The sequence below is a fragment of the Vipera berus genome, assembly GCF_964194415.1.
Source record: "Vipera berus genome assembly, chromosome: 11".
NCBI lineage: Eukaryota > Metazoa > Chordata > Lepidosauria > Squamata > Viperidae > Vipera > Vipera berus.
The window spans coordinates 13,642,274-13,786,452 of NC_138214.1; the positions used below are offsets into that span (position 1 = coordinate 13,642,274).

At 43.1% G+C, this 144,179-nt stretch overlaps 4 protein-coding genes across 6 annotated transcripts in view; 2 read left to right on the forward strand and 2 right to left on the reverse strand.

Annotated features, from left to right (window-relative positions):
• Positions 1-14,776: 14,776 nt before the first annotated feature.
• Positions 14,777-65,320, reverse strand: SMARCA1 (SNF2 related chromatin remodeling ATPase 1). Its single transcript, XM_081336932.1, has 24 exons — positions 65,137-65,320; positions 57,966-58,052; positions 53,554-53,720; positions 51,939-52,039; positions 51,748-51,848; positions 50,181-50,360; positions 49,233-49,388; positions 47,719-47,850; positions 46,295-46,363; positions 45,132-45,241; positions 43,139-43,365; positions 42,198-42,319; positions 40,862-41,014; positions 40,551-40,683; positions 39,710-39,858; positions 39,364-39,483; positions 37,654-37,764; positions 37,434-37,547; positions 36,633-36,755; positions 31,618-31,750; positions 28,281-28,399; positions 27,354-27,566; positions 18,435-18,545; positions 14,777-15,275 (listed from the first exon to the last, which is right to left on the reverse strand). Exons 1-24 carry the CDS (start codon positions 65,257-65,259, stop codon positions 15,204-15,206), a joined length of 3,126 nt encoding a protein of 1,041 aa, XP_081193058.1. The 5' UTR covers positions 65,260-65,320; the 3' UTR covers positions 14,777-15,203.
• Positions 65,321-69,085: 3,765 nt separating this feature from the next.
• On the forward strand, positions 69,086-121,229 carry LOC308672975 (synaptotagmin-like protein 2). 3 transcript variants are annotated; one of them, XM_081336300.1, is made up of 18 exons: positions 69,086-69,219; positions 90,001-90,152; positions 91,637-92,164; positions 92,500-92,651; positions 101,295-101,376; positions 104,160-104,250; positions 105,379-105,463; positions 107,344-108,495; positions 110,125-110,223; positions 111,280-111,371; positions 112,486-112,587; positions 114,367-114,536; positions 115,247-115,349; positions 115,866-116,027; positions 116,136-116,214; positions 116,956-117,055; positions 119,092-119,297; positions 119,888-121,229. In XM_081336300.1, exons 3-18 carry the CDS (start codon positions 92,043-92,045, stop codon positions 120,031-120,033), a joined length of 2,943 nt encoding a protein of 980 aa, XP_081192426.1. In that variant the 5' UTR covers positions 69,086-69,219; positions 90,001-90,152; positions 91,637-92,042; the 3' UTR covers positions 120,034-121,229. The 3 variants fall into 3 exon arrangements, with proteins under 3 accessions (XP_081192426.1, XP_081192428.1, XP_081192427.1); XM_081336302.1 differs by having other exon boundaries at positions 114,490-114,536; XM_081336301.1 differs by having other exon boundaries at positions 110,128-110,223.
• Positions 121,230-126,049: 4,820 nt separating this feature from the next.
• On the forward strand, positions 126,050-133,896 carry RAB39B (RAB39B, member RAS oncogene family; the record flags this gene model as incomplete). The annotated part of the gene is made up of 2 exons (XM_081336415.1): positions 126,050-126,264; positions 133,296-133,896. 2 exons carry the CDS (start codon positions 126,050-126,052, stop codon positions 133,720-133,722), a joined length of 642 nt encoding a protein of 213 aa, XP_081192541.1. The 3' UTR covers positions 133,723-133,896.
• A 6,544-nt stretch (positions 133,897-140,440) lies between these two features.
• Positions 140,441-144,179, reverse strand: part of VBP1 (VHL binding protein 1) — a 9,127-nt gene continuing 5,388 nt past the window's right edge. The window contains exons 3-6 of the mRNA XM_081336373.1: positions 143,597-143,663; positions 143,127-143,225; positions 142,123-142,261; positions 140,441-141,028 (exon numbers count right to left, since the gene is read on the reverse strand). Of these exons, the coding sequence (XP_081192499.1) occupies positions 140,958-141,028; positions 142,123-142,261; positions 143,127-143,225; positions 143,597-143,663 (376 nt within the window). The 3' untranslated portion in view covers positions 140,441-140,957. The remainder of the gene's footprint in view (positions 141,029-142,122; positions 142,262-143,126; positions 143,226-143,596; positions 143,664-144,179) is intronic.

A 144,179-nucleotide genomic window follows, 5' to 3' on the forward strand; every position in this document is an offset into this window, starting at 1 on the left:
ACAGCGGTTGTTAAATGAACTGTAAATCCAATACACAGAAATCATTTTCAAGTGAATCAAATCAGATTTCAGTCAAAAGCAAAAGCACAGGAGACTTAAGACGCACACTTTTCTGAGCATTCACCAGGTAGATGCTCTGAGAGCCAGAAAAGAAAAAAGGGGGAAAAGCCATCCAAATCTGAGAAATCCAGGGCAAAAACCATAAAACAGCATTAATCAGACTGTACACAATGACAAGCAAGCCAAGCAAATGGTCGGAATTTAAGGACAGGTATTGTTCAGATAATGTTAGTAAACCTGGAGACCATCCATGATTTCTATTCCCAGATCTAAACTGAAGAGGAGAAACCAAGAAACCCCATAGAAACAATGGCTCTCCAGAAACCTCTCAAGACCTTCCTGAAGACATTCACTTAAAAACATCCAAATAGATAGAGACAGGGAGACAGAGAGAGGGGGGGAAGAGGGGGAGAGGATGGAGAGAGAGGGGGGGAGAGGGGGAGAGAAAGAAAGAGAGACAGAGAGATGGAGATAGAGACAGGGAGACAAGGAAGTGGGGGAGAGGATGCAAAGAGAAAGAGAGGGGGAGAGAGAAACAGAGAGAGACAGAGATGGAGACAGAGAGAAGGGAGAGGGAGGAGAGAGGAAGAGGGGGAAGGGGAGAAAGAAACAGAGGGAGGGAGAGAGACACAGAGAGAGACAGAGAGAGAGGGAGAGGGGAAGAGAGAGAAAGAGAGACAGAGAGATGGAGATAGAGACAGGGAGACAGAGAGAGGGGGAAGTGGGGGAGAGGATGCAGAGAGAAACAGGGAGGAGGGAGAGGGGAGAGAGAAAGAGAGAGACGGAGATAGAGAGACAGGGAGATAGAGAGAGGGGAGAGGGAGGAGAGAGGGAGAGGGGGAGGGGGAGGGGGAGAGAAACAGAGAGACAGAGATGGAGATAGAGACAGGGAGACAGAGCGAGGGGGGAAAGAGGGGGAGAGGATGGAGAGAGAGAGTGAGGGGGAGAGAGAGAAAGAGAGACAGAGAGATGGAGATAGAGACACGGAGACAGAGAGGGGGAAGTGGGGGAGAGGACACAGAGAGAAAGAGAGAGAGGGAGGGACACAGAGAGAGAGACGGGGAGAGAGAGAGAGAGGGAGGGAGAGGGGGAGAGAGAGAAACAGAGAAACAGAGATGGAGATACAGACAGAGAGACAGAGCAAGGGGGAAGAGGGGGAGAGGATGGAGAGAGAGAGAGGGAGAGGGGGAGAGAGAGAAACAAAGAGACAGAGATGGAGATAGAGACAGGGAGACGGAGAGGGGGAAGTGGGGGAGAGGATGCAGAGAGAAAGAGAGAGGGGAGAGAGAAACAGAGAGAGACAGAGATAGAGACAGGGAGATAGAGAGAGGGGAGAGGGAGGAGAGAGGGGGAGGGGGAGGGGGAGAGAGAGAAACAGAGACAAGAGATGGAGACAGAGATGGAGACAGAGAGAAGGGAGAGGGAGGAGAGAGGAAGAGGGGGAAGGGGAGAGAGAAACAGAGAGAGGGAGGGAGGGAGAGAGAAAGAGACGGAGAGAGAGGGAGGGAGAGGGGAAGAGAGAGAAACAGAGACGGAGACAGGGAGGAGAGGGGGAGAGGGGAGAGAGAGACAGAGAGAGGGGGAGAGTAGTCCTCAACTACACCCATTCATTCTGTGACTGAAATTACAATGGCACTGAAAAAAAGCAACTTATAACACTTTTTCACACTTGCAACTGTTGCAGTGCCCCTGTGGTCACGTGATCAAAATGTGAATACTTGGACACTGACCTGTATTTATGATGGTTGCAGTGTCCCGGGGTCATGTGATCGCCTTTTGCGATCCTCTGACAAGCCAAGTCAGTAAGGAAGCCAGATTCGCTTAACAACCGTGTTACTAACTCAGCTGCAGTGATTCACTGAACAGCTGTGGCAAGGGAGGTGGTAAAATGGGGGCAAAATTTAGCAGCGGAAATTTTGGCCTCACGTGTGACCGTTAAGTCAAGGATTACCTACCTGTAAAAGGGGGTAAGTGACACGGCTGCCAAATTCACTGGCTGGATTGAAAGTCTGTGCTTTGAAGGGGTTCTGTTTCAGTTTAACATGATTTACTTTTTGCTTTGAATGTTCTGCTTGGCTCTACCTACAATTTGGTCATGCTTAAAGAGTACCATAAAGCTGGGATCCAAATTTGCAAATGATGGGCACAGTGTTGGAATGAATACATATCACATACTAAAAGGGTGACCTCATTCTACATATATTTATATGAGAGAAGAAAGAATAACATGGTAGTAAAGTAGCTGATTGCCCAACCTTGCGACTCTCAGGCGAGCCGTAAGGATCCTCATCTAAAATCTGTTGTAAATAGGTATCTCCAACCATTTGTTTTGTTACAAGAGAATTGGAAGTAGGAGGTTCCTAGTGTGTAGAAGGAGACTGTGCAAGCTGCAACATTAAAAGATCAGTGTCAATGCTTTAAGTACGAGTCCAAGTGCACAAACATTTTCTCTGCCATTGTGTGTGTGTGTGTGTGTGTTTGTGCTAGGGAGAGGAAGTTGGGAAGATGTGGGAAAGTTTCAAACAATGGACCAGAAGCAATTTATGAGCCTGCATTAAGGGCTTGATAGAATGGGGAAAGACAGTCCATTAACCTGTTGCACACAAAAATATGTCTGTTGTTATTATTGTCTATAAATTCTTCAGTTGCCTGTGGAAAGAGGCACCATAAAAATAGTGTGACTGATAAGGGAGCCATAGTAAGCAGCCTGTTAAACAGAGCAGTAAACTCAGCACAATGGACTTGATCTTGGGCTGCTGTTGTAAAATTCAGCACAAAGGCACACACACTTGCAAGGAACATAGTGAAAAAAACCTCCAAAGTGTGTTTATGAGTCAAGAAGTGCAAAGCATTGATGAAGTGACTGACAAGTATTCACAAGGGTGGCGTGTTAATTTTCAAACTCCAAGCTCTTCTATCCGACTGAATGCCAGCTAGCTCAGTTCTACGACATTAAATAATCCACTGTTTGGGTTGAAGGCGCTTTTCAAAGGAAGGTGTTTCAACTGCAATTGTATAACACTCTTGGTTTTACGATTCTACAGCAGCCTAATCCCCCTTCATAGAAGTGAACCCTAAATACACCCCTTTTTTTTAACCATTTCTGAAAAATGCTTGATTAAGTCAAGAAGAGGATGAGGAAGAAGAGGAGAACATGATGTTTATTAAAGAATTTCTGGATTCCATAGGGTTATAGAAGATAACACGGAGGGGGAAATATGAGTTTTTTAGTCATGTCAACATTCTACATTTCTCATAAAAATTTTACAAGGGTTCCAGATAGCTGTTGCCTTCCATTTCCAATTGATTCAAAATCTATTCAAAAGGGAAGACTGAGCTGTGCCCGAAGTGACTTTTGAAGTTGGACCTCTGGAATTTCTCCAAAGTGTGAACAGATTTTCATTACAAGGAACAGGCATGATATTCCCTAGTGATAAAGAACGTTAAAAAGTCTTGGCACATGTTGAGTGGTTCTATCACGTAGTAGGAGAAGCTGTTGTTCTGCTTCAGTGGAAATGTGAATTTCAAATAAAATTTGGAATTTGGCTACTACTTTAATAAACATACTGCAAAAAAAAAACCAACCAACCCCACACCTCAGAATACATTACTCGCTACAAAAATAGATTTCAGTAAGAATTAAATTCCAAGTCTTTTTTCTTTCTTCAAAAGGAATTTGAGAGCCAGTAGCCCTTAGTCAACAGGCCAAGGGAATAATTTAACCCCACACAGTTGCAGGCATGCACAAACCAACTCTAAACTAACTAACTCTAAACTAAACTAAACCTAAACTAAAAGTAACTCTCATCCATGTAGTAAGAAACTTAAACAATGTAAAGGTAAATGTAAAGGTTCCCCTGCACATGCGTGCTAGTCGTTTCCAACTCTAGGGGCCGGTGTTCATCTCCGTTTCAAAGCCGAAGAGCCAGCGCTTGTCCGAGGACGTCTCCGTGGTCATGTGGCCGGCATGACTAGACGCCAAAGGCGCACAGAACGCTGTTACCTTCCCACCGTGGTGGTCCCTATTTTTCTACTTGCATTTTTACGTGCTTTCGAACTGCTAGGTTGGCAGAAGCTGGGACGAGTATCAGGCGCTCACTCTGTTACGCGGCACTCGGGATTCGACCCGCCAAACTGCCGACCTTCTGATCGACAAGCTCAGCGTCCTAACCCACTGAGCTACCGCGTCCCTTATACATGTACTAAACAATGTACTTAAGTGAAAATAAAAAATAGAGAATTTTATTTATTAAATCGATTAGCTGCCCAGCTCCTTCCTCTGGGTGCCATATAACCTAAGGCAGTTATAAATAGTGATACAACAATCCAACAAAACAAAGATCATGAAAAAGAACACCATCATCCAAACAAACATCCCACAATCTTCTCAGAGCACTGAGAATGTAGTAGACTTGAGTTTTGGTTTTCCATTTTTTTGAAAGAAGCTTCAGCTGAAGTTTATCTTCTTTGAGTATCCCACATAGGTTGATGACACCTAGAAGGTGGGGTATAATATACGATACGTATTCTATGACCCCCCCCCCCTGACAGTTTCTTATCAAGGGATGCCTGTCGGATACGTTCTCTTTACAAAAGGAATTGCAAGACCCCTGCCATGCTTTTTTGATTGGGTGGAAAGAGTAACTTTTAATAATACGTGCCAGTGCCGGAGAAGAATTGATCTGATCACAGAGCTGGTATAATAGGATTTAATTCTGCTTCAGATGTGCCAGTTTTAATAAAAAAGGATTGAACAAAGCTCAAATAAATTACATAGAAAGGTCAGGCTTATTGCCTGTACAGTTCTGTTAACTCTACCAGAGACAGTTTTTAGATACTGTATGTATAAGAATTTTTGATTTGGGGGAAGTAGGATATGAACTGTATGCATGGCTGCCCCATTATTTGCAATGGTGATTCATTTACAAATGAGAGCCATCCTTGCTTAAGACAAAGCATCCTTAAAGAGCCTTCACCTATGTTGAGGCTTTGTTTATAACAAACTACCTTCCGTTCACTTAGGAAAGGAGAGGTCTTAACTAGTTTGTGGGCTATGAACAGCAATCTCTTTTATGTACTCACCTCGTCCCATAAGTGTACAATGGTTTTAGTCAATCATATTTAACTGTTAAATAGATCGGTTTATGGGAGAGATTTCTATCTTGCAAAAGTTATAAAGAGACAGATAAAATATAATTGTACAGTTGAGAGTGAAGCAAAGACATTTAATAGATCAAAGAATACTTCTGGAAAAATTAATAACTTCTCATTTTCTTTCCCTTTAAAGTTTTTGGGTTGATTAAAAGCTCCTCTAAACAGTTAACAGATTTCTATAAAGGAAATCAACTACTAATCATCTGATCTTGCCTGGGAACGTTGCAAACCAGTGTAGACATCTTTAAAAGAATTATAGAACTATTGTCTGACTCTAGCTGATTACCTGGGGGGAAATTCCACAGAATCTTGCAGGAGCCTAAATATGCCTCGTTATAATTGTGCAGAAATATATGGAGAAAAAGCAGGGAAATGTTTTTAAATCATAAGCACACTAATAATACAATGGTCTAAACAATTTATTGCCACTAAATATGGTGATGGACATCAACCTACAGTACGTATGATGTAGCATCATTGATTCAATTTCTATGGCCACCTATGAAACATTTGATTTGGGCAGGTGAATTTTTTCTTCTTCTCCTTCTCCTTCTCCTTCTCCTCCTCTTCCTCCTCCTTTCCCCATACCAGGGAAAAACATCATTCTAAATCAGACCTTCATAGGACATGTGAATTATTCATATCAGAATTAAATATCAAAGAAAATACATCAAAATTGCTAATTGCTAATTTCTCTGGCCATTGTCCAAACCATGAGGATTTCAGAAGATAATGCCCCTTCCCCCTCTGCTTGTCTATGCCTCAGTGGGAAAATAAACATGAACTAGCACATGCACGACATACTGTGAAAGTCAGGGAAGCCACATTACCACATATGCTCAGCCACCTGCCTCTCTGAACGCCAATGATTTATCCTGTCCCTTTGGACTCAACTGCATGAGGGTTTGGTTTTTTGCTTTTGTTTTTAAAAAAAGCTTCTTCTCCCCTTACTTAAAAATTCACTGAATCTTTGTTCTGCAAAGGGCTGGATCAAATTTGAAGGAGTGATCTATGAGATCAGAACCAGGAATAAGTTTCTCAACTTCTTTTTTTATTCTCAGGAGAACTTAAATTTCTGCAAGCATGGTACCCAGGATTATGAGGACAAATGAGATGAAAGGATTTGCTGGACAGGTCAAGTTGCAATCTAAGCATGCTGGCTAAAGATGGTGAGGGCTACAGACCGAAGCATCTGGAGAACATCAGATTGTGGGGAAGCAGCTGAATTACCCAAACGTTTCTCGATCTCGGCAAGTTTTAACACGGGTGGATTTCAACTCTCAGAATTTCCCAGCCAGCGTGCTTAAAATCATTGAAATTGAGAAACATTGATATAATCATTCTTGTCAACTTGAACCAATGGGGAACTCACTTCTCACTCACTGGCTTTAGAAACATATCCTCCATCACTTGTGTCAATGTATGTTGATCTTCCCTCTCTTCCCTTATTCATTTAGTCTAGCCTTATCTACTTTAAAAAGGGACGCGGTGGCTCAGTGGGTTAGGACATTGAGCTTGTCGATCACATGGTCGCCAGTTTGGCGGGTTGAATCCCGAGTGCCATGTAACAGAGCGCCTGTTACTCGTCCCAGCTTCTGCCAACCTAGCAGTTCAAAAGCACATAAAAATGCAAGTAGAAAAATAGGGACCCCTACAGTGGGAAGGTAACAGCGTTCTGTGCGCCTTTGGCGTCTAGTCATGCCGGCCACATGACCATGGAGACGTCCTCGGACAAGCGCTGGCTCTTTGGCTTTGAAACGGAGATGAGCACCAGCCCCTAGAGTCGGAAACGACTAGCACGCATGTGCGGGGAAACCTTTACCTTTACCTATCTACTTTAAATGACAGGACTTGATTTTTTATTGTCATCTGCTCATCTGCTTATCTGTTTGGTAAAAATTCTGGCCCTCCAAATGTTGCTGAGCTACACGTCATGCATATTCCGGTCTTTAACCATAGTAGCTAGCCATAGGACAGGTCTCCAAACTTGGCAACTAAGACTTGTGGACTTCAGCTCTCAGAATTCCAGGGCTGGCTGAGGAATTCTGGGAGTTGAAGTCCACAAGTCTTAAAGTTGCCACGTTTGAAGACCACTGGCATAGGAGATTCAACCCTGGTGGGTCAGAGCTTCTTCCATATTCAACGCATTTTTGCTGATTACCAGTCAGAGATGCCAGGAGGATGAATCTGTGGACTTTATCAATCAGAAGGACATCTTCTACCACCAATACACAGTAGGGAATCAATGCAATAAGTATCTTGCTGTCAACCATCCCACTGGGTTAGACAGCAAAAGAAACTCCTGGGACATTTTTTTTTTACCAAGAGTATAACTTTACTGAAGATTCCAGAAGTAGAAAAGCCAGTTTTCTAACTATTTTGTGCAAAAACAACATAGGGAAAACTTGCCCTTTCCCAACCCCCCCCCCCCCCGGACCTCCCATTGTCCATTGCTTGCCAATCTTTTGCACTCTCTTTGTTTTTCAGAACAGTCTGCCTGCCTTGGGCTTCCCCAGCTGGCAACCTTGAGGGGTGGGTTGAGTCTGTCTCAAGCTTCCAGTCGGCACACTCGCCTTCGAAATTTCCCACCCAAACCTTCCTGACGTTCCGATGCCTTCCCTCCCCCCTCCCATTACCACTGTCTAGTTGCCAGCAGGACTGCGTAGAAAGTCCACCATGACACACGCCTTGCTAACCATATGGTGCCTTCACTTTGGGTTGACTTCCTGTTCAAAATAATCAAAACTCCAACTGCTCTCACAAATGACCAAATGGAGACCACGCTGCTCAAGTTTTCCCTATTCCTGTAGTGGCAAACCTATGGCACGTGTGCCACATGTGGCACGCAGAGCCCTTTCTGTGGGCACGTGCGCCGTCGCCCCAGTCCTAGGCCTTCAGCTAGGTTTTATAAAACCTTTTCGCTTTAAGGCCTCCGCCGTGTGCAAAAAAAAAAGGTTCAATCAATCAATCAATTTCAACTTCTCGCAGGGAAAAAAAAAGATCTCGCAAAGTTGGAATTGACTGATTGAACTTTTTAGTCCCACCCAGTCTGCCATTACCACTGCAGCCATGCCCACCCAATGGGCCATGCCCACCCAATGGGCCATGCCCACCTAGCACCCGACGATACATAAGTGGGTTTTGGGTTGCAGTTTGGGCACTCGGTCTCTAAGAGGTTCGCCATCACTGCCCTATTCAATACTAGTTCAAACAATCAATTTTCCCCACATGGTCACTTCTATGAGCGTCAAACTAGTTACTATCACCCTATCTGGTAGCTAACCAAGTTCTGATTTGAAATCAATACATCCGCATCTCAAGGGCAGAAGACCAATCTACTAAGCTGCTCCGTGAACAAGGCGAATCCATTATACAAATCCAGTCTAGGATATTTCCCTTTTTTCTCTGATGTGGTGTTTATAATAAGCAAAATAACTACAGTAATGTTTCAAACTAGAAGCAGACCAATTCAGCATGCCAGAAAAACTTTACCCATCCTATTTTTCATGCCACATCTCTGGGATCAATAACTGCAGCTATTGATTGTCGGCATAAATTCAAAACATTCATTTACATTGAGTATCTTAACTTAATCAAGAAGCAGCAGCAGAATTTGGCCGAATTGATTTTCTTTTTGTGTTCAAGATTAAAATCAAACCTGTGGGAGAAACAGAGCATCCATACATTGTAAGGTACAAATGCTGTTAATTATCCATAACTATCACAATAACATCAAGAATCAAGTCGTCCCAAGAGGAAAAATCCATGATTATTCAGTCAGGAAAAATTACACAGATTATCTATGGGACAGAGGAAGAGAAGGTCTTTTCTCACACCTAGAAGTCTTTAAATTTTGCATTTGCACTGGCAAGGGCTGGACAATTTTCCTTGCAAATATTAAGAAGACAATATAACAGGTAGTGTTGGGGAAAAGATAAGCCTTGGCAATCCCAAAAGGCAGCTGGACTTTTGTTTTTCCCTCAAGAAGTTTTGCGTCTCATCCAAGAAGTTTCATTTGTGAACTGAAGAAGCTTCTTGGATGAGAAGCGAAACGTCTTCAAGGAAAAACAAAGTCCAGCTGCCTTTTGAAAAAGCACCTTTGACCCCTGATTTAAGGAATCAAAAGTCCATTTTCAAACTTGTCCTTTCTTGCTCCTTGGATAAAAGCAAGACTACAGCATTTCGTTGTTGTTCCTATATGTGAATAAATAATTCACAAGCTGAATAACCAACATTCTTCTTTGCTTCTTTATGTCAAGAAAGAGCTTTCAAATAAAGGGGCAGATGATGAAAGCAATCTTAACTGACAGATGCCATGCAACTCACCAAGGCAGTGTCAAATGTTTGCAAATGTGCAAAAGAAGAAAAAAAATCTACTGATACAAAGATAATAAAAATATACTAAAAAAAAAAAGCTTGCGGCTTACCAATATTGTAATTTACTAAGTTGCTGACTTTACTATCAGGAACTAGTCCTTTCATTTGATTGACAGCTAATTAAAATTTGACTAGATTAAAACTTCTGAAGGATTCTCACTTGCATTCAAGGCACTGTTCAGCAAACATAAAGGCCAAATGTTAAAACTATCTAAAACGTAAGCACTGAGAATTTATTTAAATCCTGGAAATTGCCTGGAATATTAAAAATCCAAGAGCAAATATATTTTGCATGCAAAACTCAAGTCTCTTCAAAATTTGCCATAAAAAATTGAAAACCTGGGCATTAAACAATATTCCTGCTCTAGATTATTGTTTCTTTAAAAAGTACAGTTCAAATGCCAGATTTCAAAAGCTGTTAAATGTAAATGTTTTAATACAATTATCTTCCACAACAATGATCATTTTCAGTGTCCATTGAAAGTGGAAATACTGCTATTCATGCAAGGGTTTTTGGAATAAATAGGATTTGAGTGCAGCAGTAGTTAATTTCCCGTTCTTTGTCTGGGTAAATATTCTCCCACATCCCTCCCGCTCGCATAAAAGAAAGTTATAATTTCTATGAAATCTAAAAAAGAACTTTGTGTTGAGGTAAACTCTTGGGTCTCAAGAAGCTCAGATCTGACCAACTCCAGGTTTCCACGCCTAAGTAGTGGCAGCACAATGTTTTCATGAACATGTATCCAGTTGTGGTACACTACTGATAGTCAACTTACAACAGTCAGGGGCTGCCATAAAGAAGAGGGAGTCAAGCTATTCTCCAAAGCACCTGAAGGCAGCACAAGAAGCAACGGATGGAAACTAATCAAGGAGAGAAGAAGCAACCTAGAACTAAGGAGAAACTTCCTGACAGTGAGGACAATTAACCAGTGGAACAACCTGCCTCCAGAAGCTGTGAATGCTCCAACAATGGAAGTCTTTAAGAAGAGACTGGACAGCCATTTGTCCGAAATGGTATAGGGTTTCCTGCCTGAGCAGGGGTTGGACTAGATGACCTCTAAGGTCCCTTCCAACTTTATTATTTATTAATTCATTGAGTGACAAAAGTTACAGCACTGAAAATGTGATTTCCCCCCCCCCCTTACGACTGTTACAGCATCCATCGAAATTCAGATGCTTGGCAACTGGTTCATATTTATGACGGTCGCAATGTCCTGGGGGCTATGTGGTTTTGCAACCTTTTGACAGGCAAAGTCAACGGAGAAACCAGATTCAGTTAACAACCGTGTTACTAAAACTTAACAACTGCAGTGATTTGCTTAACAGCTGTGGCAAGAAAGGTCATGAAACAGGGCAAAACTCACCATTGTTTAGGAACCGAAATTTCTGTGCTCAGTTGTGGCTGTAAGTAGAGGACTACCTGCACAGAACTTTGACAGCATAATTAAACACCGGTGCAACTCAAGAGACCAAAATTAAATTCAATACTCAGCTGATGTTTTACTGTGACTCAGATACATCCTATCTCTAAGCATGTTCTTGTTATCAATTCAGTATTAAAACTCTGAAAGTGTCCGTGGTCCTCCCGCACCCGTGTGGTTTACTGCTTCATTTAATCCTTTCTTTGCACTTGGACAAAGAGCTGCCTCCCATTGTTACAGCCTTGATCTAATAGAGAGCCATAAAAATCTCATAGGAAGTCAAACCTTGCAGCTACGTGATAACTGTATCATTTCCCTCCAGGTTGGATGGCTCCTTATTAATTTGTTGGTGCCGTTAAGTTCATCTTTCAGAGGAACAAAAGACGAAGCTTCTATGTGGCATTTACACCAAAGCAAGGAATAACGGCAACCACAATCGGAGAGCCCTCCCCAGCCGGCCTCTGTATTTCACCAATGATCAGAAAGATTAAAGGAATCTGGGGCTTCAAAAAGACACAAGTTACCTTGGGCGCCTTCATCTCATTTTGTCTTGCACCGCGACAATGCGGCTGGTGTTTAGACCTTGTGAAGTTCAGGTGCGATAAACGTTGGGCTGGCATTTGTGTTGCAATTATCGAAATGTTAAACCAAAAGGCCGGGCTAGCAAACTGGGGTGCTTTTGAATGGCTCCTGTCTTCATTTAAACACTTCCAACTTTGTTCTCTGCAACAGCCTTTGGCTGCTGAGGGGTTTCAGTTGCTTGCCCAAACCCGTGAACTTTCAACTTGGAATATGTCTCTGGAGATTCTGTCATCCGGGTCAGGGTTGTCCCAAAGTTGCTTTTTCAAAAGGCAACTGGACTTTTTTTTTCTTTGAAGGCGTTTCAGTTGCCATCCAGGAAGCGTCTTCATTTCTGAAGGCGTGAAAGTCCAGTTGCCTATTTAAAAAGCACCTTTGTTTCAACTTGGCAGAGGTTAAAGGAGTGAGGCCCAACCTTTTGGACTCAGGATGTCAGAAATTTGGAAATTTTGATTCTGCTGGCATGTCACACATACACACAGAGAGAGAGAGACGGGGGGGGGGGGGGGGGAAAGAGACCATTCCCTACATATTGATTTATTAAGAAAAATAGTAAGTCCAGTCATGTGTGGTGCTGCGTAGTATATCAAGAAATGTCCAATAATTACAAAAATGAAACACAAGTAAAACATACTTATTTTCAGAGGGACTAGCAGTTGCACAAAAGCACACCCCATTCTTGCATGGCCTCCAAAAATCATACCAGAACTGGACATGCTTCCAAGGATAGTTGCTGCTGAGTACGAGTGAATGCTGGAGTGTCATCCCAAAATGGATGGAGAGATAGAGATAGAGATAGAGATAGAGAGAGAGAGAGAGAGAGAGAGAGAGAGAGAGAGAGAGAGAGAGAGAGAGAGAGAGAGAGAGAGAGAGAGAGAGAGAGAGAGAGAGAGAGAGAGAGAGATGATAGATAGATATATTCTGCACTTCCATACAGATCTGAATCATGCATTTCTGGGAAATCATAACCCAGAAATGTGCAGAAGGAAGCGACTTTCAGAGCAGATATGGATGCCTGGTAATATTTGGTTGTTAGACATCCAAAGTAGCTGTTGTTTTTGTGTAGTTTTGTGGGGGAATTGGTAGAAGCTGTCCGAATCAACAAAGAGTATGTTGCTTCCTTTCCTTTGGAAGGGGAATCTATCACATAAAGAATAACACAAACCTGGCTTGATGTCTACCCCCAAACATCTATGCTTCATGTGGAATTTTATTTTTATTTGTCGTATCCCATCTTTATCATTTTTACAAATAACTCAAGGTGGTGAACTTATCCAACACACTTCCCTCCCTGTTTTCCCCACAACAGCCACCTTGTGAAGTGGGTTAGGCTGAAAGAGAATAACTGGCCCAAGATCACCCAACTGGCTTTCACGGCTAAGGAGGGACTAGAATCTAGTCTCCTGATGATTGGCCCAAAGTCACCCAGTTGGCAGGACTAGGGACTCCTGATAGACTCTACGTATAACCAGAACTCCCTTCATTCTCCCATTTCTCAATTTTGTAGCCAAATTAGAATGTTCTAAATGATGCTTTATCTCTGAACAGCATAAGACAAATGTAGACACCCTACGCGACTCACAGTCATGATGATTGACATGTACGGTTTGAAAGCCTTTACACTGGGAAGCTCTACTGTATACAGCAGGGGTCTTCAAACGTGGCCCTTTTATGACTTGAGGGACTTTTTAACTCCCAGAATTCTTCAGCCACCATGCCTGGCTGAGGAATTCTGGGAGTCGAAGTCCACACGTCACCCAGTTGACAGGACTAGGGACTCCTGATAGACTCTATAACCAGAAGAGCCTTGGTGGAGCAGTGGGCTAATGCCTCCTTAAGTAACACCAGCTGCCTGCAATTAGTGCAGGTTCGAGTCCCACCAGGCTCAAGGTTGACTCAGCCTTCCATCCTTCCGAGGTAGGTAAAATGAGGACCCAGATTGTTGGGGGCAATAAGCTGACTTTGTAATAATGCCGCTTGGGGGGGGCGAAAGCCCTAATAAGCAGGCATATACATAGAATGAAGGCTACTGCTAAGCTTGTAAGCCGCCCTGAGTCTTCGGAGAAGGGCGGGATATAAATGGAATTTTTTAAAAAAGGGCCAAGTTTGAAGGCCTCTGATATACAGGCATCCAACACTTCAAACAGCAGGCAAGTGGGAGAAATCTGAGCATAGGCGAAGAATATTTCTTCTTACACGAATACCTAACAGACCTTGCCTTTCAATGTAAGACATCAAGGACATGGCAGGATAGAAAATAACAGCATAGCAATAAATCTTTCTCTTCCAAAAATGGAAGCATGATGCAAGAACTTACCTGCAGATAAATGTCTATGAAGGTTCTCAGTCATCCAGGTCACAGTTGTATGAAAAGTGCTTTTTATTTTTGAAAAGGCAACTGGACTGATTTTTTTGAGGAAGAAGAAGAAGAAGAAGAAGAAGAAAAAGACGCTTCCTTTTGGCTGTTCCAAGAAGATTCCACACCTCTGATTCCACACCTGAGGTCACAGATAAAACCCCAACACTCTCAAGAATGTTTTGACTGCAAAGAAAACACAATCTTTCCATTCCCCCACCACCATCCTATCAGAACCCATCATTGCCCCTCATCACCACCAACTAATCTCAACTGTCAATAACTGTTTTTTCCATCTCCCACACCATCCAATACAAAACGGATGAAGCTTCCAGGACAGGAAGCGAAAGGTCTTCTTCTTCCTCGAAATAATCAGTCGAGTTGCCTTTTCAAAAACAAAAACTACTTTTGATATACTTGCAGACAATTCTGTAAATGCTACTTTAAAAAGAGCCTTGGTGGAGCAGTGGGCTAATGCCTCCTTAAGTAACACCAGCTGCCTGCAATTAGTGCAGGTTCGAGTCCCACCAGGCTCAAGGTTGACTCAGCCTTCCATCCTTCTGAGGTAGGTAAAATGAGAACCCAGATTGTTGGGGGCAATAAGCTGACTTTGTAATAATGCCGCTTGGGGGGGGCGAAAGCCCTAATAAGCAGGCATATACATAGGATGAAGGCTATTGCTAAGCACATTGATTTGTGCTTAGATTGTAAGCCGCCCCGAGTCTTCAGAGAAGGGCGGGATATAAATGGGATTAAAAAATATATATACATATGTCAAAAACTGTAGCTGAAAAAGAATTTGAAAATTAGCAGACAACGTTAATTGTGTCCTTTAACCTCAGGCTATTTTAATTCCATTTAGTTCTTCCACAATTATATAAAGTAGCAAACAATAATACAACTACAGAATCAATGGGGTTTGGGTTTTTTTCTTCATTGGCGTGAAAACAGCAGGGTATAAAACATGAAAACTAAAAAAAAACTCAGCACAATCTTTAGAGGAACAAGGGCCGAGTAAATTTTTGCTGAAGACATGGGAAATATCACCAAGGACAAGTGCACAAAAATATTGGAATGCATAAAATATTAAGCTACTCAATAGGTAAAAGGAAGGCAATTGTAAAAAATACAGATTTGCAAAAATTAAAAACCACGAGGAATTGAGGGGGACATTACTAAGAATACACAGAGAGCATCAAAAACATGGGTGAGAAAGGGAGAATTTTTTTTTTCCAGTTGGATACTATTTCTCAGTTTCACGTCTTTGCTTTCTTGGATTCTTTTTTTCCAGAGTTTTCTGCAGCAGATTCGGCTTTTCTTTTTTGAGACTAAAGGGGAAGGGGGAGGAAAGAAAAAAGAAAATGTCATTTTCATTACTCACACAGCATTTCAGAAAGGTAATGAAACTGAATAGGCCATTATGTTGCCAGCTGAAGGTAACAAAGAACCCTCGCTAACTTTCATCCATCCATATAGACACATTTCGACCCAAAAGATGAACAAAACGGGGCCTTTGAAAAGACACACAGTGCTGAGCGAAAATTTGCAAAGCTTTTCAAACTGCGCTTGGAATCCTGCAAAACGGCCTGTGACCTCCAGTGCGGTCAGAACTTCCAAATAAATTCTACTAATACACGGCGATCCGAGTTAAACAGACACCACCTGAAACAGACCGGTATGGCATGTTTTTTTTATTAAACTCATTAATCAAATTCAATGACTTTGCTGAAAAAAACTGAGAACATCCTACCAAAAAAAAACACCCAGCTTTTTAAAAGGGGGAAGCTGAGTCAGATGTTCCAATCGATTAAACAATAACCCTGCCTGACTTTGAAGGGCTGTAAAACACACAACGTTGGTTGCCACGACTGCCTTTCAATAACAAGAGGCACAGTATCTGAATCACGCTATCAGGCATAGTAGGTAGACTAACTAGGAGATCAGCTCCACAGGAAAGCTAAAATGTCCTTTTATTGAGATTGGCCATTAAGAACAGCATCTTAAGAGCCCTGGCGATGCAGTGGTTAGAATGCAGTATTGCAGGCTAATTCTGCCAACTGCCTGGAGTTCGATCCTGACCGGCTCACGGTTGACTTCTATCTTTCCGAGGTTGGTAAAATGAGGACCCAGATTGTTAGGGGCAAGATGCTGAATCTGTAAACCGCTTAGAGAGGTCTGTAAAGCACTGTGAAGCAGTGTATAAGTCTAAGTGCCACTGCGATATAAGAGCCGTAGTAGCGCAGTGGTTAGAATGCAATACTGCAGGCTGACTCTGCCCACAGTCAGCAGTCCGATCCTGACAAGCTGAAAGTTGACTCAGCCTTCCATCCTTCTGAGGTTGGTAAAATGAGGAGCCAGATTGTTGGTTGGGAGTATGCTGACTCTGTAAACCGCTTAGAGAGGTCTATAAAGTTCTATGAAGTGGTATATAAGTCTGTGCTATAGTGCTATCTTACAAGTCTGATTGTGTTGACCCTCACCCCTTCTTATACTGCAGTGATTTAGAGACGGGGGTGTGTCTGTCAATCATTTCTGAATGATATCTCCTTGCTCTGGACTTTTAAAAAAATGTTTCAGCCTTCTTTTGCCTAGGGAACAGTTCCTGCCTATTTCCATCAAGATCGCCCTCCTTATTCTCTCTGTATGCCCTATCAAAAAACATTCTCTGTGGAACTCATAAATCAGGGATACCTGGGAGCTGAATGTAAGCACCTGTGGGCTATGCAGCAATGACCAAAACTACTTGTAAATGTGTAGCAGAATAGCTGAAACAGAAGAAATTGATTTATTTTGGAATGGCCAGCTCAAAGACCTCATCATTAAATTAATTGAAAATGCTGAAGCAGATATTTAAAGTAACCAGTCTGGGCAAGAAGCCCCCAGAATCAGTGAGATGAAGAAGCAATTCTGCAAAGAATAGGCAAAATAACTCCCAGCCATTGCGCAGAACGGATCAATAGATACAGGAAGCTTGGAAGAAGACACTCCCTCCACAGAAGATATCACCAATACTTAATCTAAAGCCGCATATGATTAAGGGTCGGAGACTAAAACGTAAGAACAGTTGCAGTAATTGGATATGGCTGGTATAGAGAAAACGAGGATTGGGGTGACATGGTAGCAGTGTTTCAATATTTGAGGGGCTGCCACAAAGAAGAAAGGGTCAACTCATTTTTTAAAGCACCTGAGCGCAGAACAAGAAGCAATGGGTGGAAACTAATAAAGGAGAGAAGCAACCTAGAACTAAGGAGAAACTTCCTGACAGTGAGAACAATTAACCAGTGGAACAACCTGCCTCCAGAAGCTGTGAATGCTCCAACAATGGAAGTTTCTAAGAAGAGACTGGACAGACACTTGTCTGAAATGGTATAGGGTCTCCTGCTTGAGTAGGGGATTGGACTAGGGGGTATAGGCAATTGTAACTAACTCTTAATTAACTGTCATGCTTTTTCCCAACAAAAATGGTGAACAATGGATTTGGGGTGCTGTTTGTTTAACCAGAATCATTTTACCTACTCAGTGAAGCTCTAAACACGTTAATTTAAAAGTTTCAAATTCATTCCCCACTACAACTCATCATATTTTTAACCAGTACATTCTATGCAAACTATCCAAGAAATGTAACTCATAAAACCACTTAGTGCCTGGGACCTCCCATCCCTTAGATCAGGGGTCTTCAAACTTGGCCCTTTTATGACTTGTGGACTTCAACTCCCAGAATTCCTCAGCCAGTGTGCCTGGCTGAGGAATTCTGGGAGTTGAAGTCCACAAGTCATAAAAGGGCCAGGTTTGAAGACCCCTGCCTTAGATATTCCTCGTTTAGCATAGAGTAGAATTCTTTATTGGCCAAGTGTGATTGGACAGACAAGGAATTTGTCTCCAGTGCATAGGCTCATCCTGTACATATATAAACAGCAAGTAATAGGTCACTGATCACAAATCATACTTATTACTATCATTAATCGTAAGTTACTACAGTTAAAAATTAAAGTGCATTTGGTGAGACTCCTCCTTTATGAATTCTTACTCAATTTTTCCCTAGGAAAACAAATTGAGTTTAAGATACTAATATTTGCAACTAGTAGAAGAGTAAAGATGCAATGGGCTTGTACATTATTTCAGCAGTCCCTCCACACCCACCACTGGAAAAGACAGAACTTGCAATCTAATATTTGAAAAACCGACTTTAAAATAAAAAAAATGGCCTTAGGAATGGTTTTATTTCCCCCACACACCCCACACCTTCTTTTACTGTAGAAGGATGGATATATATATTTTTATCCAGCTGCAAGATTTTCCCCAATTGGCCAATATGATTTTTGAGTTGTTATTGAGTTATTTATACTGGTTTATGTTTTTTCACTGAATCTGAACACTTCCATTTATTTTCCTTTCTGTTTCAAAGCTTCTTCTGAATTCACCAAAGGAAATGTGGCGCGTTTTAAATGCAAAAAAATAAATGTGAGGAGTAGATATTCATTAATTACCACCGGTGTCTTGGTTCCCCGCTTCTTCTTTTCGGCTTTCTCTTTTTCCTCAATTTCCATATTTTCCTTTTCAATGAGTGATATGAGCGTATTACACCGTCTCTGGAGTTCCTGTGTAAGATCAAAAAAGAAATATCAAGTTCTGCAGCAGTTTAAACCAAAGGAAGCTGAGCAGGAACATTCAAAGGCAAGACGTCCAGGCTAGAAGGCGCGGATAATTCATGCATGTTGAAAGGCTGAAACGAAGCCAAGAAATCTTATTAAAATGTGCTTCATGCTGGCAACGTAGCATTTATGTTTGTTGACTTTAGCAGTAGGACGCATTCTAAAGCAGTTATAATCCAAAGGATTGAAGGGGAGGTGGGCCAAAGCCCTCATTATGCCCTGCGAGATTGTACAATAACTACTTTAAGGATACATCTGAACTGCACTTTTAATCCAATTCCAGAAAGGCCCCCGGGAGTACTAAAGAGTGTGAATATGACATCAACGTGCACCTCTATATAAGACCATTATTCCCTGGGATCATGCTGCAGTTCCAAAAGGCAGCCATTAAGACCCCAGGAAAAGATACAGCTGCAAACAGAATCCAAAGCACTGGGCGATCCTTTAGGGTAGGGGTCCCCAACCCCCGGGCTGTGGACTGGTACCGGGCTGCGGCATGCCAACGACTGGTCCACACAAACAAGCCCCATCCGCAGGATGCAGGCAACACACACAAAACCACGCACGCTCTGTGGTCCGTGGAAAAACCTTTCTCCATGCAACTGGTCCCTGGTGACCAAAAGGTTGGGGACCTCTGCTTTAGGGTAGACGTTGCCGGATTGATTTTCTAGAAACAGCTGGCCACTTTAGATAAACAGAATTCTGCAGCTTTCTACTTCGGCTCTATCAAGCTGCTTCAGAGAACTACTTTATCTAAGGTACGTTTGGTGAGATGTGCTTTTTTGTCAAGATACAAATTTTCTCCAGAAAAATTTCTTTGCCTTTCTTACGTTGCCCTGTTTTGCTTTTCAGTTTTGATTTCTAACAGAAGTGTACATTCCTGAAAACCGTCAATAGCAAAGAATCAAGAGCTGCCTTTTATCTGTTTATTTGATTCTCCATAGCACCTAAAGACGGGACAGGTTACTGCTCATCAGAGGGAGATCCATTCTAGAAATGAGGAATTTCTTGACAGTGAGATCAATTAACCAAGGGGGAACAGCTTGCCCGCCACCCCACCCCCAGAGTTGTGGGTGCTCCATCTCTGGAAGTTTGCAAGAAAAGATTGGACAACCATTTGTCCAGGACAGCATGGAGTTGTAATAGAAGACCTCCAGGGTCTCTTCCAAGCCCTGGGATTGTACGATTCTGAAAGAATTCTTCAAATTGGGTAGCCTGGGCACAATTCTTAAAAACTAGGCACTGGACATAGAAATTCCTTGACCCAGGCCTTGGTAAGAGAGAAAGACCCCTCACTTTCCCCCCCCCCCGCCGTTGTATGGGCACCATAGAAACCACAACTCCTGTTCGTCTCTATTTCCAGTTCCGCAGCTGATTCTTGCTCTTTATTTAAGTTCGCATGTCCCTCTGATCATTTCAATCTGCACGGCTGTTGAACCATCAAGACAAATTCATTTCTTATCACGTGTTGTTGTGATTCAGGGTCAGCCGGTGGGTTCGGCAGTTGGGTCGGATGATTCAGAGGAGGAGGGGGGGTGTTGGAGAGCTTGCTGAGGATAGCCTTGAGGCTCCGCAGAGCCCTCAGCCAGGCCCCTCCCATCTGGTTACGACGCAGACCCAGTTTTGTGAGCCTGACAGCGTGAATGAAGATGACCCACAGCTGGCCCTGTTCAAGGACGCCCGACGCAGGAGGCAGTCAATCAGGAGTAAACAGGAAGGCAATGGGGCACCTCGGAAGGAGGGAGAGAGAAGCCACGCCTTGAACTGCATAAAAGGGGAATGTGTGGGAGGGCTGGTTTGCTGAAGGCAACCGTTTGAATAGCTCCTGTTTCATGGTTGGTGTCTTGTTTTGCTCTGTTTTACGTTAATAAATTTGGCAGGCTTAGTTCCAGCCTCTTGCCGTTTGTAAAGGGGTTGTCCCTGCCTTTTCTGCAGGGCCGGTAGTAGGCTGGTACAGAACACGTGTAAGCTTCGCCCACAACTTGTTGCCAGTAGTCCCTTGCCTTTAGTTTTTATGCTGCTGGTTTTATTCAGTGCACTTCCATTGGTCGGTCAGTGAGCAAAATAAAGTTTGCCTCTTCTTATCCTTCCGTTTTACTGATTTGATTGTTATGAGCCACCCGGCCTTACTGAAGTTAAAGAAATTATTTATTATTGTCCACAGAAAAATACAAAGCTCCAGCTGCCAGTTCTTTTGCTGGCGTGGGCCTCCATATGCATGAAGTTCTTTTCAAGAACTGTACCAGTGTAGTGTGTGTGTGTGTGTGTGTGTGTGTGTGTGTGTGTGTGTGTGTGTGTGGATCCAAGGCAGTACCAATTTGCAACTGACGGATGGAAATGTTGTCAAAAAATATTTCGAGAAGTATTTTTGGTTGACCATTTCATTTACTTCGCAACCAAGAAAACCAGCAGCGTTTTCCTCCACTGAAACATCCCTTCCTAAACCTTCCACGCATACAATGAAATTTCCTCTGCTCTCTGCTAATCGACCATTTTATATAGAGAAACAGATTGTGTTATTTAAAATACGTCTAAAATTTGGATACGTGAGCGCTATAAACACCGCTTGTGATTTTAACACCAAACACATCAATCTCATTATAAATCTTTTTTTGGCTTGGAACACGGTCTCAATATGCTTAATTACGGTAGCAAATAATATTTCACTGAAGCGATGCTCTCATTTAAGGGCAACAAAAGCCATTCAAAAAATGAAATAACTACTCCTCCGTAAAACCCACAGACAGAACAGGACAGGACAATCTTTATTGCCAAGTTTTACCGTGAGCACACTGGCCCAGATTATAAATGAAATTCTATTGCCTGCTCTCAAAAGAAAATATATACCCATACACATACATGACACACCTATATGCATACATATACATATACATACACACATACATACACACATATACAAATATTAATCACTGTTCATTTTGAATACATAGCAGAAAGAGGAAGCTTGAGAATTCACAAGGTTGATGCTATATGGAACGAAACTGAGGCTAAATCTGCACGTTCTGCTTCCGATACTATGGAGCCCCCCCTCCCCCAGAAGGTAACAAGGAAAACAGGCCGTGGAGAGCATGTGTAACATCCCAGACAATCCTGCAGATCCTGCTCAAGCATCACTTAGATGCTATGTCCTGGAGAGAAGGAAGTGCCATCCTCACCACTCTCTGCACCGCCTTCCTGTGCGAAGCAGGGATGCTTCCAAACCAGACTGTGATGCGGTATGACTGGATGCTCTCAATGGTCCCTCTATAGAAAGTGGTAAGGACAGGGCAAGGAAGATGTGCTTTTCTCATGAGACGCAGAAAATGCAGGCGCTGCAGTACCCACCTCACCAGTGTCTCACTGTTGAGAGACCATGCCAGCCTACTCATTAGCTGCACACCCAGAAACCTGACGCTGCTAACCACCTCCGCAGGTGAATCCTCAATACACAGAGGTGTGTTAACAGGTAATGGGGGGAGGGGGGAAAAATCATGGAACCTCCAGCTTTTCTGCCAAAACTACACCGTCTAGCATTTAAGCTCTCTGTGAACAAGCCTCTACTAAGAGTTGTCAAATTTGGGGCTTGTGCTTACTATAAGATGAAGAAATGTAAATGCAGAAAGGTTCAACACAAATTATTGTCCCAAAATTAAATTCAGAATGAAACAAGACCAAGTGTGTTCTAAAAACAGCTATTATTCTTCTCATGGGGGTGCCATTTTGACAAGGACACAAGAAAGAAAAACAATTTGATCCCTTTGAAAACTGTGCCTGGAATGAAAACAGGCTTTTGGTCCCCAGATTCCCAAAGTGTTTCTGGCTTCTGAGTTTCTTCCATTTTTTATACACAACCCAAAAATAATTCAACATATTTTAGACTATTTAAAAATGTTCCCCTGTTATGGAGGAATGCACAATACCAGGTGTTTTCCTTCCCACTCATTTAACACACTACACTGGGAATTGTTTCCTTGTTCAAATATGGCAATAGCAGAAGACTGGTGAGATTTTGACTTCCTTCTGTTGCACACCAACCTCAAAACTGAATCACGAAATTGAAAATACCTTGAGTATCTTGGAAGTATTCCAAGCCTGTATTGCAGAGATAAGCGTGAAACATCTTTACTCTGAACTTCTCTTTCATAATTTGAAGATTTTCCAAGAGCTACTTCCTTCTCATATTTCTTACACTGACATGAGCAATGTGTGGCCATGGAAACTTAAGGGCAATGGAGACATAAGGATTTACTGGAAGTTATCGGTGCCACTTAGACCATCACTGTAATCCAAGTATTAGGTCAATAAATATTGACTGGTACGTCTGCCAGGCTACTACATCCCCTGCTTTGGAAAATGTGTTTATGGGAGACACTTGAGCACAATATCAACTCTGCAAATTAGTGGAGAAACATGAGCAGTACTTAGTGGTAGTACCAATTGCAGACGAGTTTCCCAAAGTCTGAACTTAGATATTATTTGTGGCTATGCTACCTCTTCACACGTACAAAGCAAATCAAGTGGGGGTTTTTTTTTTGTTACCTTATTTGCATTCCATGCTACCCCAGATTATAAAGATCGTACTCGCATCCCCAATAAGAATGGAGAGCCGTGCTTGTTCGCGAGGGCTCTTTATAATCACTGCTATGAGCTTTTAACTGTTCCGTGAAACTTCCTGCTTGCCATATATTTTGACATTCAAATCATGTAGCGTTAATAGATGCCTCAGATCTTTTGTTGTCAATATTCCATTTCTGTAAGTAGTAACCCTTCGGGTTTGAAGGTTTCAAGGTGGTTTCCTGGTTGCTTTCTAATTAAGTGCAGTTACTGCAACACAGCCATCATTTGGAACAGAAGGAAGTACACTAACGAAGCGCTGGTTGTCACACATACTATCAGCGTCTCTGTTAATTACTAAGACCTCTAAAAGGAAGTCTGCGACTATTTTTTCGATCATAAAGAAATTGTCACAATATGGAATCTCCACTATGAGGGGCAGGAAAACTTTCCTGTGTCCTGAAAGGAAGAAACGTTGTTGTTTTTTTCATTTATAAAGACCATGAGGCATGTAAGTTAATAATGGAAGGAAAAATGAAAGCAGTGCATCGACTCGCTCGGTACAGAATGTATACACTAACAAACCTGGATTAATGGGGGGGGGGGGAAACGTACAATGGGAACAGGCAAACATCATGTCTTGAAAAGAACAAATCTGCAAATCAGTAGTGCTCAGAGATCCCATCTCTATCACTTGTCACTAAGAAGAAAAGCAGCTACTGAAGCAGAGCATCTATTAATAATAATAAGTTGGAAGGGACCTTGGAGGTCATCTAGTCTAACCCCCTGCTCAGGCAGGAAACCCTATACCATTTCAGGCAAATGGCTGTCCAGTCTCTTCTTAAAAACTTCCAGTGTTGGAGCATTTACCAGTGTTGGAGCATTCACAGCTTCTGGAGGCAGGTTGTTCCACTGGTTAATTGTTCTAACTGTCAGGAAGTTTCTCCTTAGTTCTAGGTTGCTTCTCTCTTTGATTAGTTTCCATCCGTTGCTTCTTGTCCTGCCTTCTGGAGCTTTGGAGAAGAGGTTGACTCCCTCTTCTTTGGGGCAGCCCATGAGATATTGGAACACTGCTATCATGTCACCCCTCACCCTTCTCTTCGTTAAACTACACATACCCAATTCCAGCAACTGTTCCCTATATGTTTTAGCCTCCAGACTGGGGTCAAAAGAAACAGGAGTCCTATGGAAAGGATCACGCCACTTATGGACTCATACTGTGTAAGCTATGTGCTTGTGAGAAAATAAGGCTTGCCGTAGAATTATATGGGTTGTCTGAAAAATACTTTTCCAATTGGGAGCAGGGCTGATGATGAGCTGCACGGAGGGTAATTCAGCTAATTTATCTAGAACCAGAGAGACCTCTTGTGGCCATCAGGGCACAAGGAAGATCTTCTAAGCAACATGCAGAAAGACACTTCAGAAGGTTTTCAGAAGATTCAAGTATGAACCCAGTAAGCGAACAGAATCGATGACTGAATATAAAAAGAGACTCACTGGCTCACGTTAAGGATTCATCTGTTTTTAGATTGTTCACCACATCACCCTTCAGCTTCTCCTAGGAAGCCTGCAAGTAGATGATTTTCCACTCCATTGTCACTTTCAAGCAATTGGCAGTCAGAGGTATCTTAAGCCTGGAAGTAGCATTACTAATCACCACTGCTCCGCTACGAAAATAGCTAATGCAATCTTCTACAACATGGCATCCTCCAGATGTCACGGGCACCCACACATCTGGAGGAGACATATGGAGAAGGCTTATCTAAACTAGTGTCTTGTTTTTACATCTTCGTGTCAACAAATTCCATAACTTCATGGTGTACCAAGAGCTTGCTCTGCCTGTCCTCAGTTCCCCATCAAGGAAGCCAAGGTCCCAAGGTTAAGAAAATGGAAACAAATCTATCCTTGCTAATTTTATAGACTTTTTACTATGCTGTTCCAACTTCTAGGGTATATCAGTAACACCTTTTCTTCTTCAAAATCAGCCTTCCCCAATAATTTGATGTGTTTATGACCCCCAAAAAATGGGTGGGGGGAATTGTAGCTTGTATGTAGAAGACGCCAAATTATGGAAAGCTGAAGCAGCTAATTATGGAAAATAAGATATTCTTTTACATAAGCTAGAGACTAGCATATATCTGCTTAGTATTGGTCTCTTATGGAAGCATTGAGATTTGCCATTAAATCTGAATATTCCCCGAAGGAACTCACATTTATTGCGCCTGGTTCATCTTTTCATGTTCTCTTGCACTAAAGAAAATAGTTCTAGAAACTCATGCTGAGGTTTGGAAGTGATACACTGCAGAGACAATTTAGCAATGGTATCTTCTGCAGTTAAAATTTAATGTGTCATTTCATTTTATCTGCCCAAAGTCAAACAACTGTACGTTTGTTTTTTGCAGGGAAAATTCTTCACTCCAGGCAGAATTTAAGCAGACAATCAATGTAAAGCACGGGTAGATTGTTTAAATGGATCCCAATATCGCCAATGGAGTATTTTAAAAATATTCCAGTGTGGAAGCTGTCCCCAGAGTATAACAGTAACCCCAAAGAATTATTATTCACCTACACATTACAGTTATTCACCTTGGCATTATGACAGGCAAATTTCTTTTAATTTTCAGTGTCATCAAACAGACCCCAATTCTAGTTCTTTACATGCCAGTATTATCTCTATGGGGATTCTTAGTCATCCAAGTCACGATTGTCCCAAAGGTGCTTTTTCAAAAGGCAACTGGACTTTCTTTGTTTCTAACAAAGAAAGTCCAGTTGCCTTTGGAAAAAAACACCTTTGGGATGTCAGTATTGTGCTATTGTGCTGGTGTAATTTCTGCACAGATTACAAAAAAGATGTTGAGACTTGGGAAAAAGTACAAAGAAGAGCAACTAAGATGATTAAAGGCCTGGAGACTAAAACATATGAAGAACGGTTGCAGGATTTGGGTATGAATCATCTAGAGAAAAGGACTTAGGAGTGACATGCTAGCAGTATTTCAGTAGTTGAGGCCCCATCACAAAGAAGGGGGGGGGTCAACTTATTTTCCAAAGCACCAGAGGGCAGGACAAGAAACATTTGGTGGAAACTAAACAAGGAGAGACAACCTGGAATTAAGGAGAAATTTCCTAACAGTGAAAACAATCGACCAGTGGAATGCCTGGCCTTCAGAAGTTATGGGTGCTTCATTACTAGAGGTTGAGAATGGACAGCCATTTGTCTGAAATGATAGAGTCTCCTGCTTGAGCAGGGGGTTGGACTAGAAGACCTCTATGGTCCCTTCCAACTCTCTTAATTTGTTATTCTGTTTATTGTGATAATAATACAACCAATGAATTTGTCTAATACCTTAATGGAATAGTTTGTAAAAAAATTAAAAACATGTGCTCTATTCTGACACTTCTGAAATCTGGACATTACATATCCTTAGATGGGACATGGCTAGCCATCCAAATTAGGCATTAGAGCAAAACAGCTCAAGAGCAGCAGATTTTTAATACGTTTTTTTCTCATTGTTCAAAATAAGTAATAGTGAAGTAGTTCAAAATAGAAACAGTATGACAGACCAAGAAATTAAAAGACGCTTGCTCCTCGGGAGGAAAGCCATTGGAAATCTAGACAGCACACTAAAAAGCAGAAACATCACCCTGTCAACAAAAGTGTGTATAGTCAAGGCTATGGTCTTCCCAGCTGCAATGTATGGCAGTGAAAGTTGGACCATAAGAAAGGCTGAGCGCCAAAGAATGGAGGCCTTTGAACTCTGGTGCTGGAGAAGACTCCTGCGAGTCCCTTGGACTGCAAGGCGATCAAACCGGTCAGTCCTAGAGGAGATCAACCCTGACTGCTCTTTAGAAGGCCAGATCCTGAAGCTGAAACTCAAATACTTTGGCCACCTAATGAGAAGGAAGGACTCACGGGAGAAGAGCCTAATGCTGGGAAAGATTGAGGGCAAGAGAAGAAGGGGATGACAGAGAATGAGGTGGCTGGATGGAGTCACTGAAGCAGTAGGCGTGAGCTTAAATGGACTCCAGAAGATGGTAGAGGACAGGAAAGCCTGGAGGAACGTTGTCCATAGGGTCACGATGGGTCGGACACGACTTCGCAGCTAACAACATGACAGACCTATAAAACCTAAAGGATTTTAAAAAAAAACTAGACACACACAGACATAAACCAAGTCCCCGTCAGCAGACTCCTTTGCTTACCATGGCTGTTCTGGACTTAATAAACCAATCAAATCTGAACTGGGGCGCGTTGCGCACACACTGCCTTAGCTCTTCATACACATTTTCTTTATCAAATCCCATTTTATGCAGCATGCATATCAAGAACCGATCCTCTTCCTCGGTGTAATTTTTGCCTTTGTTGGTTCCATACTGAATTCGCAGCTGATGGAAAGGGGCTTTATACCTTGCAATCTAAAGTTTCAAAAAAATATATATATAAACACATATGTATGTATCAAAGTTCTTTTGCTAGGCATTTCTGTCAGCGTCTCATTCAATAGCTATGCAGTCTACTTCAAAGGTAGGAAACTCACTAGAATTTTGCCAAAGTCAAAGCAAATAAATCATTTCCGCTCAAAATGTATTTGGCAGTACTAAGTATTAAGATCTTCATACTGGGGATGTAACACCAGAATTGCATTATGCTTACACTGGGACAAATTATCCTATTTTGAAGATATTATGTGAAAACGTAGCGGTCTGGAAGTGGCTCTAATGCTGGGAAAGTGGAAGAAAAAAGGAGAGTCATTGGGAGTTGGGTAGTGTACAATTTAAACAAATGTGGATGGATTCCATTACAGTGGCAACGGCTGCACTGTTGGAAGACTTAAAATAGCAGATTAAAGACCGAATATCACAGAGAAAAACTATCTGTGTGGTTACTAACAAACATGATATAAATTAAAATTAATATATTGGAGCATTTCAATTCTTAACATTTTTATAAACACATATCAACACGAAAACTAAGATTGCCTGCTTCTGGATTGGTTATGGATTGGTTATGAAATGAAAAATAAGGAACGGACAGAGAATAATTTTATCAGCAGGGGGGGGGGGGAAATCACCACCTGCTGGTTTTTGAAGGACAAGATTAATTAGGAGAATATTAATGGACAGGTTTACTTTGACATCCAGCGCTTTTTTGATGCTAATCCTCCTCTGTATTCTGGCTTCTCCTCTTTCAATCTGAGCCATGATCCTCTCAATGTCCTGGAGTTCATTGCAACGTTCCCAAAATACAGCTGAAATTACAATAATAATAATAATCTTAGATGTTCCATAATAAAAGGAATATTACTTTAAAGCAATTAAAGCAGTGAGTTTCATAAGCTGAGCTAAACGCAATTACAGCATCTCTACAGTGAGAAGAACCTTTTAAGTATTCTGATAATGTAGAGTTATATCTTAGGTCCTTAATCATTTTTATGCCAATGGTCTCAGCAATGTGAGAAATTCAAAACAGAAAGAAAAGACGTATCTGACTGAACTTGTGGAAGGAGGTGAAGCAATCCAAATTTCCCACCAATTTTTTTTTAGACGTTCCTTTCAAAGAGGGCATTATGAGCTGGAGGGAAAATGTAACTTTAAAATCAGCAATTAAGCTTAAAGCCAGTTGGGTGCTATTCAAGGGAGAGTGCAAGAGGAACAGAAAAAGGTAGTACAGGCTACAGCCAACAGCCCTTTCCACCTTAGCTTCTCTGCTCCAAAATGCAGTTTCTGGCATTTCACGTTGACTCTTACACTGCAAAAACATAAACAGTGCCCCATCTGGTCTAGCTGTCTATTCTCGCAGTGGCCAAGCAACTGCACAAGGAGCCTATCCGTCTCCCAGCAGACAAATCTTCAGAGGCAGGTCCAGTGCCATCAAGGCAAAATAGCCAGGGATCCCCATGAATCCACCCTGAATTGGTGGAACCCACTTTTTTTAAGCCCACCAAGCTGACAGCCAGCACCATATTTCCGACAGTGAGTTCCAAAGGTAAATCGAGCATTGCGTAAAAATCTGCTGTCCGAATTTTTCCAGGATTCCTGGAATGTATGGGGTGAACCTGCTAGTTCCTCTAACGGTCTCACAGAGGGCTGGAACTTCTTCTGAGCTTTCGGTGTCGATGTCAAAACAACTGCAAATGGCCCAGCTGGAAATGAGAGCGTTTCAGAAAGATGCCATCGAAGCAACTTGCACCAAAGGCACACGCTTTATCCACTTTTTAGGAAACTCTATGAGGGATCCGGGGAGCATCGTCATGACTAAAGGTTTGTTCGATCTTACCACTTGTCATCGCAAAAAACTATTGTGTCAACGCTCCACATAATCTAACAGCCAGGGGCACCTGCTTTCTCTGATAAAGAGTATCCAAGTAAGCATAAAACAGGCTTTATTTTGTTTGTTTTTAAAAAAATCATAATTGAAAACTACAAGGCTAGAGGATATCTTCTCATAACAAGCCTTGATCAATGTGGGAAGTATCATAGGGGTTCAAAGGTTGGTAGTTCATAGCAGCTTTTTCCATTTTCTTCTTCTAATCTCCATCATATTGTAATTATTGAAACAACGCCCCAGTCCAGGTGCCTTAGACCAGTGATGGCGAACCTTTTAGGGACCGAGTGCCCAAACTCCAACCCAAAACCCACTTATGTATCATCGGGTGCCGGGTAACTTTAAGACCTGTGGACTTCCAGTTCCAAAAATTCCCCAGCCAGCATGCTAGTTGGAGAATTTTGGATAACAGAATAACAGAGCTGGAAGGGACCTTGGAGGTCTTCTAGTCCAACCCTCTACACAAGCAGAAGATCCTATTCCAATGATGGAGAGCCTTTTAGAGACCGAGTGCCCACTCCAACCCAAAACCCACTTATGTATCATCGGGTGCCGGATGGGCGTGGCCCATTGGGTGGGCGTGGCCCATTGGGTGGGCGTGGCTGCAGTGGTAACGGCAGACTGGGTGGGACTAAAAAGTTCAATCAATCAACTCCAACTTCGCGAGAACATTTTTTTTCCCCCGCGAGAAGTTGAAATTGATTGATTGAACCTTTTTTTTTCTTTTTGCACATGGCGGCGGAGCCCTAAAGCGAAAAGGTTTTATAAAACCCAGCTGAAGGCCTAGGACTGGGGCGATGGCGCATGTGCCCACAGAGAGGGCTCTGCGTGCCTGCCACCTGTGGCACCCGTGCCATAGGTTCGCCACCATGGCCTTAGACAATAGCAATGAAACAGCTTCTTTTCTCCCTAATTTGGGCATATGCACACTTAAGTCTCGAAACTAAAATCTGTAGCTTCGGAACCGGGAAGGCGTTTGAGCCAGTTACCCACCCACCCCACCCCGGTTTAAGAAGCAACTATACTTTATTTTCTGAAACATACGTATGTGCTGTGCCTGACACTCCTCTGGGAACAACCTGTGACTTTAATACCCAACTCACATGAAGGCCCTTAATATGTAGGAAAATAAGAGGGCGCAGGATGACCCCAAATGATACTGGGAAATACAGTATGAAAAGGGAGAAGAGTCTGTTACGTGAGAGCCCTCTGCTTTTAAGAATGGGAGATATTTTAAGGAATGCTGCTGCCCTTGAAAAGTAGGGCTGAGTCTGCAAAGCAGAGTTGTGTTTACATTGGAAATGCATCTGGGATTCTCGTGAACCCATCACTCAACCAAAGAGTGATCGGTGGTCTTATAATGCCGTCAGGGGAAAGGGATCATAAATCCAGCCACTCTCCCTCTGCCTTGCCAGCCACAGCACGGTCAAATGAAGCATGTCATAACCATTTGTCTACGCTACGGTCTCCTGCTCAAGCAGGGGGCCAGACTAGAAGATCTCCGAGGTCCCTTCCAACTCTGTGAATTCTATGTTCGACGTTCTATAACAGACATGTCAAACACAAGGCCCGGGGGCTGGATCCGGCCCGCAAAGTGGTTTCATGTGGCCCCCGAAGCCATCCTGGAAATAGTGAGGGAACGGTCCCCGCTGCCTTGGCCCTGGCCCAGAGACCCTCCTTCTGCCAGAGACCCTCAGATCTGTCCCACTCCTGCCCAGGCCCCCATAGGCACCCTTGATGCGAACGATGTAGAGCTGGCCATGCCCACCCAGTAGGCCATACGCACTCCAGCTGCGCCCACCCAGTAGGCCGCGCCCACCCTGGCCATACCCACTCGGCCCCCCGAGGGCAACCGCAATGCTGATGTGGCCCTCAATGAAATTGAGTTTGACACCCCTGTTCTATAACCTAAAACTCAAGCGGTGTGGAAACAGGAACAGCTGCAGGAGTGTGGTGCAACAACCTCAGCATAATCCCTCAGCAGATCTTTCCATCCAGGATATTTCCTTCTTTCCACATTACTCATTCCTCAAGTTTCTCTATCCTTGGTAGAATTACAAAGGTAACCCAATAGAGGGGGGAAAGAAAAAAAAAAGAACTGTTCGCAATCCTTCTTAATTAATCAAGGAACAATTAACCAACCTGAATACTCAATAACTTCCTCGGGTGACTTTCCTTCCACCTCGCGGGCAATATCATCTATGTCGTCACGGCCATATTTTTCATTAGCTTTAATAAACTGATTGAAGTCTCTTTTGTTCCAGTTTGTAAAACCCTGTTAAAAGAAGAAGTTGGTTTTGGCCAGATCTTGCATCTTAAAGAGGATACAGTTGGATTTGCTCATTAATGCCGTGATACAATGTCACATAATAATTACAGGGGTTAATGATCTTGCAGTATTTCCACAAACATCTATTATCCGGGGTTTATTACTCGAGTCATAAAAAGCTGAGTTATTTTTGAACACATCTCCTCAAGCATAAGGGATAGAAGTTGTTCTATTCATACTTGTAAATGGCAAATCTCCAAAGGCACAAAGTTCAGTCCGAATCTTAGCGGGCTTTCACTTTGTATAATACTTGAACAATTACAAGTAAGTAACAAACAAAAAAAATGTAAGAATATGAGGGCATTTGTCCAGATGTCACAGGCAATCTTCTGGAACTAAATGTAGGAACATTCTGCTTCAAACACTTCCAAAGCAAATGGTGAATGAAATTAACACCTGGAAAGGAAGAAAAACCCCAGTCCCCATGCATACTTTTCATAAAATTGGGGGGGGGGGAGATAAAAAAAACCTCCTGCTGACTATAGAACCTCTAAAGACTTATTTATTCAAGAGGCAAATATCAAATATTTTATACAGTGTGCCACTGATAATCAGTCTTTGACCAACTGCAGAAATACTGTAAAATTATATATATAATACACACACACACACACACACACACACTGCTCAAAAAAATTAAACAACACAATGTACTGTATTTAATAGTAGGATGTCTTATCTTGTGTTCCCTTTATTTTTTTTGAGCAGTATATATATATACATATGCATACATATATATACATACATGTACATATACATATACATATACACATACATACATACATACATACATACATATATATGACACTTATTTGAAATCTACTAAAAACCAGCTATTCTACACAACAAACATTTCCTTCACCCAGAAAGAACCACTACTATGATGGAGGAATCTCTGCTCTTAAATACAAGTTTCCTTTTATTTAGGAACTATCCTTCCAACCCCTTGTATAAAACAACAAATAAGCAGCACGAAATGAGGTGGTACTTTTTGAAGCACGGATTAACATCAGCACGACTCCCATTAGCTACAGGTAGTTCCTTACTTACAACAGATTATCTAGTGACTCTTCAAAGCTACAACGGCACCAAAAAAAGTGACTTATGACCGTTTTTCGCACTTGCGACCGTTGCAGCATCCCTGTGGCCACGTGATCCAACATTGAGACGCTTGGCAACTGGCTCCTATTTATGACGGTCGCAGTGTCCCGGGGTCATGTGATCCCCTTTTGCGACCTTCTGGCAAGCAAAGCGAATGGGGAAGCCAGATTGATTTAACAACCGGGTTACCAACTTAACAGCTGCAGCGGTCCACTTAGCAACTGTGGCAAGAAAGTCATAAAGTGGGGCAAAATTCACTTAACAAATGTCTCACTTAGCAACGGAAATTTGGGGCTCAACTGTGGTCGTAAAGTCAAGGACTACACCTATTTGGTTTTGCTAATGCCGTTCTATTTTTGAATGGAGGAAGATTCAACGCTATGCATATAAATCTGGGATTAAGCTCTACTAAACTCCCTGCTTCTAACTGACAGAAGACTCACCTATAAAAAGCCCAATTCAGGGGTATAAAAAGCCTTTCATATATCACCTTTCTCAAGGCTGAAATGTTCTTCTGAGCACCAAATAGCCCTCTTCAGCCAGAAACAGTCTGTTCTAAGAATTCGGAAATGTTTTCAAGCTCCAACTTTTTTTTTGATCTTAAAATACTTGCCAAATGCAGAGAGTAGCATGTTTTTACAAGTGAAATTTAAGACATTTTGCATATCCAGAGTCTCTCCCAAGCTGAAGACAGTTTCAGAAAACTTCAGGGATACATCCATGTTGGTCTTGGTGCAGCAATACAGAAGTGGCTTTCCACCGCCTTCTTGCGGGATAATTTTCTTTAAATTTTCCCGGTCCAGCCTACAAACCTGGAATTGCCTGTAGGAATCTCTACCATGTGCTACTCAGACTCAATTCTATTTTAACTTCAGAACCCAGACAATATCAACCATCTGCTGCCATCTGCTGAGACAGCTGTGTATTTTTAGATAATAGCTGAAATGTTCACTTTTACATCAAGGTGTATTTCTTACCTTTTTACTGATGTTCTACCATTTTGGGGTTACAGTGTAAGAGCAAGACAGTCATACTGATCTGACTTGACCAAAAATATGTGGATAGAAAAATGTAAACAGACAAAGGCAAAAAGATTCAGATGTTTTATGTACCTGTTTTCAAACATTAAACAGTGTTGTAAAAAAATGTTTACTCTGTCTGTACAGATTAGGAACCATCTGGTTGATACTGTATTTTCATTGTTAAGATTCACTTCATCTGACCCTGGCAATTTAAATGATCAAAAGGCAATTAAGCCAACCTTTCAAAGGGAGGATTCAAGTATACGTATCCTTAATATATAATTCTAACTGCTATTGCTATTGCTAATATAGGAGAGTATTTTAAGAACGTTATATTTTGTTTGAGATGAATGCAACAAAGCTCTGTGCTTCCTACCTCATAACATGCAAAGTGTGCTAAAAATTATATTTGAATAGTCCAGCAATTCAGGCATAAAATTAATTGCACTGCTTCAACAACACTCATTAAAAACACAATAAAATCAAAAACTTGTGAAGTTTGTGCTAGAAAGCTACTGATGAAATGTTAAACAGAAAGTGACTGGAACCATCCACCACTGGATGTCCCCCAACTTAGGACCGACGGTCAGTCAACAGAACTCAATTGTAACAGAGGAACGAGGTTCATTTTGGTAAAAGCCAAACCTTTAGATCGGGGGTGGGGGGGAGTGTCTTCAAACTTGGCCCTTTTATGACTTGTGGCTGAGGAATTCTGGGAGTTGACCTCCACAAGTCATAAAAGGGTCACGTTTGAAGACCCCTGCTTTAGATTCAGTCTGAACTGTGCCAGTTTCAACTGTTCTCTTTGCCGAGTTCCCGCTACCTATCTTGACCTACCAATAGCTGCTGAGAACTTGGTGATTGCATTCTGAAAACAAGAGGACTAGAATCCCTTCTCTTTCAATATTTGCAAACAGGAATTCAGAGCAGAACCACGAAGGATGGACAGCTATTGGTCAGCGGCTCCTTGGTGGTCTCTGAGCTTGGCTGTTTTCTTGCAGACTTTTCATTTCCCCCCCCCCAAACTGGGTTACATCATTAGTGCTAGTACAGCGAGTCCTCTACTTACAACAGTCCATTCAGTAACCAAGGTTACAACGGAGCTGAAGAGTGACTCGAGACGTGTTTTCACACTTACAAGCGAACAGTTGCAGCATCCCCGTGGTCATGTGATCCAAAATTCAGATACTTGACAACTGACTCAACTTTATGATGGATGCAGGTTCCCGGGGTCACGTGATCCCCGTTTGCGACCTTCTGACAAGCAAAGTCAACGGGGAAGTCAGATTGACTCAACAACCATGTTACTAGCTTGACAGCTGCAGTGACTTATAAGATAGATAAGACACTCTTTATTGTCAGTTTTGACTGTGAATGCACTGGCCCACTTTAAAAATGAAATTCTGTTGCCTACTCTCAAAAGAAAGTATGTATCTACCCATACATGACACACACATATACACATGATACACACACACATACACACACACTGTATGGAACAAAACTGTGACTGAATCTAGATGTTCTGCTTCGGATACCACAAAGCCCCCTCCTCCCAGAAGGCAACAAGGAAAAGAGGTTGTAAAGAGGATGTGTAACATTCCAGACAATCCTGCGGACCCTGCTCAAGCAACCCTTATATGCCATGTCCTGGATGGAAGGGAGGGAACTGCCAATAATCTTTTCTGCCATCCTCACCACTCTCTGGACCGCCTTCCTGTCCGAAGCAGAGATGCTTCCAAACCAGACAATAATGCCGTATGACAGGATGCTCTGGATCGTCCCTCTGTGGAAAGTGGTCAGGACAGGGGAAGGAAGATGAGCTTTTCTCATACGACGCAGAAAGTGCAGCCGCCGCAGTGCCCGCTTCACCAGTGTCTCGCTGTTGAGCGACCAAGCCAGCCCACTTGTTAACTTGTTAACTGCACACCCAGAAGCTCAAGGCTGCTAACCTCTTCCCCAGGTGAATCATTAACACACACAGAAGTGTGTGGTTGTGCTGGCCCTTTCTGAAATCCACAATGATCTTAAGTTTTTCCTACATTTAGGACAAGGCTGTGTTTATTTACACAGGTTCACCAAACCCTCTACCTCCTTGTGGTAAGCACCCTCATTGTCATCCTGAAAAAGGCCCACAACTGTCGTGTCAAAGAATGGGGTGAAATTTACTTAACACATGTCTCACGCTCAGCAACAGGAATTTGGGGCTCAACTATGGCTGTAAGTTGAGGACTGCCTCTATTGACGATGTTTTCGGCAAGAAAATAACCAAGCCCAAAGCATCAAGGATCCCTCATTTCAACCCTGAGTACAAATATTCTTTAGTGGTAGCTTTTTTCTTCCTAATCAGCTTATATTTTCCTGCTCCAAAAGCTGTAGGGGATGGCTGTCATTTTAGGGTCAATAACATTATCTTATTTAGAGGAGGAGGTGTGAGTTTTAATGCATTAAATATCTCATTTATGTCCCCTTCTCCCTTTTAGGGAAGGAGTGGGGGAAGGGGGGGGGGAAACTGCATGTAGTCCTGCCAACTCTGGCTTCGAGTCAACGCAATTACAAATTAATCCATATGATCAGACAGCATTTGCAGTTTTCCAGGGGATAATTACGATAATGTCTTGCACAGCAAGCAGACGGGTTTCATAATCACCGCTTCTTCCTTCTTCTTCTTCTTTTAACAAAAAATAAAGCCAGAAGCTAGATACCTGGGTGAGCAGCCTTTCTTTCTCTTCGGCCTCTTCGGAAGAAAGAGGAGCCGATTCATCGATCTTCCGCTGTTCCTCCTTCTGCACCTGAGCTGCATTGGGAAGCTCAGGATTTCTGGGGACCTAAAACCAGCAAGGAAATGAATGAATGGTTAAGAGAGCAACGCTATTAAAGGTTCCGGATGGAGGCCTATCCGGCTCCCTTCATGGCCTGTCTCTGAAACGCCAAAAGGCAAGACTGATGCTTTTTTTTCCTCCCATCTATTGGGGATTTGTTAAGGGAAGAAATATTTCTCTGGCATCGGGGCAATAGTAGAGGAACATTCTTTTTACTTGTGTTTACAGGCCTCGGAAAGTTCTCCAGGCGAGATGAACGTAGCCTATCATAACTCATCTCTTTCCCTTGCCTCCGTGATGGCTTGCAAGCACTTGTTCCACCCAAGTGTACCAGTAACAGCAATACATAAGTGGCCAATACGTGTCCAGAGCTCTTTTTAAAGCTTCCAAAAGCCTCTGGGTATCATGAATATAAGTTTGTTTGTGTGTGTGTGTGTGTGTGTGTGTGTGTGTGTGTGTGTGTGTATGTGTATAGAGAGAGAAGACACAGCAGGAATACAAATCTTCCAGTGCTTAGGCACTGAAGAAGTGACTTGTGTAATAACCTCTCTCCTGTTTGGAACAGGTCAGTGCTACCAAAAAAATTTGATTTTAACAACGATGCATATATAAATCCGGGGTAGGGAGGATTATTATTTAATATTAGAATATCATTTATTCAATATTAAGGTTGTAGTTTCTTACCTTGTAGCCTATCGTCTTCCGATAATAGAGGATTTCTTTTTCAAGAAGTTCAAATAACCGGGGTGGAAAGAACTGGAAATCTTGAATATTTGGCTGCTTTGGTGGTCGTGGAGCCTTTGAAATGAAACATGTATGGTTTTGGTGCTTGTGTTCTGGTTTTTATTTGTGTATTCGCAAAATATTGGCTCTTTTGTGTAACATGGAAGGTTAAACGGCTCACCTTTGGGATTTTAGGCTCGCTGACCCGGAGAGCCTCTCTAAAATAGGCATCCACAGCATAGTTGGCTTTGCGTTCTCGTTTTGGAGGCTCAATCCATTCCATCATGCTCAGCTAGGGGAAAAAATCTCATTAAAACGGTAGGGAATAGATTGACAGGTTCTGGCTAAGACAGGTGCTCCTTTACAAAAAATCTGAATAAATTGCTGTGCACTGGGTAATGCTTTCTGCATTGCTTCTGAACAGAAGTACGCCTTTCTTAAACATTGAAATGTGAATAGTGAACAGGAGTAATGAACTTCCTTGCCATACATTAAACCACAGCAGTATTGGAATTTGAGAAAACTAGGAAATCGAAGCCCATGTAAGTTGTTCTACATGCATGAGCTTGGATGACAGCTTCCTTCAGAGAAACTAAAATTGCGTTCACGGGACTCGTGTTGAGAATTCCACAATGAACTTGACTAGGATACATTTTCCCACGCATCCGTCGCCTGGAACCCAAGTACAATTAATTTTTGGACCACTTTCATGCCTCCTACATTCTACACCGGTTGGACTATGCTTACTGCATGCCTTAGCGGCAAAATTAATGGGGGGACAGACATTTGGTAATTAAAGAAAAAATATATATAATGGCTTGATTTAATGCTGGCTGGGGGACTCTGGGAATTGAAGTCCGTACATCTTAAAGTTGCCAATGTTGTAGATATTACTGGATGAAATCTTCCTCCGTTTCTGTCCATTGGCAATGCAGGCTGATCTGAAGATTTAACAGAATAATAGAGCTGGAAGGGACCTTGGAGGTCTTCCAGCCCAACCCCCTGTTCAAGCAGGAAACGCTTTACCCATTCCAGACAAGCGGGTATCCAATCTCTTCTTAAAAACCTCAGTGATGAAGCACCCACAACTTCTGAAGCCTAGCCATTTCACTGGTTACTTGTTCTCACTGTTAGGAAACTTCTCCTTAGTTCTAGGTTGCTTAGTTTCCATCCATTGTTTCTTGTCTTGCCTTCTGGTGCTTTGGAAAACAGGTTGCCCCCCTCTTCTTTGTGGCAGCCCCTCCAATATTCGAACAGTGCTATCATGTCACCCCTAGTCCTTCTTTTCACTAGACTAAAGGTAAAAAGGTAAAGGTTCCCACGCACATGCGTGCTAGTCGTTTCCGACTCTAGGGGCCGGTGCTCATCTCCGTTTCAAAGCCGAAGAGCCAGCGCTTGTCCAAGGACGTCTTCCGTGGTCATGTGGCCGGCGTGACTAGACGCCAAAGGCGCACGGAACGCTGTTCCCTTCCCACCGTGGTGGTCCCTATTTTTCTACTTGCATTTTTACGTGCTTTAGAACTGCTAGGTTGGCAGAAGCTGGGACGAGTAACAGGCGCTCACTCTGCTACGCGGCACTCGGGATTCAACCCGCCAAACTGCCGACCTTCTGATCGACTAGATAAGCCCAAATCCTGCAACCATTTTTCATACTTTGTAGTCTCCAGCCCTCTGATCGTTTTTGTTGCTCCTTTCTGCACACTTTTCACTGTCTCAACATTTTTTATAATATTGTAACCAAAGCTGGGTGCAGTATTCTAAGTGTGGTCTCCCTAAGGCTTTATAAATATCCAGTGCTTATTTTAAGATGTTTATGATCCTACTGAAATCAAGTCATTCTCTGCAATGCAATTCATGCAACTGCAATGCCACATATGTATTAAAAGTATACCTTTTGTTTCCCTCTATAATCTTCCCCTTCAAAATTGTACAAACTCATTTCAGTGTCCATTGTGAAGTTCCGAAGAGAGCTTTCACCCATTTTTTGCAAACGTTCGTTCATTTCAGCTGTCTACAGAAAGTCACAAGCGCCAAAAGAAAAAAGAAAGAAAGAGAACATATTTTTAGAAATGTCTTTTTCATGTATATAAATACTATGGCTGATTTTAATCAGTCTGTATGAAAAGTTAAGCTAACCAAAGAGATTTATTTTTCTGGTTAGTTCGGAGCTGATATTTATTAAAGATAGCAGAAAAAAATAAACAAGGCACAGTGATTTATGTTCCACATTATCTCACCTTTTTTTCACCTCTTTCTAAAATAGTAGTAATGTCTTCATCAGTCAGTTCACTGTCTTTGGAAGCGAATACATGAGTTGCTCCATGACGGATCATTTGCAACATTTCATCTTTTGCTAGTTTGTTAGACTGCTGATCGATAAGCCTTCCTAATACATACAACACAGAGAATTTTAACTCCAAACCCATTCTGAGTTCTATACTAGAATTATAAAGTCATATCCTTATCTAAGCAGGCTGTTTAATAAAATCATGATTTAAAAAAGTGGAAGTATAACAACAAATCTAGTCCAACCCACTGCCCAGGCAGGAAACCCTATATCATTTCAGACAAATGGCTATCCAGTCTCTTCTTAAAAACTTCCAGTGTTGGAGCATTCACCACTTCTGGAGGCAGGTTGTTCCACTGGTTAATTGTTCTAATTGTCAGGAAGTTTCTCCTTAGTTCTAGGTTGCTTCTCTCCTTGACTAGTTTCCATCCGTTGCTTCTTGTCCTGCCTTCAGGCGCTTTGAAGAATAGCTTGACTCCCTCTTCTTTGGGGCAGCCCCTGAGATCCTGGAATAACTGCTATCCTGCCCCCCTTAGTCCTTCTCTTCATTAAACTACACATACCGAATTCCAGCAACCGTTCTTTGTATGTTTCAGCCTCCAGTCCCCTGATCATCTTGGTTGCTCTTCTCTACACTCTTTCTAGAGTCTCAACATCTTTTTTGCATCGTGGTGACCAAAAATACAAGGAATGAAACAGCTTTTTTTCCAGCTTCACTACTAAACACTATTGGCCAAAACCTGCCTTCCCTAGATTTTATCTCCGGATACCACAAACATATTAAACATTACCTTGTTGAATAACAATTGAGTCCAGTCTCAGTTTTATCTCGGCTCTTTCTACTATCCTCTCTTCAACGGTGTTGTCAGTGATAAGTCGAAATACCCGCACGGGCTTTTTCTGGCCGATCCGATGAGCACGATCCTAATCACGGTAAATTAATAAAGGTGCAAGTGAAGAGATGCTGAAGGCCAAGACAAAGGGGAATGTTATCATTATTTTACCTAGCTTGATTAACCCTTCAAATGCAGTATTTACGTAACATGTTCTTTTTTTAATTAGCTTATCTGAAGGAGTGCAACCGGCCAGAAATGTACCTTACCATCGCTTGTAGATCGACTTGTGGGTTCCAGTCTGAATCATAGAGGATCACAACATCAGCTGTCGCTAAATTAATCCCCAGGCCTCCGGCTCTTGTACTTAACATAAAAACGAACTTCCTACTGTTTGGAGCATTAAAGGTGTCTATTGCTTCCTAAAAGAAGGAGGAGGAGGAGAAGGAGGGGGGGAGGAGGAAGAGGAGGAGGAGGAGGACTATATTAAAAATACTGTTTCCTGGAAGGGATCAAGAACCTGTTCTTTTTTCTGCCTTGTTTCTAAAATAGTTACATCTTAAATTGCGGTATTTGATTCTAAATTCTTTTTAAAAATGCATTTTATCCCAATTTCATTTTAAATTGTATTTTACTTCTATTTTATCCTAAATTATTTCATTTCATTTCATTTATTATATTTGTATATTTGTGTATTATATTTGTATACCGCCCTTCTCCTTTTAACTAATTCCATTCTAAACTGTTTTTACTACATTTTAGTATAATGTGCATTTGGAACTCTGCAGCTCGATATGGCCCACGGGTTAATCAATAAAGATTTTAAAAAAAGATATAGGGACAAATCTGGCCATGATAGAAACATAGTGAATCAAAACCCTTTCCTTTACATCTCCAAGCAGTTCTGCGAGCAACCCGATCCCCAGCCTATGAATTACAGAGATTGCCAAACACCACAGGTGATTCTCACTGGCATCCTTTGTAAACGCACCTTTTATTTTCCCTTAAAGTGATACAGGTCGTCTTCGGCTTGTAACCATTCATTTAATTACCATTCAAAGTTACGACAGTACTGGAAAAAAATGTTTAACAAGCTTTCCCCGCATTTATCAACTTGCAGAAGATGGGAATTGAAGCCCTTGGCAACCATCATGTATTTACAATGATTGCCACACGCCAGGGTCGGAGGACCACCCTGTTCAACCTTCCCAGTGGGTTTCCAACAGGTAACATCGACAGGAGAAGCTGCAGTCATTTAACAACTGTGCGACTCAATTAACAACCATGGCAAAAAAAATAACAATCATAAAACCAGGTTGAACTGCCTTAACGACCGCATCGCTTAGGGAGGGAAGTTCCAGTTCCAATCGTGGTTTTAAGTCAAGGGCTACCTGTAAGTTGAAACTCAAATCAGAAAGTCGACTGACACGACAGAATGCCATAATGACAGATCAATCTCTGTTTATAAGGCCTGACAGAAGATAAAGACCGCTGACACGGCAAGTTGGCCCTCGGGAAAAGAGCGAAGAAGTCTTAGTGGTTACACAGCCTGTGTTCAGGATAGGACAAAATAAACATTCAAGCAACTAGAGAAATCATTCCCACCTCTCTCTCCTCGTGGGGCGTTTGCCCATCCAGGCGACAATATTCATAGCCTCGCCACATGCAATAGTCTTCCAATATATCCAGCAAGCGAGTCATTTGGCTGAAAACAAGAACTCTGGAACCTGAGGGGCAAATGAGAGAGAGAAGCACCTTTAGCCACACTGTCGGTAATGATAACGAGAAGATCTACATTAAATAGGAAGGTCCGAGAAAGAACGGACCTTTACTGGTATCAGTTAGGACCAATGAGTAAAGGCTAACTTTGGTTGGTCTTCTCAACTGAATCTGGAATTGATTATTTATTTATGTATTAAATTTACAGGCCACTTGACGGCATTGCAGCTGGGCAATTTTTTTTTTCATTCATTCATTCATTTATCCATTCGTGCGTTTCTATCCCACCTTTATTATTTTTACAAATAACTCAAGGCTGCAAACGTGTCCAACGCGCCTCACTCCTCTTCTTTTCCCCACAACAACAACCCTGTGAGGTGAGTTGGCCTGAGAAAGAGGGACTGGCCCAATGTCACCCAGCTGGCTTTCGTGGCTAAGGTGGGAACTTGAACTCAGGACTCTCCCATTTTCTAACCTGGTGTCTTAACCACTAGACCAGGGGTAGGCAACCTGGGCTCTTTTATGACTCATGGACTTCAACTCCCAGAATTCCTGAGTCGCTGACTCAGGAATTCTGGGAGTTGAAGTCCATGAGTCATAAAAGAGCCCAGGTTGCCTACCCCTGCCCAAGACAAAACGCTGTCTACTGGCAATGGATAATATAAGACAATTAAAAATACAACAATAGGGAAATTGTGCAGAACAAAAGTCCAGGGGGGGAGGAGGGGGAAGACAGAATGCCACAAGGAAGTCTCACAAGGGGTCCCACCAAGGGGTCCCACTAGCTCAAAACTGGGAGGGCAGGGAAGGAGAGAAGTCTGTCTTACCCTGTTCTTTGAGTTTGGATAGTAATTTGTCCAGGGCAACCATTTTGCCGCTATTGCTCACTAGATGAGTATCGGTGGTGTAAGGTGGGCCTGGTTCAGCCCCGTCAAACAGGTAGGGGTGGTTACAACACTTCCTCAGCTGCATCAGGATGTTCAACAACCGCATCTTGTCCATTTTGCCCGCTGAATTTAAGATATCGATGTCTTTCATCAGGATCTTGGTATACCTATAAGGTTAATTGGATCATTGAAGAATAAAGGAACAACACATTAATGTCTGAATGCATAAAGGATGGAAGAGTATCGGTCATCTATATCCCTGTTTGACCATTTAAATGGGACTTAACTGTACACTTTAAGCTTCTTTGCTTTCTTTCTTTTTAAAAAAAAAACAACGTTCAGGAGTTTTTCAAACCTGTGAACTCTGAACTGTTTGTGCAAGCTCATCAAATTTGGTATTTGCTGCAGGGTGTATATATATATACACACACACATTACACACACACACACACAGAGAGAGAGAGAGAGAGAGAGACAGACAGACAGACAGATATAGATAGATAGTAACTGAGAGTGAATGGAAGATTTATCCTCTTTTTTTCCTGCTAAAGGTAAAGGTTTCCCTGTACAGTCATGTCTAATTCTAGGGCACACCTCGGTTTCATGGCCAAGGGAGTTGTCCAAAGACATTTTCCGGGGGGGGGGGGGTCATGTGGCCAGCATGGCTAGATGCCAAAGGCACACGGAAAGCTGTTCCTTTTCCACCAAGGTGGTACCTATTAATCTACTCAAAATTTGCATGCTTTTGAACTGCTAGGTGGGCAGGAGCTGGGATAGGAACGGGAGCTCATCCTGTCTAACAGCATTTGAGTCTCAAACCCAGACAGTCAGCTTTCTAGATGACAAGCTCAGCGCCCTTTAACCATGGCCCGTTTCTTCCTGCTACCGAGATAAAAATGGTCACCAATGCTCTAGGACAGGGGTCTTCAAACTTGGCAACTTTAAGACTTGTGGACTTCAACTTCCAGAATTCCTCAGCCAGCACTGGCTGGCTGAGGAATTCTGGGAGTTGACGTCCACAAGTCTTAAAGCTGCCATGTTTGAAGACCCTTGCTCTAGGAACTGTTGACTACCAAGAAGAGAATACTGGAATTAAAGAGGGTGGGTAAAGCTCTCACAATTCCACATGTTATTAATCCCAAAATGGCCACACACATTTTAATCCCATCAAAAGTTTAAAAACAGGAGAAAGGGAAGTTATCCCAGATAGTTTTGCAGCTGTGGAGAGAGCCTCAAAACTAGCTGCTGCCCATTTGACCAGATCATGTCTGCTGCTCACGAACAGAAGGAAATGGAGGCCTCTTGTTTCTGAATGTGTTCCATTACACAGATTTGTCATCTGCCTTAAGAAATACACATATTAAAGGCAGAGCAATCAGGTGTGTTAAGATTAAAACTTTGGCTCTCCCCTTTCTCAAGTCAAATTCCTGCCTTCTGTTTCTCTGAACATCGAGAAACAGCAGCAAAACTTTTTTTTTAAAAAAAAATCTATTCTCCTCCATTCCCAACCTATTGGCTTTACAGAGGGAAAAAAAGAGGAAAAAAGAGCCAACACATCTTTGGGGGGAATACTAATCTAATGACAATAGCAACCTGAATTTCAGCATTTATTTAGCAAATGTCGAATATTTGGTGTAGGGTTAGGGTTACAAGAGAAATCTTGTAATGTAGATTAATACTCTATTATTGCCCCAGACTAAAGTGGGAAGCGGAGAAAAGAACTATAGCTTAAGCTACAATAGCTTACTTAAAAAGTATCCAAACCAATCATACACACAGAAAAATATAAAAGAAATATTAAGGATGGCTTAAAAGAGCTTCCAGGTACATTAATATATTCAACTGCCAGTTGTTTTAATAAGGACCACCTTGCTTTCATCATATAATCAGTGCATCGTTCTCCTGTTATAAGATTTTTTTTAAAAAAAATTACCATTCCCTCTGCATTTTGCTGAGTCCCAGATAAATTTTTACTTCTTTTTTAGGAGGCAAGCTTTTTTCCACTTCAGCTTTTATGCGCCTTAGCAGAAATGGTTTCAAAACCTGGGGGGGGGGGGGGAAACAGAAACACGGGGAACATTTTAGTGATATCCCAGATTCTTCAGATATTTCTCCCTGTACAGTAGTCCCCAACATGTGGCAAAGGGGGCTGAAATTATGGTTGCAACTTGTGGTCATACGTCAAGGTGCCATGTGACTGGACTCAATTTTACGACTGTTTTTACATTGGGTGTAAAGAAAAACACTACAGTCATTAAGCAAAGCCAATGAGCGTTAAGGGAATCCATTGTCTGGAATGGGCATATTTACTGGAAACTGGGAAAAATGTCACAACTTGGGGTCAAATAACTGCAGGATGTTGCAACCGGTTGTAAATGTGAACCAGCTGCCAAAATGCAATCATGTGACCATGAGGGTATAAGGTAGCGGTCATAACTTCAAGGACAGGAAGTAAGTAGGTTTAAGTCTAAACTCTGAACAGTTGTTAAACAACTCGCTGTTAAGTCAAGCTTACAGCGAAACTTCTGCCATCTTCCTTTAATACCAGACTACATTGCCCATAATCCCCAGCTTTACTAATATTATAGCAATTGTGTAAACTCTTCATTTTTATTTGCAGAAATTGGTTGCTTCGCTTTTTTAAAAAAAGGAAATCTATTCCTTCAAAATAGGTAATTGATATTTTATACACTATTCATACATAGATTAGAATGTTATTTGTTTTAAAAACATGTATTTCCGAAAAACTATATAAGCAAGTCAGATGGCCCGTGCTCTTTGTAGTAAATATTTATCAATTTAAAAAAATCCTCCCAAATGTATACAAAACAGGAGAGTGGCACCTCACACGTCAATAAAAAAAGCAGTAAATTAAAAATGCATATACGTTTATGAACTGTTAAGTCCTTTTTTTAAAAAAAAACTTCACCAAAGGAGAAGTGAGGTGAGCCCTGGAAAAGGAGTTTAAAAGCCTAGATTCGAACACCATAATAGTTTCACTGAAAGTCACACACTGCCTCAACCATGCGCTGCCCAGTCTCTGATGCATGGAAGTTAGGCCAATAAACGTCTATCAAGAAATGCTACCATACTTACTGCATGAAGTCTTTCGACAAGCTTTTGATCACCAAGACAATTTTTAGTATCAAACCAGGAGTCAAAGTCCTGCAGATGTAAAAAAATGTATTATACTTTTATGTTTGTAATTTCAATTTTCTCAATGCTCAGGTTAGCTCAAATAGAAATTATAGGACACAAAGAAAGTCTATTTGACTTGGAAATCAACATATCTATGTTGAATTCTTCCGTCCCATACTACGTAAAATATAATCTTTGCTCTGAAATCATAGTTCTGCCACAAATGTACATCACCAACTGCAATTGGAAAAAAGGAGGAATCTAACAAATGTAAAGTTAGGGTGCAAGTATATTTTGCTCTAAGGCAGGGGTAGGCAACCTTGGCTCTTTTATGACTAGTGGACTTCAACTCCCAGAATTCCTGAGCCATCCACACTGAGGGGAAAGGGAAATATTTCCAAGCTGAGCCATGCTGGCTCAGGAATTCTGGGAGTTGAAGTCCACGAGTCATAAAAGAGCCCAGGTTGCCTACCCCTGCTCTAAGGTATGGAGAAGGAAGGGAAAACTCAACACAAGTATATCAATTTTACAGTGGCAACCCTTGATTTTGTAGTACATGTTGTTCCACCAGAAAATAAGACCACATCTGCTTCTAATTCTCAAGGAAAATGTAATCCAGCCATTTTTTTCCTCTATAAGTGATGCACCTGCTGGAAAATAAGTTCAAAATATCAACATAAATCAGAATAGAGCTTGGAGGTCTTCTAGTCCAACACCTTGTTCAAGCAGGAGACCCTACACCATTTCAGACAAATGGTTGTCCAGTCTCTTCTTAAAAACTTCCAGTGATGAAGCACCCACAACTTCTGAGGGCAAGGAGTTCCACTGCTTGAATGTTCTCAATGTTGGGGGAAATTTCTCCTTAATTCCAGGTTGCTTCTCTCATTGATTTAGTTGCCTTGTTTCTTGTCTTGCCCTCTGGTGCTTTGGAAAATAGGATGACCCCCATCTTCCTTGTGGCAGCCCCTCAACTACTGAAATACTATCATGTCATCCCCACCAGTCCTTCTTTTCTCTAGTCTAGCCATACCCAATTCCTCAAACAATCCAACAGCCTACATAATTACACTTGGCTATATCAAAGAAAAAAACATAGCAAGGATACATTGCAGGTTAGCCAAGATTAATTAGGCTGATTCTTGATCTGAGCATTCCTACCTACAGCAATTATTCCTCTAGGTCCTTATGTACCCTCGTTATGAGCTGCTTCCATGAACTTGGTTATTTACCTGTCTCTCACCACCTTTCTTATTTCTCCTCTGTTATAAGCCATTGTTAGTAAAATGCAAAAGCAAATGCGGTGATTTGAAGGTAAAACCTAGTTTGCTGTAAAAGGTGTAATTTAATTAACTGAAAAACTTCAGTGTCAAACCCAGTCTCACCTCTGCAGAATTAAAGACATCTGGTAAAAGGAAATTGAGCAATGCCCACAGCTCGTGAAGATTATTCTGTAAAGGGGTTCCTGTTAAGAGCAAGCGATTTGTTGTCTTGAATTCACGGACAATCTCTGATAGCTAACCAAAAAAATAAAAAAATAAAAAAATGAAGAGCTTTTATTGCCAATATATTCCAAAGATACATTTTTATAAACACTTACCTCTTGAAATTTAGAAAACAAACTTCTGGTCTATTATAATTTCTTACAGGCAAATTGAATACAATGGGTGAAATCTTACTCTAAAATTGCATTTTGTGTTCTACAAAGAACTTTACAAGACAATGTCACATCAAAAGGCCAGAAAGACTTTCAAGCGTTCATCCAACTAAAATGAACTCCAGATCATTCTAACTCAGAAGAAGACATCTTGGGCCTATTCAAACTGAACAGATACGTTTTCCATGGTCCAGGATGACTCTTCCAGTTTTTTTGCTAGTTTTTGCACCAGTCTCAGGAAGGTTCATGGCATCCTTAAGTACACAGTCAACAGGAAGCAGGAGTACATCAAAAGGGCCACCCAGATGTTCAAAACATCTGAACATCACAACTGAGCACAAACTGGTGCTGGAGCAAAAAAAATATACCGTATTTTTCGGACCATAAGACGCACCGGACCATAAGACGCACCCAGTTTTTAGAGCAGGAAAACAAGAAAAACATTCTTTCTCCTTCTCTCTCTCTCCCTCTCTTTCTCTCTCTCTCTCTTTCTCTCCCTCCCTCTCCCATTGTTCCTTCCTTCCTTCCCTCCCTCTTTGTCCTTCCCTCTCTGCATTAGAGCAGTACCCGCGGAGGCGGCCCTGCAGCCCAGCTTTCTCTTGCAGAAAGCAAGCTGAAACGGAGTGAGGGAGATTGCCAGAAATGCGAATCGGCCGATCTCGCGCTCCTGCAAACTCCCTCGCTCGGTTTCAGCTTCCCTTGCTACAAGAGAAAGCAGGCTGAAACGAGGTAGATTGCAGCAGCGCGAGATCAGCCAATTCGCATTCCTGGCAATCTCCCTCACTCCGTTTCAGCCTGCTTTCTCTTTGTAGCAAGGGAAGCTGAAACCGAGCGAGGGAGTGCAGGAGCGTAAGATCGGCATTTCTCAGCACGTGCCGATTCGTGCTCCTGACAATCTCCCTTGCTTTCCACTTGCGGAGGTTGGGGCTGGCCATACGGATCACCTTCGGACCATAAGACGCACCCTCATTTTCCCCCCCCACTTTTGGGGGGAAAAAGCGCGTCTTATGGTCCAAAAAATACGATATATAAGAGATAACCCAGTATGTGAAGTTTCTTCTATGAGCTCTCCAGGGTCCTGAAATTGTAAAGGTTTAGTTCTGTTCATCTGGTTCCACTCTTTGCTAGTTGCCATTTCATTTATTGGATTCCTCAGCCAGTCCAAGCAAGCTGAAAGTTTTATATACCAAAAAGCTCCCCTTCTCCTTTCTTCGCTGCTTACCAAACAAAAGTAAAACTTACCTTGGACTTTTCATTTTTTATCCGATGAGCTTCATCAATCACCAGATACCTCCAGTTAAATTTTTTGAAAACGGACTTTTCTTTAATGACCATTTCGTAGGAGGTCACACACACATCCCACTCTCCAGGCATCATAACATCACGGATGAAAGCAGCCTGTATGGAAAAACGCACACATAAAACAAACTCTCTAACAGAACCAGCTCAGAAAAACTGCAACCATGACCATCTAGCAATGCAATTTCAGAGAAAAAGAGCCTCCAGAAGAAGCAGAAATATGAACTTTTAGAAATAATTGACACATTTAGATCATTCATTAAATAATACGAAAAGTGCATTCCTGCCTGCATGGGGGAAAGGGAGATATCCGTTCTTCAAAGGATACGAGCAGTGATGTTAAAACAAAGCTTTCCCCCCTTATAACAGGAGAAACAGTATTTTCCTAGAAAACAACAGGCTTAGCCTTTGAATAGCATGCCTGTACTCCGAACAGCGGATGAATCCAATACAAAAATATGTCATGTGCACCTAAACAAAGCTGGATATAGCTAGTATTTCTATCAAGCCATACATGTAATAGGTTCATCTCTCTGCCACATTAAAAATTATATGCTGTATTAATATCTGCAGCTCTGAGGTGTTGCACAAAAGAGTTCAGAGACACAACACTGGGACTTTGGTTTTCACCACTGCTTTAATGCTATTTATAAAAATATTTTAAAGGTTTAATCTGCAGCCCATTTACAATAATCAATTAAGCGTTTCATATTCCGAAACAATGTTTTTCCACCTTGGCAACTTTCACATATATATGGACTTTGACTCCCAGAATTCCCCAGCCAGCATTAAAAGTCCACATATCTTGAAATGTGCAGAAGTTGCAAACAAAGAATTACATTCTGACTTACAGTGTAAATCACCAGGTGACTGAGTAAAAGTGACACTTACTCTGGCATCCTTATCTCCAATAAGGCAAACTGCCCGTAATGATGGAACCCAGCGTTTAAATTCATTCATCCAGTTATGCAAAGTTGATTTGGGCACCAGAACCATGTGTGGACCGGGAATGTTTCGATAATGCTTCAGATAGCCCAGCAATGCAATTGTCTGTAATGTCTTTCCTAGACCCTACGACAGTTTTAAAAACAGTATTTAAATGTTACGCATCTCTTTTTAACAGTTCTGAAATAATCTCCATCCATAATCATGCATAAAGGAAGCCGCTGATCACGGTATGATCTATGGCGTCAAAATCCGCCATAATTTCAAGATATTGCAATATACAAATTACTATTCTGATTAGCATTTGTTTCCGGACAATAAAATAACTTCTTGAGAACGATCCTCTGTAATTCATAAGAAATATTACGCAGAATGAAATGTTTAATTACAATTCACTCTGAGCCACGCTGCAACTGAATATTTTAGCTGCGGTTTGTATTATTGTTATGCATTATGTATTCCTTGCTTCGCTTTATATTCATGACTCCTTGGGATATCAGCTGCTTGGTTAAATTTTTGCATGCAAAAAAGGATACACTGCATTAAAAAATCATGTTACAGTCACAATTGCCCAAAACTCCCACTACCTGACTTTTTTTTAAAAAAAAAAAAAAAAAAAGAGAGGGATCTACAAAATATGAAAGACACACAAAAGACATAAGAAGACCCTCATCCTGCTAGAACCACTAAAGGTTTCCATCTTGCCTGTTTCCCTATATATGATTTGTTGGATATCATAAAAAGACTCAGATCGTCAACAACCCCTGAGCTAATAAATGCCAGACTTATTACAATGGAATATGAAATTAGGAGGAGTTTGGTGGTAACTTTTCTGACTAAAAACACGTTTTGTTATCTGATATGTAGATTGGGTTAGGTCAAGGGTCAGCAACCTGAAACAGTGAAAGAGCCACTCGGAACCGGTTCCCTCACAAAAGGAAAAACTGGGAGCCGCAAAAAAATGCGTGCGCATGCGCGTACATGCGCGCAGAACAGGGTTTGACTGAAGAGTGGAGCCAAGGCGAGATATGTACCTACCCTGCATATTTGAATTGATTGAACTTTTTTAGTCCCACTTTTTTTTTTTGGGACTGCACATGGCAGAGGACTGGGAGGCGCAGGAGACGGCTGAAAGAGCCGCATGCGGCTCCGGAGCCGCGGGTTGCAGACCTGTGGGTTAGGTCAATGTAGGTTTTAAAGTTAGGGTCCAGTCACTTTATGCATCTGATAAAAGTGAGTTGCAGCTCACAAATCCACATACCTTTTAACAAAGTGTGTTAGTCGTAAAAGATGGCCCTAGGCAACTCCTGATTTTTTTTATTTTTTTTTATTTTGCCATCATAAAATAATGCATCTCCTCCCACACTGGGCCATGAAGAAGGGCTCTATAGCCAAAATAAGCTGATTATCAAATCTTTTTAAGAGCTTGGAGACTAGACTAATAATAAACCTATGGCTCTTGAATATTTTCCCCCTTATCTTATCTGAAAACTACATCCAGGTTTTTTTTTACCATTTCATCTGCCAAGATGCCATTTACGCCATTTTCATACAAGGAGATCATCCAATTCAAGCCCCTAACTTGATAGTCCCGCAGTGTTCCTCCTTTAACATCTGCAGAAACATAAAGCACCCCTCGGTTATTCTGTCATTTAGTTTAACGTATCTATGCAAGCAGAGACAATGGCCAATTGGTACACTCACAAGAAGGAGATTCCTCAAATCGGACGCACACGTTTGAGGTTTTCCGGCTTTCCGAAAGCAGCTCCTCGTCTTCCTCTTGTTCTGTCCTCCTGTGACGATAGCTAAAAAAGAAAACCCAACACATGTGCTTCTGCATTTGGGGCAAATTCCTTGGGTGACTAATCACACTTGGCCAAATAAAGTATTCTGTTCTAATCTGTGCTAGTCTAGTCCAGTCCAGTCCAGTCAAGTCCAGTCCTTCTTCCTACTCCTATTCCATTCTAATTATTTTTGTCAATGTCACCCCTATGTTCTGTACCAGCCTGCTACCGGCCCTGCAGAAAAGGCAGGGACAACCCCTTTTACAAGAAGGCAAGAGGCTGGAATTACGCCTGCCAAATTTATTGCTACAAAAACAAATAGAACAAGACACGAACCAGGAAACAGGAGCTTTTCAAGCGGTTGCCTTCAGCAAACCAGCCCTCCCACGCATTCCCCCTTAAATACAGTTCAGGGCGTGGCTTCTCTCTGCCTCCTTCCGAGGAGCCCCATTGCCTTCCTCTGTTTACTCCTGATTGACTGCCTCCTGCGTCGGGCGTCCTTGAACAGGGCCAGCTGTGGGTCATCTTCATCCACGCTGTCAGGCTCACACAGCTGGGTCTGCGTCGTGACCAGATGAGAGGGGCCTGGCTGAGGGCTCTCATCAAGCTCTTCAACACCCCCCTCCTCCTCCTCTGAGTCGTCCGATCCAACTGCCGAACCCACAGGCTGACCCTGAATCACAACACCCTAATTGTTATTACCATTCCAACTGTTCTGTTCTGTATCTGTTCCAGTCTAGTCTAGTCGTGTAGTACAGTCCAGTACAGTCCATCTTCCTACTCCTATTCCATTCTAATTATTTTTGTCAATGTCACTCCTAATTGTTGTTAACGTTCCCACTGTTTGTCACTGACTTCACCTGAAATACAAGTGCCGAGCTGGATGCAAGCATCTCTTCAAACTGAGGTCAGTTCCTCATTCATACAGGTGGTCCTTGACTTACAGCAGTTCATTTAGTGATCATTCAAAGTCACAGTGGCACTGAAAAATGTGACATGACCGGTTTTCACACTTATGACCATTGCAACATCCACACGGTCATGTGATCAAAATTCTGATGCTTGGCAACTGGCTCATATGTATGACGGTGGCAGAGTCCCAGGGTCACGTGATCCCCTTTTGCAATATTCAAGACTCCTTGGGATATCTGCTGCTTGGTTAGAGTTTTGCATGCAAAAAAGGTTACACTGCATTAAAAAATAATGCTACAGTCACAATTGCCCCAAACTCCCACTATGACTTTTTTTTTTTAAAAAAAAGAGAGAGTGAGAGAGCAAAGTCAAGGGGGAAACCAGATTCACTTCACAACTTTGTTACTAACTTAACAACTGCAGTGATTCCCTTAACAACTGTGGCAAGAAAGGTAGTCAACTGGGGGCAAAATTCACTTCATAACTGTCTCACTTAGCAACGGAGAATTTGGGCTCAATTGTGTTCATAAGTCGAGGACCACCTGTACATGCAATACATTTTACGATGCAAATATAAACTCAATGTCACTTTAAAAAATAATTTAGAAGCAATGCATACATACTCTCCTGCTGAAAGCAAGCTCTGCTTTTCATCCTTCTTTATCCGTGGTCTTCCCAGTTTCACTTTGAGGGGAGAGGTTGGCGATTTCTGGGCTGCAGGTTGAATAAAGTGGGCAAAAAGTTCTGTCTGCTTTAGCAGGAATTCAAATCGTTTGGCTCGATCCGTTTTCTACAGCCCATACAAGAGAAGCAAAATAAGATAAGGTATGATTTACGAAAGCAAACATAGCGGGAAAGAGCGTTTGACTCTTCCTAATTAAAAATTACATTCTCTTCCAAACTTCTTCACTGCAAACCTGCGAGGAATGAAGAACGGGTTCCGCAAGACTTAAAAGAGTCCAGTTCAATGCAGAAATTAGGGAAAATATGCAGTCAGACAGTATGTGCATTAATTGCCCCTTTTAGCCCAACTGTGGTTTTTCTCAGGAAAAAAGAGTCTAAAACAGGGGTGTCAAACTCAATTTCATTGAGGGCCGCATCAGCATTGCGGTTGCCCTCAAGGGGCCGGGTGGGTGTGGCCAGGGTGGGCATGGCCTCCTGGGTGGGCGTGGCTAGAGTGCGTATGGCCTACTGGGTGGGCGTGGCCAGCTCTACATAGTTCGCATCAAGGGTGCCTATGGGGGCCTGGGCAGGAGTGGGACGGATCTGAGGGTCTCTGGCAGAAGGAGGCCCTCTGGGTCAGGGCCAGGGCCAAGGCAGTGGGGGCCGTTCCCTCACTGTTTCCAGGATGGCTTTGCGGGCCGCATGAAACCACTTTGCGGGCCGGATCCGGCCCCCGGGCCTTGTGTTTGACATGTCTGGTCTAAAATATAGACTATGATCTCAAAAAAGATAACTAAGATTGTAATCTCCACCCAGCTCCCAAATGGGCTCTAAGCGTTTTTAGCTGTAACTCTCTTTCCAACCTGGAATCATTTAACTCCAATCTCTATAAAGGAGGGGTGTCAAACTCGCAACGTCATGTGACGTGTCACGACGTATCGTGACTTTTTTTCCATTGCCGGCTATGGGATGGGTGCGGTTTCGCCATGACGCATCCGGCCCACAGGCTGGCAGTTTGACACCCCTGCTATAAAGGAAGATTAGCTAGTAGCCATACATGATGAAGGGGATGAGATGTCAGTCCAAGACCCATGGAAGGTGCTCAGGCTCTAATGCACCTATCTTTCATGACAGATTGCTAAAAAAACCAGGCAGGGACAAAATTTTGTCTGAATCACATTCTCTGATTCGGACAACTTGGACATGATACTAAAATGAAATGACTAGTATTGATTCCTGATCATCTAAACCAGGAACCTGTTCAGCAATTTCAAAGGTTGTGGAAAGAGGGCAGCTCTGAGACTCTGCAAATATCCTGAACTAGGATCAGATTGCAAGGATATTCTGATTTAAGGACAACCATGCTGAGTATTAACAACTCCTCTGTTCCTCGCTGAAACATTTTATGCAAGAATTCTGTAGCATTGTCTAACAGAAGACTTGCAACATGGTGAAGTTCCAGAACAATAAATCAGAACCATAATTTTGTAAAAGAACTTTAAAGCAGCACAGAAGAAAGCCATCTCTATTATTTAATATAAGCTGAGTGTTGCTCACACTATGTCCTGTATCATCCAGATTCTAAAAAATATGAGATGTCCAAGTTCAAAAAGACAGCTCTGATATCTACAGCATGATATTAAGCCTGGATCCAGACTAAATCAATAATCATACATACATGTACATACTCTTAGCTGGGGGAAAATTCAACAACTCAGCATCCATTTTCAGTAAAATGTAAATTACACTTGATCCAAATTCTAAACAACAGAATTTATTTATCATTTAATCGTGATAATTTATTATTTTAATTTCAAACATTAATCTGGATCTAGCCCAATATTTCAGAAACACTGCTTCTGTAGTTTGACAATAGAGAACTATGAAATTAAATAAATACTACAGGTAATGTACAATTTTACCACACGAGGGCAACATAATCCATAACGTTTTGATGAATCCCAGAGGAAGAAACACCATTTTACATATCTATGTTTATTATAAACTTTATGTTTAGTCTAAGTTCAAAATGTTCAAAAATATCTGATTAGTCACTATTTACTTGTTATATCTTTCTCCTTGTTAAAATCTATGGCAGAATCAAGCATTTAAGAATGAAGTTCAAAGCTAATTGCAGTAATTTCCAAACTTCCAAACCTAAAATAATCTCTAAGGTGCAGCAAACATAATCTAATCTTGGCAATTTGTATTTATGAAAACACATTGAATTCAATGGAGTTTACTCCCCAAAAAGTACATATGGCCTTTTCAGGGAATCACAAATTCCAACTAAATCCCACCTAACAGAGGGATAGAATCAAGATCACATGAAATGTTAATAGCACTTTACAACGCCTTGGTAAGGCCACACTTGGAATACTGCATCCAGTTTTGGTCACCGCAATGTAAAAAAGATGTTGAGACTCTAGAAAGAGTGCAGAGAAGAGCAACAAAGATGATCAGGGGACTGGAGGCTAAAACATATAGGGAACGGTTGCTGGAATTGGGCATGTCTAGTTTAATGAAGAGAAGGACGAGGGGGGACATTATAGCAGTCTTCCAATATCTCAGAGGCTGCCCCAAGCTATTCTCCAAAGCACCTGAAGGCAGGACAAGAAGCAACGGATGGAAACTAATCAAGGAGAGAAGCAACCTGGAACTAAGAAGAAAGATCCTGACAGTTAGAACAATTAACCAGTGGAACAGCCTGCCTCCAGAAGCTATGAATGCTCCAACACTGGAGGTTTTTAAGAAGAGACTGGACAGCCATTTGTCTGAAATGGTATAGGGTTTCCTGCCTGAGCATGGGGTTGGACTAGATGACCTCCAAGGTACCTTCCAACTATTATTATTATCATCATCATCATCTTTTGATGGTGAACAATAATCTATATATTGGCTCCTTGTTCATAAGAATTGTTTTAATTGTTTTAAAAAATTGAGTTGATTGCCACATCTAGGGGAAAAATGCAAGCTTACTACCACGGTGGATAATAATCAATGATTTTTTAAAAAATAAATAAAAAACTGAAGATTTTTTATTTTTATCCAATTTATTTTAATGAAATGCTTTTGAAGTAAAAAATCTATCTATAGTTTTCTATTTAAGATACGTTAATAATTTACTTTATTCAGCATGAAATGGAGCTCAGTTATGTAGCATGAGGCTGTGTATTCTGCAATATTTACATTTTTTGGTAAACCCATTCAATGAATCCAAGCTGAGATAACATGTACTGCATTGATGCATTCACACAATTTCACAATTACCATAAGATAAATCATTTTAAAAAAGCAGCCCAGAGAATTGAGTTTATAAATCACTAATGTATCAATGGGGGATGTGCCCTTGCAAACCTATTTTTTTTCCTTTACTTATTAAAGCGATGCTGTTATTATACCTTAATGCGCCTTTTAGCCTAGAGGCGCCACGTTTTATATTGAGATTTTATGGCTGACTGCACTACATTATTATTGCTTTTATTCTATGCTTGTACTGCACCAAGAAAAAAAGGCCCATAACACATACTACTTACTACCTTGAGACACCAAACACTAAAACTGTTCTTCCCAGGCTACTCACCGAGAAAAAGATTTAATACTTAAGCTGTAGAGAAAAACCATTCCAGAACCAAACGACATAAAGTCGGTCAGAAAATGCCACCTGGATTCTAAAGCATTAGCCTTTGGCACTGAAAGTTTAAAACCAAAGCTGTAATTATCTGTGGCCAGACTAACAGTAACTGCCTGCTGGAGACCAGGAGAGACACCAGGTTGTAAATCAACCTACAGTTAACCTTTTCAGGCCAAGAAACATATGGTCTCTTTAAAAAAAAACAGGACTCCTAACCCATCAAAGACAACAACCTGATTTCCACCAAGACAGCTTAATGCCTCCTCAGCTTGTATAAATGACCACAGTGGGAGCTCTCCCTGACAAGCACGGTCTGGTCTGAAGCTAAAGGGCCTTGAGTAGGCACAACAAGCAGGTACATCCAAAGTAGGGGTAGGCAACATCTGAGGAACAGAGTGCAACTCAACCTCCCAACCTTTTGGAGCAAGGGTGTCAAATTGCCGGCCCACGAGCCGGATGCGTCACGTCAAAAAAGGATATGTTGGGACACATCATATGACATTGCGAGCTTGACACCCATGTTCTGGAGGGGGGGAAGGAAAAAGTCACCTGTTAAGGGAATAATATCACAGGAAGAGGCATGACCATTTTTTTCAGTTCGAATCATCACTGAATGGGAACCATCGGTTAGATCATTTTAAAAGTGGACGTATAAATAAGGGGACTTCTTGTCAGCACAATTAAATTTAACAAAGGACACCGCAGGGAAAAAAAAAAAAGTTCAAGTAACAAATTTACCATTTTCTCTTCATATTCCGGATCAATTTCTTTTTCAGACTTAGTTGCCTTTGGAGGAAGTTTGAGTTGAAACGGAGGGTCATTTTTCTGTAAATAAAATGAAAAATTTCTAATCACAATATATTTAACAAAGAAAAAAAAGACATGTTCCTTTTCCCAGCATAGTACAGATTAAAGCATGTTAAAATGGAACAGAGCTGTGGTTCTCAACCTTTTCTTCGTGACTGACTCCCTTTAAATACCTTTTGTGGTCATGGACCACAGCCACGGACCCCCAAAATGTAACTCAAGATTTAAATCGTAACATTTCTTCAAGCCTTCGCAGACCCCCTGTGATGACATCACGGCCACCCAAGGGTCCGCGGACCACAGGTTGAGAACCACTGGAATACAGAATTTATAATTAACATTGGTATATGTCCTCTATACTTCAGGGTTAAATAATGTGTTTTATCTTCATTGGCAACATTATATTATTTTTATATCCCTACCAAATTACCCTGATGGTTGTTCGGGAATGTAAATTCAGAGTCTCTATGAAAGAAGCTTACAATTACTAAAGCTTGTATTTCTATACAAATCCTTCCCAGCATGCATCTGGGGATAAGCAAGACTACTCTCTTTAAAAAGTCTTCAAAACTTGCAACCTTAATTTGTTGTTGTTCCTCATAAGCAATAAAGATATTATAATAATTCCCTTTCACGAACTCTAGGAACCAGGAACGTGTCATTGAAACTAATAGGAAAAAAAGCTATATCTTTACCCAGTTAACCTAGGAAAGTTACAAGCAGATGTCACTGTAGGCCTCCTTATATGCCTTTCAAAGAGAATTAAACAATATTATGGAGGAAAAAGTGTTTAATGGCTACTAGATATAATGGCTAGATCAACAAGAATAGAGCCTTTAGTATTAGAAGATAGATCAACACGGTACAAAATGCTTAGGGATCTGCATACAGCGGTACCTTGATATTCAACTGCTTTGAAACTCATCAAATTTGATACTCAATGCGTTTTGACGCAAAACCTTTGTCCCGTACTCATCGTATGTTTGGTACCCAGTGCACAAGCTAGAACCTATCGGTGTCGGCTGCCTAGTGACTCACTACATTATTCCTTATGGGAAAAATGTGTTTGTTATTCATCATTATTGGTACTCCTTGCGCTTCCCAGAACCAATTAAAGCTGAACATCAAGATATCACTATACTTCTGTTTGGGAGCTTCACAGAGGCAGCTGTTTGACCAACGTGGGAACAGAATAACAGGCCTTTCGTCTGATCCAGCATGGCTTTTTTAGATTCTTATTAGAGTAATTATAATTTAAACCTGTACATACAACCACCTTAACCACAGCTTTTCACAAACCCTTAGGAAGAATAACTGAGAATCAGGCGTGTTCCATGTCAATATCTATCTTCCTCAGCATAAACCATAAAGACTCTTAATTTCTGGACAATTCATTTTTATCAGCTGCATGAAGTATTATTATATGCAGAGTTTCGAAGATAAATACTAACAGAAATAGTACAGGATTATTATTTTTTACTATCAGGTAAAGCAAACAACTAAAGGACATAGGGAAATTATACAAAACAGTGTATTGATATGCATTTTGGAGAAAAAGAGTACCTATTAAAGAAATTTCTATGTATGTATGTATAATGTGAAATTCTACTGTGTCCAACATAGCACACTCCCAAATAAATCTACTCGGTTTTGTGTTTCTACCATAAAAGTACTGTATTGCCAATTTGAACATTACTATGTATTAAAGTCATCATAAATGACCAGCATTTACTAAGCTTAGTAGTAAAATATAAAGAACCTGTTAATAGTTACAGTTCACAATGTGTTTGGGCCTTTTTGACATTTCAAGGATTTTAAACCTCATTTTTAAAACAAGTCAGAGATATAATCTGTCACCTGAGAAGAATAATTTATCCTTAGAGTATACAAAGATACTACAATAAAACTATAATCTTATTTCACCCAATGCCACTTAACACATTAGGTGGACTGTAAAATTTTTGACCCTTGGTTCACAAATCACTGATTTTGTTACAAAAGACAAAGATTGGTCATTTCCATAGAGTATTTATGTATAAACCTATTGGTTTGTTTGTAACATTAGTAAATACATGAACAGATTAGTTAATGTATACCCATGTCAAGAGGATACAGGGAAAAATAGATAACTATAAATACTTTTGGTCAGCTTATTCCCGTTCAGTGTAATAAACAACAACAATAAATTCCTACCAGTGGAATAGGTTTGCTGCCAGATTAAACACTGGCTTTGTTCAAACAATATCTGAACATGCTTAACTAAAATAGACTTTACTGAATTAGCCCACTTGGAACACTAAACCACAAATACACACGCTGGGTTTGAATTTACAGACAGGCAGGCAGGCAGGCAGGCATTTATTGCAAAACTAGTCTAAAAACCTGTGTAGCTTAGCAACTGGTTTCCAAGCTTCTGTAAAAAGCTGATGAGTGCAACTGACTAGCGGGGTATCCCCACCCCTCCCTCCCTCCCTCCTCCTCTCTTTCTCTCTCTTTTAACACATAATCAGCTTTTCTTAGACCTGTGGTGGCGAACCTATGGCACGTGTACCAGAGGTGGCACGCAGAGCCCTCTCTGTGGGCACGTGTGCCGTCACCCCAGTCCTAGTCCTTCAGCTGGGTTTTATAAAACCTTTTCACTTTAGGCCTCCACCGTCGTGTGCCAAAAAAAAAAGATTCAATCAATCAATTTCAACTTCTCACAGGAAAAAAAAAGATCTCGCAAAGTTGGAATTGACTGATTGAACTTTTTAGTCCCAACCAGTCTGCCATTACCACTATAGCCACGCCCACCCAATGGGCCACACCCACCCAATGGGCCACACCCACCCAGACCCGACAATACATAAGTGGGTTTTGGGTTGTAGTTTGGGCACTCGCTCTCTAAAAGGTTCGCCATCACTGTCTTAGACTATCAGGAAAGCCATGCTGGATCACATCAAAACCTATAGTAGCCAATGGCGTACAGACTATACCCTATAGCTGCCAATGAGTTTATCAGTCTGAGCCTAAGGGATCAGCCCAGTGGAGGGATAAGCATTTTACATTAAGAGCAAAGAAATTCACATATGATCCTTCATTGGACCTGCAACTCATTGGACAAACTGAATCCCAGGTGCTATTGCAAAATTCTTCTTTTTTTTCTCCTTCAGATGAAACATTTAGATGACAGAGAACACCGTTATGTCCTCCAATGGCTCGTAAATAACTACCCTTCATCATAAAACCAAGGAGAATCTTGCAGAATGTGACTGAAGCATCCCATTTCCAGGGGTGGCCAAAAAGATGTAGCAACTGTTCCCACACATTGCAACCGGTGCTCCAGTTCTCCGAATGCTATTATGAGACATACTGTCTTCCTTTCTTTCACCACTCACCCTCTTCAAAAAAAAAAGGCAATTATTTTTCAGAGGAGTGATGCTTCAAGGACTAAACATTGTTGCCTTGGAAACCAAGGACCACAACTGACTCTTGCCTTGCTCTTACCCATTTTGGTCTACGCCGATAGTTCTCAAGCAAAGGCCATATGAGAGGATATTTCAAATGGGGGGTGGGGGTGGGGACAGAAATTAAAAACATATCCTGGGGAGGGGGGCACGGCAGATGCCAAGGGAACCATAGAAAAGCAAAGGCTATTATACTGCAAGTACTGTCTTGTTGCTACCAGAACATGCACCAGTGATCATCCCATGTTCCTATCTATCTGATTATTTATTTATTTAAATTTATTGGCCGCTCAACTCCACTGGCCTCTGGGACCAGGATAGGTAAGCAACGGGGGGGGGGGGGGGGGAGAAACAAGGTCTGAAGGAAACCATGAGCAGAAAGTGATAGGGAAAATTCTGCTCTACACTATAATGCCCATCAGCCCCAGCAGATAAGACTTCCCAAAGTCATGCTACAAGGGATGATGGGGGTTGAAGCCCAACACATTCCAACCTCATTAGACTAATCATTGAGTGGAAATAATGGAAAGGCTGGTCCATGACAATCAGAGGGACAAGGATGCAATCACAAACTGCGCTGACGGGAGGGGAAGAGTTAAAAGCAAAGAGTCCCTTGGTTTAAGTTTTTCTTCTGAGGGCCACAGAGACAAGATCTTGTTCAATCCCTCGTAGTGGTTGTCACCCTTTCTGCCTTCCCATCCAAGTATCAATTATCCATATAGCAATCTACCAAGTACATGGGGTCCTTGACTCACAACAGTTTATTTAGCAACCGTTCAAAGTTACAACGGCACACTTGACGACCATTGCAGCATCCCCATTCAGATGCTTGGGAACTGACTCGTATTTATGACGGTTGCAGTGTCCCAGGGTCATGTGATTCCCCTTTTGCGACCTTCCGACAAGCAAAGTCAATGGGGAAGCCAGATTCACTTAATCAAACGTGTTACTAATTTTAACAACTGCAGCAATTCACTTAACAAATGGGGCAAGAAAAGACGTAAAAGAATTATTTGATGATCCAAATGCACTGACTTGGAAAGTCAGTTGGCAAAGAAAGAAAGCTAGAGTAAGACTGAAGGAAGCAGAAGCTTTGACCTATTAGAGGGGATGCTATATTATTATTATTAATTCAGGGACGCGGTGGCTCAGTGGGTTAGGATGCTGAGCTTGTCGATCAGAAGGTCGGCAGTTTGGCGGGTCAAATCCCGAGTGCCGCGTAGAAGCGTCCCAGCTTCTGCCAACCTAGCAGTTCTAAAGCACGTAAAAATGCAAGTAGAAAAATAGGGACCACCACGGTGGGAAGGTAACAGCGTTCCGTGCGCCTTTGGCGTCTAGTCATGCCGGCCACATGACCACGGAGACGTCCTCGGACAAGCACTGGCTCTTCGGCTTTGAAATGGAGATGAGCACCGGCCCCTAGAGTCGGAAACGACTAGAACGCATGTGCGGGGGAACCTTTACCTTTACCTACATTATTAATTAGAGGTTTAATATGGTTAAGAATAGATTGTTAGAAATAGAAGTATTATTATAAGTAGATAGTTAGGATTTGTAATCAGAATATTGTATCTTGGTATGAAAAGGAAAATAAGAATATGTTAAGAACTTTGAATAAGGGATGCTTTTAGTTGCCCAAATATAACTGGTTTTGACATTATAAATGATTGGGATACTTTGAACATGCATGGGAAATTAAAACTGAAAAAAGCGAAAATAGGATATGGATTAAATAAGTGGAAATTGAGTGCAAATGCAATAAAGACATGTTTTGGTTAGAAAAGATATTTTAAATTGATATTATTGATATCATTAGAAAAATGTAACAAATGTTGACATGCAATTGTATGTTTGCTAACAATAATAAGAATTGTATTTGCTTTAATGCGGAAATATGGTTATTGCCAGAAGAAGAGAGGATGGACTGGCGGGTGTAACATTTATTTTTTTAAAAAGACATAAAATGGGGCAAAACTCACTTAAATGTCTCACTTAGCAACCTAAAATTCTGGGTTCAACTGTGTAAGTCGAGGACTACCCGGTATCAGATCAACCTTCACGAGAACCACCTAGTTCAGCCGGGTGTCAGGGAAAGAAAGTCTCTCTGTGGTCAAACCTAAACATGATTTTTGGGGGTGCCTCCATGCAGAGGTTGCGGGTGGTTGTTTGTTCGTTTTCAAATAGCAATGTGGGGGATTTGCTCCTGCCTTCTCCATATACATTTCCAACACGTTATGCAAAGGCTCCATTGGGGGAAGAGGGAAGAGGAAAGAGGAGCACCAGCAGCAAGAGGGATGGATTCAGTTCATTCAAAGACCTGAAAGAACAAGTTAGGGCCAGATTGTCATGGCGATAATGATGACCAGCAGCAAGGTGGACAGATTCAGTTACAATGCATTGGAAGAGCTGAAGGACCAGTTTAAGGACACTGGAGGTTTTTAAGAAGAGACTGGACAGCCATTTGGCTGAAATGGTATAAGGTTTCCTGCCTGAGCAGGGGGTTGGACTAGATGACCTCCAAGGTCCCTTCCAACATCATCATCATCATCATCATCATCATTATTATTATTATTATTATTATTATTATTATTATTATTATTATTATTATTATTATTATTATTATTATTATTATTATTATTATTATTTTCTACCTATAAGATAGCTAGGAGTCGAAAATGACCTGACAGAACCTAATCAGAGAATGATCCAAGGCCTGAAGACTAAAACCTATGAAGAACGGCTGCAGGACGTGGGTTTGGCTAGTCTAAAAAAAAGAAGAAATAGGGGAGACATGATAACAGTGTTCCACTATTTGAGGGGCTGCCACAAAGAAGAGGGAGTCAAAACTATTCTGCAAAGCACCAGAGGGCAGGATGAGAAACAATGGTTGGAAATTGACCAAAGAAAGAAGCAACCTGGAATTAAGGAGAAACTACCTGACAGTGAGGACAATTAATCAGTGGAACAGCTTGCCACCAGAAATCGTGGGCGCTCCATCACTGGAGATTTTTAAGAAGAGATTAGTCACCTGTCTAACATGTTATAGGTTCTCCTGCTTGAGCAGGGGGCTGGACTAGAAGACCTCCAAGGTCCCTCTATTCTTATTCTATTCTAATCTATCAATCAATCCATCCATCAAATATTTCCAGATGTCTTTTCTTCTCCCAAGTCTGACCTCCAGAGGCGAGTACTCATCAAGGAGAGAAGCAACCTAGAACTAAGGAGAAATTTCCTAACAGTGAGAACAACTAACCAGTGGAGCAAGCTGCCTCCAGAAGCGGTGAATGCTCCAACACTGGAAGTTTTCAAGAAGAGATTGGACAGCCGCTTGTCTGAAATGGTATAGGTTTTCCTGCCTGAGCAGGGGGTTGGACTAGATGACCTCCAAGGTACCTTGCAACTCTGTTATTCTGTTACTCTGATCTCCTCGTGGTCCCCCATCCAAGCCCGAACCTGCCACTAGGCTTCTGTCTGCGAAGCCAGGCCAGACGGCGCTCGCCCGCCAGCCAGCCGACCCAAAAGGCCCAGGGAAGGGAAGGGGCCCAGGACGAAGACAGAAGCCAAAGCCGATGGAGAGCTACCCGGTTGCCGGGGCGACAAGGCGAGGCCCCCCCCGCCGCTTCTCCCACCCACCCCCACCCGCAACCGGGTCCTACCTCGTCCTCGACGGACTCCTGCGAGAAGGCGGCCGAGGTCGAGGGCTCCTCTTCGCCGCCCGACAGCCCCGGGCTGGCCGAGGCCGGCGTGGAAGCGGGCTCTGCAGCGGCCCCGGCGTCCATTTTGGGCCGGTAACGGGAGGCGCGACGCAGAGTGAAAGGGACTCCCGCTCGCCCCAAGCATCGCGAGAGCTGATCGCGCAGGCGCAGTTCGGAAACCTAGGGGGGCGGGGAAGCCTGGGCCACGCCTCCTGGGCGGGGCTCTGCGACAGCGCCAAGAAGGGAGCGCCCGGCGTTCGTTTGTTGCCCGCTGGAGGCAGCCGGTCCTCACGTTAAAGCGGTTTTTCTCGTGAAAATGGGTCAATCCGAGGTTTCCCTGGACAAGGGTCCTTCCTTACTTCGGCTAAGTCTTGGCTGGCCCGGGAGCTGCTAAAGCTAAGCAAGGTTGGAGAGGAGACCACGCGGAGAGCCGGGGAAGCAAGTTGCTCCAGATGGGGGTGCCCCGATTTTATTCCAAAACTGGAGAAGAAGAGCGAATCCAAGATGCACCAGTTATCTCTTTCGTTTAAGCTGACTGGGGACTTCTGGGAATTGTAGTCCACACGGCTTATTAAAGTTTGAGAACTTTGAGGAACGCTGCCTTAAACCCAAAGGAAAGAAACCACATTAAGATCTAAAATAAGCATCTGTTCAGCAGCTCCAGTGGCTTGTAAACCACGGCTTGAGTGAAGTGTGAATTGGTCCACCAAGACTTCCTCAGCCAGTTAAGGTGAAAACAGAGCTTAACTTAGTACAAACAAAGTCTCTCCTTTTTTTCAGCTTTTGGCGTATTTGGCAAAAGTCGGTTTGCGCTGAAAAGCGGAGCTTTGAAATATATCAGCCCGACAAAAGATGCTGAGTTTGGAATCTGGACTCTTACATTTATTTCCTAAGCAAATGTCTTATTCAAAAGAAGTCATTCACAAGTCCCTTCTGAAATGCAGTTGTTCTCCAAATCACACAAGCGTGGCTGGATACAGTGGTGCATATTTCACATACCAAACAGAATTCAGTCTAGACGAGTGGGACTTATAACAAAATTCCTTAGGCTGGGAAGGGCACCTCCATCCATTTTTCCAATTCCTCCCATTCATTCCTAATAATCGCTCAGCTTTCTCTGGATGCTGAATTGCTCAAATTCTCAATGGATTCGTTTTAGATTTTTCCCCACTCTCTGTTTTTTGTTGTTGTTGTTTTACAAACCTTTTAAAATACCCTCAAGCTTTTGATGGGTATTTTACTGGGTGGCACTGTCACTCTTCTCAGCCCAACCCAGCTCACAAGAGTTGTTGTGGGGAAAATAAGAGGGGAAGGGGAAGGAGTGACTAAAAATGAAACTTGAGCTGGCCACGAACAAGGACTGTGTAATCAGAGTGACCCTTTGAGAGCTGTATGCAACGAAATTTCATTTTGATGTATGCCGATTGGTGTACATTCAAAGCGACAATAAAGTAGTTACTATTATTATCATTATCATTATTACTATTATTTATACATTGGACATAAACCTCAGTCAACCGAACATTCAAACTGACCGGCGCTGATGCTTGACATGGGTTGCTGCCAGCATCCTAGGTATCAACCAGGTACCTCCTTAAAATGTCTGTCAGGGAAATAAATCAATAATTCCCTATCAGAGGGCGATGAACCGTGGTTCATTTGACGCATGGTAAACATCAGGTAAAAATAAAGAAAACCGAGGCAGTTGTTGTTTTTATACACCTTCTGAAGAGAAACCTCTTCTTGCATAAAAGCGTTCAGATGTGGTGACCCACCGCCATCCCTCAAACCTATGCAATAATACGTTCGTTTGGTATTATAAGCCCTCTGGAATCTCCGTGGCTTATGAAAAGGGCAGGGCAACTATGAAAAAGTAGGGAGTTGCAGAATAAAAATGAAATAAAATAAAGGTTGTAAAATCACGTGCCATAATGTTTATGTCAGATGCCCTCTGAAGACCCCAGTCCTCCCTCAATTCAGTTCGCATAAATATTCTTATGTGAACTTTTCCTTAACCTTCTTCGCAAATCTGGAGGCAATCTAATAATAATAATAATAAATAATAAACCTTTATTGTCAAAGTACAACATGTGTACATTGAGATTAGCTGAGCCTCCCCCCCCCATGCTCTCTCCCCCCAACACACAGTGACAACAAACCCTCCATCCTACCACACCATGTGAACCAACTACAACCTAGCGCTGATGGGGGGACGTGTCCTTATTTCCATAGGGGTCTGTCTCTGAAACTCCAGGGTCTGTCTTTTCTGTGGAGGATGGGGGTTGGAGTCCTGAGCTGTTGGACGTTTCTAGTCGGGATTTTTTTAAAAAAAAATCAGCACTACTGACCGCTAGGTGGCAGCACTTGGCCAAAAACATAGTAGATCTAACCACCCATTGATAGCCAGAAATTTATCGATTTAAAGGGAATTATACCAAGTTATAGAACCAGTTCTAGTTATTTCAATCTTCAGAGTTACAATATCTGGGGAAAGAAAATTTTTGTAAAGTAGTCCTCAACTTACGACAGTACATTGAGTGACCACTTGAAATTACCACACCACTGGAAAAAGTCACTTAAGACCATTTTTCACCCTTCACCACCAGTCTGCAGCATCCCCACGACCACCTGATCCAAATTCAGAGGCTTGGCAAACGACTCACCTTTATGACCATCACGTGATCCCCTTTTGCGTCCTTCTGGCAAGCGAAGTGGGGGGGAGCCATACTCCTTTTAACAACCGCATTGCCAATTGGAACAAACTGCAGGGGTTCGCTTAAGAACGGTGGCCAGGAAGGTCATCAAATGGGGCCAAACTCACTTGACAAACCTCTGGCCGAGCAAAAAAAAATTTTTAAACAATGTCGGGCTCAGTTGTGGTCATAAGGGATAGCCTTGGTGGAGCAGTGGGCTGATGCCTCCTTAAGTAACACCAGCTGCCTGCAATTAGTGCAGGTTCGCATCCCACCAGGCTCAAGGTTGACTCAGCCTTCCATCCTTCCGAGGTAGGTAAAATGAGGACCCAGATTGTTGGGGGCAATTAAGCTGACTTTGTAATAATGCCGCTTGGGTTGTGTGTGAAAGCCCTAACAAGCAGGCATATACATAGAATGAAGGCTACTGCTAAGCTTGTAAGCCGCCCTGAGTCTTCGGAGAAGGGCGGGATATAAATGTAATAAAAATAAAATAAAAAATAAATAAAATTAGTGCAGGTTCGAGTCCCACCAGGCTCAAGGTTGACTCAGCCTTCCATCCTTCCGAGGTAGGTAAAATGAGGACCCAGATTGTTGGGGGCAATTAAGCTGACTTTGTAATAATGCCGCTTGGGGTGTGTGTGAAAGCCCTAATAAGCAGGCATATCCATAGAATGAAGGCTACTGCTAAGCTTGTAAGCCGCCCTGAGTCTTCGGAGAAGGGCGGGATATAAATGGAATTAAAATAAAAAAATAAAATAAATACTGCTAAGCTTGTAAGCCGCCCTGAGTCTTCGGAGAAGGGCGGGATATAAATGGAATTAAAATAAAAAAATAAAATAAATACTGCTAAGCTTGTAAGCCGCCCTGAGTCTTCTGAGAAGGGCGGGATATCAATGGAATGAAAATAAAAAAGAAAGAAATAAAAATAAAGAAGTCGAGGACTTACCTGCGTTTCACTCTCCGGCTGGGCTGCTCCTCCTGGTCTGTTGGGTCCAACCACGACCTAAAGATGAGGACAGGATTCGCACCTCGAGCTCCGAGAAGGGCGGGGGGGGGGGTCGGGGGGAATAGGGGAGGTTGTGCTAGCGCCCCCTAGCGGCCGTGCCCCTTCTTCTGCTCATCCAGGCCGGGTTTTCCCTCTCCTCCGGGCGGTGGCTCGGGGGATCCAGGCCGGGTTTTGGCACCTCTGCCACGGAGCGCCGGGTCAGCCGCGGGCAAAGGGCCGGGCTGGCTGGCGGGCTGGCAGGGCGCGTCGCTGGGAAGCGCTGGCGGCAGCAGCAGCTGCTGGTTGCCTTCCTTCTCCCAGGGCAGGAGCGGGACGCGGGACTCCTGCTGCCGACCCCCGCAGGTAGGACCCGGGCAGGGGCACGGTGGGATGTTGCAAAGAGAGCCGGACGGGACTCGGCTCGCCTGCTGGAACCCGCACCCGCGTCCGATCTCCAGCCGGGCTTTCCTCTCTCGCCCTTTCTTGCTTTTTGCTCCGAATCCTGCCCTGCCTTGAATGCCCTGGGGCTGCGTTCGCACGACCCGACCGGCGAGTTTAGCCAACTCTGCCCGGGTCCTGACTTGAGCGCCACCCATGCCCAGGATTGCGGGGCACGGCACGCTTCCCGAGTCCGTGACTTGCGGGACAAAAGGTCGTGCGAGCGGAGCCCGGGACTGGGAATTCCGGCTTCTGAATCGGCGCTGACCCGGGGTGGAGCACCTGCCTCCATTTCGGAGCTCCGGGGGGGTGTCCGATAGTTGAGTTTTTCTCCCTCTTCTGGCTTTGCCCGGGTTACGTCGAGCCCTAACTAAGACCCGAGTTGGCTCCCCCGGTGAAGGTCGCTGTGTTCCGAGAAAGCAACCTGTTGATTTCAGGCCGTGCGGGAGAGAAAGCCGTGGCTGTCCGAATGTATTTGTGTGTTTGATTCTAAACCACCCACTCATTCAAATCTCTGGAGCTAATTCTTTGGAATTATATCCCAAGTGCGTGGGGACTTAGAGGAGAAGAATGGGAAAATCAAAATGATTTCATCATATGATTGCAAAAAAAAAAGAATTTTGCAACCTCGGAAGGACGTTCTTTTCCATCTGACACAAAATGGTCCAAAATGTTTTGTTCTTTCACTACCTTTAAGAAAGCGCTTTACGATCTCGACTCTTGCCTTGAGGAACATTTAGAAGTGTTGACTGTGGACATATGTCGGTGTATGATTCCTCTCTCTCTCTCTCTCTCTCTCTCTCTCTCCTTCCTTCCTTCCTTCCTTCCTTCCTTCCTTCCTTCCTTCCTTCCTTCCTTCCTTCCTTCCTTCCTTCCTTCCTTTCTTTCTTTCTTTCTTTCTTTCTTTCTTTCTTTCTTTCTTTCTTTCTTTCTTTCTTTCTTTCTTTCCTTTCTGAAGGCGTGTCTAAAAAGGAAAGCCATTAAAAAAAATTACACATTGATCTTTCAATACTTCATATACGTACACACGACTTCTTTTGATTAGTAGAAAAGGAATGTGCGTTTGTGTAAAGAGAGTTCCCCTTTGTTTTCGTTTTATTTTTAAAGTATGGTTTTATTGAATAAGCCGTTATTGCTTGAGGGTCACATAGCCTGCTAAGCCAAAAACCACCAAGCAAATTACACTGTGGTTTAACATCATACGGGAATCAAGCTACTTTCTGACCCCCTAAGTCACAATTCCCTGTAATTAAACCATCAGAGAAACAGGATCATTTGCGGTAACTTGCCTGGGATGGTGACCTGAGTTCCTTTGATGCCTTCCCAGGGATCTTGAGCATATTTTACCCAGCTATGTGCGACAGTCACCCGGGGAATGGACAAGGGACATCAGGATTAATGGGTGCTTTGATTGAGCTTTCTTGCAAAAAATAGCAACCCAGCCCTCACTTTCACCAAAGGCATTGCTGAATAAAATAGATCCTGGAATACAGCAAGAGACGTCGCCCCATCAGTTTCTTCTGGGGGGAAAAAAGAAAAAAGAAAAGAAAAGAAAAGAAAAAGCTGTTTGGGATTAACAGATAAAGAGTGAAGGGATATTTTGTTAGCTATTTCCTGACTTTTTCTGCAAGAGCCCAGGGTAGCTTCTCCCAAAGCCGCCCTTCCTTTTTTATTGTAAGAAGTCCAGGCTATGAGATGGTTCTCGGGAGAAAGATTACAGACTCCAAAGTTGTCTGCTCAATGTTCATGGCTGAGGGTACATTTACACCTGGGCCTCTGCACCCCTCAGCCAACACTTTAACCCAGGGGGCCCCAAGCTTGGCCACTTTTAAGACCTGTGAACTTCGACTCCCATGCTGGCTGGGGAATTCTGGGAGTTGAAGTCCACAGGTCTTGAAGTGGCCAAGCTTGGGGTAAAGGTAAAGTTTTCCCCGCACATGCGTGCTAGTCGTTTCCAACTCTACGGGCCGGTACTCATCTCCGTTTCAAAGCCGAAGAGCCAGCGCTTGTCTGAGGACGTCTCCGTGGTCATGTGGCCAGCATGACTAGACGCCAAAGGCGCATGGAACGCTGTTACCTTCCCACTGGAGTGGTCCCTATTTTTCTACTTGCATTTTTACGTGCTTTCAAACTGCTAGGTTGGCAGAAGCTGGGATGAGTAACAGGCGCTCACTCTGTTACACGGCACTCAGGATTCAACCCGCCAAACTGCCGACCTTCTGATCTGCAAGCTTAGCGTCCTAACCCACTGAGCCACTGCGTCCCTAAGCTTGGGGACCCCTGCTTTTAACCCATGGTTGCTCAACCTTGGCGATTTTAAGCTGTGCGGACTTCAACTCGCAGAATTCTGGGAATTGAAGTTCACACAGCTTAAAGCTGTTTTGACCGTGAACCTCTTTGGATCCGATGCTATGTTCTTGTTGAAGCTTGTTGGTTTCATGTATGGTGTGAAACCACGATGTCATGTGTATGTGTGACAAACAAGAGGGCCAGCTGTTGAAGCCTAGGGTCTGTATTCAGCTGTGTTCTGGTTTCGCACACCTACTACGTATACCCATAGGATTATAGCAGAGGACAGGTCCCATAGTCAGTCGCAATATGTTTTATGGATCCCTGTTATTTTCAGAGAAAATGTTACTCTACTTAGGAACGTTCGACAATCATGTGTCAAATTAAGCAAGGAAGTATTTAGGAGAAAACAGCGGCTCTCACACAGACACAGTGTAATTTGTAGGACAAATTGTCTATGAGGCCTGACTTTGGGTGTAGCACTTGAAACAAGTTATATAGCTTGTTGAATACGCCCCAACAAATTAGGTTCAATCATCATGCTTAGCTCTAAGCCAGAGAAATCCACCTTTGTCCTCTTCCTTGATGCCTTTCCTGTTTTACACTATTTATTTATTTGTATCACACCTTTGTTATTTTTACAAATAACTCAAGACGGCAACGTATCCCATTCAACTTCTTCCTCCTCCTGTGTTCCGCGCAAGAAACCCTGTCGGGCGGGAGGGGGGGTTGGGCTCAGAAATAAATGACAGGCCCAAAGTCAGCCAGCCAACTTTCATGCCTGAAGTAGGACTAGAACCCATCGTCTCCTGGTGATTGGTGCAAAGTCACCCAGTTGGCTTTCCTAGCTAAGGCAGGACTGGAACTCACAGTTTCCCCTTTTTCTAGCCCAATGCCTTAACCACTAGACTAGACCAAACTGACTCTCCCTAGCTATTTAAATGATAGGCTGCTTTGCACACACACACACACACACACACACACACACAAAATTGCATTCCGGATTATTGGCTTTAGAGACTTCCAGATGGATTGGCTCACAAGTCCTGGGGTGTCTGGAAATTAAGCCGGGGTCAATAAAAAAAAATCTCATGTAACGAGGTGGTCAAGGCATAGGATTATGACCAAGAAGACCCAGATTTATAGAAACTTCCTCGTGGCCTTGAGCCAGACACACCCTCTCAGCCAACCTACTTTTGTGGAGCAAAACTAAAAACAGAGGTATTACAATGCCACCTTAATCTCCTGAATTAAAAGAAGGATACAATATAATTTGAATTAATTGAGGCAGAGGAAGCCAAGAAATACTTTCCCAATATTTGCATTATAATTCTCTTCACCCTTCCACGAGGAACTCAAGGCTACCTGTCCATGAATCCTAAGAAAGCGACAGATGTCTGATTTCCCCTTCTTAAAAAATACATGCATGGAAACAAGAAGCATTTGCTAATTTGTTTGTTTTTAACTAAATCTAATAATGAAATTAAATTAATTTTGCTGCTTGGAAGAGAGCTCTCCGAAGCCAGTAATACCTTGGTTTCTGCTACTTGTAGGCATATAAAATACACTAAGCTGTCACGTGGGGGGGGTGGATTCTTGGCTGGCTGAAATGCAAGCTTTGAAGTTTGACTTGAACTAGGAACAGCCAGTCAACATTGTATAAAGACAATTGCTAGAAACGCACTTCGGCTTGCAAAGGAGCCCAAACATATGGAAAGTTGGAAGCGTATCAAAGCAGGGGAGGGAAGCACTTTGTTCTCTATCCCGCTGCCAATCCCAAGAAAGTTTTCAATATGTACTTTTAAGCAGCTCTTCAGCTCTCTAGAAAGCAAACCCCATAGATCAGTGTTTCTGCAACTTGGCCATTTGGATTTCAACTCCCAGAATTCCCCGGCTATCTTCAAGTTGCCAAGTTGGAGAAACATTCCATGTAGACCAGTGATGGTGAAACTTTTAGAGACCAAGGGCCCAAACTGCCACCCAAAACCCACTTATTTATTGCAAAATGCCAACACAGCAATTTAATCTGAATACTAAGAAAAATACTTAGAAAAAACAACTCCTACATTAACATCTTTTGTCTTAAAAGAAAAACGCAGTAACAAAGCTTTCAATGACACAAGCAACTTTTTACTGAAAAGTAAAAGTTTGCCTTTGGCATGCTTTTGAACAATGGATGTGATTTTTGCTGTTGTATGCATGCTGATAATTTGTCTAACCTCAGCTTATACTTTGTATGTTTGAGAGCAACACATGCAGCACTCAGGTCATCTGTTAGTCTGTTTCTGGTGTCAGATTTGTTATGATTCAAAGCTGAAAACAGCGCGCTCGCTCCGGAGGCTTGTTTTGGCTAGGAAGAAGCTTGAGAAATGGCTGTTTCCTGTGAAATCTTAGCCAAAGAGCGAGGCGCGTGTGCCCATAGAGAGGGCTCCGAGTGCCCCGTCTGGCACGGGTGCCATAGGTTCGCCACCACTGATGTAGACTATGCTTTTGAGTAGAATACTTGATGACTCTTGGTTGCCTCCTCCCCCCCCTTTGCTGCACTGCTAAATATTTTGTCCTCGTGATGATGCTGGCCAAAGAGTCAACTTCACCCAAGTAACAAAAGAAAGATGTAGGAAGCTCACGAGCTTTCTATTAGCACTGATTAGGTTAGCTAGTAGGGGAATGAAATGTCTGCAAGAAAATAGCCATGAATGCCGAGGACGCCACAGCTCAGGAACTTACTTTGCTTTTGAGTCAGGCTGGCCTCTCAGTGGAGAGCGTTTGCGTTTTTTTGCAGCATTTGAGAATCCTTTCTCGTTTTACCAGCACAGTTTGAGGAAGCTTGTCATTCCCCTGCCTTTCTTCAACCCAGTTCAGGTCTTATAAGAAGATTCATGGTGGCGCAGTGGTTAGAATGCGGCATTGCAGGCTAATTCTGCCGACCGCCTGCAGTTCGATTCTCAGCAGCTCAAGGTTGACTCAGCTTTCCATCTTTCCGAGGACGGTAACATGAAAACCCAAATTGTTGGGGGCAACAGGCTGACTCGGTAAACCGCTTAGAGAGGGCTGTAAAGAACGATGAAGCAGTATATAAGTACCCAAATGCTAGTGCTATTGCTATAATGCAGAACTGGGCAACTCCTCCCTCCATCTACATGCTCTGCAGGAGCAATCTCTGAGGAGCTGCATTGCGTGTCACTTGGGGAGGCGTGAGGGAACCAGAGGAAAAATTGTTGGGCTTCAATGTTCTCTTTCTAGCCTTTTCTATTTAGAACACAGAATGACAGGGTTGGAAGGGACCTTAGAGATCTTCTAGTCCAACCCCCTGCTCAAGCAGGAGACCCTATACCAGGGGTGTCAAACTGCCGGCCCGCGGACTGGATGCATCACAAGGAAATCGCGCCCTCCCCATTGCCAGCAATGGGGGAAAAGTTTTGATACATCGCACGACGTCACGTGACATCGCGAGTTTGACATGTCTGCTTATACCATCCTGGACAAATGTCTGTCCAGTCTCTTCATGAAAACATCAAGTGATAGAGCACTCACCACTTCTAAACAGAGAAGCCCTTCCTCTGATTTAATTGTTCTTGCTACATATCCAGGTTGGGTCTTTCTTTGTTAAACTTCCATCCGTTACTTCAGGGGTCCCCAACCCCCGGCCATAGATCAGTGCCAGCCCATAGCCTGTTAGGGGCACACAGCTGGAAAAATGGGAAAATTTCCAGTCCATGGAAAAATTGTCTTCCATGAAACTAGTCCCTGGTGGCAAAGAGGTTGGAGAACCCTTGCATTATTTCTTATCCTGCCCTCTGGGGCTTTGGAGCATACGTTGACCCCCTCTTCTCTGTGGGAACCCTTCAAGTACTAGACGAGAACTGCTACCATATCATATCGTCATCATAATTCCTTCATTTCCTTGTTCTGGATTCTTCTTTTTTTAATAATAATAATAATAATAATAATAATAATAATAATAATAATAATAATAATAATAATAATAATAATAATAATAATATAAAGTTGGAAGGGACCTTGGAGGTCATCTAGTCCAACCCCCTGCTCAGGCAGGAAACCCTATACCATTTCAGGCAAATGGCTGTCCAGTCTCTTCTTAAAAACCTCCAGTGTTGGAGGTTCTCTTCTTCTCTTCTTTCTCTTCTTCTTGCACCACAAGCTGGTGAGAAAACAGCAATTTTCTCCAGAGGCCTGAAGCAATCGGACTTCTGAAAATTGAAGACCACAAATTGTCCCTTTCCCCCCATCCTAACCCTCAGCTGTGTTGCTGAACTTTTTTTTTCTGGAATAAGTTGAACTACAGTTGAAATAACCTTAATGTTTGCGGAATCACTTTGGTGAGCAGGAAGGTGTAGAAATTGGATAAATAAATAAAAATGAATAAAATAAGCAGTTCCTTCACAATATACCCTTGAGGTCATGAAGTTCTTTCTTGCCTCCAGGTATTTGTCCAGGTGCACTGAGAATTCCCCCCCCCTTTTGTTGGTTATAAACCCAGGAAGCACAATGTAGTCCTTGTAAGGCTTTTAGCTCCAGCTTTGATGGCCTCTTAAAGCAGCCAAGTTATCTGCAGCCCCTGAGATTACAGCTCAACAGAATCAGTAGCTAATTATTCGGAGTAACTTTCTGATCAAGCCAGCTTTGGGTAAGAATAGTAGTAGGCTTTTGGCCTCAAGCTGCCACATTATCTTGGCTGTGAGTGTTGGTCTCTTGGACTGAGAAGGCTAAGAAGGATTGGGAAGTGATGCCAAGTAGAGCAATCGGCCTTTATCAAAAGCAGGCTGAGTTCAGGGGATTAACCGAAATCATTTAAACAGACTGATTCCCCACTCAGTGGTCCTGGATAAGCTTCACTGATGAAACTCAAATCCTTTGGCCACCTAATGAGAAGGAAGGACTCACTGGAGAAGAGCCTAATGCTGGGAAAGGTTGAGGGCAAGAGAAGAAGGGGACAACAGAGAATGAGGTGGCTGGATGGACTCGCTGAAGTAGCAAGCGTGAGCTTAAATGGACTCCAGAAGATGGTAGAGGAAAGGAAGGCCTGGAGGAACATTGTCCATGGGGTCGCAATGGGTCGGACATGACTTCGCAACTAACAACAACAACAAGCTTCACTGAAAGTGGGTTACCTGTGAGCAATTGAAGTGGAAATGTACTTGGGGAATTTTGGAGGCTTGATCGATTGGACCTTGGAGATAAGAGCCAGAGATTTTTTTTTCCGCTAAGGCAAAAAGTTGGTCTTCTTTCATTCAGCCTGTTTGGCTGAGAGATTGTGGCTCAGGGGGGGAAAGCACAATGTCTTGAGTGCAAAAAGTCAACCTTCAGCTTCTCCAGGTTCAGCTCAGGAAGATAATTTAGATCAGGTGTGGGCAACTGCGGCAACTTTATGACATGTGGACTTAGTTCTGCATAAATAAACTTTTCTTCCAAAATGAAACTTTGTACGATCAAAACCGGGTGACTTGCTTCCAAATTTTGGCAGCACGACAGCAATAGCGATGGCATTTAGACTTATATCCTCTAAGCGGTTTACGGAGTCAGCGTATTGCCCCCACCCCCCCAAAATCTGGGTCTTCATTTTGCTGACCTCAGAAGGATGGAAGGCTGAGTCAACCTTGAGCAGATGAGAATTGAACTGCTGGCAGCTGGCAGAATTAGCCTGCAATCCTGCATTCTCACCACAGTTCTTTTCAATCCTGGTGAAGCTTTGGGGGCTGAAAAAAGTGGGTTTAGAAATTCTAATGCAATTTGCCCATGTTTTTGCTAAACACCAAAGACTCATCTAATTCAGTGGTTTCCCATACTTGGCAACTTTGTTTATTTGTTCATATATTTTTAATTCATATTTTATTTATATTAATAAATTTTTTATTATTTTTAACCAATAATTCAAGATAGCGAACATACCCGACACACATTCCTTCTATTTCCCACACAATAGCCCTGTGAACTGGGTTGGGATGATAATGATGGCTCAAGGTCACCCAACTTGCTTTCACGACTAAGGTGGAAGCAGAACTCCTGGTCTCCTGGTTTCTGACTTGGAGCTTTAACCGTTATATCAAACTTTATGGAGGCTGGGGAATTCTGGGAGTTGAACTCCAATGTCTTAAAGTTCCCAAATTTGAGAAACATGAAAAGTCCACCAACTGAGCAGGCCTTCAAACCCAGTTTTAAAGTCCTGGTCAGCCACTGCCTCAATCTATTAACTCGCCCTCTGTTCTGAAGTTCACAATCCACGGCCCTGATTCTTTCTCCACTTCCATCCTCAATCCCTACCACCCTCAGGTCACTGAAAATGACCATTTATCTTTTCTAGCCAACACGGGCTTTAAATGCTCATTTGAGAGCAAGCAATTTTTATATCCTTGTCACGTATCGATCCAATCAACAGGCTGGAGATGTGTGTGTGTGTGTGTGGTCTTCCATTGAAACAAACTGCTTTGTTTGTGATCAAACAGTAGAGAAATTACACGAGGCTGAGCTAGTCAAACAAGCCCCACCTATAGAACTCAAACAGTATCCAAATATTTAAACTGCCATTCTCAGTTGCTGCCCTGTCACAGAACCCAACATTTATTACAGAAAGTCAAATAAGCAGTTCCTTTTCCTGCATAAATTAGAACTGCGGTGCTTGGGGGAAGGAATCATGTGGTCACTCCTTGTGTCTTGAATGGCAGCACCCAGTCCCAGCCCTTCTTGACTGTGCCCAAAAGGCACTAAGCAAAGTCAGATTGGCTTGATGTCTTGATGGGAGACCATCAAGAGACCTTAAGGTTGTAAAATAGACTGCAAAGAAGGAGGCGGCATAGCAAAGCACATCTCTGTTGCTAGAAGAAAACCACATGGGCATCAAAAATCAAGTTCAATTAAAGTACAAGTAGTCCATAATAATAATAATAATAATAATAATGATAATGATGATGATGATGATGATGATAATAATAATAATAATAATAATAATAATAATAATAATAATAATGTTGGAAGGGACCTTGGAGGTCATCTAGTCCAACCCCCTGCTCAGGTAGGAAACCCTATACCATTTCAGACAAATGGCTGTCCAGCCTCTTCACGACTTACAACAGTTCGTTGAGTGACCGTTCAAAGTTACGACGTCACTGAAAAAAGCGACTTGTGACCATTTTTCACACTGACAACCATTGCAACATCCCCCGTGTCACGGGATCTTGGCAACTGGTTCATATTTATGATGACTGCAGAGTCCAGGGATCACGTGATCCCCTTTGGCGACCTTCTGACAAGCAAAGTCACTGGAGAAGCCGGATTTACTTCACAACCGTGTTTCTCACTTATCAACTGCAGTGATTCTGTTTAACAACTGTGGCCAGAAAGGTCATACAATGGGGCCAAACTCACATAACCAATGTCTCAGTTAGCAACAGAAATTTTGGGCTCAGTTGTGGTCGTACGTCAAGGAATACCCATACTTATTTTCCACTCCCTTCACCATTTTTCTGTGCTTAAGGATTGTATGGCGAGACTGGTCCCACCGTCTTTTATGATTTAACTCCGCTTTGAATGTCACTGTGACAACAATTGAGTTTACACTTCAGTGAACTCACCACGTGCCTTCTACGTCTTTGGCTCAAACGGTGGTTCATTCCTTAACCATAGTTAAAACAGGATTTATTGCCATGTCCAAACCCAGCCAGAGCGTCAAATTGGACTATAAGATTCCCATTCCAAGTCAATGAAAGAGGTAACCCTGGAATGCTGAATAATAATAATAAAATAATAATAATAATAATAATAATAATAATAATAATAATAATAATAATAATAATAATAATAATAATAATAATAATATAATGATGATGATGATGATAGATCACCATTTGGAACACAATATGCCAGATATCATAGAGAACCGAAGCGTACAGTTGATTGATATCGCTGTACCAGGAGATGCCAGAGTCGAAGAAAAAGAACTGGAAAAAAATTACGAAATACCGCGGCCTGGCCATCGAAACTGCGTGATTATGGATGAAACATGTAACAGTGATAGCCATTGTCATCGGGGCACTGGGAACGATGTCCAAAAACTTTGCAAAATACATCAAGAAATTGCAGCTTTCTGCAATAACTCCAGCAAAGCTACAAAAAACTGCACTACTCGGAACATCTTACATTTTAAGGAGATACCTGGTTGATACCGAGGATGCTGGCAGCAACCCGTGTCAACCATTAGTGCCAGTCAATTTGAGTGTTCAGTTGACTGAGTTTCATGTTTTATGAATAAAAGTTTTATAATAATGATGATGATAACAAAATACAAAGACCTACAAGTAGAAATAGAAAGACTGTGGCAAAGGCAAGCAAGGGTAGTACCAATAGTAATAGGCGCCTTGGGTGCAATCCCAAAACATCTGGAGCACCACTTGAACACCATCATCGGCATTGACAAACCCGCCATCAGTCAATTGCAAAAGGCAGCCTTGCTAGGAACAGCTTCCATCCTGTGACGAGATCTGTAATACCTTCAATTCAAACATCCACATCTGCCTATCCCAGGTCCTTGGTAAGGACTCGATAGGTAGACAAAAATACTGAATGAACATCTGGCTGACTGCGCGATGATCGATAATAATAATACTAATGATAATCTATGATTATTGTCTAATAAATCATAATGGTTTGCAGGTCACATAGCAAGGGAGGTTTCTTGCTTTCAGTTGGAGACTTGTGAACTCAAACAATCAAAGCATTCAGAAGAATGAGGTTGATTCTGGATATTGGCCAAGTCTTGGCCTTGCAGGGGTGGGGGCAGGAAATGGGTGAAAAATTGCAGGTGGGATGGAAAAGCTGTTTGTTGCATTATCCACACAGGCTTCTTTGTTAATTTATGCCAGCTCAGCAGTTCCCCCCCCCCCACTTCCTCCCATCAGAGGTGTCCTCACCTGGTCTCATTCTGGAGTTGTATGTTTTTGGGGGGTTTTGTTTTTGTTTTAAAAAACCTGCAGTTGCAGCTTGAAAAGAAAATGCTGTGCAAATAAGACATCTGTGGGGGCTATAGGGATTACATCACAACGATCGCTTTTCAGTTCTACAAAAAAAAAATCTATATAATTTATGTAAAGCAGAGGTGTTCAGCTTTGCCGACTTTAAGACTGGTGGACTTCAACACCCAGCTGCCACAAAGAAGAAGGGGTCAGTGTAGTCTCCAAAGCACCTGAAGGCAGGACGAGAAACAATGGATGGGCACGACTCAAGGAGAGAACCAGCCTAGAAATTTCCTTATAGTTAGAACAATTAATCCCTCCATAAGTTGTGGGTGCTCCAACACTGGAGGATTTCAAGAAGAGACTGGACGACCTTTTGTTTAGAATAGAATAGGACCGTGGTGGTGAACCTATGGCATGCGTGCCACAGGTGGCACGCAGAGTCCTCTCTGTGGGCACGCATGCCATCGCCCCAGTCCTAGGCCTTCAACTGGGTTTTATAAAACCTTTTTGCTTTAGGCCTCTGCCACTGTGGTTCAATCAATCAATTTCAACTTCTCGCGGGGGGAAAAAAAGATCTCGCAAAGTTGGAATTGGTTGATTGAACTTTTTAGTTCCACCCAGTCTGCCGTTACCACAGTAGCCACGCCCACCCAATGGGCCACGCCCACCCAATGGGCCACGCCCACCAGGCATCCGATGATACATAAGTGGGTTTTGGGTTGCAGTTTGGGCATTCGGTCTCTAAAAGGCTCTCCATCAATGTATACATGGTTGTACTTTGTACTTTGACAATAAAGGTTCATTCTAATTCTAATTCTAATTCTGCTTGCGTAGAGGGTTGGACTAGAAGACCTCCAAGGTCCCTTCCAGCTCTGTTATTCTGTTATTCAAAATTCTCCAGCTAGCATGCTGGCTGGGGAATTTTTGGAATTGGAAGTCCACAGGTCTTAAAGTTGCCGAGGCTGGACATCCCATACCCTGATATAGAGTACAGAAATATTTTGTAAAATACTTCACTATTTTTATGTGTTAATTGGTCTGGGGCCTGGGGTGTTAGAATTCAGTATAATTTTATTTCAGTGTATATTAAGAAACCAGAATACAGATAGTCCTCAACTTACGACCACAATTGAACCCAAAATTTATGTCACTAAACAAGACAGTTGTTAAGTGAATTTTGCCCCATTTTCTGACCCCTGACAATTGACTCACATTTATGACAGTTACAGTGTCCCGGGCTCATGTGATCCCCTTTTGTGAACTTCTGACGACCAAACTCAAAATGGGGAAGCCAGATTCATTTAACAGCCTTGTTACCCACTTAACAGTTGCCGTGACTGACTTCATAACGGTGGCAAGAAAGGTCCTAAAATGGGGCAAAATTAAGAACTTAAGAACTGTCTCGCTTAGCAAGGGAAATGTTGGGCTCCACTGTAGTCCTAAGTCAAGGACTACCTGTTACACTTTTTTGACATTCATACTGGAAGTGGGGAATATGAGTTGCTCAGGGTCCTTTTGAACAGATGGGCCAGGAAAGAAAGAAATACATTCTAGCAACCATTTATTCTTGCAATCTTTTTTAAAGGTACTGCCATCAAAATTTCATTTCTTTGCACTTGTATCCTAGGAGACTCTTGGAGAATATGCTCGCTTGCTTGGGCTGCCTGGCAAGCAAATATTTTCTTTGAACTCTTCATGGCTCCTTTCAAGAGAATAATAGCTTTTAAATATCCCTTTTTTGCTTTTTCTTCTTCTTCTTCCAAAGGCTGATATAAAACATGCAGCCAGCGGGACTTTCTCATGCAGTTGATTTGTGCGATGGACGGGGAGGGTGAAAAAAAAGAACAAAGAAGAAACCTTGATTTATTTTCTTAAGGGAATTTTATTTTATTTTAGATTTTTGTTACATCCTAGCACCCATTTTGCTCCTCCCGGCATTCTTCAAGAAACAGGATAGTCACATCTGGTAGGCAGATGCTGATAAGGGCCTGGCACTCTAATTGGAGAACGCTTGCATATATATATATGTACAGTCAGCCATACCCTTCTGAGATTCGAACCTGGGCCGATTGCACCTTAGGCAATTGTTCTAACCTTTAGGCCACTGGCTCTTTCTCGCTTTGTTAGCTGAGAAGCAAGGGAGATATGTGTTAAGTGTTTGTTATACTTATACCCTTCTGAGATTCAAACGGCTGTCCGTTCGAATCTCAGAAGGGTATGGCTGACTGATGAAAACTAATAAGTTTGAAATGCATTTCAGTCTCCCTTAATTCTTTGTTAGTAATTTACATAAATATATGAGCTGTCCGGTGTGACTACTGCCTGTTCGATGGCCTTCAAGATAGGCTGAAACAGGAAATAAAGATTTGCCCCATGTTTGGGGCCTAGCAAGGTAATCTAAATAGTTAACAAGTATATATATATTCCTGTATTTACATATTAAAAACTTTTTCCGCCAGCTATTCTTACTCAGTCAAGCAAAGAAGAATGTTTTTCCAATGTTTTTTTTCTTTCTCCCCAAAAGAAAAGTAAGCTTTTTTGTGACGGATATAGAAAAGGAGGTATGATTCACATGGTGGTGACCAGCATCTCAATTTTTATTTTATTTTTGGTCACTCCTGATCTCTAAGAAGGCAGTTGAAAATTTTGGGGACATTCCAAGTTAAAACCTTGCCCACCTCTCCAGTGGCGCTTCTAAGGTAGTCCTCAGTTGGGCCCCAAATTTCCATTGCTAAGACAGTTCTTAAATGAGTTTTGCCCCATTTTACGATCTTTCTTGCCACCGTTGTTAAATGAATCCCTGTGGTTTTTAAGTTAGTAGCATGGCCGTTAAATGAATTTGGCTTCCCTCTTGACTTTGCTCATCAGAAAGTCTCAAAAGGTGATCATATGACCTCTTAGCACTTGGTCTATTTGTGCTAAGTCAGGCTGTCCATTCTTCCGAAGCCTCAAAGGTAGAAGTAAAGAATATCTTAACAGGAAAGATCAAAATGTATACAAATGTGACATGCAAAATTTAAAATGTCTTCTTTTTGACCTGTGATTATTTATTAACTTTCTGAGCAAAGCCGGTGTGACCTGGCGGCCAACTTCATGTCAAATTCAACAAAGGCAGGGGGTTGGCCCTGATGGGCGCCTAAGAAGGATGAACACCATTTCAACTTTAACAGCTGAACTTAATATTTCCAAACGTGGAAGCCCAAACATATCTGGCTTTCTTCTTCCTGACCAATCATGGCAGGTTCCCAGGGCAGCCTGCATCCAGTCAGGCAAAGAAGAAGAAAAAAAAATCTTACTGGGACCTTTTCCTACTAAGAATGTATTTTTCTTCCCTTGTCATGTCCGATTCTTGGAGACTGCCTGCAGTTTGCTTGGCAAGGCTGTTCAGAAGCGGTTTGGCATTGCTCCCTTCCCAGGGCTAAGAGAGAGTGACTGGCCCAAGGTCACCCAGCTGGCTTTGTGCCCAAGGTGGGACTAGAACTCATAGTCTCCCGCTTTCTAGCCTGAGGCATTAACAGCTATACCAAACTGGTGTATAATATAGCCTGCTACAACTATAGTTTAAACATCAGCCCACAAATTGCACAAAGGGGAAACATGTGCATGATGTGGAATAGTTTTAAAGCTGTCGCTTTGTTCTTCTGCATCATGGCTAAGTCCGACAATGCTGGGAACAAACATGATAGATAGATAGATAGATAGATAGATAGATAGATAGATAGATAGATAGATAGATAGATAGATAGATAGACAGACAGACAGACAGACAGACAGACAGACAGACAGACAGACAGACAGACAGGCAGACACAGACAGATCATAGATATAAAGAGAGAGATGATAGAGAGATGATAAATGACATATAGATAAAGAGAGATGACAGATAGATAGATAGATAGATAGATAGATAGATAGATAGATAGATAGATAGATAGACAGACAGACAGACAGACAGACAATCCATTCATCGATCCATCCGTCCGTCCGTCTGTCTATCTATCTATCATATTCTTACAAACTTTTGATGAGTCCCCTGTACCCAGATATTATTACTATTAGGTTCAGATTACTTATGCGGTTGGGATTCAAATCCTGATGACTGTCAGGACTAGTTCCTGCAGTTTTTAATAAGATTTCCAGAAATGATTTACCATTGCCTTCTTCCTGGAACTGTCCAAGGTCACCTAAAACATCAGTCTCATGGTGTCCCAGTTTCTAGCCTGGTGATTTTATAACTACTAGACCCAACTGGGTTTGACATCTATATCTGTTTTCTGGATGGATGGATGGATGGATGGATGGATGGATGGATGGATGGATGGATGGATGGATTTTTCACCATCAAGTCATTGTTAACTCCTAGTGACCATGTAGGTCTATTCTCTCCATGATAATGTTCCTAAATTGCTTCTTCAGCTCTTCCAGTGCTGCCCCCCATCATCACTGTAACCGAATCTGTCCATCTTGTTGCCGGTCATCCTCATCTCTTTCCTTCCAACGTTTCCCGCATTAGGTCCTTCTCCAGAGGTCTACTGTGTCCGAAGTAGGACAATGTGAAACTGGCCATTGGTACCTTGAGTGAGAAGTCTTGAGTGAGAGAACTCTGGGTTGCTCTGTTTGATGATCCATTGCTTTGTTTTCTTGGCTGTTTGTGATCTTCTCAGGAGTCTTCTCCAACCTCAAAGCTGCCAGTAGGTATCTGGAGATTCTCGGTGACCCAGGTCATGGTTGTTCCAAACTGATGAAGCTTCTTGGGTGAGAAGCGAAACATCTTCCAGGAAAAACAAAGAAAGTCCAGTTGCCTTTTGAAAAAGGTGCTAATACTCTTCCTGTCCTGTATCTTCGAAGTCTAACTTTTGCTTCAGTAGAATACCATGGCTTGCATGATTCTGATGTTTGTAAGAATAGACACATAGACCATTGTATAGATCCTTATCTGTCTCTCTGTATCTCTCTCTGTCTCTGTCTCTCTCTGTCTCTCTCTGTTTCTCTGTCTCTCTCACTGTCTGTCTGTCTGTCTGTCTCTCTCTCTCTCTCTGTCTCTCTCTCTCTCTCTCTCTCTCTCTCTCTCTCTCTCTCTCTCTCTCTCACACACACACACACACACACACACACACACACAACACAACACAGAGAGAGAGACAGAAATAGTCCACTCTGGAAATTCCAGTCTTTATCACAGCCAGGAATGCTGTAGAATGTGAAAGCATTAAGATCTTAAGACTTGGGCTTACTCAGTAACTGCTATATTTATAAACCATATGTTGCAAATCAGTGCTAACAGGGTTGCAAGACAGGATAAACATAATACAACGTGTACTGTTTCCAGTTCCAGAGAGCTGAATCTGTTACAGGTTTATCCCCAGGCTGAGCGGTGCTCAGTTCTCAGAAGGTAGTTTTACTGATTTACTTAGCCTGAACTGCTAATGGAAAATCATTTTAAGTGACCTCCGATTTAGTGAGTCTGGCAGACCAGGAAGTGGCTCCTTACAAGCTGATTCTACAGTCCTGGATATTCTCATCTGATAATCTCTCAGAGGGATTTGATATCTAAGTACCGTGGGTTAATAAAAAGTTATACCATTAATGTGAATTCTACAGTCGCAATCTCTCCATGCAATCTATCACCCCGTGATAAAATCAGTGTGGAAGAACCACACGTAGCATCTATTTAAATCCCCGAAGAAAGTTAGAATTTAAATAAAGTAACCAACTTCTAGCTGTCTTGGTGGATTTTAAAAAGAAGGATTAGGATTCAGAAGACCGTTTACAAACAAGAAATTCCTTCCTGGATCCCAGTTACAGGTGGTTATCAACTGACAACCTGAATTGCAGTGACTAAGCAAGGCGGTGGTTAAATGAAGCACAACCAATTTTATGATCTTTTTGCCATGGTTATGGGAATCACTGCAGTTGTTAAGTGAATCAAATGGTCACTAAATGAATCTGGCTTCCCCCATTGACTTTGCTTGCTGGATGTGGGCGGAGGATATTGCAAACGACACTTACTAGGCCCCAGGATGCTGCTGTACATGTTGTAACTAACACGAGGCTAACTAACGCAGGTAGTCCTCACCTTACGGCCACAACAGAGCCCCAAATTTCTGTTGCTAAGTGAGACATTGGTTAAGTGGGTTTTGCCCCATTTCACGACCTTTCTTGCCACAGCTGGGAAGCGAATCACTGCAGTTGTTAAGTTGCGAACACGGTTGTGAAGGGAATCCGCTGACTTTGCCTGTCAGAAGGTCGCAAAGGGGGGGATGTCACGTGATCCCGGGACGCTGCAACCGTCATAAATGTAAGTCAGTTGCCGAGCGTCTGAATTTTGATCATGTGACCCTGAGAATGCTGCGAGGGTCGTCGGTGTGAACAACGGTCATAAGTCGCTCTTTTCTGTGTCATCGTAACTTTGAATGGTCGCTAAACGAACTGTCGTCAGTCAAGGGCTAGCTGCATTTGTTCACTGGCTGGTGTGTCAGAGGATGAGAATTGCATCTCGATAAACTGGATTTCCGTACTGACCGTAAATGAAGAGACGCCAAGGCTTGATCCAGTTCGCTGTGCTCCAGATTTCTGTTCAGAAGCCCCTTCCTTGGTTGGCACACTTATCTGGGATCTAGTGAAATCCATTGATCCTGCTTGCTCCGGGTCTCCCCATTTTTATTACGCAGCTTACTTATATTAAGAGTATGTCAACACTGCCCAATACTGGAAAAATGAAAACTTACCAACTGAAGAGATCTTAATGAAGAAAATTTTAGAGTATGCAAGAAATGGATAGATTAACCTTAGAGATTAAAGAGAAAGGGGATTCAATTTATTTTAAAAGATGGGATAAATTTTAGCAACGGTTGGGAAAACGAACTAGCCAGAAATGAATGTGACATGTTATTTTGAATATCTATTAGTCAGGAGAATGATATGTATTGACCAACTGATACCGCTTAGGATTATCGTTTAGCATATACATGACAGCTATTTACTATTATATTAATTAGCATTAACTGAACATATCTACCCAGACAATAGTCTGTTTGCTAAAGCTTGAAAATGTTTACTGGGGGGAGGGGCAACCCCAATGTTGTTCCCAATCCCGTCCCAACCCCAATCCCGATCCTAACCCTAACCCCAAACCTTAATCCCTATCCTGGTCCTACCCCTTCCCCAACCTTATAAAATTCAATAAAAACCTTTATATATATATAAAAAAGAGTATGTGAACACTGTGTTGAAAACATCTTCTGCCCCCTCCCCTTTCTTTTTTTTTTTTTTTTTTTTTTTTATTGAAAAGTTTTAAAATACAGTTTTCCTTTAAAAAACCCCCCCTTCCCCCTCCCTCCTCCCCTCCCTACCTCCCCCCTATCTCCCCCTCCCCCTCTCCCTCCTCCCTCCCCTGCCTCCCCCCCTACCTCCCCTCCTCCCCCCCTCCCCCCCCCCCGACTTCCCAGAGCAAAATACAAGGTATATATCTAAAAAGCAATCATAAACAATCATATACTAACAATTATAAACTCTAAAATCCATCACTCTCTAGCTTATATAGAGTAAACCAATCCTTAATAATACTAAATATGTATAAAGAACTAAAATAAAAGAAAACTAGCGTCATTCCCATCTATGTTCTTCCACAATTCACTATTTCCTAAACATATTCTCATTTACACATCACAAACCCCTATCCCTATTAACCTCTCTAGCCAAAATAGGCTATAATAGATAATTCTTACACAGATTAACCCACATTAACCCACAAAACTTTCTTCCTCTTCCTCTGTAGTAAATTGCCCATTAATTCCAAATTAAAGATTCTGTTACCATACATGTCATCCCAAAACTCTTAAAAACACAACTACCACTTGACTATCAGTATGTTGTGTAAGTTCCATAGATTTCTACTAGTCCTATCTTCTTTTCTTTTTTGAGCGTTTTAAGGCAGCACGCGTCACCCTCTGTTCTCTAGGATCATCCAAAAGAGTTGCAGCTTGATCTCCTCCTGTACCATTCTCGTCTATCTGTCCATCTTCATCCTCTTGATGTTCTCCTTCTCCAGATCCCTCTGCAGCTTCCAAAAGTGTTGATGGGGTTGCTTTTAAGACATTGTTGTAAAAATCATGCGCTTGCTTCACAGTACCCAAACAGTACCTTTTGCCTTCATACATGAAGCTCAACCCAGCTGGAATCTCCCATCTGAACCTTATATCCCTTTGCTTGAGCTCTTGCACAAGAAATATAAAGTCCTTCCTTCTCTTTAAAATCTTTGGAGGAATTTCTTTTAAAACCAAAACTTCTTGACCAGCAATCACAACTTTAGTATCATAGGCCGCTTGTATAACTTCATCTCTAATTTCCCTTTTTACAAAATAAACCACCACATCTCTAGGCAACTTTCTCTGTTTAGCAATCCACGAGTTCACACGAAACACTTTGTCCATGCCTTGTTTTATTTCAGATGCTGGATGATTCAATACCACCTCAAAAGCCTCAGAAACCAGCTGCTTTAAATCTTCCTTAATATTCTCTTTTAGGCCTCTAATTCTAACAGCAAACTGCATCTGATAAAATTGGGCCAAACTCAGTTCGCTATCCATTTTGTCTTTAAAATCTTCAATTTCCAATACTTTTGCTTCTAATATAGCATTCTTTTGAGTCAGTTCTGCCACTTTGTCATCCAGCACCTCCACACATTTAGCTATTTTATGCACTGAGGACAAAATGTCTACCTTCATCTCTCCAAGTTTCTGTTCCATCCTTTCTTCCATTCTCTGCTCCAATTTCTCCAATTTCTCCTCCATCTGTGCAAATTTAACACCCATTGACTCCAAAATTAACTGGGTATGTTTTTCAAGATCCTTCGATGTCACTACATCTGGAGAATGCAACGCCTGCAGTAATGATTGTTGTTGCACCGGAGAATTTCCAGCACTCCGAAAAGTTCTAGGGGGAGGTTTAGACGCCATCTTTTACTTACAATTGTGTCGCACTTTCACTTTAAGTTTTAAGCAAAGTCCATCAAGCTCGAGAGTAAAATAAAATAATCCTTTTCATCTCTTCATCTTTCCCTCTTGTACTGCTCTGCCTGCTCTTTCCCTTTCATAGTCTCTCCTTCAAGCAGGGATGGTCGCAGACGCCTGGCTCTGCTCCATGAAGTCCGGAGCAGAGACGCTAGCCAGCTGGGAGCAGCCCAGGCTGCGGGGGAGTTCGATCCTTCAGCCGCCCAAGCTCCAAGCTCAGGCGGCCCCGGAGAACTCAACCCCTACCTGGGGGCTCACCCCCTCCTCTTCTCCCGAGGAGGGGGCTTCAAATTCGCCCGAACAGCTGATCGGCGCTGTTTCGGGCGAAAAATCACACAGCTGGGCGGCGGGCAGCCCGGGAAGGCTGTCTCCGGCGCCACGGAGCCACCGGAAGTCCTGCCCCCTCCCCTTTCAACTTCATCTCTTCTTTCACCCAGAGAAGAAAAGAAAAGAAAATTGCGGAGAGATTCTCACGAACCTGAGACAAGGGGCCTAGTGGCAAGAGGTCAGCATCCTGTTCTCTAGCGTGCAGAAGTCTCTTTGCCGGAAGTCCACATCTGGGGAATTGAATTCGAGGTTTCCACTCCAGGTAGGTGATTTTTCTACTCTTCCATGAAGAGATCTTTCATTTATGATTAACAGAATGTTGATTGCTTGAATTCATGTGTTCAGGCACAGGTAAATACTCCCAGTTTATGCAAGTGATTGCCCTATGTTGCCTTTATTTATTTATTTATTTTATTTATTTGATTTGTATACCGCCCTTCTCCCTAAGGACTCAGGGCGGTGAACAGTGACATAAATATCAAAATGCACAAATACAGAAATTGAAAACAAATTAAACCCTAATGCCCAAATGTAGAAGATAAGTTACATTAAAACAATAATTACAACAGAACCCGTCAGACCAGACCGGATTGTTCAAACAAATAGGTTTTTAGGTCGCGTCGGAAAGAGCGAAGGTCAGGAGCCATCCGGAGCTCAACCGGTAAACGGTTCCATAGGTCAGGCGCGCCCACAGAAAACGCCCTCCCCCTGGGAGCCACCAGATGGCATTCTCCGAACGGCGGCACCCTTAGGAGGCCCTCTCTGTGGGAGCGCACTGGGCGGAGGGACGTTGACGCTGGCAGCAGGTGATTCCTAAGGTACTCCAGACCCATGCCATGTAGGGCTTTGAAAACCATTACCAGCACCTTGAATCTCACCCGGAGGACAACTGGGAGCCAATGCAGCTCACGGAGTAGAGGTGTAACATGGGAGTATCGGGAGACTCCCAACACAACTCTCACGGCTGCATTCTGTACCAGTTGGAGCCTCCGAGTGGTCCTCAAGGGCAGCCCCATGTAAAGAGCATTGCAGTAGTCTAAACAAGAGGTCACAAGTGCATGAGTGACCGTACGTAGGGCATCTCGGTCTAGATAGGGCCATAATTGGCGAACCAGGCGAACCTGGGCAAAGGCTCCCCTAGTCACAGCTGTTATGTGGTCTTCCAGGGTAAGCCGTGAATCTAGGAGGACTCCCAAGTTGCGAGCCCTATCCACGGGGGGTAAGAGCTCACCCCCCATAGAAAGAGATGGAACATTTTGAATGTCCCGGGATGCCGGAATGTACAGCCACTCAGTCTTGTCAGGGTTGAGTTGAAGCCTGTTCTTCCCCATCCAGACCCGAACTGCTTCTAGGCAACGGGACATCACATCAAGGGCATCACTGAGGTGGTTTGGGGTCGAAATAAAAAGCTGGGTATCATCAGCATACTGGTTAAAAGAGCACCTCAAGTACATTTGTTTTCCTCCCTCCCTCCCTCCCTTTTACTTCCTTTCCTCTTTCCTTTGTCCTTTCTTCTTCCCTCCCTCCCTTTCTATCCCTCCTTCCTCCCTTTCTATCCTTCCTTCCTTCCTCCTTTTCTCTATTCCTCTCCCCACCTTCCTTCCATCCATCCTCCCTCTCACTTTTTCCTTCCTTCCTTCCTTCCTTCCTTCCCTCCCTCCCTCCTTCCCTCCCTCCCTCTATTCCCTCCTCTTCTATTTTCTTCCTTCCTTCCTTTTTCCCTCCTTCCCCCCCCTTCCTCTGCAGACGCGAGAGAAGTGGACTGGCAGACTCCTTTGACTCAAGACAACCAATGCTGGAATGGCCAGTGACTCAGTGCTCCAATGTGCGATCGCAATCCTTGAAAAATCGCCATTCAGATTTCGGGCCGCTCAAGTCAATGGCTCACCCTTTGACGCTTTCCCCCTCCGGCCAGACCAAGCAGAGTAGGAAGGCTTTTGTGGGGAAACAGTTTCATCCTTCCACCGACAGCTACATGAGTCTCCAGTTGGAGCAGGACAGACTCAGCCTTTGCTACACGAACCGGACCTTCCAAGAGGTCCTTCTGCCTGCCAGCCTGGCCTGAATGGCTGGCCAGTTCAGATAGCTTCAGAGTCCATGACCAGCTCACTGCTCATCATTGTGCATCTGAAGGGCCAGCGTTTGGACTGGCATGTGGGACATCAAGGAGAAGATGCTGGATCTCAGTTTTCTGACCGAGGAGGAGTATGGCAAGCTGATGCGAGTGCTGCAGAGGGATGCAGAGCTCAAGAAAAAGGACAGTGATCGGATCAGGTAAGTAGGAGGAACCTGTTGACAGTGCATCCAAGATACAAGATTATCTTTACCAGATGGTTGCAGAACTGGGAATTCTCCTTTTGAGAAACCAGAGAGTTTATTTCTCCCCCTAGAGCGGTGTTTGCTAACCTTGGCCACTTTAAGAGGGATGGAATTCAACTCCCAGAATTCCCCAGCCAGCCATGATCTTGAGCTTACAGGTCTTTAACATGGAGTCTGACGGTGTGTTTCTTTGGCACGTTTTCGGTGAAAGATGTTCGTCAAATATCGAGCTGTGGCATGTGCTTTCTCTCGTTTCTGGTTTTTTGTTTTTGCTCTGATCTTCTGCTTAGGCGGTTGCAAGGTTCGCTGAAGGATGAAAAGAAAAAGAAGTTTGTGACGGGCGAATGGTTCCATGAAGCGAAGGCCCAGCGCTTCCGAGAGGATTTAGAAGGCCCCGATCTACTCCGAGCTTCAATTAGAAAGAGAAACAGCAATTCTGACTGTGAGTGTTGAAGCATTTTGATGGCTAGACAGACATTCAGGTCGCACTCAGTCTGAGGCTCCATCCACTCTTCCCTGTTCTCAGAAACCTGGTTCAAATTTTGTTTCTGATTCAGCTCAAGGGGGAAACACTAGCCATGATTCCCACCATAACAGGGTACTGGTAGGCCTCAACTTACGACAGTTCATTTGGTGGGCGTTCAAAGTTACAACGGCACTGAAAAAGGTGGCTTATGACGGTTTTTCAGACTTGTGTCATCCCCATGATCTCATAAACAAAATTCAGACACTTGGCAACCGACTTATATTTTTGACAGTTGCCGTGTCTGGGATCCCCTTTTGGGGCCTTCTGACAAGCCGTATCAATCGGGAAACCTGTGTCACTTAACAACCATGCTACTGACTTAGCAATTGCAGTGATTCACTTGACAATTGTGGAAAGAAAGGTTGTAAAATGGGGCACAACTCCTTTAATAAACATCTCACTTGGCCACAAAAATGTTGGGCTCCACTGTGGTCGTAACTCAAGAACGCTCTGTAAACAATGGCTCACTTGCTGTTCTGTAGCCTGATTATGAGGACTCTTGGCTAGACTGGAAACTCAGATATGAGAAACCACGGCTGGATTCCAGCCTACAGAACTTGTGTGCCAAAACCCAAAACTGAGCACATCTTGATAAGATGAGATGAGATGAGATAGGGTAGGGTAGGGTAGGGTAGGGTAGGGTAGGGTAGGATAGGATAGGATAGGATAGGATAGGATAGGATAGGATAGGATAGGATAGGATAGGATAGGATAGGATAGGATAGCATGAGATGAGGTCACATGAGGTGAGGTGAGACGAGATGACAAGACAGGACAGGACAGGACAGGACAGGACAGGACAAGACAGGACAGAACAGAACAAGACAAGACAAGACAAGGCAAGGGAAGGGAAGGGAAGACAAGACAAGACAAGACAAGACAAGACAAGACAAGACAAGACAAGACAAGACAAGACAAGACAAGACAAGACAAGACAAAATAAGATTTATTGTCATTTTTTACTATGAGCACACTGGCCCCTTTAAAAATGAAGTTCTGTTGCTTGTTCTCAAAGAAAATATATATTCACCCATACACATACATGACACATACACAGGCTACACACACACACACACACACACACACACACACATAAATATCACTGTCCATTTTGATATTTATGGGGTATTCTTTTCATTAAGAGCTTATACGATCTAAGACAGTGGTTCTCATCTTGTGGCCTGTGAACCCTGGGGAGGGGAGGGGAGGGCACAGGGTCATCACAGAGGGTCCATGAAGGCTTGAAGACATGTTATGATTTAAAACAAATCTTGAGTTAAGTTTTGGGGGCCTGTGGCCATGGTCCGTGGCCATGAAAGGTATTTAAAGGGGGTCCTTGGTGAAAAAAAGATTGAGAATCCACTGATCTCAGATGCTAATGGCTGGACCGGTTCATAAGCTTTGACAGTGCTTGGGGCACTTCAGTTTGGGAGGAAAACAGCACCAAGAGCACCAAGAGCCTTGGTGGAGCAGTGGGCTAATGCCTCCTTAAGTAACACCAGCTGCCTGAAATTAGTGCAGGTTCGAGTCCCACCAGGCTCAAGGTTGACTCAGCCTTCCATCCTCCCGAGGTAGGTAAAATGAGGACCCAGATTGTTGGGGGCAATTAAGCTGACTTTGTAAAAAATGCCACTTGGGGTGTGTGTGAAAGCCCTAATAAGCAGGCATATACATAGAATGAAGGCTATTGCTAAGCTTGTAAGCTGCCCTGAGTCTTCGGAGAAGGGCGGAATATAAATGGAATTAAAATTAAAAATTAAATTAAATTAAAGCAAGGAGGTCCCTGTAAAAGAAGGAGACTCTGACTCAGAGCAAAGGAGTGGGGTCTCCCACATCGTTTGTGAGATGCGGTGACACAAACACCACCCAGAGTGAATTCTCATCACTCTGTGTCTCTATATCAAAAGAAAACGATCTAGGGAAGCTACTTGTGTTGGTTGGTTGGTTGCTTTCTTTGTATATGCCTTCTACTGTGTATGCCTGGTAAAGGGAAACAATAGTAATGAAGGCTCACCCTCTTTCCAATAAAAACATTTACATTTACACCCTTTGCCTCAAAATGCGTGGCAGAATAAATCCAGCTCGGCAGTTTTACAAACTCCTCGGTTAAATCTCTTGCCAGCAAGAGTTTGGCTCTGGGTTACTGGGGCAGTTGCCTGGCATGATCAAGTTAAGAAACCAATCAAGTCTTGCTCCGGATATTACGTTGAGCAGCCTGTCTCTAGGAACGTGAGACAGACATGATTGGAAAATGGAAAGTGACCTTCCTGGAAGGCATCTGAAGATAAGTGAGAAGACATTTTTTTCCCCTTTCTTAAGGGACTTTCTGACTTTTTCTTCTGTTTCCTCTTAAATCCACATGTTCTCTCCTAACGTGCAGGAAAGCTAAATCTACGTGCTTTCTGTTTTTCACGTTCTTTGACCTTATTCCCCCCAAGGCACCGATAATTTTTCTTCCTTCGCCTGGAGTTATCTTGCCAACCACCCCAATAAAGGACTGAAAGATACAAATTGAACTGACCGTAAAGTGGCCTTGGATAAAACACACCCGGCTAAATTCACACAGCACCTACGCCTAAGCCATAACATGTTCTGAAAATCTAGGGGCAACGTTCACTTAGCAACCATTTCACCTAGCAACCCAACGTTTGAACTCCATTGTGGCTGTAAGTTGAGGACCACCTGTCATCAATTTTGATGCCCCCCCACTCTGATAGCTTTACTGATATCAATCTTGGTGTCGCTTTTAAATTTGGGGAGGGGTAAGTTCTGGCTCACCTCCCAAAGTAACATGAAACGAAGACTTGGTAAAAAGTTTTAAGTGAAATATAAAAAAAAATATGTTGGCAACATAATGGTTTGAGAGATAAACAAGAATCAGTTAATATGGGAAGGACATTTCAACCCCCACAGTGGACGAACGGCTGCAAAAATTGCCGGAGTTAGCAGAGATGGCTAAATTGACTGCTTTGATCAAAGAAAGAAAAAAAACAAATCCCTTTTTTTATAATAATGGTTTTATTGGCTTGTCAAAATATAAAATACTATGAGAAATTTTTTAAAAAATAGAAAACCTGAAGAAGGGGGAGGGAAAAGGGAAAAGATAGTATAAAAAGGGAAAAGAAAAGAAAAAAAAGGCACCAACTTCTGACGCTCTTTAGCACAGTAGAAGATAACAACATTACAATCACCACTTTTTACTTTTACACAACAGTTATGTACAAACCATTTCTATAACAATAAACCTGTCTAATTAGCAAAAACAAAACCAACATAGATACTTAGGGTTTCTATTTGGAAACTGCTTCGGGACTTTGTGCTTGAGGTGGGGGGAAAAATGAAGCTTTGATTTTGGGTTTTACTGACTAGATCAGGGGTAGGCAACCTCGGCTCTTTTATGACTCATGGACTTCAACTCCCAGAATTCCTGAGCCAGCCACGCTGAGGGGAAAGGGAGAGGTTCCCAAGCTGAGCCAAGCTGGCTCAGGAATTCTGGGAGTTGAAGTCCATGAGTCATAAAAGAGCCGAGGTTGCCTACCCTTGGACTAGATAGATTTGCTGTAATAGAAATGACTACTTTATACCATTATATAAAAGTAAAAAGTTGAGGTTTGATGTTAGTTTTATTCTACTGCACCAGAGGGAGTCAGAAGTCAACGCCATTTTTTTTGTCTCCCTTCTTTTCTCGACTTCTCCTTTCCCCTTTCCCTCCCTTATTTTTCCTACTGTTTGCTTTCATATTTTTGTATTTTATATTATAAACTAATAAAAAACTGTAAACTGTAAAAAAAAAAAGAATCAGTTATATGAAATTAAAACAGCAGATAAAGCTAACTGCTGGACCAATTCTAACTCTATCCTGGGTAGCTGGTTCTTGGTTTACAATTGTATGTAGATTTAGTGTGCGTTTAGAGCTTTATTTAGAATCTTACACATTTACCTACATTCATTTCATGTATCAAAAAATATAATGCAAATAACCACCACCACTTGCCGGTTGGTTGGCTCTGTTTTATTGGTGATACCCGGGTTCAAACTCAACTGATAGATCCATGTTTTGCATTTGAGACGACCCTAACTAATGTTGACATGGCACTTGAATAGAACAGCGTTTCCCAAACTTAGGAACTTGAAGATGCGTGGACTTCAACTCCCAGAATTCCCCAGCCAGCTATGCTGGCTGGGGAATTCTGGGAGTTGAAGTCCACGCATCTTCAAGTTCCTAAGGTTGGGAAACGCTGGAATAGAAAATATAAAGCCACATCAACCTGAATTTGTCGGAGCTTATATAACTCTGAAATTCTTATGTTTATCAGGACTCTGTTTTCAACCAGATAGTAAGTTGGTGAAGAGATTTTAAAAGGTGGACCTTTAACCAAACAAAGAACCCAGCCAGAGAAACAGGTTGGACAAGTGTTGAGTTCACAATGTTATTTATAAGAACACCAAAGTTTTTCCTTCCAAGTCATTGTTTTCTTAGGCTTGTATTGAAAACCACCTTTTACATTTTTTGAAGGCTCAAGAACAGCTTTCTATATAAGTCAGATAGACAATTTCCAGTAAAGAGAAATCCAAAAATGAATTGCTTGAATATTAAGAACGATTAGATGAGATGGAGGAATTTTTTTGTTTTGAAATACTGTATTCCTTAAAAGAAAAATTGCAGTAAAAAGGGAACGTTATGAATTCTTACGAACTGAATGGCATGAACAAGTTTAGACAAGTTACTCTTATCCTTGTTCTTTTGTCTCAGATTTACAAAGGAAGGGTGGCTGCATGGGTCTCTTCCTAGTTTAAGATCTAAGGTGATCTTGAGTGTTGCTGTCAGACTGGCCAAAAATTGTGAGGATCTTGATCAGAGATCGTCGTTTCTCAATATCAGCAACTTTTAAGATGAACTAAAGAGAAATTTCCTGACAGTGAGAAGATTCAGTGGAACGGCTTGCCTTCAGAAGTTGTGGGTGCTCCATCACTGGAGGTTTTCAAGAAAAGATTGGGAAACTGTTTGACTGAGATGGTATAGGGCAGGGGTAGGCAACCTCGGCTCTTTTATGACTCATGGACTTCAACTCCCAGGATTCCTGAGTCAGCATAGCTGACTCAGGAATTCTGGGAGTTGAAGTCCATGAGTCATAAAAGAGCCGAGGTTGCCTACCCCTGGTATAGGGTCTCCTCCTCAAGCAGGGGATTGGACTAGAAGACCTCCAAGGTCCCTCCCAACTCTGTTGCTCCATGTTCTGTTGCACCCTATCTTGCCCCCTACCCATGTGATGCTTGAAATGAAACTTCCTTTGGCAGTTCAGTCCTAACAGATGAGTTTGAAACTCTAAGGCTTCATTTACCACCACCCCCAGCACTCTGCACGCTCTCTGCACAATTTACCTGGCGTGCATTATTTTCCTTTCGACTAGCAGAGCAAAAAGGAATTTTTTTTAAAAAATGATTGTGTTCTTCTCTGCCAGAGCAAACAAGCACAGGGCATCTCCTTTTATGAGCCCTCACTCAGTCACCTCCTCTGTTTGCCAAGTTCAAATAACTTGGGTTCCAAACAGGAAGTTGCTGGCTTAATATCCTGCAGCAGATTAACTCTGTTGACAGACTCAGTTCTGCCTTGTTCAGCTTTGATCTGGATTGGTTATTTGGCCTCCTGAAAAAAAAAGCCAAACTCGATCTCCGTGTAGGGTTTAAATAGGTGTTGAGGTGCTGAGTTTTGATAGAGTTTGCTGTTGTCAGTATGCTACCCATTGCCCATTTTCTCTTGGGCTGCATGTGCTAAATTTCTCAACTGTTGCTATGGCCCTGTCAAGCCTTAACTCTGGCTAGCTTTAAACAGCCAAACATAACCAGCATTTGTGGAGCCCGGGGTGAATTTCCAAGTACAAGAAGATGGTAGATATTAAAGGTTTTGCTCTCTCAGTGCAGAGCAACCAAACACAAAATTATAGATTTTAACCCTCATGTTTTTTTTTCCTTTGTTAAATTTCTGCAACATGAATTCTGGGGATTTTTTTTAATTAAAACAAAATGTCAGAATAGAACAGAAAAACTTACAAAATTGGAAAAAACACCTTAAGGGAAAGAAACATTGGGATTGTGCATACATCTATATATATATAAACACAGGCAATCCTACAAAAATAAATATTTTAAATATCCATGCTCATCCAATCTTTTTTTGCCAAAGACTGCATTTGTATAATTGTTACCTTTTAGGAAAACTATTTAAAAATAGCTAGTATGATTATTTAAGACGGGGGTGTCCAACTTGATGTAGCTGGCTTGGGAATTCTGGGAGTTGAAGCCTTCAAGTTGCCACAGTTGGACACCTCTGATCAGAATAGAATAGAATAGAATAGAATAGAATAGAATAGAATAGAATAGAATAGAATAGAATAGAATAGAATAGAATAGAATAGAATAGAATAGAAGCTGGAAGGGACCTTGGAGGTCTTCTAGTCCAGCCCCCTGCTCAAGCAGGAGAACCTATACCATCCCAGACAAGTAGCTGTCTAGCCTCATCTTAAAAATTTCCAGTGATGGAGCGCCCACAATTTCTGGAGGCAAGCTGTTCCACTGGTTGATTGTCCTCACTGTCAGGAAGCTTCTCCTTAATTCCAGGTTGCTTCTCTCTTTGATCAGTTTCCAGCCATTGTTTCTCGTCCCTCCCTCTGGTGCTCTGGTGAACAACCTGATCCCCTCTTCCTTGTGGCAGCCCCTCAAATCCTGGAACACTGCTATCATGTCTCCCCTATTTCTTCTTTTCTTTAGACTAGCCAAATCCAACTCCCGTAGCCATTCTTCGTATGTTTTGGTCTCAGGCCTTTGATCATCTTAGTTGCTCTTCTCTGGATTTTTTCCAAACTCTCAATATCTTTCTTGTAATATGGTGACCAAAATTTAAGAAATCATTGTTGAAGTTTACAAAATTTCTTCTTTTGTGAAGTCAGCTTTTCAGCCAAAACAGTTTCACCAAAGCAAGAATGTTTTGTGGTACGAGGCTTGGCTACTAACAACTTAGCCTGGCTCCAAATTCTTCTTTGTATCACTTTATGCATAGGTAGATGGATGGATGGATGCAAATACAATTTGCATTTGCTATTAGGCAGTATGGACAATAAACTAAGAGCAAGATTCATTCAGAAAGAATATTTTTCTCAGTTCTTTGAAAACATTCAGTGAGGTGTCACCCCTAAAGTTGTTGATATGTACCAAGTGACTTGCAACACTGGCAGTTCCATTTTTGGAAGATTGCAATTAATTTTGGTGCAATTTCACTGGAATGTAATCCTGCCTTTAGGTCAAGGCCTGGTGGCTGGTTGAAATAACTTTAATGGGGATTTTTCCAGCAATGATGATGATGATGATGATAACATGGTGATGAAGAGATGATGATGATGATGATGATGATATGACAGTGATGATGATACGATGATGCAGATGCAGTGATGATGATGGTGATGAAGATAAGATGATGTCAAAAGGATGATGTACTGTATGAATAATGAGGGGCGACGAGTTTCTAGTGTTCTGGTATTCCTCAGCTACAGTAACTGACTTTGGGCCAGTCCCTCCCTCTCATCTCAAGATCCAGCAAGGTGAAGGTGGTAGAGTAGGAATAGAAAGACCTAAGGCTAGTCCTTCTCCCCATCCTCTCCTCCTCCTCAGCCTATCCCATAAGGCAAAAAGTGACTGCAATGTACATTATCTGAAGCTTTGGAACGAAAAGGCAACATAAAAAGCAAAACTAAACTGTGCTAGCATTGTCAACTTGCATCCTGGTAACACAACGTGTTGTTTAGTTTAGTTTAGTTTAGTTTTATTTAATTTATATACCGCCCTTCTCCCTAGGGACTCAGGGCGGTTCACAGGGCATATAAATAACAATACAATACAATACAAAAATTAAAACAAAGATTAAATCAGTGCCCAATTAAAAACAATAATACTATCCTAAAACAAGAATTTAAAACCCAACTCCCCCATCAGGCCAGACCAGCTAATTCAAATAAATGGGTCTTCAGGCCACGACGGAAAGTTCGGAGGTCTGATGCCATCCGGAGCTCCACCGGCAGTTGGTTCCACAAAGCCGGGGCGCCCACAGAGAAGGCTCTCCCCCTGGGGGCCGCCAGTCGGCATTCCCTGACCGGGGGCACCCTGAGGAGGCCCTCTCTGTGAGAACGCACGGGGCGGAGGGGAGTTGTCGCCGGCAGCAGGTGGTCCCCGAGGTAACCCGGACCCATGCCATGTAGGGACTTGAAGATCATAACCAAGACCTTGAACCTCACCCGTTGTCATTTTGCACACCCAGCTCTCGCCCATGAGTTCAGCTCCATGCTGCTTCCTGGCATGATCAGATTCATTTCTGGTGGGTGGGGGAAACAACACCATACCAAAACCATTCCAACCACTGTTGATTCAAGAACCTTTCAACGCTGCTGAATTACCATAGCGTGGCTGATTGTTCTTCATTATTAATTGCCCCTCGTCTTATTGCAGGGAGGGCCGAGGAATTTCCAAATGTAGCATTCTTAGAAAACAGATGTTGGCTTTTCTCAACAGGTACCGATAATGAATTCCTCCCCCAAATCGTGGAAGGTGGACAGGCAGCTGTTTCATCTTCGCCTCCCTCAGAAGAAGGAAGGTAATCCTTAAACGCAAGTTGAAAGCACTAACCTAAGGGTGTGTTCCTTGCTTAGCTGTGAACCTCTTATTACTAATAGATGACATTTATAGCCTGCTTTTTCTCCAACAAAGCCCTTTTTTTTGGACGAGCATGGGCAAAATATAGGAGCTTCATATGGAAGCTGAGGGCAAAAACTAGACAAATCCAAGAAAATTGGAGATAGAGTGGGTCAGTGGGCTTAGGAAGAGAAAGAAAAAGTGTGACAGCATAATAGTATCTGTTGTGGCACCTGCCTTATGGAACAACCTTTCCTGCTGATCCTTGGACAGCTACAACTCCGCTGCTGTTCTAGAAGGCCTTGCTTTTCTCCCAAGCATTAGGACCGAGATGTTAATGGAATCTGGCATGTGAGCGGACTTGCTTTCTGCTGTTGAAGATTTCTTGGTTTCAGGCTGTTGGGAAAGGTTTAGAGTCATCTTGACTGGGTTTTTCATCCATTGTTGCTTTTACTGTATTTTTATTTTTTTTCCGCGTCTGTAATTTTTGGTCCTCCACTGGGGTTCAAACGCAACATGCATCCTTTCTTATTAACCCAGCACCAAGAGTTACCTTGGTTAAGAAGAGTGGTTACATCAATGTCCTTCAATCCATCCATCCATCCATAAATCTTGAGAGGATTCTTGGGATATGGGGGCAGCCTGGGAAAAACTGCAGAATTGGGTTAGATAGAAGGAGACCTTCAGACCAAGTCAGGACGATTGTTTTGGTGCAAGAGAAGAATAGGAAATGAAGGCAAGATGGTGGGGAGCTTTCAGTAGCGTGAGCAAAGCTTTTGCGATGAGAAATGCAGGCTCAGCGTGAGAAGTGAAGGAGGAAGATGCTCTGCTGATGGGATTCAGGGGCCCTCAGTAGCTCAGCTGCAAACTTGGAGGCTGCATTACACGGTGATTAATTTTAACCTTGGTCTGGCTAACATTGGGTTCCTTGTATTGTGCGAATCCAGAAAATCCAGTCCTTCACCATCCCAGCTCAGTGTACTGCAGGAATGCAGTTGTTTGTCTATTTATACTAAATCAGAGTTATTTTAAAACCTTTTGCAGGAATTGCCAAGATATCTTTATCCTGTTAAGGTTTGGCAACATGTCAAGCCGTGTTTTCCCCCCCCCCAAATGTGATTCAGCAAAAGTCTTTTGTTTTGCATGCTGCTTTCGAAGTGGAGGTTGGGAGAGTTCAGTTTTGACATTGTTGGTGTTAGGCTATCAAGAAAGGAGGCATTTTACATTTAAGCACCAGCGGGAATGGGTTCCTTTTGTATTGTATTTTTAATTGTCCCTCTCTTCCGGACTTTTCCCAGTGAGATTGTTGAAGTCCATTGCACAACCAAGTTTGAAATTCTAGAGACTGGGCAAGAAGTAAAACCTGCCCTGTTAAAGCCTGATTGCAAAAATAGGCACTATTTGTTCTTTAAACTGGCAGGTAAAACCACAGCTGTCAATTCCGGCAGTGGTTTTGTTGACTGCAAAAAGAAAGCTTGCAAAGCCAGCTTGCAAAAGAAAAGCTAATAATAAATCTTTCCAGCTGAAATGCTGGAACACTTTCATGCAGTTTGCTAGATTATTTATCTAGGAACCGAACAGCTTTGTGTTTCCTAGCAGTTCATTTGCCAAGAAACTAGATTGGGGGGGGGGGGGAACTGAGCATTTTGCAATTCAATACATCAAACATATAGATTTACTTTTGGATCAGATTCTGGTTTAAATGGGGCTGACGTCTGGAGCACCTGGCTTCTCCTATATTTCAAATATTAAATTAATTTCCTATTTACTACAGGAAACTTTTTCAAGATGCTTGCATCTTGCAGCTGGGTTTACAATTCCAGCCCTGCTTTGCTTCAGTAGAACTGTTTTTATAAACCAACCTTAGTTAAGTCTTCACCCAGCTACACATCATGGTCTATACAGCACTTCTGCACAAAAGACTAAAGTTAAAGCAAACAGCCATCATTGTTGCCTGAATGTTGCCCATATATGTATGAACAAGCAGACATGGAAGAGAAATGTAGGGTTGCAATGGTATAAAATAGCCTTTTCTGGCTTGGAAATTACAGATTTCTTGCTTATGCATTCCCCAGCACTTTAAAATTTAAATTTTAAAATTAAAAATTAACTTTTAAAAATATTTTTAAAAAAGCACTTTAAGAAATATTTTTTTAAAAAAAGTAAAATTTAAAATTCCCAGCATTTTAAAATCAATCCATGGTCCTGCACTTGAATGCATTTTAACTTGTCTGCTATGCTTGTATGGCCTGGATTTAACACCATGCTGACCAATGCTTTTTTTTATCTCCTTTCCTTCTCCCCCAGAAGCCCCCTTTAAACTTATATCCAACTGACAATGGTATATATCATGGTGTGTAACAATGGCACAATCTTCTTTTTAAATATCAGTTCTTTTTTACGGGGACGTGCTATATAACCGTTCATTTCCGTGGTTCAAAGAATTCCTCCATGTTTTTTTAGACTTGGCCAAACTTTTCTAAGAGGACAGAAGCTGGCTGGGGAATTCTGGGAGTTGAAGTCCAGAAGTCTTAATGTTACCACATTTGGAGACCCCTGATTTAGGTTCTGCCAAACTGAATATGACTAGAAACTCCTTCACTCTATGGTGCTTCTTATCTATAAGAACAGTGGGAGAAACCATGAGAAGTAGCAACATGAGACCGCCTGTGTCCAGAAGCAACATCGTTTCTCTCATGTCTCAAGTTCTGGGTCTTCTGATGAAATATTGTTCTGTCTCTACAGGTTGTATGAAGCTGGTTTGAATTCTACAGAAGGGCAACTCAAGTCAAAGCCAAGAGAGAAATTGTCGGCCCGGCCTTCCTCTTTAGAAAAGGTAGTAAAAATAAAAAAAAAACCAAGGAAGTAGCATGGAACTTGATCTCAAGAAACTTAGGTCTTGTTAGATATGTCCTCCACCTGAATCTCAACCTCATAGAGAGGGAACTGGGGAAGGGGAAGCTCCACCTCATTCGCCGGAAGCCTGAAACAAAGGTACAGACATCAGAATACAAAATGTCAGATTTGGAAGGGACCTTGGAGGTCTTCTAGTCCAACCCTCTACTCAATCTGAGAAGCTACCACAAGGCAGAGGGGGCCAGGTTGTTCACCAAAGCACCAGAGGGAAGGATGAGAAACAATGGTTGGAAACTGACCAAAGAGAGAAGCAACCTGGAATTAAGGAGAAACTTCCTGACAGTGAGGGCAATTAACCAGTGGAACAGCTTTGCCTTCAAAAATCATGGATGCTCCATTACTGGAAATTTTTAAGAAGAGGCTAGACATTCACCTGTCCGAGACAGTATAGTTTCTCCTGCTTGAGCAGGGGGCTGGACTAGAAGACCTCCAAGATCCCTTCCAGCTCTATTCTATTCTATTCTATTCTATTCTATTCTATTCTATTCTATTCTATTCTATTCTATTCTATTCTATTCTATTCTATTCTATTCTATTCTATTCAAGCAGGAGACTCTAAGTGGGCAAATGGCTGTCCAGTCTCTTCTTAAAAACCTCCAGTGTTGGAGCATCCCCAACTTTCAGAGGCAAGTTGTTCAACCGATTAATTGTTGTCATTGTCACCAACTTTATGCAGACAGATTTTTGTGCAGTCAAGAAACCTGCCATGACTGGGATTTTTGACAGTTTGGACCTACCTACAGTTTATGTGGAAGGGTGCATTGAAAAGCCCATTCATCCTTCTGCTAAATCTACTGAATGGAAGCTAAGATGAGATGGTGGGCATGTGTCCCCTTCATGCCTTCAGTTCCCACGTAGAGGGAACATCTAAAAAGAGCTCTCCATTCTCCATTTTGTCATCCCTAGCTTTAAGGTTTAGTAGTTCAGTCCTTGGTGACCTCATCAAATCCTAACAAACCATCAAATCCTAACAAATCCTAACAAAGCCTTTCTGTTTTGGTCACAAAAATCTGGTCTTTTGCTTCTTCTTCTTCTTCTTCTTCTTCAGAAATCCAGTGTAGAAGATGTATCTCCAGCAGACAGTGGAGTTGTGGTCAGTCCATTTGTGGCTACAAGGGAAAACTCAGAAGTTGGTAAGAAAACTACAAATCATGTTTTAAAAGTTTCAACTCAAGGAATGAGGTTTTTCACAAAGCATGAGGCAACACATTCCCACAGGGAGAGAATATGGCTAACTTTATTTCAGGGCAAGCCCCCCCCACACACACACACACATACTTAAGTGTTATTTTTAAGGGTTGGAGAATAGGGCACAAGTATTATTGCCCAAGTAAACAAGTTGTTGTGTGTTGCAAGTCTGCGTTTAGCGTTTTCTTGTTACTTTATCCTAAAACTATTTACATCAATTTATTTCTTCTGTTTTTCAGCTGACAATAAAATTGCACTACTAATGTCTAGCAATTTGCCACCCATTTTCAGCAGTATTGATCTTAGATGGAGGCTGGGTGGCTGACGCCCAAATTGGATCTAAGAGACAATATGTAGTCAGTGGATGTGTTGACCACTGCTGCTAGTGAAGAACGAACAGGATAAACTTCATGTTTCCGATCAGCTGAATATTTTAAGAACAGTGATGGTGGTTTGAAAGAGCCCTGGTGGCTCAGTGGTTAGAAGGCAGTACTGCAGGCTACTTCTGCTGACTGCCGGCTGCCAGCCGTTCGGCAGTTCGATTCTCACTGGCTCAAGGTTGACTCAGCCTTCCATCCTTCCGAGGTCGGTAAAATGAGGACCCAGATTGTTGGGAATGACATGCTGACTTTGTAAGCTGCTTAGAGAGGGCTGTGAAGCATGGTGGAGTGGCGTATAAGTCTAAGTGCTATTGCTATGGCTGTAGGTGATCGGATGTTGCATTAGGAGCCTTGGTGGCACAGTGGTTAGAATGCAGTATTGTAGGCTAACTCTGCCCACAGCCTGGAGTTCGATGCTGACCGGCTCAAGGTTGACTCAGCCTTCCATCCTTCCGAGGTCAGTAAAATGAGGAACCAGAGTGTTGGGGGCAAGAGGCTGACTCTGTAAACCGCTAAGAGAGGGCTGTAGAGCACTGTGAAGCGGTATATAAGTCTAAGGGCTATTGCTATTGAAATTGAGACTTAGCCTACATTGTTTCCTTCTGTCTTATTTCCATTCTATTCCTGATTAAGCTGACTTTGCCCATTTTCAAACTGAGCAAAAATTTAGCTGAGAAGTGAAACCATAACCTAAATCGGAGATTAGACTACTAACAAATCTTGTATATTCAAGGTTCCTCTTCTCTTCTGTTTGAATAGAATGCTTTTTTCTTTCTTGGTTTTGTTAAACCATGGTTTCCTCTCCCACTTCAATTGGGAAACTATGATTTTTTTTTTATTTTATTTTTTTTAATCCCATTTATATCCCGCCCTTCTCCAAAGACTCAGGGCGGCTTACAATCTAAAGCACAAATCAATGTGCTTAGCAATAGCCTTCATTCTATGTATATGCCTGCTTATTAGGGCTTAACTTTGAGATGTCTCCACTTCTCTGTTGTGACAACTTAGCGAACTTATCTGGATGAAGTGGCAGATAAAAGCTGGGTTACAAACAACCTTAGACAGATTGTTCCATCATTTACATTAATAGCCGCACCATTTTTACATGGAGGCGCTCTTGGAAATTTAAAAATAGTCCAATGTGGACAAGAGCAATGCCCCTTGCCAGAATTAATATCCTGAGTCCTATCTGAAGATACCAAATGTGGTCCCAACCTTAGTACTATTTATCCTTTTGTGATTGTAAGCAACAATTCTTTTTAGATGGATGGGTACCATGTTTGCTTAACACCTATCACAAGAGAACGTTCAGCTTCTAAAATTCCTACAATTCTGAGAAATGGTGGATAGTCCAATGTGTGTGGAGGACCCCTGTTTGAACTAACTGGTGTGTAAACTCAGTGACTACGGTTCTGGAGATTCATTCTTTTGTCTTTTTCCCATAGGGTGTGAACTCTCACCAGAGAGTTCCACCAAGCTTCTTGATGAATTGTCCTACTCAATGGGAGATTACGTTTCTAACATTGTGGAGGATGTCCCTGACGGTGTTCAGGAAATCAGAGGATTTCAACCAGCTCTGCAAAAAGAAGTCAACCCCCCTAGCCGAATACCAGTGAACAGAAAATCAAGCAAGCCATTATTGTCTCCCAACTTCACCCACAGTGATGGAGCTAAGAAATCTGGGCTGGGTTTAGAGAAGACCCAAGCCTTGAAGATTTTCAAGTTCCCACCTGTCGGAGAGGAAGATGGTCCTCCACTGAAACCGGATGCCCATAACATTATCATTTCATCAGTCAGTAACAAGGACGAGGAAATTGGCGTCGACCATGCACACTTCAAAAACTTGAAGAACTTTTGGGAGAAAGGTGGTGAGTCTCTCTTGGCTAACGACGCAGAAGAAAAACCAATGGAAAAAGCCAACCCCGCAGAGGTCAATGGAAGGCCATCCAGACTGAACCGGTCTCTCTTGGCCCAGTCCAATGAAGGCCAGATGAGTGATGAAAAGCTTAGTTCCAATGTGAACACGAAAATCAGAATCGTCTACAACAGATCCGTGATCTTGTCGTCCAGCGAAGACGAATCTCTTTATACCACCCCACCAAGGAAAGGATCAGGCTCCCACATCCCCAGATCGTCCTATGGCAGACGCAAAGGCTCAATGGGAAATCGGAACCATCTAAGTGAGGGGAATGGGAAGCAGTCTTCAGCGGAAGAAGAACGGAAAGCCCAGCGTTCCACCAAGAGGTCAAAATTACCCGTGTGGGTACCTTCGGTCAAAATAGAGGCACCCATCAAAGAACCGAGAGGGATCATTTATGAGCCAGAGATCCCTGCTGATGAGTTTGTCATGATCGAAGAAAACAAACGTGAGGTGGATTCCTTGGCAGGAAGGGTTCAGATCTTGATTGAGTCCGTACCATCAGAGGAGATGGATCCAGGGGGCAATGTTGTAGAAAGATGTCCTGATTTGGAAAATCTGGAAACGACTGAGATCCTGCATGAAGCTGAACTCTGTAGTTTTATGGAGGACCTTCCAGAAAACCAAGCAGAGGATGAAAATCAAGACACTCAAGAAGTGAATAGTTATGTGCCTTCAGGTACTGACGTTTCCTGGTTAAATCAAATAATTGCATTGGCTGGTAGATGTATAGACACACAAAGGCATATAGAACCCACACATACACATATAATGTACGTACAGCGGTCCATAACTTATGCAATTATTTATCTACTCCATAACATGTTTTTCCTTGTTTAAACCATTTGATATACAGAGCTTTGTGCATTCCCCTCATCATGTGCAGTTGACCCTTTACAATTCCAAAAAAATGGTTACCAAATTACAATGCTTTTTATATGGCAGAAAGGAAAACTGTTAACTATATCACTGGAAAAGAACGGTAGCAACTGTATTGAATATCAAGGAAATATAAATCAAATCAAAATTATTTCTCATCCTGGTTTATTCCTTCCCCCCCCTTCCAATTCCGTTTGAGAATGTCAGTCTGGTACACCAATTAAAATTAAAATATTAAAACATCTAGGCTATTAATAACTGCTACACATTGCTAGCCTGTGATCATCAAGAAAACGCTAATACCATTTGGTTGCCACAGACGAAAGCTCACGTCGTTTTGTCTGAAAATGTGCTGGTGAATTCATCGAAAAGAAAACGTGAGAGGCCCCAATTGTCTCTCCGAAGCAGCACAACAGTTTTCCTAGCCACAACAGTGGATAAAATCATTAACTTTGATTGCATTCCAGCAGAACAGAGAAATTCTTCTCATTTTTTCCCCTGCCAGTCCTAATTGAATGCAAGGAAGGAAAACCTGCTTTTAGAAATGCTTTCAAGGGACAATAACATGTCAGAGGGTAAGGAGAGGATGTGTGGGAATGTTCTCGAAAGCATTACGGGACAGCCAAGAATTGTGTCAATATCTTAACAATCCTCTCGTCAAGTCCCCAATGCATCAGTAGAGGACCTTTCTCCATAACTATGACCAGCAAGAAAAAATCCTACTAGTGGGAAAGGAAATTCAAGAAATTCACACTAGTTCAAAAACCACTTTCTGCTCAGTTAACAGTTTGCAGTGGAATTTGTATTTGAACACAAAACTCCCTGGCTTTCCAGTCTTGTTAATGCTTGAAATTGCATTAGTAGCCATCATGAAGTAACTAGGGTTTGTATTTATAATGCTCACGGATCACTGTGGTTCTCCAGGGTGATCTCCACCAGCAATATCAACCAGACTTTGACTCTGGAGATGCATCAACACACAGCTCCTCTTCTGTTTTGCTTTTGGTTGCTGTTAGGGGATTGCACTAGAGTAAGGACATCTAGACCAGGGATAGGCAACCTTGGCTCTTTTATGACTTGTGGAATTCAATACCGAGAATTCCTGAACCAGCCACTCTGACTCAGGAAGTCTGGGAGTTGAAGTCCACAAGTCATAAAAGAGCCAAGGTTGCCTACCCCTGGTCTAGACTGATCTGGACTAAGATAACCGAGAAACTTAATTCCTTCTTGCTCTCTATACTTTAAAATTCATATAGGTAGTCCTCAAATTATAGCCACAAGGACTACCTGGATATGGTTGTCAGCTGGCTTTTTTTACCCCTCTGTGGATTCGTCCCCTCCTTAGAGACAATTAGTTACGCTTTGGAAGCTGTAAAGCTCAATGTCTGCCATTGTTCAACACCAACCAATGGACTTCCCTATGTTCCAGAAGGAGACGTCCCTGCCGCTCCTGTTTTCAAGAAAATAAGGCGCGCCAACGCCCGCAATCTTGCAAAAAGCATGGTCAACCTTTACACAACCACTGAAAGTAAGTAGCATTAGCTCCTTAAAATCCAGCGTTTAAAAGAAACAAAAGTTTGTCTATGGAGATCCTCGGCCATCCAGGCCACGGTTGTCCCAAAGGTGCTTTTTTTCAGGAGGCAACTGGACTTCCTTGTTTTTCTTTGAAGACGTTTCGCTTCTCGTCCAAGAGGCTTCTTCAGCTCTGACTGGATGGTGGGGAATGGAAGGATTTACACTCCTTGCAGACAGCTGGTCATTTGCATTCTTTTAGAGAGCCGTTGAAGCCATTTGGAGGTTTATCTGTGTCCTCAGGGTCACTCGCGCCTGTCTTCAACAGCGAAGGGACACCGGGCAGAAAACATCCTGCAGCCAAGAAGGCTCCACACCCATTTGCACTACTCGGGTGATCCTGAGGACACAGGTAAACCTCCAGGTGGCCTCAACAACTTTCTAAAAGACTGCAAATGACCAGCTGTCTGCAAGGAATATAAATCCTTCCATTTCCTACCATCCAGTCAGAGCTGAAGAAGCTTCTGGGATGAGAAGTGGAACGTCTTCAAAAAAACCCCAAGAAAATCCAGTTTCCTCCTGAAAAAAAAGCTTATTTGGGACATTCAAAAGTTTGGTTTTGACCACTGGAGGGAGACAAATCTAAAGAAAAAAGATGCAATAAATAGCTATTTATTCTTTCCTCCTCCCACCACCACCTCGGCTCCTACCACGCTACCCTCAAGCCTCTCACAATTCGAGAGGAAAACATAATGCACAAAATTAAAACTCTTCTGCCTGTTCCAAAGGCTGTGCCATTTTCTTGACGGGGTCTTGATACCAGGCCTGAATGGAATCTTTGCAAGCCTGAAAAGTGCCTGCCACCCGCCCCCCAGGGTGGGTGTGGACTACAACTCCCAGCATTCTCAGCCAAGATATTTCTCTCTCCCCATCCCTCCAGTGATTTTTGGCATTTGGGGGAATTGTTATCTTTCTGTCATTCCTGGAGAGAGGCTTCATGCAAGCAATGGCTTATTAACCTTGCAACTTAGCAAGAGAGGACATAAAAAAGCATGTCTATTTTTGTTCCTAGCTTACACGAAGCCCCAGGTGCTGAGTCATCAGTACCTTGAGCCTGAACGAGCCAAAGACCTCAGCAGATCCTCGCCTTTCCTTCTCTCTGAGGTAGGTTGATATTTCGTTACTTTTTTAATTGTTCCTCTAGTAGATGTTTTTAACATCACCATTGTCATCAATAACTTGTCTTCCCCCTCCTGGATCTCCAATTTCATCCCCGGAGGGATTCAGCCTGTGAAATGGAAAGATTAGACTGAAGTCATGGCTGAAAGTGCATCTCAACCCCAGTCTCCTTTCCCCCCAGTCACTTTCATAAAACAGTTGCCTCGCGTTGGTTTTCTGGATGGAGCTGAGACGCTGGGGTGCTCCTTAAAAGTAGGATGTGCGGCCCATCCATCAGAAGGAAGGGCTCAGACAACAGTGATGGCGAACCTTTTAGAGACCGAACGTCCAAACCGCAACCCCAAACCCATGTATTTATCACAAAGTGCCAGGGCCGCATCAACATTGCGGTGCCCTCGGGGGGGGGCAAGGAGGTGCCTCTGAATGCCGCCTCGGGCCCGCAAAACCTGGGGGCACAAAATTGGGGCCACTGTGCTGCAAGGCGCAAAAATGGCCGCCGCAGCACTACGGGGTGCAGATACAAGATGCTGCACCGTGGAAGAACGGGGCAGGGCTAGTGAGTATCACGCAGGCACTAACCCCACCCCATTTGCCGTGTGTGTGTGCTCGCAGCCCCGTGCGCACATGCATGCATGTAAAATGCTTCCCCCTCCCTTTTCTTCCAGTCCATCAATCGACAATGGTTGGTGACCTCTGCTCTGCCACCTCTGCTCGAGCTTGCAAGTTGGCCACTTTGCCTCCTTTGTGGGCTCCTGCTCCGGGCAGTGGGGGGTGGCCTGATGGACCTGCTGCTGGTGGCAGTGGCACGCGTGCCAACAGAGAGAGTTGTGAGTGCCACCGCTGGCACGCGTGCCATAGGTTCGCCACCACTGGCTCAGAGGATTCAGAACATGGGATGGGATCATGAAATCCTTGCGAGGAGAAGCAATGTTCGATTCATTCATCGGAAAGGTTAGCTAAGAGGACGGTTGAGTTTTTGAAGCGCTGATGTGGCCCAAGAATAATGTTGCTTTGTAGCTCTGTTGGGGGATCCATCTTTATAGGGCTGTAAGCTTTTATATGGTGCCAGATTTAAAGTCTCTTTTGATGTGCTTTGCAGACCGAATCAGACACAGCTTCAGAAATCAGCTTCCAGTTCAACAGGCATAAGAAGACATCAAGCGTGGGCAGCCATTCCTCTGACATGGCGTCTGTTTCTTCGGTGGGTTCTTGAGATGTTGCTTCTGCAAGACAGTCTTGGGAAACAAACACTTAGCTCCTCCAAAACCATTCTAATTCTTTTCCACCCTCTTCTCGCCACCCTGATTAGAACAGAACAGAATAGAATAACAGAGTTGGAAGGGACCCTGGAGGTCTTCTAGTCCAACCCTCTGCTTAGGCAGGAAACCCTATACCATTTCAGACAAATGGCTGGCCAGTCTCTTCTGAAAACCTTCCAGCATTCACAACTTCTAGAGGCAAGTTGTTCCACTGATTGTTTTAACTATCAGAAAATTTCTCCTTAGTTCTAGGTTGCTTCTCTCCTTGATTAATTTCCATCCATTGCTTCTTGTCTGGCCTTCTGTTGCCTTGGAGAATAGCTTGACTCCCTCTTCTTTGTGGCAGTCCCTCAAATATTGGAAGACTGCAATCATGTCACCCCTCGTCCTTTTCTTCATTAAACTGGACATACCCCAATTCCAGCAACCGTTCCTTATATGTTTTAGCCTCCAGTCCCCTGATCATCTTTGTTGCTCTTCTCTGCACTCTTGCCAGAGTCTCAACATCTTTTTTACATCGCAGTGACCAAAATTGGATGCCGTATTCCAAGTGTGGCCTTATTTGAAAGCTTCCTGAGATACTTTCTGAGATGTTAATTAAATGTCATAGTCTTAAGTATCAAAACTCACTTAACAAATTTCTCACTTCACAACTTAAATTTTTGGGCGCATTGTGATGGTTAAGTTGAGGACTACCAGGAGTTGCATTAGGAATTACTGATTTACTGGTTACTGATTTTCAGATTAGAAAATCTTCTGGTTATTACTGCGCTAAACCAGATGATCTGCAAGAATGCTTCCAGCCCTTATATTCCATGATTCTACTTGTAGATCTTGGGAGGAGAATCTGTGCACTAATTCATGAGCTTTTGGTTCAGTTGACCTGACTGGGTTGATCCAAGCCAAGTGCAGTTTACCTTAAATTCTGTCTTAAGTAAGGCAAAGGAGGTTCGTTTCAATGTATGCACTGTGTGTACCCTTCTCTGGCAAATTATTGTGAGCGTAGCTGATGCTGATTCAATCTGAAGAATCTTTCTGCATAATTAGTTCCCTCTTCAAAAATGGCAGCGACTCAAAGTTTTCAAAGGTTAGGGATGAATTTGAACTTGAGAAAGTTCAGGAGCTTTTTACCTAATTCTGCCCAAGGTGTATCCCAGTTCTAAGTCTTTGAAATAACATTTCTCTTCTGTTTGAAGCAAGAACGGATGCTGGAATGATGGAGACTTGTTAAACACCCGGTGAACTTTCTATGGCAGTGATGGCGAACCTTTTAGAGACTGAGTGCCCCCAAACCCCCCCTGTCTCCCCACTCACCCTGCTCCGCACCCCGCCCGCTCTCGTACAAGGCCACCCACCACCTCCACGGCCCACCGCAGTAGATTGCCCAGGTGGCCCTGGTGTGGCTGCACTGTTGCAGCCACGCCCTCCGTCCACATCCCGCAGCATCATCTGTGCGCAACGGGGCGCGAGGGTGGAGTCTTGTCCCCGCTGCCCGGCTGCCATGTCCTTGGCTGCACTGCTCCGTGCAGACCGCACTCAGGGGCGATTCTTCTCCAGGGGGGCTTCTGGTGAGGCTGCGGGAGAAGGCAGGTCTGGGGTGACAGTGCACATGCCCACAGAGAGGGCTCCGAGTGCCGCCTGCCGCACCTGTGCCATACGTTCGCCGCCACTGTTGTATGATGCACTCACAGTTAAACCTTATGGTCTTCTCCTCTCTCTAGGTGAGTGGCAGCATCCTGAGTGTGTACAGTGGCGATTTTGGCAGTGTCGATGCTCAGGGGCTGGTGCAGTTTGCCTTGGATTATGATGAGAAGAACCAAGAATTCCAAATTTTTGTTTCCCAGTGCAAAGACTTGGCAATTGTGGACGAAAAGAAGGGAAGGACAGATCCGTAAGTAAACTGTAAAAAAAAAAAAGTCTTAGCAATATCTACTGTCCTCATTTTGTGTGTGTGTGTCTTAAGCATTGTTTGTTTGTTTGTCTGGAATTTGATTTGCAATATCCTGATTACCGGAGAATCCTCTAAGGACTTTACTTGTGTCTCAGTTCTGCTGGACGGGATGGGACAACTCGCCCCTGAGAACTCATCCCGGCCAACTCACCCCTTGAACTTTGAACCTAAAGCAAGACAAGGCCCTCTGCAATTCACTTGTCCCTCTCTTGAGTTGTCCAGCGTTGAAATTTATTTATTTATTTAGTTAGAAATGTCCCACAGCGAGTTGGCTGCAGTGAGTTGGGCGTGCTGACTCGGCCGCAGTGAGTTGTCCTAAACCCTGCTTGGACTCCTTGTGAAATTAGTGGATTTGGTGAGCAAACTCATGCAAGGATGATCTGGCAAGGGAACATCTTCCAGAGGACACAATAGCTTGAACAACTTAAGGACAGGCCCTTTGATTTTACCAACATCCCTGACAAAAGCCTTCTTAAATTTTGGACGACCCTAGCAGAAATGTTCAGATTAGAAAAATGGGCAAGCATAGCTTTTGTCCAGGGTTATTCCCAAGTCCATCGAATCGTCAGAATGCAGAAGCCAGATCATCTCTGGTTGATATCCAAGACCTGGTCAGTTGAATTTTTCACTTAGTGGCCCTCTCTTTCCAGATACGTGAAAACCTACCTGCTTCCAGATAAGGCGAGGATGGGCAAGAGAAAGACATCAGTGAAGAAAAGAACCATCAACCCCATTTACAACGAGGTGTTGCTGGTAAGAAAAACAAGGGTTGGCTTAGGGAGATAAGAAATAACAGAACAACAACGTTGGAAGGGACCTCGGAGATCTTCTGGTCCAACCCCCTGCTCAAGCAGGAGACCCTAGACCACTCTAGACAAATGGCTGTCCAGCCTCTTCTTAAAACCCTCCAGTGATGGAGCACCCACAACTTCTGAAGGCAAGCCGTTCCACTGGTTGATTGTCCTCACAGTCAGGAAGTTTCTCCTTAGTTCTAGGTTGCTTCTCTCCTTGATTAATTTTCATCCATTGTTTCTTGTCCTGCCTTCTGGTGCTTTGGAGAATAGGTTTGACCCCCTCTTTTTTGTGGAAGCCCCTCAAATACTTGAACACTGCTCTCATGTTCCCCTCCCTCCCCCCCGGCCCTTCTTTTCATGAAACTAGACATACCCAATTCATGGGTCTTAGGTCTTAATTCTAAAGTGTTTAGCCAAAACACCTGAACTACAGGTTTCTTTAAGCGTATCCGTTTTCCTTTCACCTTCTCCCCAGTATAAAATACAGAAAGTGGTTTTGCTGATTCAAAAGCTGAACCTGTCCGTGTGGCACAACGATTCCTTGGGAAGGAACAGTTTCTTAGGCGAAATGGAAATTGACTTGGCCAGCTGGGACTGGAGGAACAATAAGTTAAACTGGTACATGCTCAAACCACGGGTAAGCGCAGCGCGGCTGATACTCTGCTTTAGAGGCTGATACCTCTGACGGCTGAATCATCTGTGGTCGTTCCTGAAGTTGAGCCTATCCTGGCCTTTTCTTTTCCAGAGCCTCTCCGCCATCAACGGCCTTGACCATCGAGGGGTGATGAATCTTTCCATCAAATATGTCCCTCCGGGAAGTCTAGGTAAACAAACAACCAACATCAGCTCAGTTGTTTTCAGAAAAACCAAATGATATTATCAGAACAGAAGTAGTCAATATAAAACCCCTGGTGCTGCTAAGAAAACGGAGGTCCTTCTCCTTGTTTTTATCTGATTCGAAGAAGCGAATAAATAAATGGAAATCTGGCGCGCTGTGTGGGGAACTCCATTTTTATTTCCAGAAATGCTTCGGTGACCTATCAAGAGCCCATAGATAAGTCTTTGCAAATTAAAGAATGCGTGGAAGGGTCCACAATCGTCATCTGAAGTGGTTGTGGTGGAAAGGAGGTAGCAGGAAAGCGTCCTTACCACTTTGTCTTCTAATAAATGGATGCTCTATAGACATTTGGTGATGATTAAAGCCCCTCACTCTGTTGCAGTCACATTGGGAGAGTGTCCGCAACAAGCTTTTATACTTTCACAAGGTGAAGCCAGTGCAAGAAGGATCCAAATCTGGAGCTTCCTGATTCTATCTGAGGACAAGTAGCTGGAACAGACACTCCCAGATGTTTCAGTGTTATAGAAAACATAAGGAGGTCCATTATACCCAAACAGAGGCCAAATGGACTGGAAATTGGAGCGATTGAAACACCTACAAAATCTGGAAGGATGTAGATTGGGGGGAAAATGAGCTAGATTCAATCACCCGTTTTCTAATATTCTTAAATTTATCGATGTTCTTGCATTATTTATTCACTTTCCATGTTCATGATACATCATGGCAGGACGCAAAATTCCCCCGTCTGGAGAGGTTCACATTTGGGTGAAGGATACCAAAGATCTCCCACAGTTACGCCCTTCTGGAGTAGACTCCTTTGTGAAATGGTAGGTGTGCCATTTCTGGGGCTCTGATCTTTCCTCCGATGCCCGATTTAAATCGATGCCCAATTTAAGTTCACGTTTTGAGCAACTGTATTTGAAAAAAAAAATGAAAATATCAAGGTGGGCTGGACGAGGCAATGCAAATCCTGGAGGAGGTCAGAGATTGATTGCAGAGGTGGCAGGCTCAGAGGACACCCAGGTAAGGAAACATGCCCGATTTCGACTTGAGAAATTGTGCAAAAATAATCTAAGGACTTTGGTTGAAGAACAGCTATACAGATGGTCCTTGACTTATGACCACAATTGAGCCCCAAATTTCTGGTGCTAAGTGAGGCTTTTGTTAAGTGACTTTTGCCCCATTTTATTTTATTTATTTATTTATTTATTTGATTTATATACCGCCCTTCTCCCGGAGGACTCAGGGCGGTGTACAGAGCAATAAAGTAAGAATACAATAAAGCAATAAAGTAAGAATAATTTTAAAACCCAAATCCATCAGGCCAGGCCGGCTTGTTGGAATAGATAAGTTTTTAGATCACGCCGGAAGGAGCGAAGTTCGGGGGTCATCCGGATTTCAGCTGGTAAGCGGTTCCAAAGGATTGGCGCACCCACCGAGAATGCTCTCCCCCTGGGGGTCACCAGCCGACATTCTCTGACCGGTGGCACCCTGAGGAGGCCCTCTCTGTGGGAACGTACAGGACGGAGGGATGTTGACGCTGGCAGTAGGTGCTCCCGTAGGTAATCCGGACCCACGTCATGTAGGGCTTTGTATGTCATCACTAGAACCTTGAATTTCACCCGGAAGGCAACTGGAAGCCAGTGCAGCTCACGGAGCAGAGGTGTAATATGGGAGTATCGGGAGACCCCCAAAAGCACTCGTGCAGCTGCACTCTGCACCAGCTGAAGCTTCCGAGTGGTTCTCAAGGGCAGCCCCATGTAAAGAGCGTTGCAGTAGTCAAGACGAGAGGTCACAAGTGCATGGGTGACTGTACGCAAGGCATCCAGGTCCAGATAGGGTCGCAGCTGGCGCACCAGACGAACCTGGGCGAAGGTTTATGACCTTTCTTGCCACAGTTGTTAAGGGACTCAGCACAGTTGCTTAAGTTAGTAACCTGGTTAAGTGAAGCTGCCCCCCCCCTTGACTTTGCTTGTCAGAACATCGCAAAAGGGGATCACATGACCCTGGGACACTGCGACCGTCATAAATATGAGTCAGTTGCCAAGCCTCTGAAATTTGATCACCTGACCGGGGGGGGGGAGATACTGCAATGGTCGTAAGTGTGAAAAATGGTCATAAGTCACTTTTTTCAGTACTGTTGTAATTGTAAACCATCACTTAATGAACTGTTGTAAGTTGAGGACTACCCTGATCTACCAAACCAGGAAATCTCTATATTGAATTTTGATATGGCTATGAACCTAGCCTTAGTCAATTCACTCTCCATTAGAGTAGTCACCCTATTTATCACATATGGGGTTAATAATGAGGGGGTTAATAATTATTTTGCTGGACCGTTATAGCAAAAGAGGCCAATAACTCTTTGAAAACAGCAAAGAAAATGTTAAATATCAGATATTGGGAAAACATGTAGATTTTAAACCTGAACTTTTTGTATTAGGTATAATGCCAGAAAAGATTGATAAACAAAGTATGTACTCGATTTTACATGTGATCACAGTGGCAGGAATCATATTCACACAACACTGGAAAAATGAAGGAATATCACCAGAGGAAGAAATAATTTAAAAAAATATAGAATGTGCGGAATTGGACAGACTTGCTTGGAGGTTGAAAGGAAAAGAAGAAACAGAACACTTTCAAACTTGGGACTTGTTTTATCAATGGCTGGAGAAAAGAACAAAGGATTAGGAATTAAATCTGTATTAGTGAATGATAAACTCAGACAACACGTTGGTTGAATAAGTACTACTGAACTGTGTGAAGGAAAAAATTAATAAAAACTTTATAAAAGAAAATGTTAAATATCAGAAAGCACCTGTTTCCACCAGAGCTAAAATGCTGGTCTCTTCTTTTTAAGCTACGTGCTTCCAGACACCAGCAAGAAAAGTTATCAAAAAACCCGAATTGTCAAGAGAGACTCCAATCCTGTCTTCAACCACACCATTGTGTATGACGGATTTCACACGGAAGATCTGAAAGATGCCTGCGTGGAACTGACGGTCTGGGATCACGAAAAGCTAACCAATCACTTTCTCGGGGGGATCCGGCTAGGACTTGGGACAGGTAAGTCAATGGTGCCTGCATCTTTTTGCTTCATTTTCATTCTCCCATAGTAGAACACCTGCCCAGTAATATAAATATATAATTTTGCAGGCTTAAAGTTACTGCGGCGAGCGGCTACATAGGGATGTGCAGATACACAGGCGGTGGTGGTAGAAACCACTGAGACGGCTAAAAACTTAACAAAAAATTAAATTGAAAAAAATTGAAATGATTGAGGTTTACGGCAGAGTGGAGATGGAGATGGGGAGGCAAGTCTCTTTTAAGGGTGGGGTTGTGGGGGGAAGAGGAATAGGTTATGCACCACTCATTTGTTAGTTGAGCAGTTGACACACTCAAGAGTCTGGAGGTTTTCCCAGTGCAAATAGAACACTAATTTGGATTAGTAAAAGAGGAGGAATATGGGGTGCAAAGCAGCTATTGTTGGCAATTGCAGTTGCAATTACCATGATGATTTGGGGTTGTTTTTCCCCACAAAATCCATCCATGGATCTTGCCTAGTTTTGACCCCCAAAGAGGAATGCTTGAGAGTTGGACTCACATTCAAGACTTATCATTTCTAAAGTGTTCTATTGCTTCTTGCTTCGGACCAGGCTTCAGCTATGGAATTGCTGTTGACTGGATGGATTCCACGCAAGAGGAAGTAGCCTTCTGGCAGGAAATGAGGTCAACGCCCAACGAATGGATCGAAGGCTCGCTCCCTTTGCGCTCCTTGGCTGGGAAAAGCAAGTTGAAGTGACCCGTCTGGAGTTCAGCTACGTGGCAGAGAGAACACACAGAGAGGCCAGCTTTGATTTGCTGTCAGGTGCATAAGAATGCAAAGAGCTACTTCAAGGGAGCCAAACATTAAGGAAGACACTGATCCGAGAGGAAAGGTGCTAGCATCACACCTCGTTTTCATAAGGCTTGGGAGAGCCACTCTATACATCGGCGGCACAGAGGTTGACTTTAAGAGTCAGGGCTGAAGAGGTGGAGATGTGGGGTGGAGATGACTGAGGCAACCACTTTTTGCTTTCCCTCCCATGGGAAGCTGAACTAGAATTGTGGTTAGACGAAGCCTCCCCCAACCAACTCACTGTGCACCTCTTAAAAACTCTCTACTGCGATGAAGCTGTTGGAGATGAATGATTTTACTCCGAGCCAAAGAAGGAAACCTTCTCCAAGTGATGCTAGGATCACTTAAGAGCCAGGATGGAATCGTGGACTTGAACGAGCCCTTGAAAGTCTGCCAGGTCCACCAAACCCCTGCTCACGGCAGGAACCGAGATTAAAGTGTTCCTGGCAGATGGCCATCCAGTCTCACCTTGGACAGCTCCAACAATGGCAAGGTCTCTTGGTCATTCTTTCCGCTGCTCTTTACTATTATGAAACTTGTTCTGAAATTCTACGATTTCACACCTCACTCCTTGGAACCTGAGAAAACAAGGCCGGCATCTGACAATCAACGGATGCTTGCTTTGGTAAGTGAGTGAAGGGATAACAAGACTTATGCGACAGACAGACAGAGGAACTCAAGAGAGGAAAACAGAACTTGTCGACGCTCTTCGTTTTTCTTTAGCAGGATTTTAACTTTCCACTTGCAACTTAAATCAGAACATTCCTTTTCAGGATGATTTCAAAGCTAAAGGTAGCATTTCAGCAGGCTGGTTGGTTCTTTTGTTTTTGTTTTTTTAAAATACATTGGCTGTGATAAATCTGCTCATTGTGAGCTGGGAACTCTTTAATGAATGGCTGGTCACCCCCTGCTGGCCATTACTTTTAAGCACACTTTTTAAAAAAATGCTCTGTGTTTGCTATTCCTCTCTTTCCTACAACCCAGCCTTACGAACTGTGGTTATCTAAAAAGGTCTGTTCTTGGGATAATATTTTATGTATCTGATGAAACGGGCTACAGTCCATACAATGTCACATCATAATAAATGTGTTAGTCTTTAAGATGTCAAAAGTGTCTTGGTGTGTGTCAATGAAGACTCAATCACCCAAGCCAGGGGTCCTCAACCTTGGCAACTTTAAGACTTGTGGACTTCAACTCCCAGAATTCCTCAGCCAGCAAAGCTTAAAGTCTTAAAGTTGCCAAGGTTGAGGACCCCTGGTCCAAGCCAAAGGTGTGAAAAGGTTGAATCAGGGGAACTGGACCGACCTTTGTTAATCTTTGTTAAAGATTAACAAAATTGGTCAAGATGCCATGAATCAACCTTTTGACACAAGTGTCTTGGTGGTTTTTTGCTGCAACTGAGTAGGTCGGCCATCTCTCTCCGAGAACTTATATCCTTATGTCCCTAATAGTTGGATTTCAGGTTTTTCCTCCTGAATAACAGTAAAGCCCATCTATGTATTCTTTAGTTGATGTTTTTCTTCACTTAAAATTGACTTAATTGAAATTAAGCTTTGTGGAATGGAATAGATCAGTGGGTGATGCTATCATGTAATGTTAATGTGCATTTCGAATAGCATCAATATTTAATAGGGATACCACGTTGATACAAGTTGAAAAGAATATTAACCTTCAATAATGCAATATGTACCTTCCAGATACCTTGGGTTTTCAGCCCCATCATTCCTACATCAGTATTGCCAATAGGAAATACATCTTGAGAGCCCATGTAGTGTAGGCCAACATGGTGCATTTTATTGGGCAACCTTAAAATCCTGGAACTGTTTTACTTGCAAATGTGGGAAATACTTAATAAGCTAACTATTCCTTCCATGGCCAGGACTTGGAGAACTGTTTCTTGACCTTAGCAACTTGTAAGATGCGTGGACTTCAATCTAGATTTTTTTCAACCTCCGACATAACAGAGATCTATAATGCATTGATCCTGCACTGTGAAAACAATTCTTGCTTTTTCTTTATTGTTGCAATTTTGATTATCTGCCAGGAAGTGGCGCACATCTTCCATTGTTCATCAGAAAGCTTTGTATAAAAACATACAAAAAATGGCTGCAGGACTTGGCTCTGGCTAGCCTACAGAAAAGAAGAAACATAGCAGTATTCCAGTATTTGAGCAGCTGCCACAAAGAAGAGGGGGTCAAGCTATTCTCCAAAGCACCTGAGGGCAGGACAAGAAGCAACAGATGGAAACTAATCAAGGAGAGAAGCAACCTGGAATTAAGGAGAAACTTCCTGACAGTAAGGACAATCAACCAGTGGAACAGCTTGCCTCCAGAATTCGTGGGAGCTCCATCACTGGAGATTTTTAACAAGAGGCTATATAGTCACTTGTCTGAGATGGTATAGGTTCTCCTGCTTGGGGGGAGGGCTGGACTAGAAGACCTCCAAGGTCCCTTCCAGCTCCATTCTATTCTATTCCAAAATCTCCACTGTGTGGACATTAAGATTGAAATTCTGTCCATTCCTGCTCAAAAACAAAGCCCATTCAGTTTACTAAGACTTATGCCCAGTTAAAAATGAACAAGCTATGCAATAAAGAATGGAAACAGGGAATCCTAGATCCACAAAGTGAGATGGGACAAAACGAAACATGTCATGTCCTGTAAACCAAAACGGTGACCAGTCACCACCAACCAAGGTCAAAAGGGCATAGCTCTGAGCAGTGGGGTCTGGAGAGAGAGGGGAATAAAAAACAATAGCAAAGATGGTGGCTGTGACTGTAATCAAAGCCCTAGCTTCCTTTTATGTGTATCACCCAGGTGTAATTTGTTTCTTTATATCTCACCTTTATTATTTTTAAAAAATAACTCAAGGTGGTGAATGTATCAACACACCTTCCTCCTCCGTTTCCCCCACAACACTAGCCCTGAGAGGTGGATTGGGCTGAAAAAGAGGGATTGGCCCAAAGTCACCCAGCTGGCTTTCATGCCTAAGATGGAACTAGAACTCCCACTTCCCAGCCTGGTGCCTTAACCACTAGACTAGACCAAATGTGCTATCTTAACATTTTTGACACCCTGTTTCCAGGGGAAGCAGGTAGCAGAGGATGGGGGCTGTGGCTGGAAAGGCCTGTTGGCTTGATACAAACCTCACATACTGCAACTCTCAAGAGTATGAAGTTCTGAGCAGGCCGTCCCTGGGTTTCAAACCAGCCAGGCAAAGTTGAATGCAGATCACTAAAGAGGCCATTTATGCTTGGGGCTGCATCTATGCCCAGTAAGTAAATAAACAAATTAATTCTGCTTTGTCTTACTGCGCAGCATCATATAAAAAACAGGAACGGCCAGCATCACCCTGAATTCCACTCTGCATCACCCTGAGCTCTCTGGCAGGGCGTAGAAAAAGACGTTTTAGTTCCACAGAAGTTGAGAGAAGAAATATTGTTTTCCTCTGCCTTAGAACCAAAGGACAGAGCCAGTGTGATGATGTGATGGTGTGATGGTGAAGGCACCAGCTAGAAACCAGAGGATCCTGAATTCTAGTCTCGCCTTAGGCACAAAGCCAGTTGGGCGACTTTGGGCCAGTCAGTCCCTCAGCCCTAGGAAGAAAGCAATGGCAAGCCACTTCTGGAATCTTGCCAAGAAAACGGCAGGGACTTGTCCAGGAAGTATCAACACTGACTTGAAAATGCAGACACACACACAAGAGAGAGAACCAAAAATAGCTTTTTATGGCTGAGTAGGGTTCGAGATCTGTGGCAGAGAATTTAGAAGGTCCTACGTTCAACTTCAACCTGTCCAGCAAGGGGAAACGGCTTATTCACCACCAGCCCAGAATCCGTCAGTTGCTGTCTATGGTCCTGTACGAAATGGATCCACCAGCTAATTGGCTGGAGGGGAGGGGGGGGAAGAAGGCAGCTTCTGCTATTCAGGTCATCCTAACCCAAGATTAACAAACAACCGTCCTGAGCTCAGATAGTTGAGACCAGGTTAGAACTTCATTTGACGGCCTGTGACCAGAAATGAGAGTTTGCTCCAAAGCAGGAAGCTTTGAGCTGGAGCAAACTTAAAAAAAAAAAGATGGGAATGGAACGAACGATGACTACGGTACCACTGATAACGTTACCTAGCTGGGTAAGGAAACATCTGCCTGAAAGCAGCCAAGCTCAGCAAAAACCAAAGACCCCTCATTCCAACCCTGAGCTGATATCCTCCTTTAACCGAATGAATTCCACCGCAAGGTTTTTCAAGCTGCTCAAGCAGGGGAAAAGGATGGATGGGAGTCTTTAGTCAAGGCCTTCCCTCTTTGAAAGTGCCCGAATGGCCATCCCAGAGTCATCCCAACGAGGGAAGGCTGACCCCCAAATCACTAAAAGGTAAAGGTTCCCCCGCACATGCGTGCTAGTCATTTCCGACTCTAGGGGCCGGTGCTCATCTCCGTTTGAAAGCCGAAGAGCCAGCGCTTGTCCGAGGACGTCTCCGTGGTCATGTGGCCGGCATGACTAGATGCCAAAGGCGCACGGAACGCTGTTCCCTTCCCACCGCAGTGGTCCCTATTTTCCTACTTGCATTTTTACGTGCTTCCGAACTGCTAGGTTGGCAGAAGCTGGGACGAGTAACAGGCGCTCACTCTGCTACGCGGCACTCGGGATTCGACCCGCCAAACTGCCGACCTTCTGATCGACAAGCTCGGCGTCCTAACCCACTGAGCCACCGCGTCCTGAAATCAGGGCCCCCTCCAAAACAGCTGGATTTCCCCCCACCCACCCCATCATTCCCAGAAGGAGGGCTGGGAGTCAAGCGCATCGGTGGGGCATTTGGGTGGCAAAGAAAGCCGTGGGGCACATCTATCTCGGCTTGGGCCATAATTGGCAATCGGGAGGGGGGGCCGCAGAGAGCCTGTTTTCTGGTGCCAGATCTTTTCTAAACCATTCGGTAGCGAGGGTGGGAAGAGGCGGAGGAGCCTCTCTTCGGGGCTATACGGTACGGCTGCTGCTGCTGCTGCTGCCAGCGGGATGAGTCAGACGGTTCGCTGCCGCCGCCGCTGCCATCATCCCCTCGCCTGCATCTCCATCTTCCGAGCATCTCCTCGGGAGGCTGGGAAGGGGGCCGCCGACTGGCCTCGCTGACTCGCTCAGCTGACACGGGAGGGGTCGTGGGGACGCGCCCGCTCCCCCAATCGGGGCGCCCCCACCGTCGCGGGCCGAAGACCTTGACGCACACACACACAAAAAGTGTGTGTGGGGGGGAAAGGCAGCGATCCTGGCTCAGCGCATCCGCCGGCCCGCCTCCTTCGGAGGATGCGTCCCGCTCCCCGGAGCGGGTTCAGACGCGCGTCGCGACCCGTGACTCGGGCCCGGCGGGTCATCGGCGCCTTCGCGGGGTCCCGGCTGGCCAGGCAGCGTCGCTGAGGGCGCCCGGGAGGGGGGGTAGGGGTCTTTCCTCTCCCGCGCGGTTGCGAGTGGGCCGCTTTGCGGGAAGGGCTGGGCCCTGAACCTGGGAAGCCTCCCCGAAGCCGGCCGGGCTGAGCGCATCCTCGCTCGAGGGCAAGGGAGGAGGAGGAGGAGGCCGAGCCGGTGCCTCCAGCCTTCGCCGGGCTTCCCCGCGAGGCTCGCCCGCTCCGGCGCCGCTTCCCCCGCGAGAGGCGATCGGGGCGGCCCCGGCGAGGAAAACCAGGCGCCCCCGAGGCGCAGAGGCGCAGGAGGGCCGCCCAGAGGCCGGTGCGGGGACCGCGCTCCCCTCCCAGCAGCAGCAGCAGCAGCATCCGGATCGGGCCCAGGATCGGCCTCCTCCTCCTCCTCCTCCTCCTCTTCCTCGGCCTCTGCTGGGCTCCGCGCCGGCCGCCCCCCGAGCAGTCGCGGCGCTGCATCCCGGAGCTCGGCAAGCGGCGTCGGGCCTCTCTCCTTGGCCGGCCCTGGCTGACGATGGAAGCCATTTGGCTCTACCAGTTCCGCCTGATCGTCATTGGGGACTCGACGGTGGGCAAATCCTGCCTGATCCGCCGCTTCACCGAAGGGCGCTTCGCCCAGGTCTCCGACCCCACCGTGGGCGTGGATTTCTTCTCGCGCCTGGTGGAGATCGAGCCCGGCAAAAGGATCAAGCTGCAGATCTGGGACACCGCCGGCCAGGAGAGGTTCAGGTGAGACGGGCTCGGGTGTGTGTGTGTGTGTGTGTGTGTGTGTGTCCCTCGCTCCGCCGGCCAGGAGAGGTTCAGGTGAGCCGGGCTCGGTGTGTGTGTGTGTGTGTGTGTGTGTGTGTGTGTGTGTCCCTCGCTCCCGGGTCGGTCCTTGGAGGAGGGGGCGCGGGGGGGGGGGAAAGAGGCTTTGCCTTTGCTTGGAGGGAGGGGCGGACAGAAGGAGGAGAGACCCCGGGATTTTGCCTGGGGGGGGGACGGGCGGGAGAGAGGGCATCTGTTATTGAGTCAGTACACCGGGGTGGGAGGTCAGATTTAAGCTCCCCCCACTCCAAGGGCAGGTCTCTGGGAGGAAGCAATGATCTTACTTGCTCCCCCTCCCCCCCACAGAAGGATCTTCAGACCTGGAGAAGAGGAGGAGAGGGGAAGGCGGGGCGGGGGGTGTTACCAAAATAGTCCCTTCCAAAGGTTTTGAGGCAGCAGGGTCTCCAGACAAGCTTGCTCCTGTCCTTTGTCTGGTGGGGGTGGGCTTGTCAACAGTTTGGGAACCCAGCTTCTAGCCACCATGGACTTTATGGGGGCCGTGATTAAAGTGGTGCGTTAGAACTGGGTTCAGATCCAGCCTCAGCTCTGGAAACTCATTGGGGGACTCAGGACCAGGGGTTATTCTCTCAGCCCTGCCGGCCTTGCAGGAAAGCTGTGTGAATGAAAAAGAGAGACCTTCCCTGAATTCTGAAGAAGAATGGGGGGGAAAAAAGTGGGGACGCGGTGGCTCAGTGGGTTAGGACGCTGAGCTTGTTCGGCAGTTTGGCGGGTTGAATCCCGAGTGCCGCGTAGCAGAGTGAGCGCCTGTTACTCGTCCCAGCTTCTGCCAACCTAGCAGTTCGAAAGCATGTAAAAATGCAAGTAGAAAAATAGGGACCACTACGGTGGGAAGGGAACAGCGTTCTGTGTGCCTTTGGCGTCTAGTCATGCCGGCCACATGACCACGGAGACGTCCTCGGACAAGCGCTGGCTCTTCGGCTTTGAAACGGAGATGAGCACCGGCCCCTAGAGTTGGAAACGACCAGCACGCATGTGTGGGGGAACCTTTACCTTTTAAATGCACAAAAACCAAATTTTCCCAGAGATGAAGGCGCCACGATTCCTCCATTAAGAGTCCATGCCACAGCCTTGTCGTTGTGGGCCAGACAGATCGTGCTTAATATGCTTGGTCACAGAGCTAGGAATGGTAGCAGAATGACCTTTCCATAGTTCTTCAGAGAGAAAATCAAGGAGTGGGTGAAGCCAACCAAACTCAGGACTGCTCCAGATCCTGTGCTGGAAAACAAGTTGAATCTTTCAGCCAGGAACATCGTTGAATAGCTGCTATTATCTATAATATAGCTGATAGCATCATTGAACGTCGATTTCTAAATTGGTAGTGTCGAGAGAGTTAAAGAGAGATGTTTATAGAATCAACAGAGCAGAGCGTTCGAGCAAATCCATCAAAACCAGTTCTGGAAAGCCGGGTTGAAGCTATCTTCTTTGGTAAGATCATCTTCTCCCAGAAGTCCCAACAGAACGTCCTAAGTTCTTTCTAAGTTCTATCTAAGAAGGCATCAAGAGATGATCCGGAGTAACAATGGACTTTATTTTCCTGGGCTCCAAGATCACTGCAGATGGGGACTGTAGCCAAGAAATTAAAAGATGCTTGCTCCTGGGGAGGAAAGCCATGGCAAATCTAGACAGCACACTAAAAATCAGAGACATCACCCTGCCAACAAAAGTGCGTATAGTCAAGGCTATGGTCTTCCCAGTTGCAATGTATGGCTGTGAAAGTTGGAACATAAGAAAGGCCGAGCGCCAAAGAATTGAGGCCTTTGAACTATGGTGCTGGAGAAGACTCCTGCGAGTCCCTTGGACTGCAAGGCGATCAAACCGGTCAGTCCTAGAGGAGATCAATCCTGACTGCCCTTTAGAAGGCCAGATCCTGAAGCTAAAACTCAAATACTTTGGCCACCTAATGAGAAGGAAGGACTCGCTGGAGAAGAGCCCAATGCTGGGAAAGGTTGAGGGCAAGAGAAGAAGAAGAAGGGGACGACAGAGAATGAGGTGGCTGGATGGAGTTACTGAAGCAGTAGGTGTGAGCCTAAATGGACTCCAGAAGATGGTAGAGGACAGGAAGGCCTGGAGGAACGTTGTCCATAGGGTCGCGATGGGTCGGACACGACTTCGCAGCTAACAACAACAACAATGGACTGCTTACACTGATCTGCAACTCTGAAATGGTGGCTGCAGGGGGGTGGGTGGGTGGGAGGGAATGACTCAAGCCTTGGGAGATGGATCACCAATGAACTGAAAGCCAGCCACCTAGCAAAGGCCTTCTTGTGAAAAGAAAAGGAAAAAAAGAAGTAATTTGAAGAATCGGTCAACTGAGTTGTAGTGGAAAATACAAGATCCTTGCCTTGAACTCTGAAGGGGAACAGGTGCAGAAGACTTCCTTCTGTTTCAGAGGCCAGCAGAATACAGAGAAGCAAAGATTGTCAAAGACAGCCAGCTCCACATGAAGGAACCAATTGGTCCCAGATCAGATGCTGGCAGGGGTAGAGCTTCTTCCTAGACAAAGAAGCTTCTATGTTATGTTTTCCATTTGTTTATGGTGCCGAAGGAAACTGGAGCCATCTTGAATCTCAAGACTCCAGCCAGGCTTTCTCACTTGAGATCCCCAGATTTGATGTGGAATGCGCCCAGTTCTGATTCAGCGCACTCCCTCTTGAGCTAGCTTCTGCACAAGTGTTATTAAATTGATTACAGGAGATTCTAGAAGTCGGGATGGCCAGATGTGTTTACCAGAGCATCCTCTATGGAGAAAAGAGCAAGCAGATTCAATCGGGTCCTTCAGTAACTCCTGGAGCGCATTTTCAGGGTGAACTTAATTCTGCACCATGGCGTTAACAACTGGGATGGAGAAAAAGAAATTTACCCTTGCTTCAGGAAGAGACCTCAAGTGTCTTAAGGACTGCCATAGAAACATTCAAGAAAGCCAACTTTAAGGATGCTGATAAAACGACAAGGGATGATTGCTGTGTATCTGGGCTCAATCTTATGGGACCGTTTCTTCTCCTCCTGTGACTCCAGGACCACGTCACCTGTAAATTCTCCCTGCACATAATAATGCCAAACAAAGCATTATCTCAACCGATCAGTTATAAGGAATCCTACTCGGAGAACCAATTAGGGATCCGATGAAGAGAGAAGCCAGCTTAATGGGATGGAGAGCAATTTCCCAAACAGGTCAATAAGGGACGAATCCACTCTGTCTATCAACCAGGAGGATGAGAGGACAGCACAGCTGGTTCTGAAGGTGCTTCCATAGCAGATTGGGTGGGCAGTGTTGTGATTATGCAAATGGCCAGGGTGGATCCAGATCCCTTTAGAAAGAGGCCACCTGATTAAAGGCATGGATGGAGAAATTCCTATATCAGCAGAATGTCCAAGAAGGACAGAATACCACAGCTGATGGGCTGAGCGGTCAAGTCCTCGTTTCAGAGTCCAGAGGTTCGCAACAGTGGACGCTGGGCAAGTGAGAAGCTGCTTCCGGTTTCAAGACAACAGAACAGTGACCAATGTCATGGGTGGAAGCTTGTCAGAGAGAGATTCAACCTAGAAGGAAGAAGAAATTTCCTGACAACGAGAACAATGAATCAATGGAACAGCTTGCTTCCTTGGGTTGTGTTGTGATTCAGGGTCAGCCTGTGGGTTCGGCAGTTGGGTCGGACGACTCAGAGGAGGAGGAGGGGGGTGTTGAAGAGCTTGCTGATGATGGCCTTGAGGCTCCGCAGAGCCCTCAGCCGGGCTCCTCCCACCTGGTCACGACGGAGACCCAGCTGTGTGAGCCTGACAGCGTGGATGAAGATGACCCACAGCTGGCCCTGTTCAAGGACGCCCGACGCAGGAGGCAGTCAATCAGGAGTAAACAGAGGAAGGCAATGGGGCACCTCGGAAGGAGGCAGAGAGAGGCCACGCCCTGAACTGTATTTAAGGGGAATGTGTGGGAGGGCTGGTTTGCTGAAGGCAACCGCTTGGATAGTTCCTGTTTCATAGCTCCTGTTTCATGGTTGGTGTCTTGTCTTGCTCTGTTTTATGTTAATAAATTTGGCAGGCTTTATTCCAGCCTCTTGCCGTTTGTAAAGGGGTTGTCCCTGCTTTTGCTGCAGGGCCGGTAGCAGGCTGGTACAGAACAGGTTGTGGGTGCTCCATCACTGGAGGTTTTTAAGAATAGACTGGACAGGCATTTGATTGGGATGGATAAAAACTCCTGCCTTGAGCCTCCAAGTTTCTTTCTAGCCCTATGATTCTACGTCCTAGTGGCCCACTTACCAGAAAAACTGACCTGTGCTTTCCCTCCAGTTCCAGTGCTACCCAAAATAGGGCACAAATGAAGATGCTTGAGGCATGGGGGGTTTTAATTGTTCTATTCTGGCCCCAGAGAACACCTCAATGGATGAGCGAGGAGGCTGAAATTCACAGACTTCCTGTCCTCCAGCAGAGGTTACAGCTTCTACAAAGACTGGGCACCGGCGTCCTAGACAAGGGAGCTACCTGATGCAATCCAGTTATTCATTGTTTTCTCCTCCTGGGACTTGTCACGGCTTCTTAGGGTTTTCATGACCACTCCCTTTCAACTTGTCAGTCATCCTCTCAAGAACATGCCCGCCTAGAAGCCAGTAAGGCAGTCCTAAATCCTGAAGTGAGAAGGGGTTTCTGTGTATTCCGTTAAGACAGAGTGGGGCTAAGATTGGATACTCGTGCTTCATGCCCCTGGTCAGTTCAAGATTCCAACAAATTGTTAGGAGGTTGTCAGATCTGCCAGAATGAACCAGGCACAAGTCAGATGCCTGTGAGGGTACGAAGAAAATCCTTCAACTCAAGCAAGACAGAAGGTTGAGAGCCTATTTGTCTTCTGCAGCAGAGGCCCCCCCAACCTTTTGGGCACCAGGGACCGGTTTCGTGGAGAGGTTTTTCTGTAGACCAGAGGGGGTGTGGTTTTGCATGCTGCCTGCATCCTGCAGATGGGGCTTTGCTTGTTTGGCATGCTGCGGACCGGTGCCGGTCAATGGACTGGGGGTTGGGGACCCCTGTTCTACAGAACAGGAAGCCTGAATGAGATGAGTTATGTGATCCAGCATCAGCAGGAAGGTCAGGAAACACTTTCATCCAGTCAGCCAGCAAGAAGTCCATTGGCGACAGGGTGCTTGGTGATGGGTGGGTGGACTACCTTGATGGGCAAGACATTTGGAGTCCCATTAATGGACTTTTGTAGAGCAGTTGCTTGGACAGAACTATTCATGTTCACAGACACATTTGCCTCCACAAACACAACCTTTGAACACATGGTGCCATATACTAACACAGTCTATACACCCTTCGTGTCACCTGTCTTGTCCGTAACCAAGAATGGTGGTAGAACTGTTGCACAGCAAAAGGACCGTCTATGAACCTTTCAAGTGTACAGTTGCGATACTGGATCGAACGCACAGAAAATTGTGCAGACTCGAGAAGGAAAGAAATACGGATTTAACGTTACAATCTTTGAAGGAAGGAATTCAAAGCTTTTTTGTTTAACATTCACAACAAGATAATGTGGAGTGGAAAGGGATTGATGCAAAGTTATCCAGAGAGAGCTTTGTTGCAGAATGGAGGATATGAATTTGGGTCTGCCTAATCATAGCCTTACTGTGGTAACTGGATTCGCATTACCCTAGGGCAGAATGTGGGGTTTTCTTGGTTCTGATTTAACAGTTGTTTGAGTCCAACCTTTTTTAATTTATAGTTTAGCCTGTTGAAGATTCAGCCATTTGTGGCTTATTTCGTAGACTGTGAATAAAATTATGGCTCACTATGATGTATGAATCCAGTTACAGCTGGGTTCAACATTCCAAGGTATAATGTGCTGAGCCTGTTGTAGCCATTCTGGCTTGTTAAACCATGGTTTAGCAAAACTTTAAGCAATACCAGTTATGTTAGTATCACACTGAACATCAGGCCAGTTAACTATATTTTGCCTAATGCGTGTGAATTATGTTGGGTGGCTAATTCAAAGCGTTCTATGCACCCATGCGGAATGCCATATACAACAGCCAACACCTTAGTCACAGTATTCTTTAACTTAACTCTAGAAGGATCATGTCAAACTAGGAATCTTGTTCAACATTGCAAATCAGGTTCAGTTGATCAGTGTGTGAACCCATTAGATACAGAATCCTGTCATGGATGAGTTACAGGTAGCAAGAGTTTCTGTTGTTAAACAAGGCAGTTGTTCAAGTGCATCATTCCCAGTTTTATGACCATTTTTGTCATGGTGGTTAGGTGAACCATTGCAGTTGGTGGTTATGTGAATCATATGGTCTTTAAGCAAATACAGCATTTCCCATTGACTGCTTGCTGAAAGCCAGCTGAGAAGGTTGTTAAATAGCAATCATATGACCCCAGGACACAACCATTGTAAATACAGGTCTGATACCAAGCAACCAAATTGTGATCCTGTGACTGTAGAGATGCTATGTCGGTTGTGACAGCTGGTTGTAAGTCACAGGCTAACTTTGAACACTCCCTAAACGAACTGTTCTTCACAACAATGCATTTTTGGTGAATTATCTTCATGCTAGTCTTTAAAATGTAGCATTAATCAGGTAATGAGCATCAGCTGGTGGATTTGGGCAGCATGTTAAACCATGAATGCAATTGATAAACTGGAATGGCTGGGTTCATTCAGCATAGTAAGCCAGGGTTTGTATAGCCAGCTTGTTAAACAAGCCACGGTTGATGTCTATACATAATCTAAATCACAAGCCATAGTTTTATTGCCATAGTGGCTGGGCCAGAACTGCACACCAAGCCCAAAGGAATCCAGCTTGGATTATATTCATACAGCAAACCATCTTTGGGATTGATTCGTATCTGATCGGTGCCTGCAAGACGAAAAATAGCTATGATTTGCTGCTTGCATTTTAATTCTTTCCAATGATCTTTCTTGGGTCTTTGCTCTCTTCCAGATCCATCACGCGAGCCTACTATAGGAATTCCGTTGGTGGCTTGCTCCTTTTTGACATTACCAACCGCAGATCCTTCCAGAATGTCCACGAGTGGCTGGAGGAGACCAAGGCCCGCGTCCAGCCTTATCAGATTGTCTTTGTCTTAGTGGGCCACAAATGTGACCTGGACACGCAGCGGCAAGTCACCCGACACGAGGCCGAGAAACTGGCCCTCGCCTACGACATGAAGTACATTGAGACCTCGGCCCGGGATGCCATCAATGTGGAGAAGGCCTTCACTGACCTGACTCGAGACATCTATGAACTTGTGAAAAGGGGGGAGATAAGCATCCAGGAGGGCTGGGAAGGGGTCAAAAGCGGCTTTGTCCCCAACGTAGTGCATTCTTCGGAAGAAGTGGTGAAGTCAGATAGGAGGTGCCTGTGCTAACTGGGGAGCCCCAACGGGTTCCATTCTACTCCACAAACTTGGTGGGAAAGCGGAGGTGGTGTGGTTCGGGAGGCAAAGCACCAGCGCTTGGACAGCTGGAGGACAAAAGCCCCAAAGGAGGCTACAACCCCATTATGTACGAATCAATCCAGATGCATGTTAATGTGGTAGAGATAAGGCCATGGGAGTCTGGAAAACTGGGTAGGGATAGTTGCCCTCAATGGGTTTTATGTACCTTGGTTTAAATAGATTCATTGATCACCGCTTTTCTCCTTTTTTCCTATTTTTTTTAAAGCCATAGTCCAAATTGCCTACAATTAGGAAGCGTATTTCGAAAAGGAACAAGGAAAAGAGACAGAAATCATAGCTTCTCCAGAAACCATATGCTTGCTACCTTTTAAGAATCACCATGGCTGAACTAATAATAATAATAATAATAATAATAAAGGGCTTGCTGCAATAGAAATTAAACAAGGCACTGCGGAGCCACTAAAATTGAAGCCAGAGAGACCGTTATTTTATTAGGAGTTCCAATATGGATGTTGCAGAAGTTTCCCGGAGTTTGATAGTTCAGGTTCCACTATTAATCTGGGAAGAACTCACCAGCTGAATTGGCAGGGTCAATATTTTATTGGTTCTTTCTGAGATGTACAGTCACGTTCCTTCAAAAGCCCCCGTGCTCCTCCCTCTTATTTTTCTCCAGAAAAGCAGCCCCATGAAGAAAGTTGGGGGTGATTGGCTCAGAGCCAATCCATGGTTGAGGGGCACTAGAAAGACCCTGGGTGTCCCCGGTCCTAGCCCAACACTTCAACCATTAAGAGTACTGATTCACAATCCTGAAAGGATTCCCAGGAAAATATTTTCTAACTGCTCTACGAGTCAGGTGTGCAACCCTTTCCATTTTAAATTAATTTGCTTTAATTAAAGTAGAATTACACAGCGGTGAGTCTTCCCTATGTATTTCACGGTTTCCTCCCCCTATCACTTAAACCACGTCCAGTTTGAAGAAATCTTTCAGTTCTTGCTGGGTCTTTCATCCAAGATCTGAAGGAACTGGAATCTCAGATTTCTGCCATGATACAAGAAGAGGTAACCCTATTGACTTATTACCAATAACGGCTATTAAAATACACGGTTGCATTTATATTCTACCTCTTTTCTCAGGGAGTTCCGGCAAGTTTGTGCGGGCTCTCTTTCCCAATACCACAAACCTTCGAAGCAGGTTGGATGAGGTGGTTAACTGGCCCAAAGTCTCACAGCGAGACCTTGATCACCCCACGATCACCTCATTAGATCATCCTGATCTAACTCCAGTACATTTATCCACTACATCCCTTAATGAAATGTTGGAGGTTGCTTGGGCCACCTGGAAAGTTATATTCCTGCAAGTCATAGGAAGAGGGGGGGGGGCTGGTGTGTCTGTGTGTGAGAGAGGGGGTGGGTGTACATTTTTGATCAAGGACGTTCTAATTTTCTTCTGGAGAAAAGCCAAGATTGATTAAAGCAGGAGGAATCCGCGCTTCCTTCTCTTGGGAGGTTGCATTTCCGGCAGGTCCCAGCTGAGAAGAAAGAGGATGCATAGTAAGATAGGCAAGCGAGAAGGGATGCAAAGCAATCGTTTTTTTTTGCACGTCAGTGAACTTGCAAGAATTGTAGTTTTAAAGGCCTTTCTTTCCCTTCTGAACATATTATCAATCGTTTTAGGCGTTAAGAAAGCGAGCTAGATTAGTTAAGTGAGGGAGCTCATGACACAACCTGGAATTCTTAAAGAGGAAAATCAGTGTTTACAAAATAAAATAATAGGAAAAAAAAGATTGGTTTGGTTGTCAAAGAGAGACAGTTAAGACGTGAGCAGAAGGAAGAAATCTGGGAGATGCTGAGTGATAGGAAATTGCTTTTAAAGGCAAGATGAATCTGCATTTTCAGCAGCAGTTCCACTTTTTTTTTTCTTCTTGTTGATCATTTTGTATCTGGAGCCAGGCTTTTTTATGGCCATCTGAGACTCTGAATGCAGAATGGAAGGAAAGGAGGGCTGGATTCCTAGAGAGCATTCATTCTTGTAACATTTCTGAAGAATGTTTAGGAAGAAGCCAATGTTAAAGGAAACAATGTTAATTAGAGGCTTGGTTTCTTTTCAGGAAAGTTTGCTTTGAGGCAGAAAAGGGCTATATACCGTTTTTAATGACCTACATGCATTCAGGGAGTTTACTTTTCTTTCTGGGGTTGACAGTAATAATTTTGTGATTTCCCCCCCCCCCAAAAAAAAAGGCTCAGATACAAATAGATTGCGCCTGGCTCAGATTGCAAGCTGCAGAAGTCACAAGTAAAAACATTCATCCCGTTTGCTAAGGACATCGGGAAACATTTTTTATAGTGATACAATAGTTTGAATAAGGGATGAAGCCCACGTATGCTGAAGACATTTTTTTAAAAAATCGGTAAGTCAGATCTAGACTAATTTCAAGAATCTTGCAAAGCGTTGAACCCAGAAGTAAAATAAGATTGTAGGATTGGTTATATTTTGCATGCTCTGCCTCAAATTGTAGCTTTCTATACGGAGTAAAGACAGAAAGGCAAACTCTTCTGCCTGTTAACTAATTAAAAGACGTTTTAGTCAATCATCTGAATTTCTGCTGAATAATGGGGGGCAGAGGGAACATTTCTATGACACAAAGAGGTTGGGTTCTTTTTAGATAGTATCTGCGTGGGTGTGACAAACGGACATTACTATTGTAGAAAAATTCCAGCTTCTCGCATAAAGGATTGCTGCTTATGATCTGGTATGTGCTTGCATTAAATATGCTTTTTTTTTAAAAAAAATAGGTCTATTTCCACAGGAAGGGAGGGGGTGTTAGCGGTTTAAGTCAATTAATCAAATTGATTTTTAGAATCACTCGATCCAGCTGATGAAATGTTGGAACTCCTTTAAAAACTAGCTTTTTTCCCAGATAGGAGAATAAAGGGTGGGAGGAAGTGATGATAGATCCATGTAATACTTTCGAAGAGTGTCAGTACACTTGTTGGAACCTTTGGTTTCATTCTGAGCTTTTGCTATAGTTTTCTGTTTCTGCATGATTCACCAGTGACTTCAAATTATTTCTGTGATCAAATTAAGGCAATATTTAAACTACTTTTTAAATGCCTGTTTATCAAGTGTTGAAAGATATGCTTAAGTATCTTAAGTTACAGTTGCTTGTAGATTTCACCTGGACTTGGAATAATTGATCCATTAAAGCAAAATAATTCAGAATTGATTTTATACACATCAGCCTTATACAGTATGCTATTCCATGTGCTGTTCAATTCCCTGTAGAATATTTCATATACATGTACATTGTGCAAATGTGCACACATAGATTAAAAATTAGGCTGTTACAGAACCATGTGCATTAATGGGAGATAAACATAGAGAAGAGCCACAAAGATGATTAGGGCACTGGAGGCTAAAACATATAAGGAACGGTTGCTGGAATTGGGTATGTGTAGTTTAATGAGGAGAGGGACTAGGGGGGGACGTGATAGCAGTCTTCCAGTATCTCAGGGGCTGCCACAAAGAAGAGGGAGTCAAGCTATTCTCCAAAGCCCCTGAAGGCAGGACAAAGAGCAACGGATGGAAACTCATCAAGGAGAGAAGCAACCTAGAACTAAGGAGAAACTTCCTGACAATGAGAACAACTAATCAGTGGAACTGCTTGCCTCCATAAATTGTGGGTGCTCCAACAGTACAGGTTTTTAAGAAGAGATTGGACAACCATTTGTCTGAAATTGTATAGGGTTTCCCCCTTAAGAAGGGGGTTGGACTAGAAAGCCTCCAAGGTCCCTTTCAACTCTATTATTCTGTTATATTCATCTAAGTGACACAACTCACTTCCTCTGGATTTGAGGATGCATTCATGCCCAGTTCAGTGGTGCTCTTACAGCATCCTAATCTTCGGTAGTTTTAAACTTGTTTAGTACTTAGTTAGTACAGCCAATGGCACTGACTGATGTTAAGGTAAAATTTAATACGTGCAAATCCAAGTAAGTCTAATCTGAAGTCCAAAATCAAGAACATCTCCTAAATCAGCCTTTATGGAGCCATGTGCTAAGATTATTTAAGTGATAAGAAATTACATTTTTCTTACTCTCATTTTTAAAAAGCCTGGATCCAGCACCAAGCTAAATCAAGATCTATGAACTAGCATAGCAGAAAATGCCTTCTGAGTGGGGTTCTTTCCTATATCTCTGGGTTAATACTGACTTAAATTAAGAATAAACATCTTTGATTTGTACTATCATGTATTAGGATGACAAAAAGACACATATAAAATATATTTAAATGAAAAGGAAAGTCTTAATAATCCTGATAAAAAGCCATGACCTAAGTCTTTTTCTAATGATTTACATTTTAACCTCTGTACACAATTAGCAGTGTACCAAGAGTGGGGCAGGAAAAAAAAAGATTCCTGTCTTTTTTAAAAAAAATATGGAAGGGGCTTGCTTTTGTAAACCTGATTTTCTGAACTGATTTTGGCTTTCTGACTAGTGCAGGGGTCAGCAACCTGAAACAGTGAAAGAGCCACTCGGAACCGGTCCCCTCACAAAAGGAAAAACTGGGAGCTGCAAAAAATGTGTGCGCATGCGCATACATGCGCACATGCGCAGAACAGGGTTTGACTAAAGAGTGGAGCCAAGGCGAGATATGCACCTACCCTGCATATTTGAATTGATTGAACTTTTTTAGTCCCACTTTTTTTTTTTTTGGACTGCACATGGCAGAGGACTGGGAGCCGGAGACGGCTGAAAGAGCCGCATGCGGCTCCGGAGCCGCGGGTTGCAGACCTGTGGACTAGTGCAAGAGAAAGGGCTAATGAGTTAGTAGGAAGCCATGTTTTCTTTCTAATGCTATCTGGCAAAATCCAGCAAAACTAGGAACAAGCCGAGTTTATTGGTTTCACGTTCTGCATGCTGGACTTCCAAGAAAAATCCAGACCCTCCAGATATATAAATATACTGTACATTTTTACTAGCTTTCTGTTATATGCACTGTAATGAAATGTGATGCAATATGTTGTACTTAGCTGTGTGTGAATGAAAATTATGCTCATGTTTAGCAAAGCAGTTAATGTGAATATGTGACATGCAATATGTGTAAAGATTACTTTTTATTTTCTGCCATTTTTCATGAACCCTCAAGTAACTCGTGTATACATGAACTGTGGTGGGATCTTCCCTCCTTCCCCCGCAGATTAGGTTAAAAATAAACAGACCCACTGTTTGCCATGGAATCAGTATTTTTTGTTCATTTTTACTTGTAGGCATGTGCCTTCATTTGAAATATTTTAAAGTGTCTGTTGTTAAGCACAACAAGGATGAAAAGATTCTAAGTGACATAAATAGCACAGCAGTCCAATCGGATGACAGACAAGGTAACCCTTTGCAATATTGGCTTATTGATATCGTGTATAGTTACAACTTCACTGGAATGCATACGTTCAAAGGGTTTGCTTTGCAGATAAGCAGCCCCTTTCTGACATTCTACAATTCCAGTGTCAAGTGAAGATCTTTCCTATTCCAAAGCCAGTAACCTTTGCTGAACTCTGCCCCTGAACATTTCATGGACATTTTGGCAGTCCAAGGAAGAAGACATTCTTTTAGTTGGCTTGGAGTAACTCTCGACTGGGGCTCCGAGGGAAATGCAACCAGTTGTTAGGCTCAGATCACAGAGACTGATCAGATGGCATTTTGGCCAGAACCTATTAGTTCTTCAAGGACTAGCCTTTTTGGTTGACCTTATAAAAAGCCATTATTGATTTTAAATGTTTCTAAAGTATTATACAGTTATTTTTAATAGTAATAAATACTGTTTTTAAGTAAGTGTTGATAATCCAAATCAAATTATATGTTTACTTTTTTCTAGTGCTGCAAAGAAATCTTTGGATTTTTTAAAAAAATAATAAAATAACTGGAAAGTTGCAGGTTTATTCAACAAAATAGATTTTTGGCCATATAAGCATGTTAATATCTGAGTTTTTCATAATCGGAAGGATTGTTTCTTTTGTTCCTGCTGCAACTGAACTGAGCAAAATATCTTTTTTTTTGTTTTTGGTAAAACACAAATACACTTTGGAATCCTAAGATGATGACAGCTTGAGGCTCCATTCCTGAACATATCTGTATAGTCTTCATTTACTTATCCTGACTTTTTTTCTCAGCTCAAGGCACTGTACGTGCCTAATGCTCCTGTTTTGTTCTGTTTCTTTCTTCACTATTTAAACAACCGTTTTAGAAATGTTAGCACATTTTCAGTTTCACTTGTTTTGATAGAATGAAATAATAGTACAAAAATTTACAGATATTGTTTATTAAATGAAACTAGAAGCCAGTTAACATTTGCACTGCACGGTGAGGTAAAATCTGAGCAGTTAGTTATACTGCTCATTTGGCCATCAGGCGTGCTTCAAAGCAAAGGTGACAAGGTAACATTTTCGCAAGGCTTCCTTAATAAGCAACATGGGAATAACATTCAACCTGAAAACACAGCTGAGCTGCAAGACACCAGTTTCATGTTCCAAAGGTTGTAGCTAGTATCTTCCAAGTGTTGAGACATCTGGACCAAACGAGAGGAATGGCCAGCATGCCAGTAAAATGGAGCAAAATATTAGAAACTCTTGACTGCCCACTGGGAAAAACGGGAGGAATTGATATTTACGTATACACAGAACCAACTAAGACCACAAACAGAAGTCAGTGTTTTATTATTTAACCTTTCCAAAGCCAATTGTGTTCTTTTGAAGTACCAAGATGAGCCATTCTTCGGAACAGAATTAAACAGAGAACGTCTGGAGGGCGAGATTATAGGGGTCATTTGCCCAAAGCACCACAATGTATTGAATTCCCTGACACTCTGTCACACAACAGCTGTATGTTTGTCCCCAAGATATATTCTGTGGACCTCTTGAATAAATCCTAAGCATTCTGTCTGTGCCTTGCAAAGTGACCTTTTAATGCCCTTGACTCAAACCCCAGATTGATGAGGGGCTTCTTCACTACATACTGTTGTGGCTCCTTTTCCAACAAGCCAATAGCATGAAGCATGCATGGGATCAAATAAGATTTGCCCGTTTTAAAAAGTAAAAAAACAAACAAAGATGTCAACAACCAAACAGATTAAACACAGTCCATCAAAGGCTGAACCGAATGGTAGTTTAAAAATAAGAAGAAAAAAACCAAAACGGTATTTAAAACTAGCAGAACTATGCCGCGTTCTTAGCAGGCTCATCCTTGTTTCTTCGCTTTACGTCCCAATTATAAACTCTGGCCATATCTGCAGACAGAGATTAAGGAAGGTATGTATCGAAAGCAGACGCAGTTGCCTTGCATTTCCCTACTGCTTCGCTGACACCAAGGCAGATTTATTTGTGACTATAAAGAGCTCTCCAATGGTGCTTAGGAAGCAGGAAAGCTGATTTTCCCAAGCCAATGCCATTTGAAACTCCCATAATTCCACAGCCAACACCGATAGGCCAAGGAATGCTGATAACAAATTTCATGCAGGCTTTCTCACTACCCCTGTGAAGTTCCCCTTTTAGTACATCCCAGATCACCTGCTTGTTTGGCGAAGCAGCAATGCTCATTTGAGTAAAATTGCTCTCAACTGAGAGAATAGAATATTGATAACCAGATAGTTCATTAGTCTGTAGTATTGAGAAATCTGTCTGCTGATATTTGTTTAGAGGATCAATTGCCTCACCATCTACTAAAGATAGACATGGGGTGAAATTCTTCCCACATGATGCTTAAGTAACAGCTTATAATGGGGGGGGGGGGAGAGAAACGATTACTCCAGGCTCCAATTCATTAGGTGAGGGAATCCCTTATTCTTTTAACAAGCAGCCCGGTGAGAAAATAGCAACAATTCAGGAAAGAGCATAGAGATAGGCAGAGATGCAAATCGGTCCACTCAGCAATTTTCCATACCTGGTTCAGAAAAGATTCTATAAATGAGTGTTTGGAATTTTTCCTGAAAGGGAGCCTTAAAATAAGCAATATTTTTAACTAAGCACATGGAGGACCCATTTGCTTTTCCTGTAGAGGTAAGAGCTTGAAGTCCAGGTTGAATCTGCACGTCATCAAAAAAATATAAAATACTAACCTAAAGGCTTACATTTATGCAAGAAAAAAGAGCTATGTTATCAATGATCAAAATAGGGATATATTTTTACAGACACTCCATTGGTTACGCATCCACCGCCGTTAAATGGATTTGACGGTACCTGGCTCCGAGAGTCCATTTTGGCTGAAATACGCAATAGAAATACAACTTTTGGAACTGCAATTCCTTGACACCCAGTGCTTTCTTGAAGTAGCTTGAGAGCAAATGCAACGAACAACCTAACATTTCAACCTCAAAAAGGATACTGACTTCTGTAGTTGTAAATTGATCTCTAAGGAAATCCAAATCTTCTTCTAGGGACTCAAGGTTTTTTGTAGCTGTGCTAAGATTTTTTTCTAGCAGTGCCTGGGCTTCGTCAATGTCATATTCCAGCATAACATTGGCCTAAGGGCAGCATTTAAATGAAAAAAAAAATATCAAGGTAGAGTTGAAGCTTTTGCCATTCATATTAGCTCTCGGCATTAAGTAGAGGCATGTAATTGGGACTAAGGATGGTGAACTCTTGAGCTTGCGTGTTCCTCTCCCTTTTCTTGTGTTGAACTTCATACCACAGCAGTGATGCACCAAATGCCCGAGGAACCATAAATCTGGCACCTAATAGATTACTAAAGCTTGAAAATTGCAAATATAATGGACCCAGATGATCTCTGAAGTATGCCATGGAAGATCAGAATCACGTTACTGACCAGCAACTTTAATTCTTGACTCATACTTTGTCGCAGGATATAATTCTCTGTTTAACAAATATTTCTAAGCTGGCAAACTATGTTTTACAAGGAAGCCATGGAAGAAAGTTACATTACATTATAGTCTGCCATATAAGATATAATAAATAGAAAATAATAGAAAGAAAGAGTTTCGTAGTTTACTCTTAGACTTCAAAGTTTGGTGTCAGCGTCTAAAACAGGGGTGTCAAACTGCCGGCCCGTGGGCCGGATGCATCATAGCAAAACCGCGCCCACCCCATTGCCGGCAATGTCAAAAAAGCCGCAATACGTCGTGACATGTCACGTGACATTGCAAGTTTGACACCCCTGATCTAAAATAAGTTTGTTAAAATCACTGGGCTCCCGTAAAAGTACTTAGGTATACTTGTGATTTCAAAAGTCCTGCCTTAAAAGTCCTGCCAAGTAAGCAAATGAGTCACATTAAATTTTTACTAGAAAATTCCCAACATGTTACAACCATATTTAGAAATACAATATATTCAGCATCGGAAGGGGTACTTAACTTTCTCCTAATTACTTACCCCTAACCAGAGACAAACTTTATCTGTAGGAGGAACTGATGCTTTACAGTAGACATTATCTGCCAACAAGAATCTGGTTTCCATCAGATCTGTAGATTCCTTTGGAAAGAATCGATCAACATAATCAAAGCAAAGCTCTACAGAGTACTTTTAATTTTCTATCATGATGAAAATACTTAAGACCTAAAGCTAACCTCTTCTTTTATAAGTAATGACGTAGTGATGTATACAAGATATTTCACTCAATTTGCCTAGGAATACACATATTGCTTAAAGCTAATGAATTATTTCATTTTTTGATTGGACATGGAAAATGATACTATATTCCAAAATGAATTCGCTCAGATAAATTATATGACTCAAAAGTGGTTAGGGTTAGCTGTAAAATTGGGCACTTAAAAATCCCCTTGCTTACCAACGGAAATTCTGGGCCCATATGACGTTGTAAGTCAAGGACTGCCTATACTTACCTTTTTCTTTTGCATGTGTTTTAAGATCTCTAGTGTCTGTTTAATTTCAGGAATTTGACTTTTTAACCTGTAAAATAACATATGGAAAATATGATTTTTGTCATTCTTTCTTTTGAAAAACAAAATAAAGCCCAACGTTTTGATTTGTATTAAGTGTAGAAAGTAAGGAAGGTGACCTTGACAGAAATATACAGGAACTGTTACTTAGGCAAAAGAGGTGAAGCATTTTTTACGCTCTGAAAGATGAGATAACATTCAGAAGTGGCTCAGATAGACACATCATCCCTGATTCACTGGAGTACAAGAAGGGGGTGGAAGTACAGCACAATCAGACTTGCAAGACTGTGTCTTTAGAACCAATCTTAATAAAAGTAGTTTTAGCCTTCTGTGGAATTGATTTCCCGGACAGTCCAGCCAGTTGGGGTGGCAATAAGTGAGACGGTGGATGTTAAGCTTTCTCTCAGGAAGAAAATAGCTGAGTCACAAATAAGTTACTTGCACACACCATTGTGACCACGCATGGCAACCCCTCATCACACCTAATAAGAAAAGCGTTCCCTTCAGATATAAATGTAGGAACCAG

Coding starts and splice junctions, on each gene's coding strand:
- SMARCA1 (XM_081336932.1), bottom strand. CDS start 65,259: ATGGACGCCGGGGCCGCTGCAGAGCCCGCTTCCACGCCGGCCTCGGCC. Junction 58,053..65,136: donor AGGAGTCCGTCGAGGACGAG/GTAGGACCCGGT, acceptor TTTTATTTACAG/AAAAATGACCCTCCGTTTCA. Junction 42,320..43,138: donor ATCCAAACTCAAAGAACAGG/GTAAGACAGACT, acceptor TTTGCCCCTCAG/GTTCCAGAGTTCTTGTTTTC.
- LOC308672975 (XM_081336300.1), top strand. CDS start 92,043: ATGTGGGACATCAAGGAGAAGATGCTGGATCTCAGTTTTCTGACCGAG. Junction 92,165..92,499: donor AAGGACAGTGATCGGATCAG/GTAAGTAGGAGG, acceptor TCTTCTGCTTAG/GCGGTTGCAAGGTTCGCTGA. Junction 119,298..119,887: donor CCGGCTAGGACTTGGGACAG/GTAAGTCAATGG, acceptor GCTTCGGACCAG/GCTTCAGCTATGGAATTGCT.